This window comes from Rhinichthys klamathensis, unplaced genomic scaffold, assembly GCF_029890125.1.
Source record: "Rhinichthys klamathensis goyatoka isolate OS25496 unplaced genomic scaffold, OSU_Roscu_1.1 h1tg000261l_1, whole genome shotgun sequence".
Lineage (NCBI taxonomy): Eukaryota > Metazoa > Chordata > Actinopteri > Cypriniformes > Leuciscidae > Rhinichthys > Rhinichthys klamathensis.
In genome coordinates, this window is record NW_026606782.1 from 195,062 (window position 1) to 313,291 (window position 118,230).

Consider the following 118,230-nt stretch of genomic DNA (forward strand, 5'->3'; position numbering starts at 1 on the left):
GAGCACTGTGGCTGGCAACGACGCAGATCCATTGTGCTTCACCGAGAGGAGAACGAAGCAAGTTCCACTATATGTGGTCGCCGAAGCACAAAGAGAGAATATCCAAAACTAAATCGTTTAACTAGGACGGGCCAGCTAAACTGCTTTATCTGAAGAAGAGAATCTGAGGAGCAGATGGTGCGTTCACTATATCAAGAGTGAGTGACGTAGTGCTGCTGAGGCGGTGCCTGTGGTCTCAGCCTATAAATTGGTGTGATTCTATACGGTTCCGACAATCAGCACCGCCCCAAGGGCGTTTCCCATTGCTTTATTGCTACGCGTCATAATATAATATTTTGTACGGAGCCGCGTGAAAATAAGTCTTTATTAATCCATAATCTGCCCCTGTAATCATAATTTAGTATGAAAAGGATTAAAAGGGCTTGCTTTATTACTGCCTCTAGTGTTCATTCCTGTTGGAAACTGCAGTGATATGTATGTATTGGTACGTATTTTGCGTTTTTCAGAAATGTTGCCACAGGTACTTTTTTCCAATGAGCCTGTGTTGCAGCGCTCTCAGATTTAATCAAAAAGATCTTCATTTGTGTTCCGAAGATGAACAATAGTCTTACGGGTTGCGAACGACATGAGGGTAAGTAAATAATGGCACAATTTTCATTTTTGGGTGAACTCTTCCTTTAATTACAGATAGAAGCAGGTTGGCTGCTGTCACTTTAAAACCTGCCGCACATGATGCGAATCTGACACGCATCCAATTTTCTCACAACTCTTTACATTCATTTAAGACTGTGCTTGCGAGGATACTCGACAAAATGGGCATTTTGGCTTAATTTTGTGTGTGTTTGTCCTTTCAAGCGCTGTGTGCACGTTGTGTGTGTTTCACACAAACAGAAGATTCACAGAAGCGCAGAATCACTGGTTACTGTGTTCTCTTTTCTGTCTTATTGCTCTTGAATGGTTTAAAACTATTTGCATGAATAAGAGTGTGGTCATATAATGTAACGCCAGCCAAAGGACGACGGAAAAAATGGATGCTGCATTAAATATTTTTAACGCTTTAAAATAAAAAAAATAATTGAATGCGTTAATACGTCAATTTTAACAGCCCTAAAAACAGTCACAGAAACTTCCATTTAAAGATTTTAAACAGAGTTCTCACATATAGTCATCCACCACAACTTGAGCCATGTTGAGTCTTGCCTCTGTCTATCTGGGTTAGAAGACCGAATTGTAGCCTTAGAAATTACAATCAAACTATCTTAAGGAAGCAAGAGCGATAGTTAAAATTTCAAGGGACATGATTTTCTCCTCAATGACTTAATTCACTAGTGTTGTGTTTATTAATGATGATGATGATTTAATTATGATAACTTTATTGTTGAACAATTATTATTATTATGTCTATTTTAAAATAAGCTTGATTTGTGCAATATTCACCAATTCACCACACCCAGGGTAAAGGGCCTCATCAAACTTCCAGGGAGCTTCAGGATAACTTAAAATTATTTTTTAAATAATAAAAAAAGGATTTAATAAATTATTAATATATTAAAATAACATTTATTTACCCCCCATCTTACTAACTTTTGTAAAAATATTCTTATTGAGGACAGAAGCAGCCTTGTCATGATTACGACAGAAATAGGGAAAATATCTTGTTTATCCTATAATTTGGGTCGGTTGTGTTGGACAATGGGTGATCTTTGGGTCAAGGAGGTTGAGAATCTGACTTATGAGGTTATGTAAGGTATAATATTTGCATGGTGAGACATTTGCCTAGAGATCACTTTTCCTTGGAATAATTTCATGTGTGAGCTACTTACTGTTTTGCAGAGTCAAGCCAACAAAAACAACAGCAAAGCAAAATTTGCAAAGTTAATATAATTGGTTTAATATTTAATGGGTTCAGAAGGAAAACATAAGGAAAAACTGAGTGTGCATGTTTAAAGATGTGTCAGGGATGATTCATTCCAAAACGCTCCCGAAAAACATCTTCACAGTGTGAAACATTTCCTTGATATATTGTATTGTGGTCTAGTAATAATGGTAATAATATGGAACAATGGTGAAAAATCATTTAGGATCAAACTATATAGTTCCTAAAGGGTGTGTCTAATGTTTAGACTGCTGAACAAAATGTGTTACAGAAAGGATGTTTTCAATGTTCAAGAGGGAATCTCAGGGGATCGAAGATTGCGGTTTTCAGACGTGGCCTCAGGGCTACAAAATACGAATGTAATAAACGATAAAGAATGTAGTTAAAAGCTTCTCTCTTCTTAGCTACATAAATGAGCCTGCCTCCAAAATGATTGCTGAATTAGTCAGAATCACGATCATGCCCCCTATTTATTGTTTGAATGCACGTCTTAAAAAGGATGCCAAAGAGAAGTGATAGCAATCTGAGCAACATGATTTAAAACTGCACAATGTACAAAGTCAACATGATTTGGATAGAACCGCCTTAATGTTTTGTAATATTTGCATGATTTGTCTCAGCCTGTTAGAAAAGGGACTATGCATGACATTAAAACATGTTACAATGGCGAATTGTTAAAGGGAATTGCTTAGTTGGGATCACATTTTGCACAAAGCTACTTAAAACGTGATTAGACAAGGCGGCCTCATTCACAGACGCAGTTATAATTGCAACATGCTTACAATAGCTTGGCTGAGTAGCGAGCCGTGCTTTAAAAACATTGTGTTTTGAGCACACTAGGGTTAGTTAGCTTAATTTTCAGCTGGACTTTATGATCTTGATGTGACTTTTTGATCTTGTTATCAAAAATATAATGTATTATGGCTACTCATTTTGATCTTTGTGGTTTTGACCATGTGAACGGCTCAGTGAGGCACAACGTTAAAATACGTGCTCTGACATCAGCAGGAATTTGAAGTCATTAAAAGAACTTGTGAAAAGGAGCGACTGACAAAAGAGGATTTTTTATGGGAAATGTGTACAAGAATTAGTCCTAATTCTTGCTTACTGATCACTAATAAGATTTGTTTCTATTTCATAATCTTTTTTCTAGCCATATTCCCATGAATCAGGGTGCAGGACAAAATACTCTAAACTGGATGACCTCTCACCTCCACAGAGGAATGGATGTTAAGCACTAACAGCTGAAGAACATCAGGTACACCACTAGTCTCACCACGACTGCATTTATTTGATAAAAAATACAGTAAAAACATTAATATTGTGAAATATTATTCCCTTTTAAAATAACTGTTTTCTATTTCAATATATTTTAAAATGTAATTTATTCCTGTGATGGCAAAGCTGAATTTTCAGCATCATTACTCCAGTTTACTTTCTTCAGAAATCATTCTATTATGCTGATTTGATGCTCAAGACACATTTCTTATTATTATTATTCATATTGAAAACAGTTGTGCTGCTTAATATTTTTGCGGAAATTGTGATACAGGTTTTTTACCAGGATTCTTTGACGAATAAAAAATCAAATCTTTATTACAAATCTTTTGTAACATAAAAGTCCTCCATGTCACTTTTGATCAATTTAATGAATCATTGCTGAATAAAATTATTATTTCTTTAAAATTTTACTTTTGAAAAGTTGTGCATATTTATAAATACAACTATTTTAATTTAATAAGTATTGTACGTTGCTAAGACAACATCAGCTTTGTTCTTCAAGTCTGTGTTGATTCTTTTAGGGAGTCACTGGTCAAAATCAATAATTCTCTGTTGATAAGTAACTGAAAGTGTATTATCTGCTACTTGCGACATCAAAAGTACTGTCCTATAAAGACGTAGTTATCTTGAGTGAGTTTAAGAGGGGTGTATTTGTAGTCTCAGAAAAGTAGTTTTAAAAGCTGTGGCCCATCGGTGCTAAAGGACTGGCAACTTTGCCCAATCCTCACCACTGTCTCTGGGCACCAAAGCTACAGAAGGCCGTAAAATATTAATCAAAACTGTCCGATCAATAACTTCTCAAAGGCTAATAAGTGCTGTCATATTTTTGTGATATGTAGAGCCCTCCATCATTTAGAGCGTGCCGGGATTTATCGAAAATCCATTGTGAGGACGAGAGCATGAGGTAATGCTGCACTTTAGTAAATGAAGTAAAACCAAAGTCTACTATTAAAATTTATGATTTGTATTTAATCCACAGAAGTTGCATCACGTCTGTTCATTTGAACTCTTTCAACCTGGTCTGCTTACCTCCGTTCGGTCGCCGGCATCCATCTGATTGCGCATGTTTTATTCACTCGCGGTGTGTTTCGCTCTCGGTCCTGTCATCATGAAACAAACTGTGAATGCATTTATGTCATTTTCTGTCCATTAGTGTCATATGCCATATCATATGGAACAGAAATGGAGGCTTAACTTTGGCACAGAGCCTCGTCTCGCTGTCCATTATATAGCTTATGAATATCACAATAGTACTGATGCTAATATCTTATCAATATTAAATACAGTATAAAATTACATGTCTTAGAATTTGGACCCGTTTTTACAGTAGTTTGTGTTAAGCATTCTAGTTTAATTTGTTATTTTATTAGTCTTACCTGTTATTGTAGTATTTCACAAGAGATTGATACATCAGTATTGATTTTATTTTACTCTATTCTGTCCTCAAGTAAAAAAAAGTCATAGTGAACCTGATTAATATCTCTAGACAGATGTAATATTTAACTTTTTATGGATCTTGATAATTACCCACAATATCCTGTTCCAGTCTCTGTCACTTGACTTGATCCATCAGTCATTTGAAGTGTCTCATAACACTCGCTCATAGCTCATCTGCACCCGTATCACAGGGACATTCAGGTGTCAGGCTTTTTTTCGGGTCACCTTGTGGATGGGAATCAATTTGGATCAGTAAAAGTAATTAAAAATAACAGCCTATGAAGGATAAGAGTTTTATAGCAAGGGTGGTGTTACCTTCAAAAGCAGTGTAAGTTGTGATACACTACTGTTCAAAGGTTTGGGGTCGGTATGATGTTTTGTTTGTTTGTCTGTTTTTTGAAAGAAAGAGAGAAATGAACACTTTCATTCAGCCAGAACGCATCAAATTGATCAAAATTAACAGTAAAGACTTTTATAATGTTACCAATGATTTCTACTTCAAATAAATGGTTGTCTTTCAAACTTTCTATTCATCAAATAATCCTGAGAAGAAAAAAAAGTATCAGTTTCCACAAAAAAAATTAAGCAGCACAACACCGATAAGAAAAGTTTTTTGAGCAGCAAATCAGATTATTAGAATGATTTCTGAAGGATCATGTGACTGAAGACTGGAGTAATGTTGCTGAGAATTCAGCTTTGCCATCAAAAGAATAAATTATATTTTAAAATATATTCAAATACATTACAGTTATTTTGAATCGTGATAATATTTCACAATATTACTGTTTTTACTGTATTTTTGATCAAATAAATGCAACCTTGGTCATCTTCATTTATATAGTGCTTTTAACAATGGAGATTGTTTCAAAGCAGCTTTACAGAGATAAACATACAATTTACGGTAACAGAGATTGTTTTGGATCATTTTGAATAATGTTATTTCCGGCTAAAGTTGGTTTTGATTGATTCACTTCCAGCAAAATTATCATTTGTTATTACATTAGGGGCCACTAAGACGACGGCGTTCTCTCTAAACAGACTTTAAACGCGAACCTGAGTTTTCTTTCAAAAACATATGAACAATCGTACTGACCCCAAACTTTTGAATGGCAGTGTAAACCTGTTCATTTAGTCAGTATTAACCTTTAAATGATTTTATTGCGATTTTAATTGCACGTGTTGTTCTAGATTTTGATCTTAGTGTTTCTTTAATATACTTTGTGATAGTCTGGCAATGGTAATGTGAACAGACAGAAAAAAGAATGTAAGGATTAGGTGTCTCTCTCTTAGATCTGCTATCTGTCATCGCCAGGTTAACGTCTTTATGAATCAGTCTCCCCGGGCTGTTTTCAGAGCAGAGGAGAGCATGTATATTTAAGCTTGTACCGCTTTTTAAATGAACCTTTTGCTGTGTTAATGAGGTCATTTTTATTACTTTGCGTTTTTGGAATATCTAGCCAACAGAAACATCTCTGCAAATAGCAGGTGGCAAAATGTGGCCGCCGTTAGGACGTCTAAATGCATCCAAATTCCCACCAATGCATAGCATTGAGCATGACAGATAAGTAAATATTTGATAATATTATGTTTTTTTTCTCTGTCATGCCAATAACTATTTGTCATCAATGAGGCAGAAGAAACCAGGTCACAAGCAGTAGTAAAGATGATTTATGACAAAGTAACAGTCAGTCCTGTTTTAATGGTTCCTCGGCCTCACGCAAGACAAGAAAGCATTGATCTGGCTTTTACGACAAGTTAACCTCTCAGGAATGAGTGTTAATAGATTTTGAAACAACTATTAATAGCAAATAAAACATTTATGACCACAGTATTTTATGCACAGAGCAAAAATCAATAGATCTTCAATGAAATAAGCTTGTGCAGTTATTAACGGCACTTTCAGACATGGTTTATTGTGGCTCGGATTTGCCTGAGTGATTACTGACTCAAATGTGAAAAAGGTTGCAATGCCGTTTAAAAAATTTAAGATTTGGAAAGTTAACGTCATAAGAAACAAAAATTACCCTGGTATAAGAGAGAAAGAGGGAGCAAGAGAACTGAGAATTGTCTGTAGCAGATTCTTGTATCTTGTGTTTGCCTCTCTTGTGTCTCTGTCACTAAAATGCCAGTCTTCACGGTTGCTATGCCGCTGTATCAAAGTGGAGGATGGCGCATGGGAAGGATTGTGGGAATGTAAAGCTGCACAGCAAACAGAGGGTCACCCAGCCGGATTCAAACAAACTCGTCTAGCTATCCTATTCAGTCAAAAGTTCAATCAGGCACCATGGAAACCTTCTCTTCTAATGAGTTACAAATGTTTCCGTTGATGTTGATTGAATTGTTTTACCAGCCAAAGATGTTTATTGGAGTCACTGAGGGATTTGAATTGACCTAGATGGATAAGCTTTTTCCATTGTGGTTGGGCGTTTAGAGAATGCACTATTACAGAATTAATTAATTTGTAACTTTCTTTCTACAGAAAGATCCCTGTTATAACAGTCTAACAAAGCATTTAGTTATTCAGATTAAGAACATAATTTGCTTAGTCATAAAATAAATTGATCGTGCTGTACTTTTTTTTTTTTTTTTTTTTTTTTTTTTTTGTAAACAGATTATTAGTGTACGTTTTACAAGAAAATACTATTTCAGTCTTTCTAAATGCCAATTTTAATTCAATGTACTACTTGCAGTTTCTTTGTAATTATTTGGGAAATTCATGTGCGATTTCTGAATAAAAATTGGGTCACACTTTAGATTAGGGTCCGATTCTCACTATTAACTACGACTTTTGTATACTCCTAATAACTGCTTATTAGTAGTTGGTAGTTGTTAAGGTTAGGAATTGGGCAGGATTAAGGGATGTAGAATATTGTCATGCAGATTAAGGCATTAATATGGGCTTTACTAATAAACCACCAATATCCTAGTAAAATGCATGCTAATAAACAATTAGTTAATAGTGAGAATTTGACTCACTGTAAAAAATGATCGTGATTTTAACGGTAAAAGACTGTAAAAATGCTACAGTGAAAAACTGTTAATTGGTTAACAGAAAGTTTCCGTACTATATACGGTAAATAACTGTGATAGATCTAATGGTACATTTAATGTAATTTTACTGTAAAATACCGTTAAATGTACAGTTTTTGAAAGTGAAAAAGAGCAACTCATTGTATAATTTACAGTGAAAAACCGTAAATTGACATTCCCACAATTCCCTGCATGACACTTAACATTTGATGTATTTTTGTTAAAATAACTTTCTTCATAGTTTTCTTTTTCTAATCAGTTATGTACATTAGGGTTTCATGTTATATTTAATGTTGTTAAATTAATGTTTACTGCATTTTTAAAATTTCAACATGTTACCATGATGGTGTTTAGTGTTAGTGTGAATTACACTGTGCAGCTTCTAGAACAGTATTAATTCTCTTGTGGAAGAGCTGCTTGTGATGAGCTTTTATTGATCATGTGACTCTCATCACTGCTGAGATTGGTGGTTGTCAGTGTATTACAATGGTATAAAACAGATATTAATACTTCAATAGGAATATAAATTAACATTATATCAGATAATAAAATACGGTTTATTACTGTAAAATTTAAGTTAAAGGTGCATTGCGCACCTCTCTGAGTTTTTGCAGAACTATGCCCCCCTCTGGCGACAAGCGAAACTGCCTTACTGTCTTTGTCTTGCGTGGAGTTTGCGTTGGGGTTTATGAACTACAAGCCGGTCTCTTTGAATCCATCTTCTACTTTTGTCGAAAGTTGACTGAAGTTTTGTCGCTCGAGTTGTCTTCGCTAATACGGAGAATGGCGGCGAATACACAAACCTGCCAGACATAGCCAGGGGAGCGTGAACGCGCATGACGTCACGCCCAGTCTCATGTTCCGGTCTGAATCCCTCTTATTTATTTTACTGTACAGGATTATAGAGGCAATCGCAGTGATCAGAGAAGGGCTCATTCAGCCCATCAGGCAATTGTTTAAGCATGTATGGGTTAGAAAAACGGGTATTTTTAACATGAAATGTTGCACAATGCACCTTTAAGTCTGTAAAACCAATAACGTTGCTACCGTATTTTGGACGGTAAAGTTCTGGCAACCACAGTTGCCGTTTTTTTACCGTAAAAATTACGGTTTATTTTTTACAGTGCTCTAAACTAAAGTGTTACTGAACATTGTTTCCTAATTGTTTTCAGTGTAGTGTTTGTTGAAATATGTATGTTGTTTAAGCTCAAATCTTGACAAATAAGGCATGTGAAAGGACTGTTTGTGCTGTTACCGAACATTTTGTCTGATTTAGCCCTGTCAAAAACTGTTAAAAAAAACACTGCTCATTTACCTAGAATTCCTTCCTTGGTGGCTTGTCTGTCACCAATTATATCTCTCTGTTTATCCTTTGACAAGTTAATTCACATGCATGTGGACCAACGGTGAAGGCTTGTGGATCTTTCCCATCACACTTAAAACGCAGCCGACCACCCTCTCCTCTCTCAAGTAGGCTTTTCACAGAGGCTTTAGGAAACTGTTTAAGGTATTTGCCCTTTTTTCATCTATTCAACTGCAGCAGGCAAATCCTGGGAGGCAGAACCTGTTGATATCCCATAAGGGGCTTAAATGACTCATCGTAGCCTAGATGCAACATGCTTGTTATTTGAACAGCTGCATCTCCACTCCACACTTTTATCAGGCCCATTGTGGTCCTGCCATCCTGCGCTTTTCCTCCTTGTTCGGAAAGCTCTTGACAAACCAACCAAAAATTGGTCATAGAACAGACGTCTAGACAGTTTTTTGGGTGGAGGCTTGGTTGAGTTGATTGTGGTTCTCCAGCTTTCAGAGATGGTTCGTATGAGCTGGTGTAGGTGATCTTCATTCAGCATTATTCCACTGAAAATCACTTGCCCTAAACATTTCAGATGTGCACATTTGAAAATTATAACGTTGAAAGACCGTAATTTCTCACAAAGAATAGCTCCCCCCCCCCCCTCTTTTTCCTTTCACAGTGGCAGCTTGATGGATGGAGCGCACACACGTACCTCCTCACACCTCATCTGGCCGAATGCATTCCTTATGCAATTAGTCCTTCTGAAGTTGCTTATTAGTTGGATCTCTTCTTTGTGGATAAGTCCTTTCACTGAACTGTCACAGCTCCTGGACAAGCCTCTCCAATCCACAGCCATTTACAAATGAATGGGGCACCATGCAAACCAAACAGAGCACATCCTTTTCCTGCTCTTTCACATCTTTGGTGAAAAGGTGGGGGAAAAAACTCAATTTGTATTTGCGCAGACCATAAACAAACATCGGTCAGATCAAATGGGGCATTCAGAGCCTGAAGAAAGGTCGGAGAGAAAGGGGAGGGAGAGATAGAGGAGGGATTGAAGGAGGTACAGAATGGAGCTCTAGCAGTGCCAATTCACAAGCTCAGGGCTTTTATGAGGGTGTCAGTTCTGTTGTCAGACTGACGATGTAGAGAAACAAGTCAATGTGAGGGCGGAGTACAGCACACCTTCCACAGGTACCTGCAATGTGACTATAAACTAACCAACACCTTTAGTGAGAGCCGAGGCCACAGTGAAATCACCTTTCCCATGAAACCATGAGTGGCAGGGATACTGGAAAGCCTTTTATGACAAACAGAGAGTTTCTTCAAAGAGAAGCCAATAAAAGCCCTTCAGATAACTGAATGTTCTTCAAACAAGCATTAAATGTTCAGAACATTTGTCTCTGGTGATTATGGCTATATACAATTAATTAAAAATTTTAATTCAAGTTTGGGAAAAAAGAATAATAAAAAATCATGCTTTGGTAAATCATTATTATGACATAAAGTCATAATTATGACAAGTTGAAATTATGACACAAAAAGTCTAAATTGAGATCATTTTGAGATCATTTTAAAAAGTCATAACAAAAGTCAAAATTATGGCAAAACAAGAATCTTTATCTATCTGTCTCTCTCATCTATCTATATCTATCTATATATATCTGTGTCTGTCTGTCTATATCATCATCTGTCTATCTGTGTGTCTATATCATCATCTCTCTATCTGTGTCTGTCTGTCTATATCATTATCTGTCTATCTGTGTGTGTCTGCCTATATCATCTATCTATCTGTGTCTGTCTGTCTATATCATTATCTATCTGTCTGTCTATCTATCTGTCTGTCTTTCTGTCTGTCTGTCTGTCTATATCATCATCTATCTGTCTGTCTATCTGTCTAGATCATCATCTATCTGTCTGTCTGTCTGTCTATATCATCATCTATCTATCTATCTATCTAACTGTCTATCTATCTAGATCATCATCTATATATCGGTGTCTGTCTATATCATCATCTGTCTATCTGTGTCTGTCTGTCTATATCATTATCTATCTATCTGTGTCTGTCTATATCATCATCTATCTATCCGTGTCTGTCTATCTATTTCATCGTCTGTCTGTCTGTCTGTCTGTCTGTCTAGATCATCATATACCTATCTGTCTGTCTGTCTGTCTAGATCATCTATCTATCTATCTATCTATCTATCTATCTATCTATCTATCTATCGTCTAGATCATCATCTGTCTATCTATCTGTCTGTCTGTCTGTCTGTCTATATCATCTATCTATCTATCTATCTATCTGTCTATCTATCTATCTATCTATCTATCTATCTATCTATCTATCTATCTATCTATCTATCTATCTATCTATCTATCTATCTATCTATCTATCTATCTATCTATCTATCTATCTATCTATCTATCTGTCTGTCTGTCTGTCTGTCTATATCATCATCTATCTGTCTGTCTGTCTATATCATCATCTATCTAACTATCTGTCTGTCTGTCTGTCTGTCTGTCTATATCATCATCTATCTAACTATCTGTCTGTCTATATCATCATCTATCTATCCGTGTCTGTCTGTCTAAGATCATCATATACCTATCTATCTATCTGTCTGTCTGTCTGTCTGTCTAGATCATCTGTCTGTCTAGATCATCTATCTATCTATCTATCTATCTATCTATCTATCTATCTATCTATCTATCTATCTATCTATCTATCTGTCTATCTGTCTATCTGTCTGTCTGTCTATATCATCATCTATCTATCTATCTATCTATCTGTGTCTGTCTATATCATCATCTGTCTATCTGTGTCTGTCTGTCTATATCATTATCTATCTATTTGTGTCTGTCTATATCTATCTATCTATCTATCTATCTATCTATCTATCTATCTATCTATCTATCTATCTATCTATCTATCTATCTATCTATCTATCTATCTATCTATCTATCTATCTATCTATCTATCTATCTATCTATCTGTCTGTCTGTCTGTCTGTCTGTCTATCTATATCATCATCTATCTATCTGTATGTCTGTCTGTCTGCCTCTTTCTTTCTATGTTGCTGTCATCTATTATTTATATTTACATATATACATCTATACATTTTGATTAAATAAGTGTTCTCAATATAGAATTTTTTTGGGGGGTTTTAATAATTATTAAATTATTAATATATCTAATATTATATTAGATATCTTAATTATTTATCTATCTGTAGCTTTTGGTTTAACTTTAATTTTAAATGTAGGATCATTTTATTTTTGGCTTCAAATCGTAAATTCATGGCCGCCTAAAAACTACTTTTCCCAAAACTCTCAGCAGTGCGTTGCTTGGATGACATCACTCTGTGTGTTTGTCTAAGTGCTTCAGTTGAAGCAGTCAGTCCAGCAGCCGATGGCTGTCACACTTTCCTGCCAAACACACCATATTCACAATGCAGTTTAATTAATGACATCACTAAAAGGTTTGGTGCAATCAAGTTTGCATCTAGTTCAATTTCCTAAGTGCCTCTGTATCCCTCTCTAAGCAGGAGCAACACCGAGTGAGCCATCAATAATGCACCTCCAAAAGAGGAGGCCTGCTACAGTGAGCGGCACCAAAGTCCAGAGAGAAGATTGTCCAAGTTTGGAGATCCCTAATTGTGTACATGATCCAGGTAACTTTGCACTCTTTGACGATTTTACAGGCAAGGTATATTTGAACTGTCCCTCTGCTTAGGTTTTTACACAAATGAAACCTTTTTACAGATTCACATTGAAATCAATCCATAGATCACTTGATTCTTGACTCTAAATGACTAATGGAAAACTGTGAGCTGAGTCTTGTAAGCTCTCTGCAAGGAACATGCTTGTAGTGACTTGTCAAGTGAAGATAAAAGGGGATTCCTGTGGAACACCACAAGATCTTGTGTATAGTTGATTAATCCATTTCATTCAGTCCCAGCTGCAGCCTTTTCATGAATTCTATCTCATTCTGTGCTCAAAGTACATGCATTAGTATGTTGATGTATGGCTGCTGTGTGATTAACTGATAAATGGTTTATGCACAAACTGTATTATCCTTGTCCTACTTGGTAAAATGTTGTGTTGGATCACAAAACAGGATATAGCCCTCAGCTATTTGCTTGTGTAAACCTGAAAAGTAAAGATGTGTTTTGAGATATTGTTTAAATTAACAAAACTGAATCCAGTTCCTTCCATTTCCTCTCTGGAAAAAAATTCCCCATTAGTCCTTCACAGAGCAGACCTTGATTTGGACTCACAGAGATGCAAGTCCTATAAATGTGAACGTTAATTAATCTGAGGCTGTCTATTAACAGCAGGACTTCTCTTATCATTTCCTCCTTCAGCTTGACTGCTTCAGCCTGAGTGAATGAGCACAAAAAAAAATCATGAATAAGGACTAAGAATCATTCATAAAGCAAGTTCATGATAATTAGCATAAAATTGGATTGTCAACACTTCAAATGAAAAGAACACATTTTTCATTAACTTTGAAAAATAACAATCGTTCAGAAGTTTAGGGTCAGTAAAAAATGTATACTTTTTATTCAGCAGTGATGCGTTAAATTGATCAAAAGTGATAGTAAAATATTTGTAATGTTACAAAATGTTTTTACTTTAAATTAAATGCAGTTATTTAAACTTTCTATTCATCAAAGAATTATGTTTGCACAAAAATATTACGTTTTCGGAAATGTTTTTGCATTTAAAAATGCACATTTTTTTTAATTTTTAAATGATTCTGAATTAAGGCTCATGTGACACTGAAGACTGGAGTAATGATGCTGAAAATTCAGCTTTGGCTTCACAGCAATAAATAACATTTTAGAATATATATTGAAATAGAAAACAGTTATTTTAAATTCTAATAATATTTCGCTGTGTTACTGTTTTTACTGTATTCCTGATCAAATAAATGCAGCCTTTGATACCTCTTTAAACTCATTAGAGAAACAAGATTAGAGATTACTGACAATCGAAGAAGCCAATCTTCATCCATTTAATTTGTTCAGATTGCCACTGTAATTGATTTTCAGGGGCATTTGTACTTTTACAAGGGTATTTAGATGAGTTCAAATATACAAACCTAAAAGCATACGTTGTCATATTGATCACATCAAATAAATAGAAAACATTTTTCTACAACATTTCTTAACTTTAATAAAACTTGTAACAATTAGTGATGAATCCACAGATGCATAATCCTCTGGTAATCTTGTACATCAGAATGTGCTGGAAAAAGAGCGGCCAAGCTCTGGTGTGCACTGTCCAGTGATTTATAAGCATGATTGTCCGCCAGACTGATGTCTGAGGTGTTGTGAAGCCCTCAAGTGGTGAGGTGAGGTAGTTCAGGTGTTAAATTGCAAATGACTTTAAAGCCAGTGAAACTCGCCTCACCTCTGTCGTGCAATAAACACTTAAGATTAAATAGACTTCTCTGCTTTAGAGCCAGTGAATCTATGTGTGATGATATTCCTCCAAATAATCTTTAATGTCACTATATATCACTCATCAATCAACAAATTTGACTTATGACCCTTATCTCCTGATTTTCCTCTTGAAGGCATTGAGCCTTGTTCACAGTGAAGTCTGTTCACAGGCCTCTCCATCCCTCTGATGAAGCACTTAGCCCACTTCTATTTATAGCGGCCAGAGTGGCACGATCGATTATTCAACCTGACTCTGATTCTGCCTTCTCATGAACTGTTATTCAATAACCATGGATAAAATTAGACATCACAATCCCGAAGGGACAAATGGGACAGAAAGAGAAGGGGGAGAGAGAGAGATGGTAGAATGTATGTCTGTGATTTAGCAGGTCACTGTTTCTTCCTAGGGTTGTCTCAACAGGCTGAACTTCACAAACTTAAAGCTTCTTCATCCTGCACAGCAGAGCACCATCATTTACCCCATGCCTGAATGTGTATGGCTAACATGAAGCAGCACTTCCTTTATTTCACCCCCTCATTGCAGAAACAGCTACAAGAAAAACAGACGGACATAAAAATGGAGTTAAGCTTGCTGCACCCATGTATAATAATACTGAAATATCAGCATAAAAGTAGCCTATAAAATAAATTCTCAATGCCAAAATAACAACTGCATTGTTGTCACATAGCCAGTTTGTTTTCCTTTAAGCCATCAATGCAAAATGTCAATAAATTATATTGAAACACATGGTATGATTTAACTACCGAAGTATTTTCTGATAGTATTCTAATAGTAGGCCTATCTCTATTGCACGGGATTAAGAGGAAGACCCAAGAGGAACTTCCTCATTTGCCACTGACATTAGCTGCATCGATTCTGGACTTTATGAGTCTGGACAGGGCACTTGCTGTTGAACTGTTAGCTTAATAAGAAACAGGTGAATGTCAGTGACAAGGCTTAAGACCAGCACCTTTATAGATCTAAATGCTTAGTTATGAAGTAGGCTTTTTTTTTCTTTTTTTTACATGCACACATTCACTCTTATTCGTAGGCAGCCTATGTCTAATATGTCGAAAACGCTAAATGTCTCATCACAGTCTGCATCTCGCACTCGTTCGCTGTTTAAAAAGTATTGCGTTGGAATTGAAATTCATCAACATCTGAAATTCTGCTATGGACATTTTGCAATTAAATAATATATTTGTACTTTATATTTAAAAACAATTTTATTTTAGGAAATATTTTATTTTATTATTTGATATGTCTTGTCTTAATTGAACTCCGTGCACCTGCGAAGCTCAATGCAAAAACAAGCCAGCAGAGGGACCCAGTAGGCTACGCCTCTCCCCAATGATTGATAAAAATAAATATAAAGAATTATGTGATCGAGTTTTGTCATCAAAGGCATTTTATAGGCCTATAGCTCTCCATGAGTTCAAGTAATTTATCGTTTATGGGTGTGTTGCAACGGCTCTGCATGAGGACTCTCAGAAAATAAACTTGTTTAAGTAGAAAAATGGCTTATTTAATTCACTTTTTCTGTTATAGTGGTTTCAGACATAAGTCTTATTTGCTGTTATGTATTTTCATAGTTTGTATTCGTGTATGTGCGTGTGTGTGTGTGAGAGAGAGAGAGAGAGAGAGAGAGAGAGAGAGAGAGAGAGAGAGAGAGAGAGAGAGAGAGAGAGAGAGAGAGAGAGAGAGAGAGAGAGAGAGAGAGAGAGATTATTGCATAATAATCAACTTATTGTTGAACAATTCTACAGCGACAATAATTGCCAGTATTTTTCATACAGCAGTCGAAACCGAAAAAGCACCGTCCGATTAGCTGGAGCCAAAGGTGCGAATGCTTTGAATACCTCAAACAGGACGTGACGTCTAATCCTCGCAAAAACCAGAGGATTCGTGTTGTTTCCGGACGCTTCGTTGCTTGTCACATCAGCTCAATACAGCGTCCCACAGGCTGAGGTTAGTCGACCAAAAACAGAGCAGCTGCCTCTGGCAGTTAAAACACAAGGTATGTTAAGCGTTCAGTATGTTTTCCAGGCTTACGTGAGAGCTATTCTTTATGAGATAAATATGAATAATTCCTGCTCGCCAGATCATAGCATTGTTGCTAGCTAGTTAGCTCATCTAAAAGATGACAAGGTTGCCAGGTGGAAACATGAATAAAAGCAAGGTATATCGTTGTTTTGACGGTTTGGTCTGCTGTGGGTAAAAAAACACACAAAAAAACGGTTTTAATTATTCATAAATAGAACATTAATGGGACGTGTTAATAGTATTGTCCGTGGTTGGCTAGCTTGTTGACATAGCGTAGCTTTAAAGAGATAGTTCACCCAAACATGAACAGTCTTTGTTAATTTACTCACCTTCATTTTGTTCCAAATCTGGTTGATGATGTTCTATCTGCCGTGAAACGCAAAATGATGCTTTTCATAATGACAGCCTCAGTCATTGTTCACTTGCATTGCATCTTTTGTCCAGACAATGGAAGTGAATGGTCACCTTTTGTGTTCCACTTTAGAAAGTGCAGGTTTCATGCAGGTTTCAAGTGCACTACATTTTATATATTTATTATTATTTATTTAGTTTTTAAGGTGAACTATCCGTCTACTACATGTATTCAGTGTATTTTAGTTGCTGTCTATTTGTACTGCACCAAAATGCATAGCTTATTTTCATAAATGTATGTTTTATTATTTTGTTAGCAGCTCTCTGTCTCTTACTTTGCACATACATCCTTAACAACACTCAGCAGTTTCCCTGATGGTTTAGCTGTGAGAAAACAAACCCATAACATGCAGTTAATGCCCCAAGATGTTTGTCATACATGAATGAGATCTGAGCTTGATTCTGGGACATCATGCTATGATGGATTTGAAATGAAACCAGCCTGGTAGTAGCAGGTGCTGCTGTGAGGAAATGTGACTGACTCACAGGGTGATTTCAATTTGGTGCAAATCCAAATCAAATCGAGAACTACTTTATTATTTGCATGGACCCATGCAAACACCAGATTTTTTCACCAAGCATATATACAATTATTAATGTTTTTCCTATATTACTAAGAGATCAAAAATGAATTCAGCTTGAAAGAAATCTATTGTATTTACTGTAACAGGCAGGTGGTCAAATTGCAGTTAACATTGATTTTCCTTATGTCATCATGTTATGTGTACATTTGTATGGTAATGAGACAAGTAAACCTGGTTGATATTCTGAAAAAACTTGTTTTTGGCTGTACCGTCAGTCGTGGGCTATTTTTAAGCTTCTTTGGGCTTTTTAAAAATCTTTTTATTCATTCCTTATTTTAAATGAAATAAGGTTTTAGACAACTTGATTACATTTGTTGCCCTTACTAAATACAGGGCATTGTGCAAATTTGAGCGTCCTATGATTTGTGTATTCATTTTATTAATTAATTTATTCTTTATTTGTTCTTCTTGAGCCTTTATGTTTAGTTCTTTCACATATTACGTGGAAAATGTCTTAAGCTGTAAAGTCTGACGAGAAATAATAGTCTGAGAAATCATTTTTGAAAGTTTATTGAACCTTTGAGATAAAATACTTTTAAAAAGTTTTGCATACGTGTTTTGTTCTGTATCATGATGATAGATCAGGCTTTTTATGACTGAATGAATGAGGCATTTTATATGGGAGAGGGGGCAAAACTTATAATGCAATTCAATACAAAGCCATGTTTTAATTGTAGTAAATGTTCCTCTTGAAACAGTAATAACAATATAAAAGTTATTCTTATATTTACTTTATACAATTCATTAAAGATTTTACACCAAAGTCACATGTACCGTACCCTGAAGGTGGACATTTTTATTGGTAAATAGCTAAAAAGTACTCAAATTGATAGTTCTTCTCATACTAAAACTGAGCTATCAATCAGAGGGCAAAGGGCATGTGGAAGATTGTGTACGTCAGGTTTTTCAGTAAAGTTTTAATCTTGTAGATATTTTAGAGGCGATAGAAATGCATCTGATATGATAGTGGTTAAAGTGCCTGCAGGTATGTGCTAATTATTATTTTGTTGTTGCTGTTATTTATCCCCCATTTGTTTTCCAGTCATTGTAGTTTGTGGCCATGGATGATGACTATTACCAGGTTCTAGGAGTGCAGAAAAATGCATCTCCAGATGACATCAAAAAAGCGTAAGCCTCATCTTTGGTTTAATTTAGTCCTCTTTACATCCTCAACAATGCTTGTTATTCAAAATTAAACAGTTAAGCTGTTGAAAATAGTAGCACTTTTTTCCAGTGGTGTTAAATATGATCATTTGCCTGTCTAGTCTCATTTGTCATGCTGTATTTCCCTTACAGTTACAGGAAACTAGCTCTGAGGTGGCATCCAGATAAGAACCCAGATAATAAGGAGGACGCAGAGAAGAAGTTTAAGGAGCTTTCAGAGGCCTATGAAGTCCTGTCTGATGGTAAGTCTTAACAATCAACTGACTAAAATAGGGTTCAACAATAAGGGTGGCCCAGGGCATGTGTTAGAAAGGTTCAGGCCAGTCGACGACCATAACTGACGCATCTACTCATAGCTATCCGATCGTGAATAGACCAGGTGTAAAGGCCCTACGAAATGCTTTCGAGACGGATTTAAATCCGATCACTCAAACCACAAAACCGGACAAGTGTAAATGCATCTGTTTGCTGAAACCACGTGTAAATTTTACTTCTCCCAAAATGTTTAAAAAATAAATGTCAGAGCATGAACGTTATAGTCCGATATGACAGCGCTACTGTAACACGCATCGCTGAGATGAGTAGTTGAGCAAGCCAATGCAAATGCACAAATGAAACTGAAAATAAGTCGCAGACGCTCAACACTTTTCTTCATTAAAAGTAGTACGACTTAATGATCTTACCAGTGCTCTCTCTCCTTTTGTGGTCTTTGCAGCTCATATCTGTTGGTTCTGTTGAAGTTAACTAAATTTGCGTATAGCACGGTAATTGAAGATCGAATTTATATCCGTTTTGCGGAGACGCATTTATGTGGGCGAGTGTAAATGGAACGTTTTTAACAAATCAAATAGCTATCCGATCACTAAAAACGCATAGTTACCAGGTAGGCTTGCTACGATAGTCGGTGTTACCGGTCTTACACGGTGTTCAGTCGCAACACCGGTTCCATCACTTGCCCACCGCGGCACCGAAAAAAAAAAAAGTTTAAAGCGAATTGACGCTAATTTAAGTGAAGTGCATACTGCTGCACCAGCTTTTTATAAGCGATGTAAAACAATTTTTACATCCCCCTCCCCCCCACCCCCCGCTCGATGAAACCGGTATTACCGGTGTTGTCACAAGGCGAATATTATCACCATCACATCTCTATTACCAGGTGTAAACATGTACAAAAATAACACAGGAATGCATCCTGTGTGTACATCCCTATATACTTTGCTGTTCTCGATAAACTCAGCATCTTGTTTTCTTTATAAATGACATGGTTTTTATTAAATTATCCTTTAGGGTGCCATGTTAAAACTGTATAATACAACACTCTTAAAATCCAGTCCTGGAGGGCCAGTGTCTTTTTTTTTTTTTTTTTTCCTCACGTCCAGTGTAAATTGATCACCCCTACTCTTTGTGCTAGCAGTAACAGCAGCTGTTGTTGTTTTTTTTCTTAAGCCAAACGTGACAGCTGATTGTACACAAATTGTAGAAAATCGCATGCTAAACAAACATGTAAAACATTCCGTGTGCCATTATGGACCTCCCAGCCTTATCAGCCTTGCATGGACTGCACTTTTGAGACACTCCTTCAGAAGGAGGGGTTGTGATCAGAGGTTAATGTTAGTGTGTTAATTTTCTCCAATTCCAAAAAATGAACGATGACTCATGATGTAGTTGCTTATCTCTTGCTTTACTCTCCTTCAGCAAACAAGAGGAACTTATACGATCGGTATGGAAAACAAGGCTTAACACCAGGTGGAGGTAATACAACAGTGATATTTTTGGTCAAATTCTTATTTTGGATTAAATAAATGTTTATAAATAATATGGCAATATGATGTCAGTGTACCATGTTTAAACCTGTAACTTTATCATTTGGACAGGAGGAGGAGGAGGAAGAGGGCACTTTAATGGCGACCACTTTGGATTCACATTCCGCAATCCAGAGGATGTCTTCAGGGAATTTTTTGGTGGACAAGATCCATTTGCAGACTTCTTTGGTGAGTTTGTATTTACCTCGCTGTTTTTTGTGAGCATTCAATGGCAGAGCAGTTTTTTTAGGCAGTTCTTTAACTGTTTTATGCTAATCTGTTTTTTTTTTTATCTTTTAGGAGGAGATCCGTTTGGCAATGACTTTTTTGGTGGCGGTCGGCGGCACCCCCACCAGCGGGGCATGAGCAGGAGCCGGACAGGAGGGTCCTTCTTTGGAGGCTTTGGAGGATTCCCACCTTTTGGGGCAGGGTTTTCATCTTTTGATGCAGGTCAGATGTTGCAAATATGTCCACTTTTCATTTTAAAATCTTTTCAATTGATGCAAAAGGGCAAACATAAAACTGCTTAAAATTAAAACCAAATCCTGTCTAATAATCCAGAAACTTGTACTAAAAGTCACATCAGGGATTATGATATCTTTCACAGGCTTCAAGACTATATAGTTGTTCAGGAAAACTCTACAACAATTAAAACTGAAATTGTATTTTTGGTGCCATTAAACATGTTTTCATAGAATTTTGTGCAAATGTTTGCTGACTAACATGAATATTATGGATAAAGATATGAGGAGCTCTTTTCCAAAACGCTATAAATTCATTTCAATAGTTTTCAGGAAAATTACATTTTTTACCTAAACCCACACATTTTGTGAATATTCAATTTATCCAGTTAAAATGTTTTTTTGGCTCATGAAAAAACGAATTATTAAAAATATTCAATGATGACATTCAAAATCTTCATCACTAGCATGGATCACTCTTAATCACTCAGGCCTGCATTGTCAGATAGACTGTAACCACTGATGAATATATTCTGTTTGGATGAGCGAAAAAGAAAAACTATACGAGTGCGGATTAGAACCCGTAACCTCTGACACGCTTGGCAAAAGATCTACCACTAGACCATTTAAGAACTCAAACAGAATTTGCGGATCGATGCATTTATGCACAGTTTGACCAGCGGGCAGTGGTCGCACACCAGTGTTGCTAAGAACTTGCAATGTATAACTATTATCAGACCGGCCCTCGTGGCCTCGAAACACTACCGGCCCACCGGGAAAAGTACCGACTCTCCCGATTGCCACTCCAAGTCCCTGCCTGTCATTAATATGCTGTGGTAGTCGAGTCATCAACAGAATATTAACGGATTGGGAGGGGAGAAAAATGGACATGAGAGCGTGAGATTGATGCTGAAAGCGTGAGTGTCACGCCAGATGCCTGAGAGTTGCCAACCCTGGTTACCACAGTTTAAAGCACTCATTTTGAGGAATGAATGAACATAAACAAACCTCTGTTCAGAGCGCCGCCCTGTTGGATTGCTTAGAACGCTCGCCGAATTCTGATTCGTTGAGAGGATGTATCGCGTTTAGTCTAAAAATAGGTTCGGCGCTTATCGCGGTTTGGAAAGGAACTGCATCTTGCAGTACATTTTAAACAAGGAAATATAGCGATTTGGCATGAAACGTTGGAGTAGTGAATAGGTTCAGCACACAGCAAAATGACATGACAAACAATTTTTTTTTTTAAATGGCGTTTATTGCGTTTTGGAAAAGAGCTCTTCATATATACATACGTATATATATATATATATAATTTTATTTTAACTGTAGGTTTCACGCCTTTTGGGCATATGGGAGGAGTAGGAGGAGGTGGCTTCTCTTCATTTTCTTCAACTTCATTTGGTGGAGGGGGAGGTGGAGGTGGAGGCGGAGGTGGAGGTGGAGGCGGAGGCATGGGCAGCTTCCGCTCTGTTTCAACCTCCACTAAATTCATCAATGGGAGGAAAATCACTACAAAAAGGTAGGCACCCATTTTTTTATATATACGTTTAAGTAGGGCTGGGCGATATGGCCAAAAAAATTTATCACGATAATTTTTTATATATCAGTCGATATCGATAGTTATCACGATAAATGTCAAATCTTTATTTCTTTCAAGTTTAAAGGCTCCTAAGTGAAAGTTGTATAAACCAGAGCGTTGTGGTTTTAAAAATCTGAGGTAGAACATTCAAACATTTGTCATTTTTCCTTAACAAAATAAATACCTGAAAAGAAAAATATTTCTTCAGCAGTTTGCAGTGCAGGCTGCAATATTCAAATTACATGTTTTGTCTCGAAATGCATATTTGACAGTGAGTTGACAGTAAATCTACATCCTAACTCAAGCGAATGCTACTATGTTAAATTTATGTTCATTAACAAAAACAGTAACATCTGTTTTTTTTTTGTTTTTTTTAAGGACCACATTTTTATTTGGTAAAATGTAATATTCTGACTGTTTGAGTTTTATTAAAATTAACCATTGGTCATCCAGTATCATGCATTTAGATCATGATAACCACAGATAAAGCCAGGTATAGCCTATAACTTAGCACCTCACTATCATGGCAAAATGTAACTTTATGGTTTCTATGGTATTTGTATGAAAAACAGTAGCCTAACAGTTAAATACATTATTAAATACTGTAATTATATTCCATTAGTCATTTAATACATTGTCTACATTAATAATATTATACAATTCAATATGTATATCCCACATTTCATGGTGCAGTTAATATTACTAGGCTAACGTTACAGTAAATCCATGGTAGGCTAAATGGATTCAGTATCAATTCAGATTCTGACTGTTTCGCTGCGCAGTGTTTCTCCTGTTTGTCAGCGGTGTTTCATCTGCCTTTAAACTGGACATTTGTGTTCTTCGCTGAACTTAAGCGCTTCTCACTGGATCTCGTGAGCGAGACGATCAGAGTAAACATAGACAGTATAAGAAGTGGACAGAGCCATCTCATTGGAACTCAGTTGAGACAGTTGAAGCCCATTTTTAGCGATTTTTGAGCACTTCTGTTCCTGACGCGCAGACTCAAACCGACTCAAACTAAGCTTGATGACGTGAGCAACCTGTCTGACAGACGTTAATCTTCTAGTAGCTGTGCGTGAAAATTGCCAACGTTAATCTTGCAGAGACGGGGAACTTGAGCAAAGAGCTCTTTGGCGTGAGTGAGCAGGAGTAAGTATTCCGTTGCTTTTATGGACTCATTATCTATGGGCTTCTCCCTTGACGGGACGTCCCCCCGATTGCCTGCGAGCTTCTCCTCCTGTCTGTACGGTAATTTCTGTACAGCGCGACAGAGAGTCGAGTGGTTATGACGCAATCGTTAGCCTATTTTTACTAAATCTGTTTCTACGGGGCCACAATGTGACATAAAAGGTAATGGAGCCCTTTATACATTGTCGTGTTTCTTTAGAAATAAATAATGGACAAATAGAGTCTTTAAACGCCTCAAATGTAAAGTTGTTCGCTGTCAAAGTGACGCCAAAATGAATGGGAGTCAATGGAAATGCTAACGCAAGTGAAGTTCTGCTACAACATGGCGGCACCCGGCCGGCTTCAACTTCCGGTCGATGGATTACCCCCTTGGTCTGCGCGGCCGTTTGGACTTTGAGCCGAGCGGATAAACGGTCCGTGTGGCGGATGAGTTTCGTTCCGCTTTTGACGCATACACATTATCGAACATTTATCGACCTCTTGATATCGTTTTATCGAGAAAAATTATATCGCGATAATTATCGTTATCGTTTTATCGCCCAGCCCTACGTTTAAGATGTAAAAAAAAAAAAAAAAAAAAACATTATACCAACTACATAGCCTGAAACTAGCCTACAACCCTATCCGGCAAAATACTGCTGCCATATGCGTCATTAATATTAATCAAAGAACAAAAGAAAAAGAAGAAATAGCACTCACTAATCTTGACTGAATAACTTTTGTAACTTTAATAAGGATTAATTAGTGCTGGGCGGTTCATACCGAATACCATTTTTTTATTTTTGTTATGATATGAATTTTTAATATACGGCAATACCGGTGTATGACGCTTAAACAACGCTCGGAACGCGGCGCAGCACGAATATTTGAGAGGGTCTCTTTTCACTGCTGCACTGTGGTGAGGGCACAGCTGTATGTGTTACTAAACGTGACGGTGAAGATGGATGGGTTAAACGATAATTGATAGCTGTCAAATTATATTGTTTCCCATACATTGGTTCACAATATCAACACATCCTTATGGAAAATGTATTTGTGGTTGGCATTGATATCGTTGAATAAATTTGAGCACTGCACGTTTCAAAGTCAAAACGCGACGCGGGTGTTTTTATATAATTGTATCGTTGAAGGGAACTGACTGTCTTTTAGAAAAGTTTCAATATTTTCATTTAATCTTTAATAACCCTGATAAAGCAGTGTTTATGAATGCAGCTGCTTTGTGTACAGCTGTTACCGGGGAAACAACTGTTTCTGACGACAGCGCCTCCTGCTGGCACCTTTTTGTAAACACTTTGAAAATGTGGTTAACACCAGTCATGCTTGAAAAAATAAAATACCGTCATATACTGTGAAAACGGTATAATTTAGAAAAATACCGTGATATGGATTTTTGCTCATACCACCCAGCACTAGGATTAAACTAGATATTATTTATAAAGTGAAGACTGCAGTGCACCTACCTGAACAACTTAAAACCCTGATTCATTTGTATCTTTGTTCAGTTGTTTTTATTTTTACTATTGCTGATTTGTTTTTATTTAATTATTGACTATTTACTTGTCTTTAATATATTTTTTAATTTACATTAGTTATGCTAGTAGTTTTTGCTTGTGTAAGTTTTCTTTAGGCTGCACATTTTTGTTAATTTTTTTTCAGCAACAAAAATTAATGTTTGCAAAAACAAAACAAACAATACTTATTACCTTATTGGAATATAAACTGGGAATTGATAAGAATTGGAATCGCTAAAATTCAAACGATACCCAACCCTACAAATGTTTCTTTTTTGTAATTCATAGATGTGGTATTAATTTGTTTCTGTAGAATCGTTGAGAATGGACAGGAACGGGTAGAAGTGGAAGAAGATGGACAGTTAAAATCTCTAACCATAAATGGTAAGGAACAGCTCCTGCGATTGGAACACAAGTAAGATAATGGAGCCCTTTCAGCACAAATTTGAGCTCAAACAATGTTAGTACTGTCGTTCAGATGTCTGTACATTGCGTTTTTTTTTGGTTGTTGCCTGTTTGTTGTTTTCCCCCCTCTCCTCCCTTGTTTAATTTTTAGACTGTTGTTTCTGAACAATTTTTTGGTTTATATATTTATAAATGAGGACTGTCAGTATTTTGCGCAGGATGCGTGTAATTTTACTTTTATTTGGGACCATAATGTGAGATTAGTTTTTCTTTCCGCTAGCACTTTGTGTTGCCGTGTCCTCATGATTGCACATTGCCTTTTGAATAGTGCTTTGGCCTAAAAGGAAAAGAGAATTGTGCTTTGTGCATGACTTTACCAACTGAGTGTGGATTTGGAGTATGTAACTTGCTGTTCAAACTCTATGGCAACTTGTCTGATTCGTTTGTTTAACATTTGTAAATGCTGGTAGAGTGCTAGATCCATTGTACTGATATGCAATTTTAATATTTTTAATTAATGAAAATGTTTTTTTCCCTCATTGTTGCATGTAAGACAACAAATGTTGTTTATAGTTGTAATGTTATTACTAAATAACCTGATGAGAACCCGAGTTAATAATATAACTGATTTATGACCATTCAAGGAACTTTGTGTACTTTGTAAAATAATTTGAACCTAAATAAATGAGTTTCATCCTTTTTGGGGATGTGGCAGCTCTGCAGTCTATGTAGTTTTGCTTTAACTGAGAGTGATCTTTGATTTTCTTCCAAATCCAATCATTAAGGGAGTGTGTTGCAGCTTGTTTTATACTAACACTCTTTTATAACAAAGTATGATTAGATTATTCTGCGTTTTCTGGAGTTTAGAGTGAGCGATATTGTTATGAGACTTAAATTTATGACCATTAATAACTTCAAGCAGATCATAATCGATCAAGTATATTCCAACAAGAAACAATGCGGACAGGGGGCAATTTATCTTCCTTAAATAGTAACTTTCTTAAGCCATTAACAAATATCATGTGATAGTACAGAGTTACGTAATGTACATTCCGAAATGAAAACGTATTAAAGAAATCAACTTTCTAACTATTTGAATGTACATTAATAAACTGTGCTATAATGTAACACTCTTACTATTATTAATCAAAAAAATGTAAAGTGATCAGAAGAAGTGTAATTTCTTTACTTTTTTTTAAGTTGTAAAGAGTGGATAACTTTTATTAAATAATGAATATATTTTGTTAAATTAGGGATACTTATCAGTTAAAGTTGTCTTGAATTCTCTATTATGTAGAACAACATTTCTTTGCTGTTTACTGCCTTTCATCGATGCGATGCCTTTCGCCTGCCAAATGAAGCTGGCTGCAGTGCTACCAGAATGCATGGCTAACAAAACTAACAAGTTTTGTGATTTTGTTTTATGCTCTCTAAATGCATCTCTACCTCTGGATGTCAGAGGTATAGTATGCATAGTGCAGAATTATCACCATCAAAACAGTTTGGGGAAAACTGACTGGTAATAGATAGTGTAATAGGTCTGCAAAACATCTTTTTTAAATTAAAGGCAGATATTATTACACTTATTTAATTAGTTTCTAAACTAAACCGCACCCCTCTCTCTAGGAAGAGCCCAGGAGATGGGCATGCTGGAGGGTCACAGACAGAGGAAGGAGCTTCCTGACTCCTCTTCCTCCTCATCCTCCTCCTCACACTCTGCAAGGCAGTCAGCTCAGAGAGAGGAGCAAAATAAAACTGCAGGCAAAGGTCAGAAGCCCATTTCATATATCGTGTCAGATTCCTGGAGCTCAAGCATGATGCTTGTGATACTTAAAAGTTATGTATCCCAACAGAGCAAACTGGAGTCAAGAGGAAGAGAATGACGGTGAAGGGAGAGACCAAAAAGGCCAAAGAGTCCTAAATTTGTTGCTGCATCTGAACTCGTAGTACTGATAGTCTGACATACTGTAGCTGTGGATATTCTGTGTCGAGGTCGGAAAAACACCCTAGCGTTTTCTTGTTTGTTTTTTTATCTGTTATTTTTTTGGATGCAAAGTTACAATTTATAATTTTTTTAAATTTATTTTCTGCCGCTACTATTCAATAAGTATTACAAACAGTAAATGATCACTGCTCTGAAGAACTGTGACTGATACCAAAATAAAAAAAAAAGGATGAATGGTTTTAATGAAAATATGTGCAAGCGAGCATTTCTTATTCGCATGATTCACACAATTTATTAATGAATGAACAACCAGTTTACATTGCTTTTCCAGTAATAAAACAGGTTTTACCTTTGGTTGAATTTATAGTAATAATGTAGACACAATGCTAAATGCTTGGTACTTGATTGTTGTACAAACGTAAAGTCATACTGAGAAATATTAGCCATGTCATCACAGTTTCTGAGTAAATACAACAATTCCGTTGAAACAATGTTGTGTTCATGACGTTTTTATGAAACTGCAGGCTCGCTTCTTTCTGGCGGTCACTGCCCTGAGCAACGGACCCCATTTGCTCTTGCTGAGGAGTTTCTCTTTCAGCTCCTGAAAGACCGGGGGTCCGTCATGTTCTTCGGCCTCTGAGCTGATCTCCATCTTCTGCACTATGAGCTTTAGCAGGTTGTGTTGCTTTTCCATAGTCTCTGATATCTCCTTCAGCCTGAGAAGTTGCACAGCACATGGTCTGACATGAAGGGCTATTGGGTTTAATTTGGGACTCGAATTGAATAACTCGATTGGTGTTACCTATATTTCTGTTTGGTTAGCTCCCGTTCCAGTGGAGATAACTGGTGGCTGGTAGGACTGAGACGGGTCCTGGACTTCCTCACCTCATTCCCACTGAAAAACCATCTTTTCTGTACACAAGCACATTAAATCAGCTTTAATAGCTGGTGGAAATTGCATTCACCAAGGTGAACTTACTGCACAATTATCATTGCATTGCCTTTTGAAACATCAACATATTCTTATCATTATCGTGTTGTCAGACCTTTCCTCTGAAGCATCTATTTGGGAATTCTCTGATGGAGACCTGGTCCACCCGCTTCATAAACCAATAGGGAAGCCTCTCCTCCAGATTAGTGTGAAGATCAATCTGTGGATTGACCGTAAACCATTGTTTTTAGGGAGAAATGACTTCTTATTTTTATTAGGACACAATATTAGAGAGTTTGAGTGGAATCACCTGCATTGCAATCCTCTTCAAACACGCGTTTGTCTGAACCTCTGCTATGTCACCAACAGCCAAACCGATCTAAACTCAAAATACACGAGTTTGACTGTAAAAAGACACACTGGACTGTTGTTTTATATTCAATTCAGACCGTGTTTTCTTTTGGACTTACCAGAAGGTTCATGAGAAGAATAGGCACGAGTAAGACGAACCAAATAAAGATGGCCAATGTCAAGTTTGGGAAAGGAAGGTCTCCTTGCAGGTAGGGTTTCAGGAAATTGTCCTGGTAGTTGATTTCTCCAACCATCATGACAAAGGTCTGCAGCAGTGACAGGAACATCCTTCCAAAATGTTGCTGTAAAGTAAATTCATATTTTAAATTGGGCTTTAAAGCTAGTTTTCCCAAATTAATCGTTTTTACGTTTAGCGATGATTTATGAACACTCATATGCTCACCTGTTCGATCATCAAGGCATAGAAGGACAAAGCAAATCCCAATATCAAGTAGAAGAACAACAATATAATGCTCAGCAGTGTCCGTGAGATCTCCCGAAACATGACCACATATATACCAATCCGTTCAAACCTACAGCCACGGGAGCATACAGATGGTAAGTCCTTAAAAATGTTATGTAATGCTTCTGTTACATAATTCTGTTCTGTGGATGTATTAAATGTCATCTAGTCCAATATGTACCGCTGGAGATAGAGGAGGAGATTTATCCAGGAGGCCAGAGCTGCCAGTGCTCCTGCCTGCCAGTGCCAGGAACTCTTGGCGTTCATCAGCAACGGCACCACGAACAGCAGAGCACAGATCGCAGCGGACCAGTCCATGTAGTTTGACGGATCTCGCAAATAATTCAACCGCTTCCAAAAACAAGCCACGGTTAAAATGTTTGCGCATACTTGAACTTTCAGGATGCAAATATTTTCAAACTGATTAAATGGAGAGATTTAAGTCGTCAGAGGAGTCTAGGGAAGATGAGGAGCGCCTCACAATGGTATTATATGATATTTTTGTTTTATTTATTTTTAACGATGTAGTCAAATCGTGCTTCTTATTACACAAAAAAAGTGTACTTTTTTCAAGATTTACGCATTTCAATTAATATTTTGTATTAGTCTTAAACTTAAATTTTATAAATACAAATCACAAACTAAATGATCCATTCCCTTGTTCCATTAACATTTACACAAAATGTTTTATTAAGCTCTATTTTTTTTTTACTCTATTTAAAAATTTGAATCCTTACCATTTATTCATATCATGAATTATTCAATTCAATTTTATGGAATTTTGCTCTTAATTGAAATGTAAATCTTGAAAAAAGGATTACATCTTTTTTTGAGTCTAGCTACTCCACTGACCAATTAGAATTAATATTCAAATGATGCAGCATCATATGCTTCTGTCCATAATAGGGGCGAAAATGGAGCTAAATGAAATTAGCCTCTTTTCACATAATATAACCAATAATTCATTAACCATTCAAGCATATCCGCTTTAAGTATCACTTTATTGCGACAGCAGGTGAAAAGAAACTTTCACATCTTGCCAAAAAATGTAATGACACACGTTAACGTTGACTAAACGCATGACTAAACTTGAGGGCTATATATGAATTTACCATAATAAGGAGGATGGAGTTCCTCTAATCTACACAACAATGGTGAGTAAATGTTAGATGGAATAGAGCTCTCCACTCATATCATGTTTAATGCTTATAATTGCCAAGTGTCTGTATACAGTATACAGTATGACGCTGCGAGGCTATAACACGTTATTAATTATCAAGATCACCTGTGCACGGGATAATAATTATCATAAATAGCTATACATTTATCAAGTTGGTTGCAAGCATGGTTTGATCAGTATTTATATGAGCCTCTCTGACTGATTCCCTCACAGGCTGCATTTATTTATGGGTTTTTTTTAATTGGCAAAATACAGGTAAGATTGACAATAGTTCGTGCAGCGTAAACAAACCTGTTGAAAAATTTGCAGGATCTCTTTCCCAACTGCATACATGTTCATAACAAGAACCAAGAGCATGCATGTTGTTGTTACATATGATTGCTGTGTAAATTAAAGAGAATTTGCATCAGTTTCTTGATGTATACAGTGTCACAACATCTTTTTCATGAATTGCCTTCGTATTACTGTACCTTGTACATGGAAGTGCAGACCATGTTGACTGATGTGACATTTCTTGCAGTGACCAATGTGGGCTTCAGGTTCACAATGAGATAAGTTAAAGGAAACACCCCCAGCGCATAGACAGTCATATTGAGCAGATGTGCTTTGATCCCATAGGCATTCCTGTAGAAAAAGGGGTTCCAAAAACTCAGGATGTTGAGATATCAAAAATGGCAAATATAATGGCAAATACTCACCATTTCATCTCCAAATATTTCTTGCAGACTGGGTGGGTCAGCAAGCTGACATGATTAAATTTCACCATAGCCTGTAGGGGAGACCTTTTATGAACATGCCCGTTCACAATGAAAATACAGTATCATTATAGCCTACATATACCTACATTTAATGCACTAAGAGGTTTGTAGGTGGTGTCTTTTTTCATGCCTGCTTTTTTAAGATTTTGCAGTGGATGCTGAAGCCACCGGAAGTTGTACTCAATCTGGTGAACATACAAGGTGTTAGTTGAAGAGGTTGCTACTTTAAACATCCAATACGAAAGGAAACTTACATAGTAATTGGTGCTGTTCACATCTTCCTCTGATTCCCTTATGCAAGTGTCTAGAAGATGCTGGGGAAATTGCATTGCTTTGCTGGTTAGAGTGTTAAACCTTCAATTTAAGTGCCGGGCATAAGCAACAGTTAAAACTCACTTTAAAGGACTCTGGAAGAAACTCAATCATGTCCATGACAATGCAGCGTTTTGCTGAGTTTGGTTTGTACGTTGTCATCGCCTCTTCACATCTGTATTCATCAAAGATGAGATAAATGAAGAAACTGGAAAAGACATTTCTAACATTTATAAAAAATAATGGTTAAGCTGACCTGTCACTCTCAATCACAGTGTTAGTGAGCTCCTTCCTCCCATTATGTACAGCCTCGTGCAAGAAAGAAGCATCATTCTTATTGAGGACGATCTTGGCCCCTCTGTATAACAGAAGTCTTACTGCTGCCACATGACCTGCTCTAGCAGCCAGATGCAGTGCGGTGTTCTACAAGAGATCAGCATTCAGAGCAACACCATCAGTAATATATTCATTGTAAGTGTTCCCAAAATAATCATGTTTAGTGTCGGTAAGTTAAAAATGATTAAAAAAAAAAAAAATCAGAAAAACTGTAATATTGTGAAATAATATTACAATTTAAAATAAGTTTTATATTTTAATATATTTTAAAATGTAATTTATTCCTGTGATGACAGCTGAATTTTCAGCATTTTTACTTTAGTCTTCAGTGTCACATGATTCTTCAGAAATAAAAAGGACAAAACAAATACTACAATATTCTGAAATTCATTTAAAAAAAATTATTCAGCCTCATTCACTACTACTACTAAAAAAAAAAAAAAAAAAAAATCAATTAGATTTTAAAAATGCTAAATTAAAGCTGGTCTCAGACGTTTGGACCCCAATGTAAATCAGTAGCTATGACCAAGTTGTGTCATAAGTGTTTTAGCAAATTAGACAGACTACTCCTTCTCCATCGGTTTTGTTTAGAAGTTTGATGTTTGACGTCAGCAAAGTGTCCATGGTCTGTGTGTATCCTTCAGATGCAGCATGATGCAGGCATGACCATCCTCTATAGTCACTAAACCAAAATATACATGATTCGCATTAGGATTTAAGGAGTTTTACGTTGCTCATTGGGATCATGTTGAAACTGTGTAAAGCAGGGTTGTTTCTTTTACTCCTGACAAAAAGTGAATTGTGCAATCACTCGTACCTGTGAAACAGCGCCCCCTTGCGTAGGAGAAGCTCAACTACTTTAACGTGACCTCCACGCGACGCCAGATGCAAAGGTGTCAGTCCTTTCTCATCGCCCTCATTCAGCAGTCTGGTGTCTGACACCATCTCCAGAATCCTGTGGCATGTGTTGATCCTCCCAAATCTCAACAGATACAGAAAATGATGCACATAACTACAAGTATTAGGCTATAGGCTACTGTCTGTAGGCCTATATAACTGCAGCTTTCCTTCAAATTGTTGAGGAGATTGGCAAATGCAAATGCCTTTTCTTATTGCCATTTCTGAATCTTCACAATGACAACAGACTTACTCGGCTGCAAAATGAAGTGCAGATTTCTTCTGTTTGCACTTTTGGTCCAGCGAGACCTCTAATCCCAGCATGTTCTTCACAGACTCTGGGATTCCCAGTCTACAGGCGTAATGGAGAGGAGTGCAGCCCTCAATATCCTCATCATTAAAGAGCTTTCTCACACTCTCGTGCTGTGGATAAACCAAAAGAGCCTCACGATGAACTTTGCACAGTCTTCTACATAGTTCTACCTCTTTTTAATGACACTAACAGTAGAGGGCAGCAGTGACTTCTCCTTTTGGATCCCTATAGAAAAGCTGTGGGAAAGAGAACTACAGTGAAAGATGGGTACGGGCTCTTAAAGCCCTGTACGTTTTACCTGCAGTACCTCTGTTGGCAGGTTTTTCAGACCCCTGGGCTGCAGGATGGCCAGATGCAGGAAGTTGCATCCAGATGTGTCTTTTTTCTTCAGATCAGCTCCTATAAAACAAACAGATTCATCAGCTTGTACATGCTATTCTTATTTAGATTATTATAATAAATAATATTGTAAGACAGTGGTTCTAAACCAGAGGTGGGATCTCAGCAAACATCCATTGGTGCCTAAAAGTATATTTTACAATGTTTTAAAATAAGACAAACAAGCTTTAAAATAAGCTTAAACAAATACAAATCAAAATATTTCTTAGTTTAATTCATCCCTAAATTTCTGGAATTCTACAATTTTATTTAATTTATAATTATTTTAGTTAGGCTACTTATTTTAACATCCTAATTTCTGTAAAAAAAAAAAAGGAGCAGGGCCTTCAAATATTGTTGTCTACTTGGAGTCAAAAGGGGAAACTGTTATAAGATAGGAAATTATCATACAAATAATCATGTTTAGGGCTGGGTTAAAAAGACCCAGCCTTCGAAAAAGTAGTCGATCTCCGAATGCAACGTAACATCAGGAGAGTAGATAGAAAGCTCCTAAAGCTTGTTTCCATATACATTCACGGATCATTTTTTGTTTTGTCGTTAGTGAAATTACAAGTTCATAACATTTCCTCATATGGAGTCAGTTCATTGATTACGTTGCATTCGGAGATCGACTACTTTTGCCTGACAAAATTCCAGCCACCGGAAACACTAACTGATAAAGTGAGTCGTACAAAACCTTTCTTTTGAGTAAACTTTGTGTAGGCATACACAAATAATGAATTCAATGCTCAAGTTCATGTGTAGAGGCCCTAGTGATACTTCGAGCACAGTTTTATGTTGTGTCAAGTCTTCTTATTGTTTTAAAAACTGCGATTTTGATGCTATCATAGAAATGCACTCCCATTCAAAAGGCATTTTTACCTAAAACGAAAATACGGCCAATCTTAAAAGTGGCGTTTCCATTCTAATCATGCTTTTACACAAAAGTTTGACTCGGGTAGATAAACAAAAAGAGCCTAGGTTCGATGGTAACGCTTCCTTTTACAGTACAGTAATTACGTGTACTTACAGTTTACTTACCTAGAAAGTACTGGCTAATAATATCATGGGTAACAGGACTGTAAAAGGAAGCGTTACCGGTTCGATTTTGGCAAGAGTTACCCTTTAATACCGTTTTGCCGCTCTTTAATTTCGCATGATCGCTGTTGCCTCAAGCGGCAACTGATCATCGCTTCCGCTTTACTACAAGTTACAGCACAAAATAAACACCAGAAGGTATGTTGAAAGATACAGTACAATTTACCGAAATCTGTATCAAGTCTCGTGTAATCGCTCAATCAGTGTTTCAACCGCGGAAAGATGTAAATAAAACAGCTTAAAATATTTTTTATTTCATTGTATTTAGCCTACGATAAATCTATAATATTTTTACGACAGCCAGTTAAATGTTTATATTTCAAAAAACAAGTAGAAACGCAATTATGTCATTAAAAAGTAATTACTGTAACATTATTATAAAAAAATGTCCTTATGTGTAATTTAAATGTAAGTAGCCTATAATAACCATTATAGTAATATACCAATGGGGTTCCCTGTGGAGTTTACAGCATTTAGTTGAGGGATATTTTTTTTTTCCTTAAGAAAATTTGCCACATACTGTACTGATACATACCCCAATTAATCGAGATTGAATCGAACTGAATAAAAATCGGAACCGAATCAATCCGCAAGCTTGTGAATCGAAATTTTATTGAATTGTGAAATGTGTGTCAATACCCAGCCCTTATTATTATTATTATTATTAATAAAAATAAATAAAAATAATAATTTATTAAGGTTACCTACCATGGGAGAGGAGTAGATTGACAGTTTTCCATGCTCCACAACTTGTTGCCAGAAGGAGTGGAGAATGGCCTTTGCAGTCCACAAAGTCAATGTCAGCACCCTGGAACAATAATGCCCGGGTTTACAGTAACTGTCAGTATATCACATATAGTTTATTCATTTAACAACTGCGTTTGCCATACCTGTGATATAAGGTACTCGGAGAGTTCAAAGTGATCAAAAATCGCTGCTCTGCAAATGGAAAATAAATATGTTAGTTATGTTAGTTTGTTTAGCCTTGTTTAGTCTTGTTTAATGTGTAAAGCTGAAGTACTTATGTAGAGGTGTCTGGTTGGCCCCATCGGTGATGTTGATAAGGTCACACACTTTATGGTAAGACGAGAGCATGACTTTAACAACCTCAATGGCACCTTGACTACATGCAAAGTGGAGAGCAGTGGATTTATCACACTGTAAAGAGAAAAATATGTTACAAATGAAAATAGAATTGAATTGATTAGAATTGATTCTTTCTCGGTATTCATTTTCATGACAAGATCCTCTTTTACCTGCTGCTGATCAATTTTTGCTCCATATGTAATGCAGAGTTTAATGATGTCGAGATTCCCTCCACGTACAGCCAGGTGGAGTGGACTGCTGCAAGATTTATCCACATAGTTTATATGGCTGTCAATGGACAGACCACCTTCTTCTCCTGTGAAAAATGAGAAATACAAGACACTGGATTTGTAGGTACTACTATGTAATATAATGTTTCAGGTTCAGTGATGCAACATCTCACCTTTCAGAAGAATGACCTCCATGGATTTCTTAGCTCCAGAAAAAGCAGCAGCATGAATTGGAAAAAGTCCAAGTTTGTTCTGATGACAGAACTTTGCACCATGTTTGTACTGGAGGAGAGAGGTTACAATGATTTGTGTGTGTGTGTGTGTGTGTGTGTGTGTGTGTGTGTGTGTGTGTGTGTGTGTGTGTGTGTGTGTGTGTGTGTGTGTGTGTGCGCGTGTATAGTACAATAAGATTATATTATTATTTATATTATTATTAAATTTAATTTTTAAACAATGGTGGGTGAACATGGATTTGATGCGTGCAAGATTTATACTTGAATATAATGATGTTTCTATTCAAATAATAGAACTTAAACATTCACCCACCACTGATTTAAAATCAAAATCAACTTACCAATATAACCAGAGCCTCATGGTTATCCAAAGAAGCAGCTAAAATGACAGGGGTGTTTCCCATGTCCCCTTCCAGGTTCACATCAGTTTGTTTATGTGAGACAAGTTGCTAAGTAAACCCAAAAGAATAATCATGTTAGCTACATGGAGAGGGGTATGTTTCTTCCAGTGAAACACACGACTATGAGCTTTAGTGTTTGAAGATCTTATGAGCAGAATGACCCACCTCTACCACCAGATTTTTGCCCAGGCTGACTGCCGTATGTAGCGGCGACTGCTGGCTGTTATTTAGGATGTTAGGATCTGCTCCCAGAGTCAGCAGCACAGAGCAGATCCCTGGCTGGTCCTTCTGCACGGCCCAGTGAAGAGGTGTATTCCCCTCCTCATCCCTGGCATTGAGCTCTGCAGTGTCAAAAATGACTTTTTGTTTTATTTTATTTACAGCAACAGATATTTTGTCATGAATTCAAGCTCAAACACATGTCTAAAGGTGTGGCTCTATTACCTTGTTGTCCAATGACCTGCGCAATATGTCTGATGATGCGAAAATATCCCTTGGATGAGGCGTAGTGCAGTGGGCTGGCACCGATGTGATCGCGTATGTCCAAGTACTTGGAGTGCTTCTCCAGAGCCACTGCGTTTCCTTGCTTAGCCCACTGAAAACAGAGTTTAAAATTCAGTCATGAGGAACATTAGACCACCTGCACAAGCTGTCCTCACAATACTACCAGACAGGGGAAACTAAACACACCTGAAATGAATGGCACAGAATTTGCTCTTTCTGAAAATATTTTGTTACACTTTAAGTTTGCACTATACAATTTAAAAGTTTGAGGTCAGTAGTTTTTTTTTAAAGAAATCAATACTTTTGTTCAGCAAGAACATTCAATTGCAAAATGAATCCTGACAAAAATATATAATGTTTTCCATAAATATTTTAAGCAGCAAAGAACTGTTTTCAACACTTGTTTCTTGAGCTGCATGAATGATTTCTGAGGGTGAAGGCTGCTGAAAATTCAGCTTTGCCATCACAGAAATAAACTACATTTTAAAATACATTTTCATTTCTTAAACCACCATGTAGGAAGACACATCATGGCCATATTCCAGGATGACAATGTCAAGATTTGTCAGGCTCAAATTGTGAAAGAATGGTTGGGGTGGAGCATGAAGAATCAGTTTCACACATGAATTGGCACCTCTAAGTCCAGACCTTAAATTCATCTTTGGGATGTGCTGAAGTAGACTTTACAGAGTGCTTGAAGATCGTGACCAAATATTGATGTGCCTCATGATGGAAATGGCATCACAACTTTTATTTTCATCAAGAGGTGCATAAATGTTTGGTCAAGATCTTGTATTGACAATGCAAGAGTCAAGCACTCTGTAAAGTCTACTTCAGCACATCCCAAAGATGAATTTAAGGTCTGGACTCAGAGGTGCCAATTCATGTGTGAAACTGATTCTTCATGCTCCATCCCAACCATTCTTTGACAATTTGAGCCTGACGAATCTTGACATTGTCATTGACAAACATAATAATCACTGCAATAATTATCCAATCATATACTCTTAAGCATTTGCCTTGTTAAATCCAAACAGCGACTTTTTTGCGGCCGGTCAGTGTATTTTAAAATAGAAGACAGACAGTTTAAATTGTAAGAATATTTCACAATATTGCTGTTTTTATTGTATTCTTTTATCAAATCTTTTCCGCCTCGTTGAGCAAAATTAGACATTTATAAACATTGCAAAATCTTGCTGACTCCAAACTTTCTGAATAAACAAGTGAATTTAGATAAGCAGAGTACCTCAAACACATTTGCAGATATCTGGTTGCTCTCGTCCCCATCCATGACACTGTCAAATGACTGCTGTCTAGATTTTGACTCTGTTTTGGAGATGTGTGTCATTTCAGCACATTTTTTAGTCATCCTGTAAGAGGACCATGACAAACAAGAGAAAATGTGCCCTTTATTGTTAAAAAAAGCATTGCCTGATTGCCTTTCAAACACACAAGCTTCAAACAAAAGAATAAATGATGAAACAGATCATAACATCAGATATAAACAACACGAGATGAAAAAGTTGAAGAGGCTTTTGATGAGGCCCATTCTTACCCATTTGGATTCTCCTCTATATTGGCTTGTATGTGGCTTCTTTGCTATTAGCGAGAGGGTTTTTATAGTGTGGTTAGATGTGTCCTGGTTATCAGATTACACTGTTTCACTGAGTGAGAGAGCGGGATAGAGCCTTTACTATTTTTCTGATGCAACCAGCCGGCTCCTAATGAGACTTGCGGGCACTTAGAAAAGAGCAAAAATGTAAGCTCATGGAAGCTGAGAATCAAGTTCCACTAGATACATTACATTATTAAGGTTTATGTATGAGATGATATAATTGTGATTCTGTATAATACATGTTATAATTATATTTTATTTACATCAACCTTCTTTTTTTCAGCTAATTCAATAACTGAAGCATTACTTGTGAGATTTGTAAATATCAATCAAGGATTTAGGAGTTAAAGGGTTACATATTAGCATCAGAGTGGTCCGCTTCAGGTCTAAGATCATTTCCTGTTGGGACTGCAGAGGCATAAACCCCCTGATTGTGTTCATGGGCCATTATTGCTCATGACCTCATCAAAAGCATTATTTGTGAGCAGTAAAACTAAAGCATCTCCAGCTATAAAATATTGTAGTCTCTCCCAGACTGATCTCATGAAATGGCGTATGTATGACACGCCAATTCGTATTTCCATTTTTGGCGTGCTATCAACACGCATAATTGCTTTTCAGCGTGTTTATCAACGCCGTTGACTTAACGTTACATTACTGTATATATAGATATATGACCTACCCCAACCCCGTCCCTAAACCTACCCGTCACTGGGGTTAATACCATTTATGAGTGTTCCCCTACCATCCAGGGAAAAAAATATCGCTCCCCAGATGTAGATCTACATTTTGCTTCGTTTCGCTCGGACATTTAACGGCGTGTAGACATACACGCGGAATCACTCTCCATAAAATATGACAAAAACTTGTTTTATTCATTTCAAACATTTCATTTGGAGCAGAACTAACCAATTAAATGAGGATTAAGAAATGATGAAGCAAACAGCTCATACGAGCATGTGATGTTTAGTAACATGTGGATGTTTGCTTTAATAGAGACACCAAGTCATAAAATGTTTTTGAATTTTAAAACCAATATTGGAGGTTTATAATATCTATAATGATTTGAAGATAGATTTTAACATGATAAACATTGCATATAGTTACTTAAAAAACAGTTTTGAATTTCAGAATTTCCTTCTCATGATTGCACAGTCCAGTTCAGTTCCTTTACTCAAGTTTTAAAATTACTGTAAAACTTTTCAATAGCTAGTTACTTGAGAATTCTCAGTTTTATGATTTAATCTTATCTTTGTTATAAACATTTGCAGATGTGTGATAAGAAATGGAATAAGCTTGTTTTGTTTTTGATCTACTGATCTAAAGGTAAAATACCTCTATGATCCATAAATCTAAAAAGAATAAACAGACATTTTTCTATTATCACCACTTAAGACAATCAATAGGATTCTGAACGTCATCACATTATTTATCACATTTAACTATTCATTGTCTGAAAAATATCATGAACTACTGTATGCTTTTGATTCATTATTTTTGTACATTCTGTTCAATTACATTTAAAAATATTTTCCTTCAAAAATATATTCAGTTGCCAAGAATGAAAGGCATATTTGTGTTATATTTTTACAGGGTCCAAGCATCCTGATTGAAACAGAAAACACATGGCCCACAGTGTTGAAGGTCCAAGGGACTAACTCAAATCTAAGGGAGATTTTCAAAATAATTTAGGAAGTGCCATCGGAAGACAACCCTCTCAATGGGATATACCACTGCCAGATACTGTAGCTGGTATGGCTGACTTTGGGAAATTGGTTTAAAATAGCAGGACCGATGGAAAGCACAGAGGCTCTAATCAGGACAAGAACAAGCACTCAGCTCTAAATCAATAGGGCCGATCCTCCTGGGACAATCCAGCACCTAATAGCAGGATGCATGATGCAGACAGGAACAGCGTGCGCTTCTGGCACACCAGGACTTTACATGGAAGCATCAGAAGTCCCAAGTCATAACCTGAAGCTAATACCCTGCAGACATAATCATTTATAACGTATTATTCATATTTAAATTTGAGTATTAACATTGTCATTAATTATATATAAAATACATAATGTAATGTATTTACAGTATATACTTCATAGTTATTTATTTATATTTACATCACGTGTTTCGTGCCAATTCATCTTGCTCTTACTAATTACACGCTCTTTCTCTCTCTTCAGAGACTAGATGGTATTGAGTTTCTCTCCATAATCTCAGATTTTTCTCTGCGTTGTGAGAGATTTGGGTGAACCTTTACCACCTCAGTTGGTTCTATTGTTTACAGGTACAATAGGTTTGTCTCTCTATTTGATCAAAATCAACACCCAAGACATCGTGGTGTCCTTGCATCTGTTTTATTCCATTGGTGCACCAGTGATGTACAGTTTGAGTGACTGAGACTTCTCAGACCAGACAGACGGTGACCATCTGCCTTACGGTTTTGTTCCAATGGCATTAGTGGCACAATGTAGAAAGCTTTAAACTGTTTCCTGTCTAGCTTGGTAGTTTGAGACACAAGAATGACCAAAAAATAAATGTTTCATATGAAAAAAAAAAAAATGACCCAGTAAAAAAAAAAAAAAAGTGACAGAGGCCGGTTCTTTTAGAAAGAGGGGACAAAAAAACCCAGATGGTCAACAATCTCATATCACTGTAAAAAGTGTTTTAATAAATCTAACCATGAAATGTAACACAAACACCCTAATGTGGGTCTACAAAAATTATGTGAAAAATAAGAAATAACAAAACCATTTATCAAAATATAATCACACGGGGGCTTCTATATCCTTTTGCTGTATTTCATTGTAGATTATAAGGTGTCATTTACAGTACTTTAAAGACATAATTTTAACAATAATTACTGTAAAAGTAGGCCTACTTGTTTTTTCTTACAGATTCAAACATACAGAGAAAGAGACAGTTTCTCTGTTGTCATGGATCCCAAAGGAACTATTGTCCCACTCAGTTAAAGTTGTCAAGAAGAATGCTGACAGGAAGTATTGAGTATATTGTAGTGGAGGGAGGGTGAAGGGGTGTGAGAAAGTGCAGAGAGAGAGAGAAGGATCATATCTCCATCCAGTGGCCAATTAAAATACAGCACTTTGCCCCAATCTGTTTTATTACAACTAATGGCCATGATAGAGGTCTTGTGTTTAACCACTTAAAGATCTGCTATCTATCTATCTATCTATCTATCTATCTATCTATCTATCTATCTATCTATCTATCTATCTATCTATCTATCTATCTATCTATCTATCTATCTATCTATCTATCTATCTATCTATCTATCTATCTATCTATCTATCTATCTATCTATCTATCTATCTATCTCTTGGGGAATTCAAGCCAAGACTTTAATATTTATATAGCCTATATATAGCCTACAATACACAAATAATGCATGTTATATCTAAGACAATAAGTCTCTCACGATCTAAATCTTTTAATCTTTTCAGTTGTGTGATCCCTGCTTAGGTTCTATAAGAGAATCTTGAATATCATCTTATACATCACGCAAATTATATCAAGTTCCTTGTCATGCTATTCCGCCTTTCCCAAATGTGGATCATCGTGTTCCATTGTGTCATGTCCCCACCTCATTTGAACTTGCTATGACAGAGAGCTAGAGATCAGCGACACTGACTCCTGTATGGGACGGAGGGATCTGATGCTGCTGCTATCCTTGGTGATGTACAGCTCAATCCAATTAGTCTTCAGCTCCGGGCTGTGATGCAGCGCGCGCTCCTGCTCAGTCGAAGCTCCACTGAGCGCTAAGTGTGACAGTCCTTATACGCGCTGCTTTTCACTTTAAACACAGGGCATGGCTTCGTGGCGAGAATAATCAACAGTTTCGGGGTTTCCCCGCCCCACCTTCGTCTTTCTGCTTAATTCGCACGAGTTACTTGTGAGATTGTGTCCATACAGAATGAAGAGGAACGACTGCCCTTTCAGCAGGGGTACTACTGATACCTTTATCCCTTGAGCAGATGGAGTGGGAAATAAAAGGCTAATTGACCTCTTTTGGTTGTAGAGGTAAAGGAAGAAGAGGTGAACGGCGGGAAGGTAAGATTTCGTTGCTTTTATCCGCTTTAAAAGAACCGGAGGTCGTTTGGATACGTTGTGCGTAAGATTGCACTGTTTTCATTGGGCACATACACTCCGCGGACAGGGATGCCAGAACTCTACAGTTCTGCTACTCTCAGCGTATCCCAGCTGTTAGTGTTCACTCTCGCAAATAAAGGTTCCTGACAGCAACGGGAAAGGGCTTTGCAGCTTGATGCAATTGGTTTTACATGAACTTACAGTCTCAACTCAAGAGGTTTTTATACAGCACAAGTGGTTCTTGATAAGAACCGAATAAATTTGTGTGAACGAGTGTTTGTCAGCTGTCCTGAAACAGGTGCACTGGAAAGTAAAGACTCTACCTCCCCGATTAAGGATTAGTCTGCAATGATTGTAGGCCTACTTGAACAGCTTGAAATGCAAAGTTGATAAGGGGAAAACGCATGTTGGCTTTAGACTATATACAAAGTAGGCCTATTTAATTTATGATAACTATCTTTATTTTTAACTGTATAACAAACGTGTCTCGATAGTATTTTTGTTTCTCTCCTGACCCGTGGATCTTGAGCACCGTTGAGTTGATTTTTCTGGAGTTTACAGAGTGATAGCGATAATATTAGGGCACACCAACTTAACCTTGTGGGGGATAAAGCGTAAAGCAGCGGATATATTATGTGGGAGGGTGTTAACGCAATGCAAACTACACAACGGGACATTTTAGTTTTTGATACATCGCAGTGCTGCATCATTATGAAATGCTGGCCTATATAGTTTCGTCTCTGTAAGGGAGTTTTAAATAGCCGGCTGTTTCGACGTCTTTTAAGAGCAGGAAATAGAAGCCCGCTAAATAGTCCTACCGGGGTTTATCATCAAGACATTCTTAAATACTCAATCGCATTAGCGTCTGTCCTCAGAGCCAAAAGTATAGCCTACTTGACATCCAAATGCTATACAAGAACATGGCAATTGTCATTATGTTGAATTTGCATGTTCGAGATGATTTAAAACAACAACAAAAAAATTAATAAAATAAAAATTGTGTTCTAAGTTTTTAGAAAAGTATTGTGTCCATTTTGGTTCGAACCTGTATATTTAGGGGGAAACATTTATTTCGTAACTCTGGAAATGTCAAAAGGTGTAATAGTCATGTTAAGTGGCATTAATATAATTTTTAAGCATGTTTTTAAGATAATTTTTTTTTTAAATATCATTATTACACATTTTTGAATATCAAGTTTTCTTAATGTTACTCCAAAACATGCCTATACATAAAAATGTCAGAATATTCAATAAACAAACAAACAAACAAACAAACAAACAAACAAAAATCTTAATGACCTTGACACACACACACACACACACACACACACAGGTTTTCTTGTCACATGACAACAAGATGGCCTCCTACATGTTGGTAATGCCACAAGAACTTTGATTTGATGAAACTTTCAAACATTTAATTGTTGTTTTAGTACTTCAGTACACTCTTTTTATTCACAGCACCTAGACGGTTTTTGTTCTTTAAGCCCCACAATTATTGTCAAACTTTTTATTCAGAAGTCATATCAGAGCAGTATTTAAGTCATATTCTGTATGAATTAAATTTTTAATAACTTAAAAATCTAGACAAAAAAACAAAGCAAAACATGTTGACCCCATTGCAAACTAATGAAGTGCAGGGCCCTTGTTAAGATTCGTCTTTTTATAATCATCTCCTTTCTCAAAACTGTGTGCTTTTGGAGACTGGTTTTAGCCTGCAAAGTTTTTTTTTTTTTTTTGGAGCATAAAATAAGGTCATGATAGTGTTGGAGTTCTCCATAAAATTATATTTTTAATGGTTTTATTTATTATTCATATATCAATGATTATACATACATTTTTTATATCATATTATTTATAATATATTTTATTTATATATTGTCCACTTTTACTTTGCCTATTCATATTCCTGTGAATTTTTTTTTTATTTTTTATTATTCAGTAATTGGAGTAATTCTTCTGTTCCATGATAAGTCTTCCTGAGGTGTCTTTTATTTTCAGGTGCAACCATGGAGGGCCTTGTCTGAGGTGGATTCATCGTAGTACTCATAATTGACATCCGAATTAGCATAACATTTGTGTAGCAGCAGTAATGGCTGAAAGGGCAAACTTTGGGGCTCAGAGGGTCTCACGGCCACAAGGCTCACTCCCGCCAGAACCCATCGACATTATCCGGACGAAAGCCAGATCCAGAAGAGTCCGGATCAATGTGGGTGGGCTGGTCCATGAGGTGCTATGGAGAACCCTGGACCGACTGCCGCGAACGCGTCTGGGGAAACTCAGAGACTGCAACACCCATGAAACCTTAATGGAGATCTGCGATGACTACAGTCTAAATGACAATGAGTATTTCTTTGACAGGCACCCAGGTGCCTTTTCCTCCATTTTAAACTTTTACCGGACTGGCAAGCTACACATGATGGAAGAGATGTGCGCTCTGTCTTTTGGCCAGGAGCTTGACTACTGGGGCATCGATGAGATCTATCTGGAGTCGTGCTGCCAGGCGCGGTACCATCAGAAGAAGGAGCAGATGAATGAAGAGCTAAGAAGAGAGGCTGAAACTCTCAGGGAGAAGGATGGAGATCAGGTGGAAACGGGCTGCTGCCCAGACAAAAGGCAGAAGCTCTGGGATTTGCTGGAGAAGCCGAGCTCTTCTGTGGCGGCCAAGGTAGGGCAAGCACACGGCCAACACACGCACAATACCAAATGTCAGAGTATAGCCACATATATTGATCACATTCTGACATTTCCACTTGGGATGTTCTTTTTGAGCTTTAACAAACTAGCACTTAAAAAAAACACTGAAGAATGATAATCCAAATATTCAATTTGAAATGAATTATTAACTTGCCTTACAATGACTAGGGGCAAATTCAAGGGTGAAGTTTGGGCTGCAAAACTCTGAGACTGATGCTAGCAGTGATATGATGAAATATGAAACCCAAAGATGAATTTATAAATACACACATCCCATATGCATTTCCCGGCTGTCATGATTGACATATTAGCCCAGGCTTTTATGCCACAAAAGTAGAGGCATATTTTTGTGGTATATAGCTTGCTAGAGGGAAGATTTATGGAACGGCATGTCAGTATGTGAAACTTTTTTGGCAACATTTTCCATCCGAGATTGTTGCTGTTGCTGATGTGGGGAGATGCTGCATGGATGAGTGATATGCGCACATCTTAAACAAGAACGATTACGAATGAATCATTAAAACAATAAGTCCGTTAAATAAAAAAATGGGGCTTTAAATATAATTTCAAGTACATTTTGACTAATTATATTTTCTTACGCATTAGTAGATTGTCTCGTAGAAGGTTGCTGAGAGTATTGAAAGGCTTTTTCACAGCTGTTTAGATGCTTTGTCTCCACTCACTGCCCAGTCCCAATACACAGATCGTCTACTTCCCAGAATACAGACAGGGAAAGCAGTCAGAGGAGCCATTAGTGAAATGCTTTAATGTACAGGATTTTTTCCTTTGGCTCTTAAGAAAAGTGTCTTTCCAAGGGGTGAATAAAAAAGCATTTTAAATAAATGAAAAAAGTTAACACATCTAATTAAACTCACCTGAAAAATGGCATTTCGCATCGTAATAGCTATATTAATAGTAAAGACGTTATGCAATCATGACAACTAACATTCTCATTAAATTAATCCTAAATTCATTATAGATTATATTTTAACTACCTTTTGTGTTTTTTAATGCCACACAAAACTAGATGTTGGATCTTTATTACAAACATTTAATGTTAAATATTTGGTTCAGAACTGGTACTGAACTGAGTGAAACTGAAAGTAAAGGCTGATGCAATAGGTCTAAAAACACAGTGGAAAGAAACAAAGGGAAAATTGGGGGGAAAAGTGAGGAGAGAAAGGACAAATGGTAATCCTTATAAACATTCCCACTATAGCCGGCTCAATTTAAACTGCATCCATGTGTTTGCTTAGGCATATTTGTCAACAACTGTTACCTGACCAGAAAGGAAAAGCTACATCATCTCGCTCTGATTCATTGTATTTGACAGATTTACTTTAGCATTATATGCGGGATCGGGACTGGGCAGGTGCAGTTGCACGTTCTGCTCTTAGAGAGGAAGATGAAGGTTGAGTCACTGCCACTATGATTTGTAGCCAGTCAATCGTTTGAGTGAGTCAGCATCTATTCAGCCTACACCAATCGGCTATAATGTCTGCTCTGACAGGCAAAAAGCAGCTTTGTATTGACCGAAATCACCTTTAGCTTAGTTCAGTTTATCATATCACTGCTGTGATCACTGCAAGATGGGAAACAACTCTCAGGATTGCAACAAGCCTATTTAGATGGTATGGCAGACTTGTGCTCACAAGCATTATATTAAATTACAAAGAATTTCCCTTCAATAAACCCCACTTTACTGTCTGGTAATAAATGCAACTCCGAGTTTCTGCATGCTTGGATCTGGGTTTTGGTGGAAAACAGAGTGAACCCCTTTACATTACAGGGGTCCAGTCATAATTAATTGCATGTTAGCTACAAGATGAATGGCAAGTGGTTCCTAAAGATCTCGACCTTTACTTCTGTGGCTTCAGTGGTTTGGTTACTGGACACTGGATTTTGAGCAGGTAATGACTGGTGTGGTACTGAGGAGGGATTTCCCAAAGCATGTTGATAGCATATTGCAGGCAGAATATCGCCAATAATACGTTACTTTGTTGTATATTGTCAGTTTCAGTACAGACCTGTTATTTTTTAAATATATTTCATATCTGAAAATATATATTTTTGCTTTATGGGTTGGAATGCAGCAGGAATTCTCAGCAGTAACATGCTTTGCAGAGCATATGGCAAATAAGCTGTTAGCTTACATTTTATTGTTATTTTTATCATAGACAAAAGATAATATATTTGCAACTGGACAGTTGCTAGGTGGTAAAGATAAAGCTAACAGTAGTTCAGTGGTCAGCACACTGCTCTCTGCGAGGCAACGGAGACTTAATCTCCTTTGGTGATTTACCTAGTCTGCTCCTACAAATAGACTGCTGGCATTCTGTCTGGCTTATGGCTACAGTGTGTAATGTGGTCACGTGTTTAGCAGTTAATCAATTAGTGAAGGCAGTTTTCCACCCTGCGGACGTTATTAGGAGCATTAGCACTTTTCCACATTGTTTCCGCTGTTTCAGAATGCCAAGGCGAACATTGTGAATGGCCTGGGAAGATGAACTTTATCCATTTAAACTATCTTCTTGTCTTAGAGCAAAAACTTTGTGACATCCATGGTTTAATGTGCTGGATGAGGAGTGAGGTATCTGGTGGTGTATCTGGGGTTTTCCTTCCTGTTTAACCATCTTGTTTCCCCTCGATTCTCTTCTTATCTCAGATGACTTGCGTAGTGTGTGTGTCCTCTCAAAAGGTCATCGTATGGTAAGGCCGAGCTAATTTAAAGAGCTCTGTCACATCACCTTGATTTGTGTTGCATGTATAAACACCTTGAGCTTTTAGTAAGCAACGCAAAGAAACATAAAAATACAGTATAACAATACATGAAAGTAATTAATATTTCAGGAGGTTGAATTTGTCTTCCTCTCATGTCCTCTCTCTCACACACACAGCAATATATATTGCAGATTTATTTCAAATGCAATACAAAATCTTGAATATACTTTTTTAGATTTTATTGCATTTTTATGAATGTCAAATTGCAGTTCATACTTCATACTTGACAATGAGAGACATCTAATCAGATATCATAATCTGTAAAGAGGTGTTCACTGCAGATTGTTTTGATGAGATCACTGTTCCTCTGAAATGTCGGTGGTGTGAATAATTTATGTGTATTTACTCTAATTGATCATGACATGATACTCTATGCTCTCAGCTCTGTGGACAGAGCAGAAATTCTCTGCACAAAGCCCAGGGATGGGAAAGGGGGGGATTAGGGGGAGAGAGGGAAAAAGAAACAAGAGCTCTTTGTCAGTGGAGGTTCTGTTACTAAATAAAGAGGTTTGGGTTTTGGCTGGGACTCTGGGTGCAAGGAGATACCTGGTGAATTCCCCTCTCAGCCATCACTTCAAGAGCCGTGGAGGTCAACGGACAAAGTGAATGTGAAGATGAGTAAAGGTTCCATACAGTGCTTTTTTTAACTACAGTGAGATTGCATTAATCATTTAAAAACAATTCACCCCTTGTCCACTTAAGGAAAGATGTTATTTCTCAATGTCCTTTTACAGTGAGGTTGGTAAATTGATCTCGTCTTACAATTATTATGGACTGAGCGGAGCTATATTTATGAGAATAATGTGCTGTAAGGTGACAGCTGATTGTTTAATGTGGCATTTATACTTTCAACTTAATTGAATTATATTTCAAACATGAGTAAATGGTGTTGAAAACAATTACAACTGATTTTCAAAACAATGGGTGCATTTTATCTTAAAAGAGACCATTAAAGGTACAAGGTTGTTCAGAATGTACTGTCTGTTTATCACTGTGCACAGATTTAGAGAAAAAAAATCAAGAAAGAAACAGCAAAGCGTTTTTCCGGTTCAGTTATCAAATCCATGTGAGAGTTCAGACGTAGGTTAAATCTATGAAATTCAAAGTTGATATATCCTCAGATGAGAATAGACATTGAAAGTAATTGTCATGTTATGTAATCCAGTGCTTTCAAAAAGGAAGTGCTGAGCTTGTGACCCAGAGGGAGCAAACTGTACATAGGCCCAACGTGGGTGTTGAACTGTGGAACAAGTCCTTTAGCCTCTCTGCCGACTCAGAGGAGTTTCCATCCCCCATAATGTCAAACAATTATGTAGTTAAGCCTGGGAAACCTAAAGGGATTTATCTTTAATCTGAGTAATGAACAAACAAAATAGCTACAGTTCCACCTTTCATTCCACTCTGATGGATAAAATCCTACTTAGTGGATGTGGAAGTTACAAGATCTGATCCTGTAATTGAAGCTTCATTGAGGCTTAAAGCCAATTATTAATGTAGCGTGACCTACAATCAATAAACATTGAGTCCACTAGTAGTGTGTCTAGCATGTATGACCTTGTCACATTTTCATATTCAGGATATTTCATAACCTGGAGGTTAAACTTCCAAAAAAGCAATTCATTTTGAATGAATTCAAATTTTTAAGGCTTTTCCGTAATGCCTTTAATCCTAAAAGACACTGCATACCGAGGGATGTTCAAATGCAGATACAATTATGAACGAGGCAAAAAGTGTAGCTTTGTGCTACACACTGATAAGCGCTTGGAAAACTTTTTTAGACTCTTATCTGCTGTGGTGAAACAAAACTCCCTGTGTGGTATTTGGCAACATGTGAAGCCAAAGTCAGAGGTGCACAAGGGGAGGATGAATCTGCCAGTCACACTCAGTTTTGAGCTGTGAAAGAATCCTTTCTAAAATGATGCATTACATGACATGCGGTGGATCAATATAGAGAATATTCATTAATAACAGTCAATGGGAAGATAAAGACTACAGGCCAGATTTACTAAACATTAAATTACCGTGAGACCGCAATCCCATAAAAATGCAGATGGTATAGTGGCAAGATATGAGGGTGATCTAACTGACAATGTGCAAATTAAAGAATACAGACGAAGCGATTTCAAAAGCAAAATGGGTTAAGACATGCTTTTTTCCCGCATTAAATAATGGCGCAAATACAAGTAAATACCTTAGTAAATCATGTTGCATGATTTATTTAAATACCCTCCCGCATAAATTTGCATCTAAAATTGAAACTACAAATGCATATGTAATAAGGTCTGCCACAAAAAATAACTGTCCATGCTTTTTCACCGCTCATTTTTCACTGTGTCTCCTGACAGTATAGCTTGTGCTGGCTCAAGCTGTTTGTAAATCTGGCCCTTTAAGTCAAAAGTGGAGTTATTAAAATACTGAACGTTATTACAAATATCTGATAAAAAAATACAGTGATAAATGTCATGCATGGGTTATTTCTTTCTATCTCTGCACGTTATAGTCTAGACACTATATTGACTGGGTCACTGTTAATGTAATTGGATTTCTTTTCATTGTTATGTGACTCTTGTGTCAGTATATACATATATATATATATATATATAGGACTGAAAGTAGAAAGCCATTTTTTTTTTTTGTAAAAGTAGATCCGATCCCATTCTGTTGTATTAATGATGCTCATTCTTAGGCCATCTTTGTGCTCCGATCTTCAACCAGATGGAACTGGATAATATTCAGATTGTTCCAATCCAATCTGACTTCTGACCTATAATGCTGCCTGAATCATAATCATATACTGTTCGTTCATTGGCCAGAGGAGAACTAGCCCCCCGACTGAGCACTGAGTTTCTCCCAAGGTTTTTTTCTCCATTCTGCCACCTGATGGAGTTTTGGTTCCTTGCCACTGTCGCCTTTTTCCACCTTTGTTGCCATTGGCTTGGCTTGCTTGGTTGGGGACATTAAATTTAACATTAAATGTAATATTCAACAATAATATTCATCTGCCAGCATTGACACCATTATATGAGAACTGTACTGAGCTGGACGATGACATCACGGTTTACTCCAGAGCGGCTAAATGAATGAACTAAATAACTTTTTTAAAAACAAAAATGAAACATCACTGAACTTACTTAAGCTGGACTGTGACACTATTTTCTTCTGGAAACAAACTTTTTTTGCATTATTTGCCTGTTATCTCCGTAAAGCTGCTTTGAAACTATCTGTATTATAAAAAAAGCGCTATATAAATAAATGTGACTTAACTTGTATTCCTACATTTTGACAACAAAATACATGCTTTTAGCTCCACCTTCCCAACCCACAAGAGCTAAAACCCTGCCACGGGCAGGAGCACTGCCAGTCTTGAAAGGATAAGACTTAGAGTTTTATCCTCTGAAGCTCTACCTCACCTTGAACCCAGTTGTGATTTCCGTTTTGGGGGACGAATGTCGGGCAAATTCTCGTGGATCTGGTATGAGGGCAGATGTGTTAGATTGTGTAAAAATAGACAGTGGCAGTTGGACAGACTGAATAGCAGGCTTTACACTGTGTTTAAGTAGAGGTTGCCTGCCTACCCCACTTGTGAGGCTGAAGATTTTGCATGCGAGTAAGTGGTAGGCTGAGGGCTAGCCTGTAAACCACAAGCAATCATCAGTGTCATATTATTGACTAATCACTATAATCACGACCCCCTGCTTCCTCCCACCCCCGGGCATGCAAAGACACTGTCAAAAACAGAGTAGTCATCTTGCATGAAAGCAGCTGAGCTGAGCTACGTGTTGGACACAACATTGCGCATTATAGAGGAACTGGATATCGTATAGTGTGTCTCTTACTCAGTAAAAGCTACTTGACCAATGTGGGAGTTAAGCTCCAAATTAACCTGTCCTATAAAAAAACACAATCAAACAGATCCCATGACACTCCTTTATAAATAACCCTTCAGTATCGATCAAGACATTCTTGGGTTTCCAGACAGAGTTTCTTCTTCCTCTCATGGCTGCAATGATAACAATATTCTCCAGAAATAATTTAACCTTCAATTTCTCTCAGAAAGAGAGGTGTCTTCTGAGGAGCTGTATATAGGATGCTTCATTTAGAGTTTTACACCGCATAACAGTTTAATTGACAGTATCAAAATGCACTTCTCAATCCTCAATTTGTTTGACAAAAGTTATAAGTTTGCTCACTTACATCAGAAAGGTGTTTCTCAACTAGTCCAGCAGAGAGAAAACGGGAACAAGGGTCTGTCAAACAATAGATGTCAATATTGTTTGTGCATGGATGTTTCTGAAAGAAGAGCTGAAAGCTTGGTCTGTTGTAATTGTTTGTGAGAGAACACATTACTGAGTCATTTGAGCATCCCAGCAAGGTTTGCAGATAAAAAAAGATGGATTTAACACTCTAATTCTTGAAGCACAGGGCGTTTGCTGGCTAAGTGGTTTGTATGGTGAAGGAGCTGTCCATGGTGCTGGTCTGAAAAATGAATCAGCTTTACCAAATATTCAGAAAAATTCTTCATTTTTCCTTCCTGGACTTCGACTCGCATGTGAACCTTAGACTTTTTGCAATAGGTAAATCCACCTCACCAGGCAGATTAAAAGGCAAATCCTCATGTTTGGCCATGATTGCCTTCAGTTTTCCCCCATATGTATTATTTGTGATTATTTTCAGATCCTCAGTTCAGTGCCGAGACAATAATTCTGTGGGCAGTGAATTTGAATGAAAAAAGTCGTCCAGATATTTTTGTACAAGCTCATCATAAGGGCCAGATGTTTCAAGGACCAAAGCAGCGAAACCTAGTAGAAACCTAAACCAGCCTTATACAATACACTTCACTTGCCCCATTTTGCCCTCTGTTTACATAAGATTTACAGTTTAAAAACCTTATAAAAAACAGTGTTTTTAAACACTCTGCTCATGTACATTGTGGTTCTGGTTTAGCGGTCTTTTGAAATTGTATGTACATATTCAACGTTGGGATGCTGCAGCTCCCTAAAAGGAAACTTAAATATAATGTAAAATTACTTATTTTTTGTATTTTATGTATTTTCGTTTATTACACACCTTTCTGGAATCTGTTTAGTTGGGCCATCTAGTGGTCAGATGTTTCATAATATTAGCCGTTGTTCATTGCATTCCCTCGCAGATACGCTCTCTTCTTTCATACAAATGCAACGCCGTCTTGCATCTCAGTTTGCGATTGTCAAAAAATTAGTATTAATATAAACGTTGTTGCAGGTTTCTTCTTGTTATCTTGTACATTGTAATGGATTGATTTTCTTTCTTAGCGATAGCTCAATAATAATAGGCTACAGGTAAGACTATGAAATAATAACATATATCAATATTTCATGTCCACATATTTATTTATTTGGCAAGAATGCATTGGGTATATTTTACGATAATGTTGGTTTCAACTGCCATTGTACCATTTTCTTATTATTATTATTATTTGTAGGCGCCTTACATGACACTCAAAGACACCTTACAAACACTATAAAACAATCAACATTAAACAAATAATCGTTATTACTCCCTGGATACAAGTATAAAAGTACTCACATAAAAGCCTGCCTAAAAAGATGGGTCTTAAGGCGAGATTTAAAAACACAAAGTTTTTACATATTCACATTATTAACAACAACATTAGCTGTCAGACGAAAAAAAAAAAAAAAAAAACTTTTTTAGCATGCTTTGTTGTTAGTTTGTTCCAAAAAGTAAACTATTTTATAAAATGTATGAAATCTGCAAGGGCTCTTTTTGATTGTTGCAATACATTGTAAAAATGTAAGTAATTTTAATAGAAAAAGAATGTAAATGTAAATATATATATATATATATACAATTAATAGGTTAATATTTATTTGGTTAATTGTAAGTTAGGCCTACTTCAATATTTATGGGGGACTAAAATTGTAACTTAAAAGACAATACAATGCCATTTATCTGTAAATATTTTTTTTTCATATGTAGGAATTACATGAAGAGCACCTTTTTCTCATCTTTGGATGAATATGCATCCCTGATGATCAAGCTGTACAGAGCTCGTGGTGGATATTATAATTAACAAAAAAAGGCAATAAGTATAGCCTGCTTTTTACAGTAAAACATTATTGTCTTTTAAGTTATAATTTTAGTCCCCCATAAATATTAAAGTACCTTACAATTAACCAAATAAATATTAAAATTAACCTATATTAATTGTATATACTGTATATATTTTTTTACATTCTTTTTCTATTAAAATGACTTACATTTTTACAATGTATACATGCAACCATCAAAAAGAGCTACTTTTCAGCTATCACCAGCTGTGTCAGAATAGTGTAACGACACTAAAATACAAGCAATGTTCTGACTTTATGGTGACATTAAGTTTGAAGGACATGAATTCCCTGCCCAAAGTGTTGCCGTGGTTAGCTCATTAATCAGTTTGAGGTTCTGGGAAAAAACATTTATATCAAGGTACGTCATACAGGCCTCGGTGTAATGCCTCTGCTGACACATGTATTTGTTCTCAACACAAGAGAGACAGGAGCGATAAGTACTGAAGGAGAAAGGCAGGAGGATTAGTTAACTGTCCTCATCTGTGGATCTGTATAAACGTGATTACATGGGCAATGATCTCAACACGGGGAGATTTCTGGCATTAGGCCAGGGCTTATGGGTATAGGGAAGCACAGGAAGCACCAAGAGATCCTTCAAGTCACCTAACCCTAATTTACCTCGGTCTTAGAGAAAGGGCACTACCTTGCTGATGTCACAAAACTTTTGTTTACGTTTGTTCCTTAGGGACGAAGTGCGTTCTTTGATTCTGTGGCATTTAGAAGTATTGCCATGTTCGTTTTTTTATTTTCAGAATGAGTTTGGAATGTAAAAAAAGAAGAACTAAAAAATCCCACGATCTCAGTTGGATGGAATATAACGTGTCCTGTAGAGTTACCTCAGTGCCCTCTCCCTAGGGATTAAAATCAGCACTTTTTTAACTCTCATCTTCGTGGGTGCGCCAACCTCTGACTGGACTTTAGGTCTGTTGGTCACGCTACTCAACCCTACCTGGCGGGGACAATCCCTGCGTCAAGCCATGGCAATTAAAGCCTCCCTGGGGGCTATTCTGAATTTCTTATATTGCTTTCCTTATACTTCTACTTCATTACACAACGTCAAACACCTCTATCAGCAAGCACATGCTTTTATTTGTGCCCCCGACATTTGTTTAGCCTGCCTCACCAGTTGTTTAACATGCTCTAGCAACACTCAATACTTGGGTAATCAATGACAACAAAGCACTCGGTTATACTACACAAATGACATTGGTGTAGCAAGTGTAGAAATAGTTTCAGACACTGCATTATTCAAGCCCTCAACAAGACTTTTGAATTAACCTTGTCTAAAAACTCATACTTAAAGAGCATTCATTGTAATGTAATGGTATTGTTGTAATCGGAACATTGTGACATTTTTCACTCTTGTTTGAGAACCGTATGAACCTTGCAAAAGGTGTTCACATTGTCGTCTGTGTGAGAGGACATTTCAGGATAATTGTAATAGGATTGAGTTTCTATCTATAGTAAGGATATGGAAAGGTTAGGAGCAGTTACTCAGTCTTTCCCCCACCCCTCCCCCCACAAGGGAAGAATCAACCTGTAATCTCTTTAGTCTTCCTTAAACATTGTAATATTAAGCACTCTAGTAAAGGATAGTGGGCTGGCAAATTGTGTCATATTGCTGATCGTGTGAAATTAGCTTAATCATCCATTCCTCTGTGGATCATATACTTTTAAGAGGTTTGAACAATTCAAATGACTTAATATGACTTCATATTTGCCAAACAATTCTGGTGTAATACCGTGTTGATAAAATGTGCTGAATATGTAAAAGTGTGTTATGACATCTCTTTCATAACGGTATGTGCGCCATCCACAATGACAGGACACTGTCAAGGTCAGCTGTTTTATTCTCCACCCTGGATCATTATTAATCCCCTCTTAATGCAGTTCCAGTGAAGGAGTGCTCAGTGTCCTGTCAGCGTCACAACCTCCATATTCTAACAAAGTAGTTGATGAATAAGTGCTGGTCAAAGCCATTTGTGAATTGATGTGGAGTAGGAGAATGAGAGAACAGGCGATGCAGATCACATTATCCTAATAAGGATGAGGGCAGAGTCTCTTTTTCACTTTAATTTCTGTTCTGAGTCAGTCCAATTAGCATTTGCATAATTCCAAGAAATGTCACTCATTCTTAACTTAATGTTTTGAATATCTGCAATACTTCAAATGTAAGTTTAAGTATTGTAAATTTTGATATGCTGTGTTTTATATATTCTTTGTGAGCATAAAGTGGTCCCAATTATTTGGACACTCTTGGAAGTATATGTATATAAATAAAGATGGGATGGAATATATATATATATATATACTTTTAATGTCCCATCACTAAACAGCTTTTTTTTCTTTCTTTTTTCTTTCTTTTTTTGCAGGTTCTGGCCATAATATCAATTCTGTTCATCATACTCTCAACCATTGCACTGTCACTGAACACCCTGCCTGAATTACAAGTGATTGATGAATTCGGAGGGTCCAACGACAACCCAAACCTGGCCCACGTTGAAGCCATTTGCATCGCCTGGTTCACTATGGAGTACATTCTCCGCTTTTTATCTTCTCCAAACAAGTGGAAGTTCTTCAAAGGGCCTCTGAATGTCATTGATCTGTTGGCTATCCTCCCTTATTATGTCACAATATTTCTCACAGAATCCAACAAGAGTGTCCTCCAGTTCCAGAATGTGCGGAGGGTAGTTCAGATCTTCCGGATCATGAGAATCCTGAGAATTCTGAAACTCGCGAGACACTCGACTGGTCTTCAGTCTCTTGGGTTCACTCTGAGAAGAAGTTATAATGAACTCGGGCTGTTGATATTGTTTTTAGCCATGGGCATCATGATCTTCTCCAGTCTGGTGTTCTTTGCTGAAAAAGACGAAGATGCTACAAAATTCACCAGTATTCCCGCTTCATTCTGGTGGGCAACAATTACCATGACAACTGTAGGTTATGGGGATATCTATCCCCAAACCCTCCTGGGCAAAATAGTGGGTGGCCTCTGTTGTATCGCTGGTGTGTTAGTAATTGCTCTGCCCATTCCTATTATTGTGAACAACTTCTCTGAGTTCTACAAAGAACAGAAGCGACAAGAGAAGGCAATCAAACGAAGAGAAGCACTTGAGAGGGCCAAGAGAAACGGGAGCATCGTGTCGATGAACCTGAAAGATGCCTTCACTCGCAATATGGAACTACTGGACGTTGTGATCGAAAAGAATGAGGAGAAGGGCTCAGACAATCATCTTTCACCCAGTCGCTGGAACTATCAGAAGAACCCAGACTTGGGTTCCAAAGGCTGTGACGCAAAATATCAAGAAGTAGGACAGTTGGCTTCTCCAGATCGGTTATTCAAACCGAATTCAAGCCCTCAGAGGCTAAACGCAAAATCCCTTGAGCAAATGTACAACCAGATGACAGCCGCCTCATCCATGAGCAGCAGTGGACCTTCGGCTTCCAAAGCGAGCACTGTTGGTAAAGAAGAAGAGATGGAGATGAAGGTAGTGCAATGTGAACCACGGATCAAAGAGAGACCCATCACTGAGATCCGAAGCGTATCCAGCGTGGACAGTTTCGCCAGCTGTGCCACAGACATCAGTGAGGTCGAAAGAAGCGCGCTACTGCCCAGACATCCACGCGCTCCTCCGCCACTCGACCTCAGCCAGATCTCCTCCCTGGAGAAACGAGCATCTGACAGAGAAAAGCAGGCCACAATCATTAAAGAAGGCCTCTACGAGTTTGTCCAGTGCAAGTCAGACAGCTGCACCATGTCACAGGGTGAGGAGAACCAAAGCTTCGATCCGAGCGGTGAAAAGGTGAGGAGCCCTCCACAAGGAAACCAAGTCAAAGTCAAGGGACTCAAAGTGAACTTCACCGAATCTGCAGACGAAGGGGCTTCCAACTTGCACTTAGTCGTGACGGATGACGCGGCCACACTGACACCAAAGCTACCGGTATCTGACCCATTACTGCTGGCGGGTTCTCCTCGGCAGAGTCCCAGGTCCCCGGGGAAAGGCTTCGAAGGGGATGGAGCCACAAGCTCTCCAGGGTTCAGCCTGTCGTCTTCTGAAAGCCAAAGAGGGAGAAACCACGTCGATAGAGCCGCTGTTACTCCCACGTCCCCTAAAAGTGCACAAAACTGTGCTTCTGCAACGGTTGGCGCCGTTGGAGTGGAAGACAGCATTCAAAGTGGACAGAAGGTGGACAACCACCTCCTTTCCCCTGATATTCTGAAGTCTTCAGGGGAGGGAGGTCGCTCACCACCATGTGAAACTAGCATGTGATGTGCCGAGATGCATTAACATGTTATCTGTGCAACATGTTCACAGAATGAATGCACCTAAGCATGTGGAGAGAAAGAGTAACTGATGTAGTGAAGGGGACTTTCTTTTGTCTTTCTTCGACACTATTGGACTGCATAGCCGCAGAGATTGACTTAAAGATCCTGAGAGACAAGGTCTGCTCTCACCTTCAGGAGCTTAGTGATATTCATTCAGAGGGAGGACATTAAAGAACAAAACATACTCTTATTATTCTAGCATTGTTATTTTGAAACAGTTTGACCCTCCATGTGAAGGATTAGTTATTTGAATCATATATATTTTGGATCAGAGACTGATTCAGGCAACTGTGATAAGATACCACAAATTCTTCATTGTAGATTAATAGCCCTGAGCAGATGTTGTAAGCATACACATTTTTTTTAAAAGACTAACCACTATAACATTTGTGCTGGGTTTGTTTAATAGTTCTGACCAAAGTGCTACCAGTGTAAATTGGCAGTCAGCATTTGACTTGAAATAATATTTTTGACCAAAATATGCCTTCATTTGATGTTTTCTTGCTGAGTGATATTATTCCTCAGTGGTCATATGTGAAGCAACACAAAGTTTTCAGTTCTCACTGCAAATGTGGATCAAATCAAATTCCCTCCCCCCCCCCTAACTGTCCCTTCGAGCAAGTAATACAAGAGGAAAACCTACTCTTAACAAAAATAAAACATGTCAGTACTAAATATTCTGATATCTATATGAGCATGTCTGTTTCAGTGAAACGCAAGTTCAAGTGTTTCCATTTGCATCACTTTATAGTTGAGCCATAGCCAACCTAGAAATACATTAATTATTTGAATAAATAGTTTAGGATGCTTACTGCTGTGGGAAACTCTCCACATCAGTGAAAGTGTATGGAAAGATGGTTAAGTTGCCTTCAATTCAGACTCAGTTGAGGGAAACCTATGATATAGTAAATCAACTATGCCCTCTGCTGGATGAAGGAAATGGCACTTTATTTCTGTATGATGCCAGTTTGACTGGATGGGAATATTGTACATATCATATTTAAAGATTGTCATTTTAACATTCCTCTCCCTGACGTGCAATACAGTTGCACAGGTAACAAAGAGGTCAATGGATGTCAACAGTTTAAAGTAAAACCTCGAATGAGTGTATGATTTGTATATTAACTGTACATTCAAGAAATTATCTGCTATCCATTGTGTTGAAACACAGGTACACAAGTTGTGTTATGTTGATCGCACTCAAGTGATTTTTAAAACAAACTAGGCAGGAACAAATCCTGCTTTAAGTATTCAAATCGGTGCCTTTTCATAAACTGTCATTTATGAGAAGGCGATAAGATCTATGGTTTGGTTCAGACAAGTCCGTACAGAAAGTCCTACTTTTTATAGAGTAAAATATGCAAATACAATTAAGTTCTCAGGGTTTTTTTTTTACGTAATCTTGAAAGCCCTAATGTTTCTGTATGTGAAAATGTTTTTGCTGATGTCAAATCAAAAGAAACAATAAGCTGCATGATCATCTACTTGCACAAGATTTGAGCAGATTTATCTTTAATACACGACTATTGTATGTACATTCCAAAACACTTTCATTTCAGCATATATCAAACTTTTTTTTTCTCGTTAAGTTTGGATCCTAGTTTGTATATCAATGTAATGTTTATAGTTGTACATCTTTTCTTTGAAATAGTGACTGCATTGTTCCAGATACCTAGAACGACCATTACACAAATAAATGTTTGTACAGGACACTTCGAGTGTGTTCTTTAAAGTTAAAACATCAGTAGACCTTCAACCTCATCTTTAAGTGGTTTAATAGCGAGAAGCTTCATTAGATGTGATGAAAGGACACAGCTGTAGCATCTTTTTGATGCAATTGAGAACTCAGAGATACATGCTTTTACAGTATATCATGAGCAGACCTAAGTGTCACAATAAAGGGATGCCAAGAAATAAATCTCTAAATCAGTGTTTGTGTAAATGATTTTATTATCACACAGACCAACAACAGAAATGTTCCAACGACCTGTAGAGACAAATAAAAAAAGTTTTAGATTAGAAATTTGACTTGAAAGGCAGTTAGTCCCTCGATATTTCCTTTAAATGGGTCTCATTCCCAACAGGCCTTTTTGAGGATATATTCTAACCTGTACCCTACTATCAAGGTTAACCAGTACAATTACAAATAGCATCAGTATCAAGCAAATAATGCCTAAAAGAAATGTTTATGAGATTAATAAAAACAATAAACAGCCCACAAAGTACACAAATTAACAATGATACTACCAACACTACCATGAATTATAGCGAATGTAACAGCTATTCCATAACAAACATCACTCTGGTAACACTTTTTTCTTCAATCTACTAATAACCTGAATCACACACATTGTTGGTATGATATGCAAGGACAAGTTAAATGCAAATAAATAATTGTCAAACTTAAAAAGAACTGGGCATGCGTTTCAGTCAGGTGCTCACCTAATGTTCTTAGTTCATTCTCCTGATGAGTCTGTTGATCTGGTCCTCCCTATTTCCTGCATCACCTCCCTCGACAAAGTGGGTGGTCTTCTTGTTCATACCACCACGAGGAGAGGACAGTTTGAATGGCCAGAGGAAGTTGTTTGCAGCCTTGAAGTTCTTTCCAACAGTGTAGATTTCATGAATGAGATCCTCAACGCAGATGATTCCACACTGACCTGGATATATGCAAATCATGGTACTGAATCCTAAAATGCCACTACTGCAATACCTAGTGTTCAATCATGGTGTGCACTGCCTGGTCTTACCAAGGGTCTTCTCGATAAGGGAGTTGTCTGTCAGTCCAATGCGCTGCTTTTTGATCTTGCCGAATCCACGCTTGTAGATGAGCTCACGCACAGATTTAAGGTTGGGGTAGCTGAAAAAGCAAAACGGGACTTCAGCAAGCAGGTAAAGTTCACAATACATTTAAGAGACGGTTGCTGTATTCGGAACCACTCTTATTAATTTCACAATATTTTTCCATGACAAAAATGGTAAGAGTGATATGCGGTTCCAAATTCAGCCATTGTACCATGGCACACATTACATTATACATAAGATTTGGCAGAACCTTTAAGGATAGTTCAGCCAAAAGTTAAAAAGGTCAATTACATGTCATTCCAAACCTATAAGACTTTCGTTCATCTTCAAAACACAAATGAAGATATTTTTTATGAAAGTCTATTTATCCAGAACACTTGACAGTTCAAATGTTTATAAAGAGATCGTAAAATAAAACTATATGAACTAAGTGATTTAATCCAAGTCCTCTGTGAGACATGATTGTTTAATGACAAATCTGTTCATCATAAAACGAACATCTCTTCAGAAGACTTTGATTAAACTGAGCTTTTATTCACATAAACATTAAAAAAATATATTCATGTTCCAAAGATGAACAAATGTCATGGGTTTGGAAAGACGTGAAGTAACTGATGACAGAATTTTTAGCTTTGGGTGAACTGTTGTGTTGTCTTCCACTGAACACAAAAGTATCGAGATAACAGCCACTCTTTACCATATAATGAAAGTAAAAGGGGAATGACAAGACAAATCACCACCAAAAAAGTAGCCCATATGATTGATTTTCATATTATGCACTATTTAAAATCATCTGAAGCCAACAATAGCTTTGAGCAAGAAACAGAAAATGCATTCAAATTATGACACCTTTATTGGGTCAATGTTAGATCTGATGTCAAAGCCAACTGGTCATATAATGATGTAATGACAAATCAAAGCTCTCTAAAATTTAGACTCTGGAAGACCGAGTCCCCATTCTCTTAATTATATAAAAGGGAAGCCAGTACATTCTACAACTATTCTTTTCTACAAAAAAAAAAAAGTCCTATTGGTTTGGAACAACATGAGAAACTTCCTTTTTGAGCCAAGTATACACTAATGTTCAAAATTTTGAGGTTGGTAAGATTGTTTTTAGAAGACTCTTATGCTCACCAAGGCATCAAACAAAGCATACAAATTTACTGACCTTAAAGAGCATATTGCAGGTAAAAAAAAAAATCTAAATTAATATATAACCTTGTATGAAAATACCATATGAAAAGTTAATGCAGGATTTAAAATGTTTTAAAACGACATAAGGGCACTAATTTAGTAGATAAAGTGAGCGTTTCTTGGACTGCTCGTAAAAACGGCTTTTTATTTCAAAATCGCGTCATTTTACGTCACGCTAGGGAGCCTCAGCTCAGTGCAAAGTAGCTGGTATTCAGTGAGAGCGGCCGTGTGTCAGTGTGTTTTAGGTAGTTTTTGTATTTTAATTTATCATCGTCATGGTAAATTATTGTTTGTGGAGGTTGCAAAAACTCCGGCCTGTCAGGACATCGAGTCCACAGGTTTCCATAACAAGAAAAGGGACGGTGCTGTATATCTTTCATGCCTGCGGTTTGTGCAGGTGAAGAGACGGGATTTCTCTTCCGCATCTGCTTCGAGAAACGCGGTCGTGTGTAGCGTTCACTTCAGATCGGAGGATTATCATCCCGGCGATATGATGGAGTTCAACATGGGATGCCGAAGCAAGAATATTGATCGTCTAGTACCAATGGCATGAAATAGTGTGATATAGGTAGTCATGCCCTAAATAGAGGCAACTTGTAATTGAAAAACAAAATTACTCAGGTTGTTTAAATATTCAAATCTTTAATTTTCTGTTTATGTTATAACCCAGGTGAAAAATATGTATTAAAATTGTACTTGAGTATATTTCTATTGTACTAAAAACATACCCAAGTATAGTTTATACATTTAATAGTATAAATCTACCCTAAAAATACTAATGTCTGCTGGCCTGATATACGATGGTAATAATCTGTACAATATTGTGAGCACAGTGTATATCGTTAGCGAACGTGTACATCTATAAGCACGTCTCTCACCAAGACACCTGTCCTGTTCTCTACTGGTTCTCACACCACAACTCATGGTGTCACTGACCGTTCTGTCTAACATTAATACTGGCCTGTCCCTACTCTCTTGGCAGCATAGCAGGCTCATAATTGTACGGCTGTGGTCCGTCATACGAGTAAGTACTTCCTCAGCGTCCGAAATGTCATTGCGATCCATTGTTTTCCTGTTGTTTGAATCGACCGCTCTCCCGCCCGTTACGTCACGCCCATTTTCAGACGCGGAAGTAAGATTTTCTCACAAAAACGACTCCAGAAGCTTCTGTAGCGTATTTATAAGTATATTTTAAAGAAAATCTAGTTCCTACATTATTTTTCTATACATTGACTCGTTGGGTCCTCTAACCTGCAATATGCCCTTTAAGCTTTCAAATGGTAGTGTACCTTCAACCATAAGACGGCTGTAAATACACTGTGGACATTCACAATTTTTAGGTTCGACCCAAAACACAGCTTTACATACCCCCAGGCAATGTAGGGCTCTGCAATTCGGAGCATGTTGATGGAGGCCTTGTTCAGTTTGACAAAGACACCATTGAAGATCTGGCGGAGACGGAGCAGCTGAAGCACCTTGCGGACTTTGGGGCTGACACCATTGATACTGAGGATAGACAAGGTATCCCATCAACAACTTTCAAAAGACAAGACAGTTTCACTAAAAGTAGTACTATGTAGTGGTGGTTTCAGAAGATTTGGCTTATTTTCAAGAGGAATCACCATGGTCGATAAGACGGGGAAAAAAGAGCAACATCATTAACCACAATCTGTGAAGTCTGCCTACAGCATGGCAGATCATTTGAAAGTAGAAAATTTACCCTCTGATCCTGACCACAAAAGCCAGTTTGGGCTCAGCTGGGACATAGTAGTTGCCTGCCTTGCGAGCCATCCTACTCATGCGGATTTCACGCCTGTACATCTCCCTGTATTCCTTGTGGTAAGCTTCAGCTCTCTTGAAGATGAGCTTCCTGGTGACTTTGTGGGCCTAATATGTGAGAGAAGACATACATTCTCAATTTGGCCTCTATGTTGATGCTTTATCATTAGATTATCTTGACCACTGTTTATAAACAAAGCTAGCACGTAAAGTCTAAACCACAAACCTTCTTGTCAGCCATCGCCTTCTTCAGACGCACGGCCCTGATGGCAGCAAATCGCTGTCGCCTCTTCAAGAGGCTTTCGGGGACTGAGGGAACCTTCTTCTTTCTGATGAGAAATGGTAGCACATTTGTCTTTTCCCTAGTAATCACATTAGGCCTGCAGACCAGGTTATCATGACAGCTACTTGACGTTAAAAAAGCACAGTTAATATATATATATATATATATATATATATATGTATATATATATATATATATATATATATATATATATGTATATATAAACATACATACACACACTATATATGACAGGTAAACCTTAGACTAAAACTTGAATTCATAAAAATAATAGCAGAGTACCGCTAGCATCATGCCTTTGCCTCAAGTTAGCAGCTAATGACAATAAATATATATTAGATCAAAGACTATTCCATAACTCCAGAGCACATTTGGATATGTTGGTACAGAAATACTTATTCGGGCACGTTTTAATGTTACTATATTAACTGCTTTTCCACACGTTGCTCAACCGATTCCACCCGGCAGACTACACGACATTCATATGAAATTTTATTGATTCATCATTCCCCGATACTTCCAATTTCCCCTTCATAGCACTTAAACATACACATATTGCTCATTTAGACTCCGAACAATATCGTATGAGCTATATTTAAACCGATGGAAGAAGATTCAAATAGCACGGTTTCCAACTTACGCTTCACCCGCCATTATCCCCACAGTAAAAGAGGCTTCTACGCATGCGCGGTGAGGTCTTATAACATAGGTCCTTCATACTTCCGGTTAAGTATTAGGTCTCTAGATATACTGCCTGCATAAAAAAAAAGAATACCGTATTTATTTTACGTTGAAGAGACGTTCTGGTTGAATTGATATTTTATTCTTAAAATACATTATGTTGTGAAGTAGATAGGCTGGTAACAATCCATATAGATATGACGCAAAAGTTATGACTACTTTGCATAGCAGGCGGACACACGCGTGGAAAGTTATGAAGTCAAGTGAGTTCGATCCTATTTAAAGAGACACGAAAACATACTGGTATGAGCAGATTTCATCCCGTCGTGGAAGCTGAGGGTTCCAATTTTTGTTTACTCCTCGACGGTTTTTTACTTACTTATTTATTTTATAGCACATCTGCAGTTTGATTTCTATCTTTGCTGTTTAGTTCGGCGAATGGCGAATCGTTAGAATGGAAGCTCAGCGGCACGCGCACATCATGAATATCGTCACTGAATTATTCGTGGTCACTTTTAAAATAATCTGGTCGTTTGTGCTGGCCGGTGGTAAATGGTTTATTCGTCCACGGGACAAGAGTGTAGAGGGTCAGGTGTGTGTTATCACCGGTGCAGGAAGCGGTCTCGGGCGGTTCTTTGCATTGGAGTTTGCCCGGAGACGAGCGATCCTTGTTTTGTGGGACATTAACCGACAGGCTAACGAAGAGACCGCTGAGATAGTGCGTGAAATTTACCGAGAAATGAACCCCTCCGCTGGTGAGTTTAGTAAACGACCCTTTCTTCCCCAATTTTTTTTTTTTAGTCTTTCACAAGATTCTTTATTGTAATACGGTAGAATTAATTAATATTAGTTACTGCAATTACATTTGTTACTGTGTTTATTAGTCTTAGTTGACGTTAGTTAATAAAAATATTTATACTATTCGTGTGAGCTCAAGTTCTTTAATTAATAACTTTTGATTATAATAATGTATTTGAAAATGATTGAGAAAGCTGAATAAGTGCTTTAGAAGTGTTAGTTCATGTTCATGCTTTTTTCTTAACAACTTTAATCCCAGAATTTCCCAGGAAAAGTATAACCAAATAAAACAAACCAAATTACTTTTCTAAAAAGTTTTAGACTTTATTAAAGTGTGTTTTATACTTGTAACTGATGGGAATTTACAGCGTTTTGTTCAGTTGGTTAGTAATACTAATATCCTATATTAAGAGTCATTTTGTAATTTATTTTGTGGTTTTATTTTGCGTTAACACTTATGGGGAAAGCATCAACAACCTTTTTAGACTCAAATGTTAACTATTACTGGAGGGGTTAAATGTTTGCAATACTGTTCTGTTATCAAATCTATTCTCTCATTTTTTTCAGGGTCTTCAGATAGTGTTCAAGAGTTGCCTCTGTTCCAGCTGAAAGTTTACACATATTTTTGTGACGTTAGTAAACGCGAGAGTGTGTATTCAACTGCAGAGAAGGTGCGCAAAGAGGTGGGCAACATCGACCTGTTGATCAATAATGCTGGAGTTGTCTCAGGACGTCATCTTCTTGAGTGTCCAGACGAGCTTATTGAAAGGACTATGATGGTCAACTGCCATGCTCACTTCTGGGTCAGTATGAGGCTTTGATCGGTACCATTAATGTCCAGTTTTGCAGTCTTTATTCACACTTGATAATTTGTGTTCATCTTTTGATTTTATATATGTTTATATTCACAGACTACGAAAGCTTTTCTTCCCAAGATGCTGGAGCGGAATCACGGACACATTGTAACTGTTGCTAGTTCATTGGGCTTGTTCACTACTGCTGGTGTGGAGGTAAAAAAACAAACTCTTATGTAGTGTAATGTACTGTGTTGCAAAGATGCTTTTGAAGTTCAGTAACCCACGTTTTTCCTCTTTGTTGTAGGACTATTGTGCAAGCAAGTTTGGAGCCATAGGCTTCCATGAGTCTTTGAGCCATGAACTGAAAGCAGCTGATAAGGATGGAATAAAGATGACGCTTGTCTGTCCTTTTTTAGTTGACACTGGCATGTTCAAAGGCTGCAAAATTAGGTTTGTGTTTAACTAAATATCTTTAATTAACTTCTGATGATAAGACGTGTTCTAATTATAATTGTTACCTTACAATCTTTTTAAACAGGAAAGAAATGGCTCCACTTTTCCCAGCGCTAAAGCCAGAGTACTGTGTAAAACAGGCCATGAGAGCCATATTAACAGACCAAGCAATGATCTGCACACCACGAATCATGTACATGGTCACCTTCATGAAAACGTAAGTTAGTGTAATATGTCATAATATTCTTGTTTTATTTAATCTGTGTACGTATAATGGTCTATAATCTCTCATATCTTGCAGCATTTTGCCGTTTGATGCCATTGTGTGCATGTACAGATTTATTGGTGCGGATAAGTGCATGTACCCCTTTCTGGCTCAACGGAAGGAGTCCACGAACAACAATGAATCAAAGACTGGAATCTAACTGGTTCTGACTGAGCAGTGCTGCTAAAATCTGCGTAGTTCCTCTGGAACGATGAAAGCTGTACATTACAAGTTTTTTCGGATGACATTTTGCTGTCAAATTTGAGAATGCAATAATTACAAATGTATAACACATTTAGCGATTAGCCTTAATTATTAAATGCTGTGTTACTGTAATATTGCATAAGAAGGCCTGTCACCTATTTATATGTATTCACACTTTATTTGTTGTGTACTGTTGCTTTCCTCGACATTCCATGACTTTGTCACTTTAGAGGTTTTGTCCTCCTAATAACTACAAAATGCACTACATGTATGAAAGTATTTCTTGTTGTGGTTTTGATTTGGATAACACCAATGATTATGACAAAAGATTATCAGAGAATGCCATAAGTGCTTATTGTTAAATAAACAGTCTTCCTATAATCATGTACAGTGGCCTTTTTTCCTGATTAATGTATTTAAGGTCTAAGTGAAAAGGTACTTTTTTTATTTTTTTTATTTTGGTGAGCAAACAAGATATAGGTTCAATCCGTGCTTCAAATGCGGTCATGGATTGTCAAAGTTTGATAAGATAATATGAAAATAAGGAAAGATACAAGGGCCATCCATGTGGGGGGAAAAGAGACCCATTCCATAGGAATATATTTCTTGTTTCCATGATCTACATCTCCACTTTGAATGTTATCTTCCCAGTTCTTTATGCATTTAACTGCAGGAAACATTTCAAAGCATTTAACAACTATAATCTCAGTAATAATGTACCCTGTTAATAATATTTGAGGCAGTTGAAACCACAAAGCAGGCCTTTTAAAATATATTAAGTATTATATATTGCATTTACTTTGCAATGCAGTGCCTTGCGAAAGTATTCGAACTCCATATTTTTTCATATTTTGCAATGAATGCGGTAATTTAACTACTTTAAATTACTTATTTTCACATCAATCTATACTCCATACACCATAAAGACAATGCAAAACAACAGTTTTGTGACAACTTTGCAAATTTATTAAAAAGGAAAAACTGAAATGATCGCATTGCATATGTATTCATACCTTTTTCTAGGACACATGAAATTTAGCTCAGGAGCATTTCAGTTTCGCTTGCAGACATTACTACACTTTGAGTGGAGTTAACCTCTGCAAATTCAATTGAATGGGTATGATTTGGAAAGGCACACACTTTTCAATAAAAGGTCTAACAGCTGAAAATGCAAAAACCAAGCCACAAAGTAAAAAAAAAAAAAAAAAAAAAACACCTAAAGGACTCTCTGGTCTGATGAACCTCAGTTCCAAGCATCATGTCTTGAGGAAACCAGCACAATCCCAACAGTAATGTGTGCTCTGTGCTGGTAGCAGCAGCATCATGCTGTGAGGGTGTGTTCCAGTGGCAGGGACTGGGGAACTTGTCAGGGTAGAAGGAAAGCTTAACGCAGCAAAATATAGAGATGGCCTTAATGAAGTCTGGGGTAGAACCTCAGACTGGGCAGAAGGTTCACCTTCTAACAGGACAATGACCCTAAGCACACAGCTAAGACAACGCAAGAGTGTCTTATATGGACTACTCTGTGAATGTCCTTGAGTGGCCCAGCCAGAGCCTAGACTTGAACCCAATCGAACATCTCTTAAGAAACCTGAAAATGGCAGTCCACCGAAGGTCCCCATCCAACCTGACAGAGCTTGAGAGGATCTAAGGGGGGTGGATGGCAGAAAATCACCAAATGCAGATGCGCAAATTTTGTCGCATCATACCCAAAAAGACTTATGGCTGGGGTGTTGTCAAAAAACTAAGGGTACTGTCAAATTGTTTTTATTCGTTGTTTTATTGGATTAATGATATTTTCCTATAAGAAATAATGTATTTTCCTAATAAAGGTTCAATTGGCTATGAGCCTGGGCTATGGCCCTATGTTATTTGTTATGAGTAGAGATATAAAAGAGAGAGGGAGCCTCCCCTCCGCACGTGCACTCTCACATTCTGCTGACTGACTGTGTGACTGTGTGCCTTCTTTTTTGCAAGAAATAAACCATTATAATCACTAGCAGATTCAGAATTGTTTATTGTTTATTTGCCACAACAACTTGGTGTCAGAAGTGGGATTCCTTGAATGTGCCTTTTAAATCCGAGAGCGGACGGTGACTGATCATCCTGATCAATCGAGAGATTCAGCCCTTCCCCGAATAGATTGAGAGTCCAGGAGAAACACCACTGGAATCGGAAAAAGAACTCAAGTGGCACTGAGAACTGGGTAAGAGACAAACATAAATTATTGTAAAAATGAATTGGGGAAATTGAGATATTAAACCATGTTGATGACTGGGTCTGTGGTAGAGTAGTGAGTTTAACGTGTAATTAAACTCGAGATCGGGGACCAAATCTGTTCATGTGGGGTGCAGACTGGATAGATTCCATTCACCTCCGTCACCTCCCCAAATCTTTGGGGTGCAGACTGGTGGGGAAGTGAACCCGAGGTTTTTCCAGATTTTAGGGAAAAATGTAGGGTCTACTGGAGACGTCCAATAGATTACTGAGGCGAGACGAAAGAACTCCACAGACACAGTATATCAGAATGGGAAAATCTCACAGTAAATCAAGCAGCTGTGAAAAATATGATACACAGGTGTTTTGTCAGATGAGGAGAGTAATGTATGTATGTATGTATCAATGTATTGAAGGGTTAATCAAATACTATGATTTTCCTAGAGAATGAACTTTAAGTGTCACTATAGGCTGAAAGTAGTGAAAGAAAATCGATGCAGCAGGAAAATAGGGGAAATAAATTTTAAAAATTTAATAAAATAAAAAATAAGGGATTTCACTTTTTCATCCTGGATGCATCATGACATTAGATGTCTAGAGAATTTATATAATAAGGATTGAAGGAGCAAGCAGCAATAAGGCTGTCTGTGAGTAGAGATTAGTGGGACTGACACAATACAGATACTGTTTTGTTGCATCTGCAGACTAACCATTTGATAGAGGAATACTGTAGTTATAGAAGCAGCAAGTATAAAGCAGCAAAAATTAATGTTATGAAAATACAATTTCTGATAGATTTTATGGAACTATTTCTGCACCTTGACAGTGCGGAAAAAAAGAGAGCAAAATTGTTTCATAACAGTTTTAAAAAATGTAACTGCCAGGGACAGTTACATTTGGCAGTTGGGATTGTGACGTTCAGGGGCGGATTGAAGGGGTCATATAATGCCATTTTTGTACAAGCTAATATGATTCTTTAGGGTCTAAATTAAAAGTTTGTAATATACTTTAATAAAAAATTCTCATTAGTATTGTAAGAAAACAGTTATTTTACCTGGTCAAAAACAGCCATGTTTTCAGCACGCCGTTTCAGTGCATATGACTTTAAATGATAATGAGCTTTGCTCACCCCGCCTCTCTGTTCTGTGCGTACACGTTTGTAACACAATAACACAATAACCATAACACGTTGTTCATTATAAACGTGGGATTATGAATTATATTGAGAACGTCGTACATAGAAAACATGCCGTAATGTACCCTGAGTGTAAACCTTAGACTCATTCATCGTGAACCGTGCAAGCGATTTGCAAAGATTAATATATTAATATAAAGTTTAATAAAACGTTACACTCACTTCCGTTCTTCTGGAGATTCAGCAGGAACACGAATATCTGGTACCGATCCTTTTTTCATGAGCAGCTTCTTAGCAAAACTCATACTGCTCATACTGACCCTAGTTTATAAAGCAGTCTGGTGAGAAATGATTTGCGCAAACATGAAAGCATTGACGTTGCTTGTGGGGAATATTCCCTTCGAAAACAAATACAGCCACTGCGTCTTCAGCGGTTCGGATTTAGGAACATCAAAATGACTGCTGTGTTCGTTATTGCACCCAAGAACAGAACACCAATCGCTTAGACGCCATTGTGCTCATAGACAGTGCTCCAGCATATCAACAATGAGCGCGGACTATGATTGACAGCTGGCTCACGAGCGAGGGCGGGTCTGTGTTGAAACCCGGCTGTCAATCAACAATCGCGGGAGGGGCGTCCGACCGTGTGACGTCACACGGTCGAACGGCTCGATTTGAGACAGGGGAAAACATATAAGGAGATTAAAACAAAAACACTGGATGGATTTTTATCATTATATGATGGTTGTGTACAGGCACTGCCAACACACATTTCAGTACAATCAACTTGAAAAAGTGCATGTACCATTATATGACCCCTTTAAGGTTGTCAGGGGCCCCTAGGCTGCTCTTTGTGTGAGCCCCCCCCTCACTAAAAATTTATTTAGTGCCATATATGGTCCATACGCAACTACGGTGAACTGGCATACACACACATTGAGACAGCTAACACGTTCGTTTCATCTTCTTATGGAGCCGATCACACGCATTGTTCAGGTTCGATAACACAGAACGAGCAGTGCGCTGCGTTTTTTATGTTGCTAGGCAACCACCGAAACAGCTGTCCTGTCAGTTAAGTAAAAGTCAAATCAGCCTTTTAAATTTCGCGTAGTAGACTCAGCACCCAAATATATTTTTAGGTCGCACAGATTATATTTCAGGAGCATATGCGACCAAAATGGCTTTGATTTCGAGCATGTTAATTTCGAGCCTCGATGTAATGTTAGCCATAGTTATTTATGTCTTGATTTTGGTGTCTGCGTTTTTTAAAGCCATCTCCCGCGGACGCAGTGCCGTTTTTAAGCGCGAACCCGAATCGCCGTTGCTAGGAGGGCGCCAGCGCCTCTGCCTCTAAGCGCCTCTGCCTCGCGAGTGGATGATAGCCCTGAAGACGCCTAGCACCCGAATCGTCCCGCGAGCTGTTCGTTTCATAGTCGACTCGGAAGAAAGCGAACATTTTAACAAAAATAAAAAACGAGGCGGAAGAAATTTTGCCATTGCGCACCGCCATAATAAAATAAACATAGAGGAGACACTGCATTGTGGAATAACTCCCCAAATTCCCTGAAATATTACCGATAACATGATGAGCTAGCTGCAGGCGTTTCAGCTAGCTCCGTTCCGGCAGTCTGGGGTGGATCTTGTCTTCGACTGGATGAAGATTCAACAGCTTTGAAATATCCAGTCAATTTAGGATTTTTTTTCAATATATCTTGGACCTGTTGTTCTCAACTTTAGTAATTTACGTTTTTGTGCTCCACTTTCATGCTTTCTTTCAGCCATTCTGCCACTATGCCGTCCAGCAATATAGCAGTGACGTAAATGAAAATGATTGACATGATTTGACCAGCAGCAGCAGCTGATTGGATAACCAATTCACATCTACCCTGAAGACGCCTAGCAATGGTTTAACCTTTAGTTAAGTTATACCCAAGAGTCTTCCTAGCGCGCTAAGACTAAGGCCATGTTTACACGGAAACGATCTGAAGAGAAAACGCAAAAGTGGCGTTTCGTTTTCACTTTTTATTCTGCGTTTAGACGAGCGTTATGGGGGGGAAATCTGCGTGCATATGGAGACGCAAAAGTGTTAGAAATGCGATGTAGCATGCACTCCAGGCGGCTAGGTGGCAATGTGAAGCACTGCCACACAACAACAACAAGTCCGTGCGCCTGCGTACAACCTTCCTTCTACTTCTCTCCCTCCCTAGTAGCGCGAAATTGAAAAGACTCTTGGACGTTTATCAGAGCTGCTAGGGCAACTTGAAGGTCCGACGTATGGAAATAATCCGACATGTTGGTTGTTATTTTCCTGTACTGGCGCATGCCTGTGACGTAAATGCGTACGCGACGAGAGCCGCCATGAGCAGATTTGCGTTTGTACCCGTTTAAACGGAAACGCGACGGTGGAGCGTTTTTAAGATTTCCACTTTGGAGGGTGGTTTCACTTTTTTGCGTTTTTAAGCCCCAAAAACGCCGTCGCCGTGTAAACGAAAGGCACATCCGATAAAATATTATTACGTTTTCACCCGGAATCGTTTTCATGTAAGGGAAATGCAGCAGGAATGATGCGTAGGCCTAATGGAGATTCGCGCTCTTTGATCAGAACCACGGAGAGCGATCGCGGATAGGTCTGTCCTATGCACCGAAACCTTTTTTCAATGCAACAAAATATTTAAAGAGCATCAAGCTATTTCAAATCTATATTATGTATTAGTCACAGTCACAGATAATTTAACAGTATAATATATTAGTCAGTCATTTTTATTAGGTTAAACAGTGATTAGATAACGTTTTTAATTTAACGTTCACAATTGGTCTGGCCCATCCAAACTGGAATCCCGGCCCCGTGCCGTGCCTGGTTCGCGCTTAAGTAAAAAAAAAAAAAAAAAATTGTCTGGGCAATCCGAGGCCCCCTGAACACGTGGGGCCCCTAGGCTGCAGCCTATGTAAGCCTGTGCATTAATCCTGGTGACGTTAGGTTGTAGGGTTTAGGTTGACAGTGTCCCAAAAGTTTGTTATTATATTTCAATTATAATTATATTTCAAACAATGCATACCTTGCTTAGATGGCCCAGCAGTGTCAGTAGCAGGCCTAGGTACAGGGGGAATGCCACCACCCTCTACACCCTGCAAAAAGGCAGGATGAGTGCTCCTCAAATGGCGCATAATGGATGATGTATTGTTGCAGTAGGCTAGCTGCCGATCACAATACATACATCTCACTTTATGTGGGGTTTCCAAATGGAAATACACACACCACAGATGTACGGCATCTCTTCTGTGGAGCCTCCATTTTTATCTATCTATCTATCTATCTATCTATCTATCTATCTATCTATCTATCTATCTATCTATCTATCTATCTATCTATCTATCTATCTATCTATCTATCTATCTATCTATCTATCTATCTATCTATCTATCTATCTATCTATCTATCTATCTATCTATCTATGCATCTATTAATGTGTCACTATATGTATGTCTGGCTCTAGCCTATCAGTCAATTTGTAAATTTAAATGTAAGCCTAAATATAACTAAACAAATCGCACTATAAATGTCACTATATCACCAAAAATCCGCTATATCAAAATCAAACTCCTCTCACAAAAACCCACGAGGTCAAAATGCGTTAACTTCACTTTTATACAGATGTGCGATTGTGTGCTCTGTTCCCGACCCTGTCAATCAAACGCTGATTCGGCGGACCATGCCACCTGTCGTAACACTTGTGAAACACTCCGATGCTTTATTTAGCCGTAGTCACGTGACATGGGTGTTTTGAATCACGCTTCGGATCAGTGTTTCAAAACATCTGCGCTTCGGGATCTCGAAAAGCTTCGGAACGTCAGTTTCGCGCGTCAGCCATCCCTATGGGGTAGTTTTGTTTGTATTCTTTTTTATTATTAATAAAATCCCATTGTTCTGCACTTGAGTCCTCCCTACTTCCACCTAACCAAAACCTGACAGATGATATCTGGGCCGGTGTCATAAGTTATAATAAGCTATTTCTACAGTAGTTTAGTTTTTATTTCAGGAATACATGGCCTCACGGCCCATAGTTCCAAAGTCACAAAAGCATGACAGATGCTCTTTTTTTCATTCCATGATATATATACAATGCTAGTCTCCATGCATGCTTCGACTCACAAACCTGTGACACATCAACACAAACATCACCAACAAGTGTGAGATTACTCAAATATTTCTTACGCAGGTCCATGTACAAAGAACAATCATTCAAGAAATGCTTCTCATCTTCAATCACAGATTAGTTAGTTTACAATAACTACAGATTCTCTCTGTCATTGGTATATTACTCCATCTACCCGTTTCTATGCTAAACAGTGCCCTGAGCATCTGAACAATAACAGAGAACTCGAATGCAGGAAACCCATGTTTTTCTACCAACTTCATTTAACTGGAAAAGCATATTATAACATTTTCTTGGGTACCGATAATTAGACATGGACACAAATTTTATCCAATACATGATGCCTTATCATAGTGGACAATGCAGGTCGCCCATTTCTACAGTAGTCAACATTTGAAGTGGGTCAAAAAAGTTAATCAAAGTTGTCCTAAGACAAGAACGGGTATTGTTCAAAAGTCATGTATAACTTTGATGAAAGGTTTTAATCCACTTCAAATGTTGATTACTGAAGTAAAGCACAGTGTTTCAGTTGAAAATCATAGGCACAGAGGCGGCTTTTACACTTGGCATTAACATGTGATCACCGTGATCCGATCGGATCATAAGCCAATCAGGACACGGTGCGTTTACACCTGTCCACATCAAGTCGCTTCTGTATCTGATAACAGAACGGATCTCGCATTCCCGCGAAAAAAAAGGATGGCTCCGGTGCAAAGTCGACCTGAAGTGGTGGGTTTTCTTTTAAAAACAGTTTTCAGTCGGGGTACATTTTACAAATCTCACAAAATGAGGAGGATGAAGAGGCTGCAAGTACTAATAATGTGGATACTGTAGATTCCGTAATGGAAACGGTACAGAGAAACGTATCCGAGAACATTGCCAGCTGTGATGGGAAAAATGCGCGTTCTTTACAGAAATCGGTTCTGCAACTTTAGGGAGCGAAAGCAAACATTACAGTATATTTGCAATGTGGGCTAGTTCACACTCGACTGTATCGCAAAACCACACAGCTACGTGCAGCAATTCCTGGAGAGAGGAGGGGGAATAATGACAGTGGGCGGGGTTTTGTGTGACGTCCACCTGTGAATACAGACACGATGGCTGGATTGCGTTTACATTAAACTGAGATCCGATTACAATGCGTCCTCGACTACCTCCGAACCTGGACACGCTGATCGGATAACATTCCGATCAGAAGCGCGTTTAAACTGGTCTTTTCAATGTGTGGACAACACCCGGATACAGGTCGCATGTTAATGCCAAGTGTAAACGCAGCCTTAGTCTCCACCATGATACATGGTGGGCTAATGGCTCCGGCTACAGACGTAGCAGTACACTGAATGGACGGTTGTGATCTAAATTCACTGAATATAACCTCAGCACTGATATTTTGCTGCTTTGCAGATGTTTAATGGATTTTAGTGATTAAATACTGCTGTTATTAACCGGTCTCCCTGTGTTAACAGTATTAGGCAACCCTATGGCTCTGGTGGCTCTTGAATGCGCCTCCCTAAGCTCCAGAAAACACCTGATTCTGTTGAAGAAAACTGTCAAAGATTCCGTAATGGGAAAGAGCGTTTACCAGTGTGTAAGAGGTGATTTCTCAACGAGGGGTAAGATCCTCTTTGGCCAAACAGAGGGCAACGCATGACTGTGAGGCCAGCAGCATCATTAAGGGGAGAGGAGCTGTGTTACAGCAGTCTGACCCAGAAATGTTCCTCCATACCCCTCACCAGGAACCGGATTCTTTGGATGGCTTGTTTTTTCATTGTGACAAGTGTCCACAACTTGCAACTATGCCAGGGGACAACACCCTGAGGAAAAGGAGATTATAGATAAAGAGCTAATGGGAATGTTCTTTCAAGAGCCAGCTGAGACCATGAGGTGATTGTCATTATTTGTTGTGGAGACAGTAACAAAACTTCTTAACTTATATTAGGAACACGATGTTTGTTGCCTTATGGGCAAGAAAAATGTATAGAAGTGCTGATATTAAACTAATATGTCTTTATAGTTTTAGATAATTCCAAGACATGGAGGTGACTAAAGATGAAGAACGCTTTTAAAAGATTCAAGAGAAAGTCTGGATAACAAAGTTTAAGTTATATATTATAATGAATTTAATATTACATTCTGTCTAAGTTACAGTCTTATGAGGCTGTTGAAAAGATTATTTGCGCAGTAAGAGAGAGAGAGACTACTTGAGTGGAGGCAGGGATGGTACTTTCTCTGTCTATCACCCTGCTAAAGCAAGCTTAAACAAAACCCAGCTGACTTTTCTAAAAAACAAGTTAAAGGAGCTGTATGTAAGAAATTTATTTCAATTAATCATAAAATGGCCCTAATATATCACGAGACATTAAGAAATCATGTACATTTCAAATACTTATATCACTGACAACAGTAGTCCGGCCAGGATATTGTCATTTAAAAAGTGCAGTTGCAGCCCTCAACTGATGTTGATGTTGTCAAGTTGTGTTTTGGTCTGATGCTCCACCCTCCACCTATCTACCAATCACGAAGTCAGTAGTGTTGCGGCATCCGGGTTGCCAGCTCTGCTCTAGTTACCACAGCTGCAGCTCGTCACGTTCCTGCTGGATCCTGCAGCCGATCTGGCAACCTTGAGTCAGGGGGGAGGGGGAGGGGATACACCACTCTACAGTAATTTGAAAGTGATTGCAGTACCAGTTTTGGCCACAATCTTACATACAGCTCCTTTAATAATGAACATAAATTATTTGAAACTGGTTAAGAGACCATGTAAAAAGGTAAAACCTGAGTTTTTAAAAGCTCTTTAAATATTTTTAGAGGTAACACCAAGAACACCAAACCTTGAAAATAAGCGGTTCATAATCATGTCTAGTTAGTTCATGTTAACAGTTAGTGTTAGTTTGGGGACATATTATGTCCTGATTGTGTGTATATTGTGTCATTATTCTCTGAAATGAGTGTTTTATCATTACAGATGGGTTAAGTGAAATGACAAATTTTATATAAGGCAATAATTCTGAGTGAATCTGATGAAAAGACGATCAAAACATGGGACAAGCTTTAATTGGATTGATTTTCCAGCTGTCTGCTATTGGTAATTAACCAGTAACTATTGTGAGGTTGAAGATTGCCTTCCAATATGGTTAAAAACTCTTGTCTAAATTCAACCGAGGGTCTAAATTTAAATACTGTCAACTATGTGTGATCATAATGGTAATAGTAAAAATAATAGACTTGACGGCAGAGTGACAAATTGGCCAAGTCACCATAAAATTATCCAGAGAGCCCCTCACATTTTATGAAAGGAGGAGGTTGGGGAGGAACATCACTGTTTGACTGTCCTTGACCAAGTCTGTACACCACGACCTGACCTGCTACACACCACCCGATAACTGTGAGAATGTGTTGTTTGTAGAGGGCTTCAGAGACTAAACAACATGCCTGAATTGAGCAGGATAAGCTGTAACCACTGAATTTGAAGTGTTAACCTCAGGGTCGTTGCCCTCCAATTATTCGGCACAAGCAGTAGAGCCTGTGGGCCGCACTGAAGTGTGTAAACTGATGACTGGAAAAATGTGTGACAATTTACACAGACTCCCATTATTCTTTTGGGGTACATGTTTTTGGGGCGTTGTGGAAATATTAAAAATTTTGAATTTTTTTTGTTTAAAGTCAGATGGTCGACCTATCATTCATGCAGCATTAGTGTCAAATTTACTGGATGCTATTTTGTAGCCTGATCGCATTTCTGTCTGTAAGTGTACGGCTCAAATTAACATTTTCTATAGGAAATGCCAGAGCAAATGCAGCAAAAGTTGTTGTACTCTGTTATCTGAAAATAAACTTGACTCTTCTTACTCCCCACAGAGAATTAAATATTTAGCTTTAGAGGCAGAGAAAGATGTCTGGATGAAATGTGGCTGCAGTATTATGACAGCGTTTGGTTTAGTGTTGATGGCAAACCTTGTATACCCGAACACCATTATGCTAAATTGATGAACGGGTTGGACCATGCATCAAAAGGGGGGATAATGAATGTATGGTTTACTAAGGGGGTCACAACATTGGCTTAAAATTTGATGAAATAAGATGCAGCAGCAGTGGCAAAAGCACTGTTGACTGAAATAGTACCAGGATGGGGAATTTTGAGGAAAATTTGTTCAGACAATGGAACACATTTTGTAAAGCCATCGCACAGGTGGGAAAATGTTTAGGCATTGACATGAGCAGAATTTAACGATAAAAAATAAATTGGCCAAATGCTGTGAGGACACTGGGCTCAATTGGGTAAAGGCCCTGCCAATAGTCCTAATGCATATGAGGAAGAGACCCAGAACCAATTTAAGCCCTTTTGAAATTCCCACATTGGGGATGGAAGGGGCTAAACAACGAGTGCCATCAACCGAATTGCGTGAACATGGCATGTTGTAAAGAAATGTCTTCTCTCCTTTCTAATATTTGTGCGGAGGTGAAAGCAGCTCAAGGGAGATTTCGTGGGGATAAGGGATCTAAGGAGAAAGAGCTGGAAAGCAAAGAGGTGGTTGGGTCCACGCCATGCAGCCACTGTAGAAAGTTTCCATCCAAAGAGCGAGAAAAGGAATCGAAAGAGTAGAGACCACAGATGTCAATGGCAGCCAATTTATATGATATGTCATTTTGATGAAATTATTTTTAACATTTTACAAAGTTCAGGATTATGTTTATTTATGTTTTTTCCCCCTTATGTGGGCTATAATGACTGTAAAGGTTTCCGTGTTGAAAAGAAAGCTTAACAAAAGAGTTAGGTTTTAGTGGAAATAATGTTTGAATGTTGATGTGAATTTGTTTTATTTTATTTATTGGTAACACTTTACGGTAACACTTTACAATAAGGTTCCATTAGTTAACATTAGTTAATGCATTAGTTAACATGAACTAACCATGAACAACATCTCTGTTCAGCATTAGTTAATATTTGTTAACGTTAACTCACACATGTACTAATGCATCAATTCACATTAACAGCACGGTTAGTTCACATTAGTTAATGCATTAGTTAACATGAACTAACCATGAACAATGCCTGTAAATAGCTTTACTGTTTTGTAAGGTTAACTTACTGTACATATTTACATTTATACGTAGCAGTTGACACACACTAAGAATGAACATTTCTAACTCACCATGTTACCCTAAATGTAAAAATACTGTTGTGTACCTTATCAACACTTATGTCACACACTCTTGCCAGTGATAGGGCTCCTGGTATTGTTATGTCCATGTCTATTCCAATGTGTATCAAGCCAAGTGAAGAGAATGGTGAAATATGAGTATCACATATAAAAAAAGTATCAAATTTCCAGACTTATATCCTTGGATGCCTAAGGGACCACATGACAAAGAAATCAATAATTATGACAGTAGTCTTTCTGAGGACGATGATATGCAAAGAGTGTTGCAAGCAGCAGTCATCCGTGTTATGAAATGGCGTACAAGGACAGTGTATGAAATGAGGGATTTTATTTTACTTTTTATTCTTTGTATTTTTATAGCTTGCTGAATCAACCAGAGATGCCCATGACTTGAAAAAACAGCAAAATGTATTTCTTCTTCCTACAGGGTGAAGATATGTTTTGAAACCGAGAGGACTAACATGTCTGATGTAATATGTATGGAAAAAATGATTATATTTGTAAGTGATTAAGATAATAATCAAAAGGGGGGAATTGCCATGGAAATTGTTTTTATTTATTGCTTTATTGGATTAATGATATTTTCCTATAAGAAATCCAATATTTTCCTAATAAGGTAGAGAAAGTACAATTGGCTATGTAAAGTAGTTTAACATAAGGCAATAAACAAAATGTGAAATAAATGAAGGGGTGCAAATACCTTCGCAAGGCACTGTGTATAATTTCAGGGTGAAAATATAGGCTGAAAAAAACTTCTCATGTGACTGAAAATTCATAAAAATTCTTTACAGAATGATAAGGCCCCTTAGGGAAAGGATGTGAAAATATATTTTTAATATTGAAAAAAAAAGAAAGAAAAAAACCCCCAGAAAACATTGTTGTAATAATAGAATTATAATTTCTATAGCAGCAGAAATGCTGATTCAAATGTAAAAATCTGCAAATTGTTAAATTGCAATGAACAAGAACATACACTCACCGGCCACTTTATTAGGTACCCCATGCTAGTAACGGGTTGGACCCCCTTTTGCCTTCAGAACTGCCTCAATTCTTCGTGGCATAGATTCAACAAGGTGCTGGAAGCATTCCTCAGGGAGTTTGGTCCATATTGACATGATGGCATCACACAGTTGCCGCAGATTTGTCGGCTGCACATCCATGATGCGAATCTCCCGTTCCACCACATCCCAAAGATGCTCTATTGGGTTGAGATCTGGTGACTGTGGAGGCCATTTTAGTACAGTGAACTCATTGTCATGTTCAAGAAACCAATTTGAAATGATTAGAGCTTTGTGACATGGTGGAAGTAGCCATCAGAGGATGGGTACATGGTGGCCATAAAGGGATGGACATGGTCAGAAACAATGCTCAGGTAGGCCGTGGCATTTAAACGATGCCCAATTGGCACTAAGGGGCCTAAAGTGTGCCAGGAAAACATCCCCCACACCATTACACCACCACCACCAGCCTGCACAGTGGTAACAAGGCATGATGGTTCCATGTTCTCATTCTGTTTACGCCAAATTCTGACTCTAACATCTGAATGTCTCAACAGAAATCGAGACTCATCAGACCAGGCAACATTTTTCCAGTCTTCAACTGTTCAATTTTGGTGAGCTCTTGCAAATTGTAGCCTCTTTTTCCTATTTGTAGTGGAGATGAGTGGTACCCGGTGGAGTCTTCTGCTGTTGTAGCCCATCCGCCTCAAGGTTGTGCGTGTTGTGGCTTCACAAATGCTTTGCTGCATACCTCGGTTGTAACGAGTGGTTATTTCAGTCACTGTTGCCCTTCTATCAGCTCGAACCAATCTGGCCATTCTCCTCTGACCTCTGGCATCAACAAGGCATTTCCGCCCACAGAACTGCCGCTCACTGGATGTTTTTTCTTTTTCGGACCATTCTCTGTAAACCCTAGAGATGGTTGTGCGTGAAAATCCCAGTAGATTAGCAGTTTCTGAAATACTCAGACCAGCCCTTCTGGCACCAACAATCATGCCACGTTCAAAGTCACTCAAATCAACTTTCTTCCCCATACTGATGCTCGGTTTGAACTGCAGGAGATTGTCTTGACCATGTCTACATGCCTAAATGCACTGAGTTGCCGCCATGTGATTGGCTGCTTAGAAATTAAGTGTTAACGAGCAGTTGGACAGGTGTACCTAATAAAGTGGCCGGTGAGTGTATGCTGCTGTACACTGTAAAAAAAATCCCGTTGTTTTTACGGAAAAAAACTGGCAGCTGTGGTTACCAGAACTTTACCGTCAAAAATACGGTATCAACGTTTTTGGTTTTACAGACTTAACGTAAAATTTACAGTATTAAACCGTAATTCATTTTCTGATATAATGCTAATTTACCAACCTATTAAAGTATTAATATCTGTTTTTTACCATTGTAATACACTGACAACCATCAACCATCACAGCAGTGATGAGAGTCACATGATAAATCAAAGCTCATCACAAGCAATCTTCATCAAGAAAGTTAATACTATTATAATGAAGCTGCACAGTGTTATTCGCACAAACATTAAACACCATCATGGTAACACACATGAAATTTTAAAAATACAATAAACATTAATTTAACAACATTAAATGTAACATAAAACCCTAATGTACATAACTGATTAGAAAAGAACTAAGAAAGCTAAGAAGAAACATAGTTATTTCAACAAAAATAAATTAAATGTGAAGTGTCACGCAGGGAATTGTGGGAATGTCAATTTACGTTTTTTCACTGTAAATTATACAATGAGTTGTTCTTTTCACTTTCAAAAACTGTAAATTTAACGGTATTTTACAGTAAAATTACATTAAATGTACCGTTAGATCTATCACAGTTATTTACCGTATATAGTAAGGAAACTTTCTGTTAACCAATTAACAGTTTTGCACTGTAGCATTTTGACAGTCTTTTACTGTTAAAATCACGATCATTTTTTACAGTGTATGTATTTATTAATCGTTGTTAAAATAAAATAAAAATACAGTTCATTTTAGCTCATTTTCGTTCATTAATTGTATGTACAAGTAAACTATTCTCTGCCACCCTATCAGTCATATCACCAACACCCCTGTATGGATGTAACTACATAATGAAAACCCTAATAAATGAGTATTTCCCTGCCCACTCACTTGCGGAAATACCAGTGACCATCGGAGAGAAATATCAGACATCCTTATCAATGGAATGAGAGAAGCAGGGAATCACATTCAAATGTCATCAGACTGATTCTAAATAGCCTACATACACTTGTTCCTGGCCTAAGGGAAAAAGGGATTCTCTCAATTGTCAGTGATAGTCAAATCAGGAATGAGCTCACATTAGAGTTCGGTCTTTATATTACATCGGCTGCAGAAAAATATTTACAGTAGGAAGTGTTTTTGACTATGGATATCCATTTAAATAAAGCAAATAATGTTTATTATCAGATTATCCTGACTACATAGTGGTGGTAACCAAAAGAGATAAAAAAAAAAAAGATAGGAAAGAAAAAAAATTCATGATGTTTTTTCTCTTTAATTTTGTGAATGTAATGAAATGATCAAAATGACATTTACGTAATCTTACTTCAGACAGAGATACCAGTGTTACTAAACTAAACTGTCACAGTCTAACAAAAACCTGGAACATGCACTGCAGTTCAGTGAATAAAAGCCAACAAGTGACGCTTGTCTGTTAGATAACTCCACTTTCAGCCTAAATACCACAAAGCAATAATGAGCCCCTTGTACAAACTCAAAAAGTATGCAGCATATCCCTAATTAGAGATGACAGCATTGGTTGATTGGTCAATGTGAAGCAGCTCATTGTGAGGTGTCCATGATGTGCTTTCACTGGAATCTGTTGGATCAGTTATTAATTATGCACTGATGATTATTTTGATTCTCTATGAATTACATTAAGAAATCTCTACCTTATAGTGTTTGCAGGAAAAGTCTTAAGAACAATCTAAGTTTCGTTATCATAAAAAAATCATTTTAACCTAAAAAATCAGGATAACCTATTTTTTTTTCTTCAGATTATTTTATCAAAAAAAAAACATCCAGTTAGTATTTGAATCACTGCCCTGATATCTCAGTAATGTTGGTTTGGCAACTCATTACAATGACACACGAAAAGCAGACCGCTCCACTGTGGGGCTCCCCGAAATGTAGGCCCTCTGACTAATAGGCTGAGACCTGCTCTGTTAACTCCCCTGAAAATGAACAAGCATGAGAGATCACAGATCTACAATCAATCCCGTTCTCTTTACCAGGAAATGACACCCACTCCCACGCTCATTTGGATGATACCATTACATTGCCAATGTGATGATGTCACAGACATATTTCAAAAGATTAGATATCCTATGAGGAAAATCCTAAGCATTCGTACTCCAGTGGAATTCCGTCTGACGGAAGAGAAAAACCGATGACTGTATTGTTCATCAGACAGAGGACTTTAGAATCACATCTGTATAAACAGTTCAGAAAAACATTCCAGACTCTTTATTTTAAATGAAATGGCTCACTATCATTATTCAGTTTGAATAGATGACTCACTAAAATAAATTGCACATCAAGAACATATAACAGAAAACACCTTTTTACATGAGTGAAAATACTAAGAATCATTCTTGATGACTAGTAAACTCCTAATCACACTGTAATTACTGTTGGTTTCTGTGACTTCATTCTCTACTATTTAAAAAATAATAAGAAAACAATTCCCAAAAATAACCTTCTTCTTCATTCAGGCTCCATTTTGCTCTTCGCTGGCCTCAGTCAAAGCAATATAATAAACAAAAATACATAGTAAAGTGCACTCCAACTATTCTATTTATATTCTCTTACTGTTTAACTTGCATTAATACATTAATTGTTTTGATACCATTTTTACAAAGTATTATTGTTCTTACAGAACTTGACTTAGTATCAAGGCATACCCTACCATTACATTTTTTAAATATTTTTTTTAAAGCAAGACTCCATTAGTGTCAGTGAAGACTTACACTGTAGCCATACATATATTTATACAGTAGTCAACATTTGAAGTGGATCAAAAAAGTTAATCAAAGTTGTCATTAGACAAGAACGGGTATTGTTCAAAATTCATGTATAACTTTGATGAAAGGTTTTGATTCACTTCAAATGTTGACTACTGTGTATATATATATATATATATATATAGATGCTGCTCTTTTGAACTCTTGAAAATCTTGATCATAATCATTAAGCAACACAACTGTTTTCAACACTGATAACAATAAGAAATTATTCTCGAGCAGCAAATCATCATATTAGAATGATTTCTGAAGGATCATGTGACACTGAAGACTGTTGTAATGGTGCTGAAAATTCAGTTTTGTCATCACAGGAATAAATTACATTTTAAAATATATTAAAATAGAAAACATTTATTTTCAATTTTAATAATTTTTGATCAAATAAATGCAGCTTTGCATTAAAAAAATCTTACTGACCCTAAATTGTGTCGATTAGTAGTTTACTGCTTTGCTGAGAAAGTGTCTGCAACAAACATGAATGTGAATGTATTGTAACAGCTTACATGACATTACTGTACTTCCCTCTAGTGGACAGATCAGCATTCAATCACAAAATACCATAAATGGTGAGGTGTGTAATTTACATACTTTTCTTATACCAAAGTTGACAATTTTGAAGAGAATTTCATTATTCAAACAATATCTGAAGTCAAACAATATACATTTACAAAGTAGTCTAATTAAAATACATGACAGCATTTCAAAATATATTACTTTAATAAGAAATTTTGTTTTAAATAAAGTTAAATAAAGTTAACAAAACAATGAAGACAAACTTTGCGTTTTCTAAAGCTAACTGCTTGGAAAAAGTTGTATTTTTAAAAGAATCTTACCCAGCACAGCAGGATACAACCAATAAATCAAACATACAATTTTAATAGAACTAGATAGAGCTTCACATAAAAGATAAAGTGATTACGTCTAAAGTTATTTCTTGTTTTAACTACACAAAATGTGTGTCTATCTATAAAACCAGTGCTTAAACCTTAACCCATAAAGCATTTCTTTGTGTAATTCCAAGTTACCTTTAAGATCATGTAATATGATCAACACACTGCATATAATCTGTACATATTCATAAATATGACATTTATCAGAATAGTCCTATACACCACACCCAACTACAAAATTCAACTTAAAATGGCTTATTAGGGGACAAGGACCAAAGGTGCAGGGCATAGTTTTGTTTTAAAAGAAACTATAGTTTTTAAGTATACAGATAAAATCTTCATGTACAAATTTGCCCTGTTCGAATTTCACAGTGCATAACCAAGCAAGGAAAAGATAGACATCTGTCTCTGCTTTTGATTATTGATCCATTACATTACAGTAGTTTTCCTTTAAAGGGGTCATGACATGGATGTTTTTTTAAATTATTTTAATATGTTCCTTGAGGTTCACTTATAACGTTAATAAAGTGTTTTGCACAAAAAAAAAAATACAAATATATATATATATATATATATATATGTGGAAAAACTATTATTTTAAACCTTCATTCTGACCCTCCTTCTGAAATGACAAGTTTTTAAGGGGCGGCTCCTTTAAGGCTCGTCAATAAACGGCCACTGTTTTGATTGGTTAGGAAACAATATCAATGCCCACTGCACGCGTGTTTTGAAAAAAATATTCATTACACTGTGCCACGCCCTCGTCTACAAAAGAAAATGTTCCAAACAAAAATATAACCCTCTGACAGTACCCAGGACACATTCAAATAAACCATCCCCTTGTTTCTGATGCCGAGATCCTTCTGAAATCTGTACAGAGACGCAAATGAGCTGTTTACTGGACGCCTCAGAGCGAACCTTCTTTCACTCTTCCATTTGTCCTGTTGTCAACAGACACAAGCACGTAGAGTAGGCCTATGTCAGAAAGTGAACGGGCATCTGTATTCTGTATCCAGTGTAGACAGCATCAGTGATTATAATGGGTTCTATTTGCTTTGATGCGACATGACGCACACATCCAGTGTAGGCAAATGTCAGCCGTTAAGCGACTGAATGCCAGTAGGCGGGGGCCTATGGTGCGGTGATGTATAACTATTCATCAATCTCTTGCTCTGTAGGCAGTCATATGCAAATATATTTGCCCACGTGACGTCGCAGGTCACCCAATATCAGAACAAGACATTTTTTGAGCTTGATTTGTTTATAACGAGGAGGACATTTCAAGCTATGAAACTTTTTTAGGATGTTTTAATGGTACAAAAACCTCTGTCAAAATATCAATGCAAATTTGATTTCTTATGTCATGATCCCTTTAATTCCAAACCCACATGAAGATATTATTGCAAAAACGGTAAAAACCCTTAGAAGCTTATGAAAAAAAAAACATTACAACATAAAACAAATAACCAAAAAAAAAAAAAAAAAAAAAAAAAATAGCTCCACATCTTGATTCCATCAAAATATACTTGCCGGGCGGGTTAGATTCCTGCAGTTTTATGCACTTCTTGCAGTCAGCAGAAGTGTGTGCCTAATCCATACATAAATCACCATCCCATGGTCTGCTGGTTCAGTCTTAACCCAAAGACTGTCATAAAGTACTTGATGCACTTGGAAAAGTTTGTTTATTTATCAAAATGGTGTTGATACTAGCATGTATCATCTGTAAAACAAACAAAAAAAGAAATAATACAGAGAGAGCAAAGAAAACTAAGTTATTTGATCATATCGGTTTTAATACAAACTCACATGAAAAGATGTTATTGAGAAGATAATGGGATACACTTACCATGATACCACCACTTAGTTTTCTTTGGATTCTTATTACATGTCTTTACATAAAATGAATTATCTGGAGGACGTCGCTGAAACATCCACAACAAAAACAGCTCATTAGACAACCATAATGATACTTATACCTTTCTCAATTTGGTTAACTAAAAGGTTAAGTTTACCTTTTCTTTGCAGCTTGACAGCATGCTAATAATGCTTAAACAAACAGATTGCACAGACAGAGCTGGTGACCAGTCTTCCGTTAAAATAGATAAACAGATGTGACCGTTGCTATAGACGTGTGGATGGATGGGTATATTTTCTCCGGTGAACATTACCTATAGAAAAAATATTTATTAGTAACAAGCATTTAGCTTTGATACAAAAACACAAAAAAACTAAACAAAAACACCACCATATATAAGGAGATTCACAATTTACCTGAGGTGAATCAAAAGGATATCGACCACTGAATTTGAACAGGAGTTGAAACTTCTCTCCTTCATAAAGAGTACCTGGAGCACCATCCATATCTATAAACCACCTGGACAAATACAAGAATAAAATCATTGATTCATTGCTTTGATTGAAATAAATATAAATTAACCCATTCAATAAAGAAATTAACTGGTTTAAATGGTTAGTTCACCCAGAAATGAAAATTCTGTCATCATTAACTCACCCTCATGTCATTGTTTTAAACTCATAAAACACAAATTAATATTGTTTTAATGAAACCTGTATGTCCCTCCATTGAAAGTCCTTTCCACCAAAACTTTGATTATTCAAAAAGATCATAAAAACACATGCAACAATAAATAAGGTTTGGTCATGCAAGTATTTGATGTGCTCATTGTATGTGTGCAGGTCAATGTGTATGTGAATGAAAGCCTGAATTAAATCTGTTTACAAAGCAATCGTTTCTCTTCAGAAAGGTTCTCTTTATGAACAAATTTGGTAACAAGGACTTTCAAAGGAGGTTTTATTAAAAATATTTTCATTTATTTTTCGAAAAGATGTCTGATGCCTTATGGGTTTGGAACGACATGAGGGTGAGAAAAACTACAGCATTTAAATTGTGTGAACTGTCCATTTAAAGTCGAAAGTGAAACAAAATAATTGACAGATTATTTCTTACATATGGTTCTGTACATCGGAGTAAATCGGAAAATTGAAAAAATGATATAGGTTTTTGAGACGTAGCCATTGCTCAAAACAAGTGGAGGACGATAAACGTGAGCTTGCAGGGGTGGGGTTTAGGTGGACTAAATGATTGGAGAATCTGACAAACGTCACCAGTCTGTTGTTTTCACCGGAAGATCCAGTTATGACATTAGGATTAAACATTACAAGGTCAAATTAAACAAGAAACATGCACAGATTAATTGTTCACAATAAGATCTTTAGCATGCATTTAGAAAATAGATTCATTTTCATGTCGACAACTTTAAGGAAAGGTTGCAAACTGTCAAAATATAATCCAACTGAACTGACTGCTTGATCTTGCACATTTACACATCTCACAACTTACTCAGTGATTGTGTTCTGTACACTTCTCTCATTTAGTGTCATTCCAGGAGGTGGATCACTTTGTAATGCCATCAACTCCTTTTGTAATCGCTTCTGGGAAGTGAAAATAACTTGGGTTAAGGCAAAACTGAAAGTAAAAACAGGACAGCCTTCCTAAACTATTAACATTCTAAACTATTAATACATCATTTTTAATTCAGTGTGCGTGGTTTTAAACCATTCACCTAAATTAAATTATAATGTCTGAAAAATACAACTAGCAAGCACACCGCTAACAACGAGCTAGTCAAACAAATGATTTGCAGTGCTATAGAAACGAGCGATTAAGCACCACTGCAATTGTTTACAGCTCCGGAAGAACTCTGCTACATAATAATTCCCGTTTCACATCACGTTTATAAGTATCGTCTTTCACCGCTACAACTGTGATGTGACAGTACAGAGTTTTTTTGGGCTGTCAGACTGACTGAAGGTTAGCTTACAAAGTAAACAAATGTGCGTACGAATGAAACAGCTGACTGTCCTGTGTTCAGATCACCACAGGCAGGGACACAGTACGAAACCCGGTACGTGTCACAGCTAAATGCGAAAAATGGTTTACATTGTTATTGTTATTTGAAAATGCTTGTGGATGTAGGGAGATATTCACCTGCATAGACGCCATGATGGAAAGCCCCTGTAGAGAGGCGATTGGCCGAATGACGTCTAATCAGGTTTTCACGGAACCGCAATGCAACAACATTCAGTTTGTTTGAAACAGGGGGAGGCACTACAGGTGAACATGCCAAAAATCCTCTTATTTTACAGGTTAAAATAGCGTAAAATACTCTTTTTAATAAGAAACTACAAAACATTTACTGTAACGTGATGTGCAAACTACGCAAAGTATGCATCATTTAAATGGAGAGAAAGAAGCGTGTTGCTATACTTTACTCCAGCGAATATTACTCGGTGATGTTATTTTTGAATGTCCGTTTAATATGTACATACCTTGAATTAATCGAACATTCCTTCAGTTATAGCGCAGGAAAAAAGACTGTTTGGGTGTATATGGGGTAACGTGGTGGAACCTGCCATTAAATATTTTCAGCTAGCCATTTTTGCTAAATGTAAACTGGAAGAAAAGCTAAATGTTAAAAGGTAACACAAAAATGTCACACTATTATTGTGACTAATAATATATTATTGTAAATAATATTTATATATATACAATTTAATATCATTTAAATATGTAATATGGGCCTATTAATTAATTGTGAATTGGATATTTTATTAAAGTTTGATAACCTCCCTTTGCTATTATAGTAAACCTATCTAGACGTATCCCTTGGTGTTATTAATTTTAAAAAATATTTGTAGATGCAGTCACCCAAGGAGAACAGAAAAACAATGTTTGATTCAAACCCTTATTTTGGAGAATTCACTGTTTGAAAATATAAAGGTTTAAGTGCACAATCTCCACAAATTAGAATTAAATGAATGAACAAAATATTTTCAAGAACAACTGAATTTATTCATTAAACTGATGAATGACTACTGCGGACAATTACAAGACTTCTGTCTGATGAATCCACATGCAGAAAAGTTATGACAAATCTATTTCAACTGAATTCTAGGTATGCACCTATGAAGTTGGTTCGCAACCCTCCATAAAACCAAAAGAAGAACAACTACTGAATTTTGAACTTGTTAACACAAATAGATACATTGTAAAACTACATGTCTGTCTGGTTGACTCTAGTCTAGACATGAAAACATTTAATAGGAATTCATCACTCCAGGCATCTTTATTTTGCAATACAGAAATTATGTAAGTTAATACTGGGTCAAAGCTTAAAACAATAAAGTAAAATAAAATAACTTTATTTGTAAAGCAATTACAGTTTAAATAGAACAAGGGACCAAAACTGTTATACCTCTCATTCAGCACAGCATACCTCTGTTTGCAAACCTAAAAGTATTTAAAAACAATAAAATAAACCAATAATAATTTGCTTTTCATATTTATTCTGCAGCCAGATGTGTATATGAGTGTTTCTTTTTTGTGTTTAACAATCTAAGAAGTTGGCAGCCATCAGAAGCTCCAGCGCTATCTCTGGGGCAATAGGAAATTCTGGGATTTCTGTTGAACTATTAGTATAACGGACTTTGTATGTAAAGTACATGCACACTTTAGAAAGAACGTGAGATGGGATCTCTCGAAAGTTGACTTCATTCGTTTCATTCTCAGCAAACTGGCCTGAAAAACAGAGATGCAATGTTACTATCACCTTAAAGCTTCAATGAGATAAAACACAAATAAAGAACCAATACAATACACACTTACAACATGTAAAATGTCACATTTAAAGGGATAGTTCGGCCAAAAATGATATTTAAACCATGCATTACTCACCCTCAAGCCGTTCGAGATGCATATGTCAATCTTGTTTCAGACGAACACATTTTCAGTTATTTTAGAAAATGTCTTAGACCCTTCAGTGGATATAATGTGAAGCAATGGGGTCCACCTCCTTCAAGTCCCAAAATGTGCATATATCCTTCACAGAAGTAATCCATCCGGCTCCAGGGGGATAAACGAAGGCCTTATGAGGGTAATCCGTGCGGTTTTGTCGTAAAAATATACATATTTAAAACTTTATAAATGAAAATATCTGACTTCCGGCAACGATCGACGCACGTTCACGGGTGATGTTTTGCTCTGCTCTCTGGCTGCGCGGGCGCGTTCGGTCTACGTCACGACGCTACGTCCTACCTCGTACGCCGACTTCCATCACCCGTGGACGCGCCTCGATCGTTGCCGGAAGTCAGATATTTTCATTTATAAAGTTTTAAATATGTATATTTTTACGAAAAAAACGCACGGATTACCCTCATAAGGCCTTCGTTTATCCCCCTGGAGCCGGATGGATTACTTCTGTGAAGGATATATGCACATTTTGGGACTTGAAAGAGGTGGACCCCATTGCTTCACATTATATCCACTGAAGGGTCTAAGACATTTTCTAAAATAACTGAAAATGTGTTCGTCTGAAACAAGATTGACAAATGCATCTCGAACGGCTTGAGGGTGAGTAATGCATGGTTTAAATATCATTTTTGGCCGAACTATCCCTTTAAAGAATATGTGGAATAATTACTGTTGGACAAAATTCAGGAAGATCCTATTTTTAGATGCAATTAAAATTTTATTCATTCCCTTTGGTAACTAATACTCACCAGGACCACTAAGCATAGCTTTGATTGTTCCAGATGTCAGAGCATGTTCTCTCTTCACAATAAACTCATGGCCATCAGAGGAGATTAATTTCACATACATGGCATCTGGCCCTTCACAGCCACCATAGGTCTTTTCTTCTCCATCTAAAATGTATTAATTTGATCATACACTCGAACTACCAACATAACATACACAGAAATACATCATACAGATATCCCTTAATCTAAGTAATGTATGGTTTATTCTCCCAATAACACAAAACGACTAAGTCTAGTAGTTAATTCATTTGTTTAAAAAAAAAACTTAAAAAACCTTACCCATTTTTACTGCCTTCCCTTCTCTCTCTCTCTCTCTCTCTCTCTGAAATATTAAGAGAAAATAACAGTTACTTACCACGTATAATGTAGCGGTAGTAACAACGCACATAATGTTCATGAAAAAGCCTGGTGAAACCAAACAAGAACCTATATATTATGTGATCTGATTTATATTGAAAAAACGGATATTTTTATTAATATTAGGCATAAGAATAAAACCGATCGACGAGTCCTGATGCAGTCTGGGTCATGCATGTTAGTTAGAACAGTAAATCATAGGCAATGAGTTTCCTTCCCAGTTAGCTCAAGCAGCACCATGTACAAATCGTGTTTTTCCAAAAAATATTATAGTAGACAGAATTCGCACGCATCAAGATTAAATAATCATAATTAAATACAAGATATATTGTCTCACCTCACTAAGATTGAGCTGGTCAGGGCAGTTTTTTTTTCTGTTTTCTCTCCGATGAGCTTCTGGCAACTGCTTCTTCTGTTGTCAGTGCGGACAACAGGAAACAATTGTCAGGCAGAGAATCCATGCACTTCCGTTACAGATTTTACAAACTTAGAGTCCTCATCAATATGCTTTAATAATTAATATCACATCAGAATTGCATGCTTTGGTTGAATTGACATTAAATTGTGATGTGTAAGATATATACTTCTTCACATCTGTTAAGTTTTTGTTCAGTTCATCATCGATCACGAATCTTTCACTCGCACGTGTATGCTCGCGCATCAAATTGCTTCCGGTGCGTTGTCATTTTGCTATCTGAGGAAGTGGGAAAAGTCCACATGATAAAATGTATCAGATTGGGATTTTGCATGGGTTGCGGCGTCTCTCAAAAAACCAAGAACAGATCATCAGAAAAATCCAAGTCGGTGTTCGTCCGGTATCACACAGCAGTAGGAGTTTTTGCCACACTCGTGCTGTAGTTTTAAAGGGGCAGGATAATTTTCTGCATGTGAACCCAAGGTCATTTTTAAAAGCCCATGCAAAAAAGGTACATAGTAGATTGTGTTTAAATATGCCGTTTGCTTGCAGTTGACCTCTCTGTAAATGGTACGATTGTTTCTGTACATTGTTTATACCTGGACAGCTTTTATCATTGATTTGGCTTAGCACAGAAGAACATGGATCCTGTACATAAACATAACATGTTCTATTTAAATATTGCTTTATTTTGTTTTGTTTCATAACTTTTATTATAATAAAGTGTTCCTGAAAATCTGTTACAGTTGCGACATCTCAAATGAGCTATAATTCAAATACAAATTCATTTATTTTAATGTAAATAATAATAATAAAAAAATGGTGTTACTTTTAATCTTATATCTAAAAAATGTTAATGTCTACACTTAATTGAGAAGCGGTTACAGTATCTCAGTGTTCAAAAGTGTTACACTTGAAGGGTTAGTCCACCCAAAAATAAAAATTCGGTCATCATTTGCTCATCCTTATGCCGTTCCAAACCCGCAAGGCTTTACTTCATCTTGGAAATGCAAATAAAGATGTTTTAATGAAATCTGAGATATTTCTGTCTCTCCACTGACAGTCCCCGCATAACTATCACATTGACGCTTCAAAAAGTTACACGTGAATAAAAGCCTAAATTGAATCTGTTCATCATATAAAGCTATAGAGTCTCTTCAGAAAATTTGGACTATTAGTTTTACAATCTCTTTATGAACTTTTTTTTCAGGTGAACTAACCGTTTAATTGCTTTGTTTGTTTGTACTTTAGGTTCAACCATACTGTGCTGTTAGATGGTATACATCCTCACCAGTTCAGTCTGAAGATGGAGAATTAATCTACACAGGCAGTCTGGGAAAAGCTGTCCTCGGTAAATTGCCTGCCATATATAGCATAATTTATACTTGTAAAACACAACTTGAACTACCAAACTGATATAGTTATCAGTTGTTTCCATGATTTTTTTATATTAGCTTCTAAAACCTAACCTAATGATCTAAATCTGCTCCTTTGTTGTAGGTGTGAAGTTTTTCTCCTACTCCAGCAGTATGTTCAGTCTCTGTGTGATGCCATATGTCCTCATGAAAACAGGCATTGGTGTGAACAACTTGGTACTGCAAGTGGCTTTCTGTGGCTTTATAGGTTTCTTCACATTTCTGACTCCTGTTCTGCTCCACTTGATCACCAAAGGCTATGTAGTACGCCTGTACCACAACAAGGAGACCGACATGTACACAGCCATCACTTACAGTGCCCTTCTAGTGGAGAAACGGACTGTTTTCCATCAGAGGGATGTCATTATCCCTGCTGTGAGCAGAATGTTCACTAGTTTTTACGCCAAGAAACATTCGATGCTGGTCAACCCAATGCTTTTTGCTCTGCCCAACGACTACAACCACCTCATGGGTTACGACCGGCCCTTTTCCTTTGATACAGATGACTTGAACAAACCAGATAAAAGTTAACTTGTCCACCAACATTGGATCGATTTAGCTTGTGAAACCAAGATGTCTACATTTCAATGAACTGTTGTTGTGTATTAAATATTAGCAGGAGTGATATGTCATCCAGTATATTTGTGATGTAGAAACTTGTATAAAAGTGTAAATAAATGGATATTTACCATCTGCACATCTCAATTACCTTCCTGCATCATGATTTTATCTTGTGGCCCAACTTCTGTTTTCTTCCTTGTTCTCACGACCCATTGCCATTTATAGGGGGAACAACCAGTGACCTATCTATCGAAAGAGGATGTTTTACAGAAGTAGTTATTAGTGTGACATTCTATAATAATTTTGATAATTAAAACAAAAACTGTTGATATTATTTCAGACGGAGAGATATCTGCCTACTTGTTTTATTCAGGAAAACAACAGTTATGGTGTTCTTGTATGCTTCAGTTTTTATTTTTTGTATTATAGCTTTGCCTTGTGTGTCCTCTGCCTCTGCAGAAAAAAGATTAGCCTGCTCCTCAGAGTATTGTAGCTTTTGGTACAGCTACGAAGGTGAGTTGAATATTTTTCTCTTAAACAATGTGCTGTTATATGATGCTAAATGATTCTGTTTGGTCAGTTTAAAACCTGTATTAATATATGACTTTTTTAAACTCAATGACTCATGGTTTAAATCGTTATCAGAAAAAGAGAAGACAGAAACATTTCAGATGTTTACATAAAGAAAAGTTTTAAACAACTAATTTGGTCATTTAGCTTATCATATGGAATATGTCTCATTGGAAACATGGAGCCCCTAAAGGGAAATAATATAGGAAATACAGTATATATGAGATGGGAGGATAAATTATATTTAGTTTCAATGGTTTTGCATTCTCTCACTAAAGTAGTGCATTCTCGCATGAATCATTGTGTTCAATAGCAAAAGCATTGGGTCACACTTTTTATTAGGTGTCTTTAACCACTATGTACTTGCATCACACAAAAATGTACTTACTGTGTTTATGTTGTATTGCTATTGAGGTGTGATGTGGGTAAGGATAGGGACTGGTTTGGTGGTATGTAGGTTTAATAATTAATTAAAATGTTAGAACATAATAGTTAAGGATACTGAACATAAAGTGGGACCACATTGAGATTATTTACAACACAAAAGTTTTGCGAGCAAATGCAAAGTTCCTTGGGGGAATGCAAACATTTTGCGAGAGAATGCAAAATCATTGATATTTTTCCTCCCATCTCATTTCTCCCCCATCACCATGTCCCTTTAGGGGCACCGTATTAGAGCAACCCATAGTGAAGTATTTTGCTCAAGGATACAATGGCTAAAGTTCATGGATCACCTCTTGTGGAGTTTAAACCTGCAGCACTTTGGTGACCTGCTCAGATATCAAACCTCTAGCAACACTACCCATGTGTTCTAAGTTTTGCAAACTGAAAGAAGGTCTTTTACCCTTTATATTAATATTTTTGAGATGTCATTATTCTGTCATTAACCAACGCTCAGTCTCTCTTTTACCAGGGCCGTTATATTACCTGTCACTGACCACTTACCCCTGCTCTCCAAAAGTGGCCTGGAACATTATAACTTATACAGTAATCCCAAGTAAGTTTATTAAAATGCTATTCTGGATCATTACATTATGTATAAAATATGTGTGTCATGCAACTTGGAATAATGTTTGAGCATGCTAAATTTTTTGGCTTTTTAAATTTGAAATGAACTTTATTGTCATTCAGTGTTCACAGTTGCTCGTGCTGGATATCATGTTCGAGGTTTCTTCAAAGGTCAGCTATTGTTTGAGTACACACAACCAGATATTCCTTGTGAGGATGCTAAAATCTGTTACATCATCAAAGGAGGTACATGTTAAAATAGGTTTACTGCACTGCACTTTATCTTTCAGTAGTGCAGTTGTGGATATTGATTTGAGTGCTTCCTTGTTTCAGAAACACTGCAGGAAACCTGTCCATTTTTTGTAAAAAAAAGCAAATTACTTACTCCTCAGGTGAGATTTCATGACTTATGTAAATGTAATGTAATTCTATTATAAATGAGATTTTATGAGTTGTTCCTGTAGCTGAACTGGTATAGCATGGCAACACCAAGGTCATGTGTTCGATTCTAAGTGAACATGTAAAATAAAAATAAATGTAAAAATTACATGAAAATATGATCCTTTGAAAGCTATGAAAAAAAGTTTGATTTATTTTGTTTTCCTTCCCAGGGAGAATATCAGATTTGGATGGATCTGAACATTGTTGATGATGTTGAAAGAAGGCTGACAATACGTTTCAACTTCACTATAGAAATAAAAGCTACTGGTAGTAAGAATGGAATTTTTTGAGGAGGGTTGTAGAACAAGAAAATCCTATTGTTAAACGTGCAGTATAACAGCAAAGATAAGATCAATTTACTACCGTTCAAAGGTTTTGGGTTAGTATGACTTTTTCTTTGGAAGGAATTAATACTTTTATTCAGAAAAAAACACATCCAGTAAGCATGTTACAAAGATTTCAGAAAAATTATGACTGTAACAGACAGCAAAATATTTATATAATATTATGTACTATTTTATTTTCCATTTGTTATGTGAGAAATGTTATATTTTCTATTCGATTTGTTTTTAATAATCTCAAGTAACTTTCTTAGTTTGGACTGTTGAGGAGAGTCATGAAATGGTTTTAGTATGTTTGTGAAGCTGAAACTGTGAAAGTGTAAATAAATGCCATTTAAATGACATACCCTCTGAATTCACTACTTTCTGTTTTCCAGCACTTCTTTGTCACATAATTACAAGTACTTACAGAGAGAGAGAGAGAGAGAGAACTGATTCATGGTTCAATACAAAAGAGAAGTTTTACAATAATGCAGTGCATTGTTGTGTCCTGATGTTATAAGTTTTTTTTCATATCCCAGCTTTCAGGAAGAAGATTGATATACTTATATGGTACAAAAGACAGAGCAATTTTGTGGCCTTTTTTATTAAATTAATTTTCTTTTCTTTTTTTAGTTTACTTATTTATTCAGTTTAATGTGTTACCTCAGAACCTTATACCAGCAAAAGACAAGGGATACTTAAACTCAGTGGATGGTTTATATTCCTAGTTCTGTCATGAAACTCTAGATGGAGCAGGCTGATGGGTCCTTAACGCAAGCTGATAATATTTACAGTGTTAACTACTAGCTAACAAGCTAAATGGTTCATGTTGCATCTACAGCCAATGAGCCTGCTGCTCAATATTTAAATGGCTGATTACCATTCACTATAGAAGTTTGCAGCACGGTTTCAGAGTTCATCTAAGGATAGGCCTACATTTACACGTGGCCGGCTATTTTCATAAACGGACATTTCACCCTCTCTGTTTTCAAAAATAACATCATGCACATGCACACCTGTCAGTTTTCAGAAAAGTGTTTGTTTACGCAAACCCGTGTGCCGCCAAGAGCATGCCAAACCTGTAGATGGCCCACGTTAGCCAATCAGAATCCCGAAAATAGCAACAACCGCAATGAATCACTTCCTCTTTCTCTTTGAACCATACGCCATGTGACGTCGGCTGCCTTTTCTCAGTTTACATGCAAACGTGTAAACAAAGTTTTCCAAAATCTCCACTCTGGCTGGAGTTTTTAGATATAATCGGTTTCAGAGGCGAATTCTCCATTTGCGTGTAAACGAAGGGCACAAACGAGGGGAAATGTCTCAGTTTTTCAAAATAACCATGTGTGTAAACGGCCCTAAAACACTCCACCTTCCTCAGCTCCACCTGTATCTGCTATGGGTAATTGATATATGCTATTTGTAATGCTGCGGTGTGTCTTGCATACACAGCAGCATATTGGAGTATGTATTGGCTGTAGCAAGTTCTTGTACTTGCTCTGCAGCAGCAATAATCTATAACAACAGCAATAATCAACAGCAGCAGTGTAGCAGATCTATTCCACCAAGACCAAATACATTAATATTGTCATATCCATTACCATGCTTAAAATCTCCAGAGAGTTGTCATGATGTCAATATATATATATTGACATCATGACAACTATATACATATATAGTTGAAAATATGTATATATATTTCTATATATATCCGTCTAAGGTTTTTCTTTAATATTAACATTTTTATCAGGCTCCTAGGTTTCTACAGTACTGACATTTCTGTATGGGCTGAGGCTGGGATTTAGTGAGTTTGAAGTGAAAGTATTTGATGAATGTATACTATGTGCGGAGAGCATTCACTCTATATTATTATCTCATTTTTTGACATAGGTGGCTTTTAGAGGCTTTTGCATCGGAGGTCTTCATATATATATATATATATATATATATATATACATATATATAGATCTGGGGTGCCCAATCCTGCTTCTTAATTACTGTTAATTTTACAAATGATGTTCAGAAGAGTACTGGAAATGTTTACTTAAATGTACACAACTTTTTTTTTTTGGTTCAAAATGTACAAAATTTATATAATGAGCGAGTACATTATGAATCCGCCCGTGTTTTTGTCTTATCCTGAATTACTACCATACACCTATAATAAGTGTTTATATTCAGACTATTTTAGTACGAGCGGGGCAACAACCGCTGTGGAGTATCCTGCATGACTCGTCATAGGCTGCATAAGCAAAGAGAAGTAGCTCCAGCTAGCTATAGGGATGTCCCGAGTCCATCTCAAGGATCTGTTTCGGGGCCGATTAAGCATTTTTTTCTTCTTTTTTTTTTTTTTACTGATTGGTATCGGCTATCCTTTTTAGGCCTAGGCCTACTTATAAAAGAGTAGGCAAAAAGTACCTGGATGACCTACTAAGATTCTGAAGTGTGCATACGATGGACACCATTATATGAGAACTGAACTGAGCTGGATGTTGACATCACGGTTTTCTCCAGAGCGGCTATATATATAAATGAACTAAATTAATAACTTGTTTACAACAAAATGAAACATCACTTAAGCAGGAATGTGACGCTATTTTCTTCTGTAAAGCTGTTTTGAAACAATCTGTATTGTAAAAAGCACTATATAAATAAATGTGACTTGACACTTTGACACTTGACACCTGAGACCACGGAAAAGGATTTATGAATGGCAGTTAAGTGATGCAACTGATGTTGTAGGTCACGTGATAATGACAACATGGAATGTAGTACATCCAGATTACATTCATACTCACACTCATACTAAATAGAACATACTTTTTTTGGTGGTCATGAAGTAAATACTTATTTAAAATAAGTACAAGAGAGCATTCGATTTTGGACGCAGCCTGTGTGAGATGCACGAGAGCCAGTTAGGTCCTGTTGTAGTGCGTCACACACACACGCATGCTCATTCAAGCTTCTGCCATTTCTCAATACGTTCCCTTGTGTTCGTTCATCGTCAACCGTCAAAGTTCAATTCTAGCAATTCTAGCATCTTGATACTGAAGGTAGTGCAGATAATTTAACCATTAGAAATCCCAGAAGACACTGCGGGTGGACCACGTACGGAAGCCTGTAAGCTTTAAACTTCTCGTTCTCACTTAAAGGTAGGGTAGGCAATTTCTGAGAGGCTAACAATTGCAAGCTTTGAAAGCATGAGATCCCTCCCTCCCATCAAAGCACTCTTCAAAGCCACGCCTTCTTCAAAACACATGACACACACAGCCAGAGCAGGGCTGCCATTTCGTAATTACGGTTACAACATGGCGTGAACGCAGTATGAGCTTTTTGTTTTGGTTCAGGAGGAACTGTAAAGCAAAGCAGAATGCGCTGATAACTTGTGATGTCTGCGTGTGCAGGGTGCGCAGAGTTATGGGAATACATATGTTGACAGGGAGGTAGGACATCATTGCATTCGGACAGCATCTTGCGGTTTCAGAATGCCAGTCTGTCAGTCAAGTCCGAAGCAAGATGCAATAACATAACAATGAATAAAACATAACATCACAAACATATCATAACCTTTTAAAACAATGTCATTTCTTTCATATTATTATAGACATTATTTTCATACTATTTTATATCTCATTTTACTGCATGTATTTATGAAAATTTGTATGTATGTTTTAGGGATGCACGATATATTGGCCACCATATCGGTATCGGCTGATAAATGTTCAATTTTAATGTTATTATTATCGGCCCGAAAAGAAAATGTGGCCGACAGATTAAAGCAGATAAATAATGGATTATTTCCTTCATCTGAGACACTTCAGATGCGCACTGTTCATGATAGTTTTGAATTGCTTGAAAAAAGAAGATACAGTGCACCATGTGCAGCGCATGCCTGTCATATAAGCTACATTCTGTAAAATTATAATGAGAACATTATATTTGTTAGTGATTAGAGTTGTATAGTGATACAGGATCACTGGACTAAAAATAACATTACCTTCCAAAGGATCCTAATGCTAGGAATGTGGTTATTTATTTTCAACAATGTGAATGTCTCAGTTGATTACTATTATATTATTATTATTATTATTATTATTATACTGTGTATATTATTGTATTTCTATTCGGTACATTTCACTGTGGATTCTTTGATAAATCAGTTGCAATTTCAGCACAGGCTTTGCAAACAGACTTTTATGATATGGACTCAATTCCATTTTGTTGTTTCAGTGGACTGTTTTATTACATTAAATATTTGCAGAAATTGTATGTCATCATGTTTGTGATGCTAAATGTATAAAACTAAATAAACTAAATAAATCCGCATACGATATCCACTACAATCCTGCTTGTTTTATGATTTAATCTGAAAAAAAAATCCTTTTTTTCAACAGTTCCCTGTTCACAAAACCACTGGCACTTAACAAAAAACCTGTGGTGAGTTTCAAACCAAATGTGTTTTACAAATGTGCAGTGCATTGCTAAAAGCAAGAACTGTTTTTTTTTTTTTACAGAATAGTTGTTCTGTTTAAATCTCAGCTTCCCAACTTGTACATAACTCTTCTTGTTGTTCAGGAAGGATAACAGATATGGTGCTTTTGTGCCCTTCAACTTTTCTCTGTTTTGTTGTATTATCTTGTGTGTCATCTGTGATTGCAGAGAGAAGATTATTATGTTCCTCAGAAGATCTTAGTATCTGGTACACATTTGATGGTAAGTGGAATATCAAATATTTTTTTTAGAATTACACATACCCAAAACTCACATACACACAAATATATATATATATATATATATATATATATATATATATATATATATATATATATATATTAACACAAACTTTTTATGTTTTTTAAAGTCTCTTGTGACCAAGACTTCATTGCGTTGATCAAAAATATAGTAAAAACAGTAACATTTTGACACATTATTACAATTTAAAATATCTGTTCCTGTTGTATTATATTTTCAAATGTAATTTATTCCTGAGATGGAAAGGCTGCATTTTCAGCAATATTACTCCAGTCTTCAGTGTCACATGATCCTTCAGAAATCATTATAATATGCTGATTTGATGCTCAAGAAACATTTATTATCATTAACAATGTTGAAAACAGTTCTGCTGCATAGCTTTATGAAAACAGTGATAGATTTTTTCAGGATTCTTTGAGGTCTAGAAAATGTAAAAGAACAGCATTTATTTGACATAGAAATATTTTATAACTTTATGAATGTCTTTACTTTTGATCAGTTCAATGAGTTCTACTTTTTTTATTTCTATTAAAAAACTCTTACTGACCCCAAACTTTTGAAAGGTATAGTGTGTGTGTACAAAAAATATAATTGGAAACGTACTTAACTAAGCCACAAAATAGGGTATAACATTCTGTATTTAAGATGTCTTTTCATTAAAACTCTCTTTCTTCAGGACCGTTGTATTACCTGTCAATGACTGCTTCTCCCTGCTCTCTAGGAGTGAATTTGTACTCTATAACTTATACAGTAATCCTAAGTAAGTTTATGAAAGATTTATGATGATTATACTACATAATATGGAACAGCCCCTGTTAACTTAATCTTTATAATTAAATTGATATAGTTTAACTAACTTTGATGTGAGCTGATGACATTTGACTGGTTTTGTGTTTCAGTGTTTACAATCAACCGTATTGGTTATCATGTCAGTGTTTATTACAAAGGTCAGCTGTGGTTGGATCATGAGCAGCCAGATGTTCCTTGTGAGGATATCAAAATATGTTACATCATCAAAGGAGGTACAACATGTTAGAATGTTTACTGCATTATCTTGTACTAGTGATGCAGCTGCGATATCAATGAGATTGCTTCCTTTCAGAAACACTTCATGAAACCGTTCCTTTTTACTTGAAACGGTTGAATGGCCCTGAGGTGAGAAATCAATATAATGCTTTATCCGCTCCAATTTAAATGCAATGTATTATTTTAATATGATCCGTGAGAAATTAAAAATATATTATACAAATATTTATTAATAATATATATACAAAAATGAGATTAAAAGCTATAATCTTAAAGTTAAATCGATTTCGCTATTTTACTTTGCAGGGAGAGTATCAGATTTATCTGACTGTAAACATTGTTGATGACCTTGGAAACAAAGTGACATTACAATTCAATGCCTCCATAGAAGCAAAAAATGATGGCAATAAGAAGAACAATTTTGTCCCACAGCTGGGAGGACTATAGGGCAAAATACATGGAGCATACAGCTTCTTCTTTTTTGAGGGAGATGTCATTATTCATTCTATATTTTCGGTTCTTTTTTCTGGGCAGATCATGTGATCGTCAGTGCATATGAGTGTCACTGTAATGATTGCTCAGTTCTTGTATTAGACATGGAAAATGACTTACTTACAGTAAGAGAAAACACAAGATAAATTTATACAGCCGCTCAAAATTTTGGGGTCAGTACGATAAAAAAAAAAAGAAATTAATACTTTTATTAAGAAAGGATGCACCATAAATCATTTATAAGGGCTTATATATCAAGGTTTCCACAAAAAAATATGTATCACAACTGTTTTCAAATGTGGTAATAATTAGAAATGTGTCTTGAGCACCAAATTGAGCATATTACAGTTTTTCTCGATTGCTTAAACACATTTCTTGAAACTATGCCTCGTATTCTCAAAACAGTAAACACAAATCCATAACGTCTCACCCAATTCCCCAAACATCCTATTTTCAGGTCAAAATGAAGCTCTACACTCAAAACCATTCACTCTTGCTGAAAAACCAAACTTTGCCCTCAGACAGGACACACAAGCCCTCAAAAATACACACACTACAACATAGTCTTACACACTGGTGCTATAAATTCAAAACAACATTTCCAAAACTGGTAAGTCATGTTGCTTGTGGTCCACCACCCTACCCACCCTCAACCGCCCCCCATCTTTTTTTTTACTCGCTCCTACTTATGTAAGATGTATGTGAGCATCATATGACAGTAAAAGAGCACACACAAACCTTATTCAAATCTGGAATTGTATTGGAATGGTAAAGAGTGTTGGTACATGCCTCCACTCAAGGATACAATATGATGAACAAGTCTAAGAATGTTCCACATATGGTTGAAATACCATCATTGGCCTAGAAAGATAACATTCTGTGAGTTAAGACTATAAAGGAGAAAGGATGCCCTCCCTTCACTGTCACACTCTGCAGCCACTCTGTGTGACTGTACGAATGCTGGCCTTTTCTTGCAAGAACATAAACCTCATCAAAGACAATTGGAAATGTTTGTCTCTGATTCAGTGATAGAAATCTGTTTGCCACCACACTTCCCTAAAGGTTTTGATGATGGAGGCGACGGTGAAGCGACTCAAATTTATCTGTACTCGTTGCCCAGCCTCCCTCATTGTCATACCATGGACAAGTACATGGCCAACTAAAGTGGCTTGAATTTCACCTGAGACTGCTTGTCCTCTTGCAGTTGCCATTCCTCCTCCTCTTCTTCCTCCGCCTCTTCCTCATCCTCTTCCTCATCCTCTTCCTCCTTCTATTCCTCTTCCCCCTCCTCTTCCTCTCCCTCCTCCTCCTTCTTCTCCTCCTCCTCCTCCTCTTCCTCCTCCTCTTACTCTCCCTCCTCCTCCTTCTTCTCCTCCTCCTCCTCCTCTTCCTCCTCCTCTTCCTCTTCCTCCTCCTTTTCCTCCTCCTCCTCATCCTCCTCTTCCTCTCCCTCCACGACCTATTGCTTAATTTCTCTGTTGATCCATTGTTCCAAAACTCAGTAAACTGATTTTTATCTTTTATAAAAGATTCTACAACCTTTTATCTATCTATTGAAGGATCTGACTGATGTGTGTTCAATTTTGACTCTTAGTGTTTTCACCTGGGTAATTGTGTGCTAACTGAGCTGAAGCTGAGCTGACTTGAGTGAACAATTTTGAATGCTAGTGCTTTCTAAATGACCACGTGGTGTAGGCAATGAGAAATGAAGGGATTTGTGTGTAGAGTTTTGCTGTGACAGTTCAACAAATCTGACTAATGTGTCAAAACAGGGGAATAGTGTTCATAGTTCAGTGAAATGGGTGTGCTTTTTGATAAATGGCATTATGGTTTTGAAATTTTAGTTCAAAAGCCTGGTTATAGTGTTTAAGCAATCGAGAAAAACTGTAAAACGATTTATGAAGGATCATGTGACATTGAAGACTGGAGTAATGGCTGCTGAAAATGCAGCTTTCCCATCACAGGAATAAATTACATAGATTATATTCAAATAGAAAACAGTTCTTTAAAATTGTAATAAGTTAAAAAATTTCAATTCCCTTTCGACAACAGTTCACTCGACATTGCGTCAGTAGCTGACGCTATTGGGGAAGTTCCATCCTCTGAAATGCTGAAGCCTGATTGAATTGCGTATGTGTAACTACACAGAAAAATGCCGTCTTCTTCTTCTTCTTAGTCAGTAAAGAGATGATCTACGCACTGACGGAGAATGATATGAAAAACCCAGGACTTGGTAGCACTGAAGAAATGAACTCGGCATAAGCCAACGCCTCTCCCCTGCAGCTATCTGGCGAGTTATCGAGTAAACTTGCAATCGAAAGATCAAAATTCAGCAGCGTTTGTTGCAAAATGTCCCGCCAAGACTGTGGCACTTGCAGGGCACCCATCGGATGAGCACTCTGAGTGTGTTGCCTGCCTGGGCCACTCGTGGTTCACTTTCTTTAAAGGAATCTTGCACTCCCCTGTTCTCATGGCACTCCTTCACAAGCCTAGGCAGCCAGGGGTTACACAGCAGCCGGCCAAGCAGGATCTGCCCTCCATATGATGACGGTCCAGTGGGTTTTACAGGCCAAACTCCTTCCAGTCTATGGACGAGTCAGGCCTTGATCCATCTGCCTTTAAGCGCGACCGACCTCAACCTGCGTGCCAAGATGACGGCCCAAGCAATTCACCTTTGGCTAAGCCCCGCCCCCCTTAGTTACTGTTGCTACGTCCGACAAACTTCATCTGGGCTCTGGTTTGGTATCAACATGGCTTATGCTGTGACAGCTCTTCCTGCTGAAATTTTATCAAACTTTCATAAAGCAGCAAATAAAGTGTCCGATATAAGTAGGCAAAAGCGGCTGCAATATACACTCACCTAAAGGATTATTAGGAACACCATACTAATACTGTGTTTGACCCCCTTTCGCCTTCAGAACTGCCTTAATTCTACGTGGCATTGATTCAACAAGGTGCTGAAAGCATTCTTTAGAAATGTTGGCCCATATTGATAGGATAGCATCTTGCAGTTGATGGAGATTTGTGGGATGCACATCCAGGGCACGAAGCTCCCGTTCCACCACATCCCAAAGATGCTCTATTGGGTTGAGATCTGGTGACCATTTTAGTACAGTGAACTCATTGTCATGTTCAAGAAACCAATTTGAAATGATTCGAGCTTTGTGACATGGTGCATTATCCTGCTGGAAGTAGCCATCAGAGGATGGGTACATGGTGGCCATAAAGGGATGGACATGGTCAGAAACAATGGTCAGGTAGGCCGTGGCATTTAAACGATGCCCAATTGGCACTAAGGGGCCTAAAGTGTGCCAAGAAAACATCCCCCACACCATTACACCACCACCACCAGCCTGCACAGTGGTAACAAGGCATGATGGATCCATGTTCTCATTCTGTTTACACCAAATTCTGACTCTACTGACTCTTCTGCTGTTGTAGCCCATCCGCCTCAAGGTTGTGCGTGTTGTGGCTTCACAAATGCTTTGCTGCATACCTCGGTTGTAACGAGTGGTTATTTCAGTCAAAGTTGCTCTTCTATCAGCTTGAATCAGTCGGCCCATTCTCCTCTGACCTCTAGCATCAACAAGGCATTTTCGCCCGCAGGACTGCCGCATACTGGATGTTTTTCCCTTTTCACACCATTCTTTGTAAACCCTAGAAATGGTTGTGCGTGAAAATCCCAGTAACTAATCAGATTGTGAAATACTCAAACCGGCCCGTCTGGCACCAACAAACATGCCACGCTCAAAATTGCTTAAATCACCTTTCTTTCCCATTCTGACATTCAGTTTGGAGTTCAGGAGATTATCTTGACCAGGACCACACCCCTAAATGCATTGAAGCAACTGCCATGTGATTGGTTGATTAGATAATTGCATTAATGAGAAATTGAACAGGTGTTCCTAATAATCCTTTAGGTGAGTGTACGTTCGAAGACTATATTCATGACATACAGGTGAAACGCAAGAAGCAACAAGTCATCCAAATAGAGGCAAAAGCATACCGGTCACAGTCAAAAAATGAACCACCGCATATCCTACTAATCGAGACGGAGGCTGGGACTAACTATATTAAGCAACACAGTTCATGCAAAGCTGGGTAGGTCTCTATTCACTTCTATAATCGTTATTACAAAGCAAACGGACTACGCGAATATAACGTTGTATTTATTAGCAACGTGTGCTAGACGACACTTGTCAGGATTTGACTTCGGTTTTGGGAAGGGAAAAAAAACGGACCCCCCCTCCAACCTCTCTGGGAAACGCGTATCTGTGTTACAAATGCCCCAGGCACAACGTTTAACCATATTTTTGATAAAACTACGACGGTAATAGCCTGCCGAGAACAAAAATATGAGACGCCTGTGTTAAAGTCAAGGGAGCGTTGTGAAAAAGTGTCGGACCTCTGTGGGAGCTCGTTCTTGGCTGCGCTGTGATTGGTCAATCTACATTCTAGGGTGTGGCTTAGCCAAAGGCGAATTGGCCGCGCAATGAGCAGCCTGGCGGTCCTAGTGGACGGCTTAGCCCCAGGTCGACCTAGAAGCCCGTCAATCTGACGCCATGCTCAAGCCCAGCCCAAAGCAGAGCCTGAAGTCAGGCACTGCCTCTTGGAGCGTTAAGCGATATCCATTCCTCAAATATCAGAGCCCTCGCCCACGGGTAGTGTTGGACCCTGAGCAGCAGCCCGAGCAGTCCTCCTTGCTGTTAAGGTCATGGGAACAGAGCTTTATCGCTGGACCAGGCTTGCAGGGCCTTTTCTCTGCCTATTAGGCTAGGACAGTCCTGCGCTAATAACACAGCGCTGTTAGATTGCTTTCCCCATTGCGTCAGCTACTGAGACAATGTCGAGTGAACCATTATTGAAAGGACGTTTTGGTTACTAACGTAACCTCGGTTCCCTGAGATGGACGAGAATGAGACATTGCATACCCTTGCTGTGTTATTATGCTTGCATATGCTTGCTATTATTATCGCTTCTCCGCTTAATGGCACTCGGCGGCGGCTTATATAAGCAAATGGCCCTACCCATATGGGTGCGCTATAACGCCATTTGTCTCTGTTGTTACCCAGACATAATTTAATCAGGCTTCAGTATTTTGGAGAAAGAGACTTTCCCCATAGCGTCAGCTACTGCGCAATGTCTCGTTCCTGTCTATCGCAGGGAACCAAGGTTATGTTAGTGACCAAAACATTTTTATTTGATCAAATGCAGTAAATGCTGCTTTGGGGAGCATAAGGTTTATTTCAAAAACATTTAAAAATCTTACTGACCCCAAACTTTTGAATGGTATTTAACAAGATTTATTAAGACAGTTAATGTTTTAAGCATAAACCTTGATAAATATATTATATTTTATTTCTTATTTTATAACCTTTTCTGTGGTGTGTGACTTAGGAGAGATGTTATATTTTCTATTCGATTTGTTTTTAATAATAAAGTAATTGTCTGAGGAGAGTCATGAAATGGTTTTAGTATGTTTGTGAAGCTGAAACTGTGAAAGTGTAAATAAATGCCATTTAAATGACATACCCTCTGCAGTCACTACCGTTTCTGTTTACCAGCACTTCTTTGTCACATAATTACAGGTACTTACAGAGAGAGAGAAAAAAAAAAAAAAAAATCATGGTTCAATCCAAAAGAGAAGTTTTACAATAATGCAGTGCATTGTTGTGTCCTGTTGTTATTAGATCATCATTTGAAGACTGATACACAGATGGTACGAAACCATTAAGGAGAGGTTTTGCCACTGGTTTGTTTCATTAAAGGAGATCAGCAATGGTGTTTCTGTACCTTTTAGTTTTTCTTTGTCATATTGTGTCATTGTCTTATATGTCCTCAGCAGTGACACAATTGATTTGCTCCTCAGAAAGTGTTAGCCTTTGGTGCAGCTACGATGGTAAGATCTTTTTGTTTTTCAATTATTTACTTATTTACTCAGTCTGATCTACCTCAGATCCTTAGCTACCAGCAAAAGATAAGTGATACTTATTAAAAACTCAATGGATGTTTTTTTAATAGATTTTTTCCCCAAACCGTTTCTTTCGATTTTTAATTTAAATTTTTCGTATTAATTACTGTTTATTTTACAAATGATGTTTATGATGTTTTACCTCTTGTGGGATTTGAATCTCTTTTCATGATTCTGTTTGATTTCATTGTTATGTAATTTAAATCAGTCAATGCTCTCTTAAATCAGGCCCATTGTATTACCTGTCAGCGACTGCATCCCCCTGCTCTATAGGAATGACCTCATACAATTTAACATATACAGTAATTCCAAGTAAGTTGAAAAGATGAATGCTTTATATTGGTTACATTATGCATATAATAATGTTTACTTTATGGAACTGCGCTTTACAATTCTAAACTTATCCTGTTTAATATATATAATAATAAGTACAATAACTAAAAAAAAGTTTTTATTAATCATTATTATTATTATCAATAATTACATCATTTATTTATTTGCTTTGTTTTGTCCTTCAGTGTTCACAACCACACGTATGGGGTTTCATGCTCTTGTTTACTACAAAGGTCAGCTGTGGTTGGATCACATGCAGCCTGCTGTTATTTGTGAAGATTTTAAAATATGTGACATCATCAAAGGAGGTACTGCATATTAGACTGTTTTAATACATCCCTTACAGTCACTAGTGTTTCAGCAGTGCATTAATACATCTCACTAATGAAACCACATTATTGTTTTAGAAACACTTCATGAAACCCTTCCAATTTCTATGAGGACATTTTATCCCCCTGAGGTGAGCAATCAACAGCAATGCTTTATCTTTTCCAATATGAATGACTTTTATGATCCAGTTGTATAAAAATATATAGCAAAATGATCATATAACAAATTTTCACTACAGGATTTTTTTTTTTTTCTGGTCTAGAGGTTTCAACACTAACAATTTACTCTTTCCAAAACAAATTTACTCTTTCCAAAACAAACAATGTGTTATATCTTTATGATCAAGTCGAGATTAGAACAAATATTTGATGTGTTTTGCCTTCTAGGGCGAATATCAGGTTTATGTGAATGTGACATTTGTTGATGACCTTGAAAACGTGCAAACGGTCCATTTCAATATCACTGGGCAGGTGAAAAATCATGATGTTATGAGCAAAAGTTTTCAACAGATGGGAGGGATGTAGGGCAAGCTAAATATGGTATGCTGTTTCTTTTTCTCTTTTTTTCCTTTTTTTGGAGCAGATATTCCATTCTGTGTTCTCTGACAAGATCAAGTGATTGTCAGTGGTTATTCATATTCATATCTCATTAAAGCAAAGCCATCTCAAGTATTGGTAATGTTTTAATGGCATTTTGATGGCAGTAAAATTGACCAGAGCACTGTCTTTGATCAGACTTGTAAAAACACATTATACACTGGTCGATGGTTCTATGTCTTTGTGTTTGATTGAAAACAACCTAATGACAGTAATACACTTTTTTTTATATATAGGTGAGAAGTTTTGACTCCAGCAGTGTGATGCCACATTTCCTCATGTGAACAGCAAAGAGACACGAAATACCAATTTGTTGTTTCAGTGGTCTATTTTAGTACATTAAATATTTGCAGAAATTGTATGCCATCATGTTTGTGATGCTGAAGTATAAAACTGAATAAAGTCATGCACATACGGTACTACATTGTTTCGTGATTTCATCTCATGGATAAACTTCCTTTTTTCAACAGTTCCCTGTTCACAAAAAAACACTGGCACTTAACAAAACACCTGCGGTTAGTTTCAGCAAATGTGTTTTTACAAAAGTACACTACAGTGCATTGTTAAAAGCAATAACCTTTTTTACATAATAGTTGTTCTGTTTAAATCTCAGCCTCTCAACTTGTACATAAGCATTCTGACCATGAGAGTTTTGGCCACTGGTGTTGTTCAGGAAGGATAACAGATATGGTGCTTTTGTGCCCTTCAACTTTTCTCTGTTTTGTTGCATTATCTTGTGTGTCATCTGTGATTGCAGAGAGAAGATTATTATGTTCCTCAGAACATCTTAGTATGTGGTACACATTGGAAGGTAAGTGGAATATCAAATATCTTTTAAAAATCACACATTCTCTCTCTCTCTCTCTCTCTCTCTCTCTCTCTCTCTCTCTCTCTCTCTCTCTCTCTCTCTCTCTCTCTCTCTCTCTCTCTCTCTCTCTCTCTCTCTCACACACACACACACACACACACACATATATATACAGTATGTACATATCAAAAGTACAGTAAAAACTGTAATATTGTGACATATTATTACAATTTAAAATAGCTGTTTTCTATTTTAGTATATTTTAACATGAAATGTATTCCTGTGATGACAAAGCTGAATTTTCATTTAATCTTCAGTTTTACATGATCCTTCAGAAATAATTCTAATGTGCTGATTTACTGCTCAAGAAAGCTTTTTGAAAACAGTGCATACACCATGATAGATGTATTCTTTGATGAATAGAAAGTTCAAAAGAAATATAAATATTTTGTAACATTTTCTTTGATGAATAGAAAGTTCAAAAGAAATATAAATATTTTGTAACATTTTAAATGTCTTTAATGTCACTTATGGTCAATTCAATGTGTCCTGTCTGAATAAAAGAAATCAGTTTAAAAAAATTACTGACCCCAAAGTTTTGAACAGTATAGTTCAAAAATATAATTGGAAACCTAGATATTGTTAATGCACACAAAAAAAAAATTATTGCAACATTCAGTATTGGAGATGTCTTTTCATTAAAACTCTCTCTTTCTTCAGGACCCTTGTATTACCTGTCAATGACTGCTTCTCCCTGCTCTCTAGGAGTGAATTTGTACTCTATAACTTATACAGTAATCCCAAGTAAGTTTATGAAAGATTTATGATGATTATACGACATAATATGGAACAGCCCCTGTTTAATTTAATTAATTAAATTGATATAGCTTAACTAACTTTGATGTGAGCTGATGACATTTGACTGGTTTTGTGTTTCAGTGTTCACAATCAACCGTATTGGTTATCATGGCAGTGTTTACTACAAAGGTCAGCTGTGGTTGGATCATGAGGAGCCAGATGTTCCTTGTGAGGATATCAAAATATGTTACATCATTAAAGGAGGTACAACATGTTAGAATGTTTGCATTATCTTGTACTAGTGATGCAGATGGGATATCAATGAGATTGCTTCTTGTTTCAGAAACACTTCATGCAACCTTTCCATTGTACATGAAAAAGTTTGATGGCCCTGAGGTGAGCAATCAATATAATGCTTTATCCGCTCCAATTTAAATGTGATGTTTTATTTTAATTTAATTCCTCAGAAATGAAGTATATTAAAATATAATATATACATAATAATAATACAAAATAGAATAGATTAGAATAAATAAAATATAAGCTAGTTAACAGATTGCCCTATTTTACTTTCCAGGGAGAGTATCAGATTTATCTGACTGTAAACATTATTGATGACCTTGGAAACAAAGTGACATTACAATTCAATGCCTCTATAGAAGCAAAAAATGATGACAATAAGAATCATTTGTTTGTCCCACAGCTGGGAGGACTATAGGGCAAAATACATGGAGTATACAGCTTCTTCTTCTTCTTCTTTTTCTTCTTCTTCTTCTTCTTTTTTGAGCTATAGATGTCATTATTTATTCTGCATTTTCGGTTTTGTTTCCGGGCAGATCAAGTGATCGTCAGTGGTTAAAGCATATGAGCGTCACTGTAATGATTACTCTGGAGTTCTTAGACGTGTTGTCATTCTAGTAATAAGAAAAATTGGCATGCACACTGTTTTGATACCAGTTAGTATCAAACATTTGAGTTCTAAATAACATTTAGATTCCGCCAAATAGGAAAGACTGCACCCCTTCAGGCCGCCCAGCAGTCTGTCAATGAGGAACTTTATTCTTCTTCCTGAATGGTGCATTATCAGCTGCTGAGTATTATCATTCATTCAGAATCGCTGTCCCATTTGATTTTTGGACAGACTGAAATAAAGGAGGTTAAATTAAGAGTCCTGGGCAGCTTCATTCAGTGTCTGCCATCAACCAAGAGTTGCTCTTACTCATTTCTTCTAAATATGTGATTTGTGAGACATTACCATATGGCACCTGATCACAGAAACACGAGTCACCACATAATATATTAAGTTAAAAGTTATGGTTCTGTTAATGAATGTAAATGGGAATAATTTGTTAGTATATCTTTTTGAAAGTGTTTCTGTGTGTATTGATTGATTGTCCAATATTCTAAACAAACATTCCATAATAATACAGTACTTTAATAATTATAAAAACATATACTGGTATATATGTACTGTGTCTGTGTGTGTGTGTGTGTGTGTTTGTGTGTGTGTTTGTGTCTGTCTGTCTGTCTTAAACCCTACGTTATGGGGACAAGGGTGCAGTCTCCAAAATCCTTGTCCTTGTGAGGACATTTTTTTGGTAAATTATATATAATTATATCAATATATATATATATTGACCCTGGACCACAAAACCAGTCACATGGGTGCATTTTTTTTACATTTAGATTTATACATCATCTGAAAGCCGAATAAATAAGCTTTCCATTGATGCATGGTTTGTTAGGATATGACATTTTGGCTGAGATGCAACTATTTGAAAATCTGGAATCTGAGGGAGCAAAAAAATCGAAACATTGAGAAAATCACCTTTAAATTTGTCCATTTATGTTCGCGATTGTGCTGCATTCACTCACAAAAATAAATGTTTTATATATTTACGGTAGGAAATTTACAAAATATCTTCATGGAACATGATCTTTACTAATATCCTGTTTTTTGGCATAAAAGAAAAATCTATAATTTTGACCCATTTGCCACAAATATACCCGTAAACCCGAATAAGTTGGCACAACTCAAAAAATTTAAGGCAATCAGTTGCCTCAAATTTTTTAAGTTAAGAAATTCAAAGTTTAAGTAAGCAGAACTGACATATTTTTATTTTATATTTGTACATTTGAATTGTTCTTAACTTGAAAGGTTTGAGTACACTAATTCATACATTTAACTTAAAATTGCATGTAATCTCAATGTGAACACTTTTATTAGTATAAACTTAGCTAGCTTTAGCAAGCTAGTTTGCTAACATACTATTTTGTTAAAGCAACACCATGTGATTTTTCCTCAGCGGTCGCCCTACAGTTTGGAAGCAGAATTGTCCATTACTGCTGTCGTAAATAATTTAGCCTTCTGCAGCCGACTGTCGCACGCGCACGCTCGCTGTTTATCCAGCACCGGCTTTGGAATCAACAATGGCAGACATCCCAACCTGCAAGAAGTCATTTCAGGGAGGTATATCTTGGTGACTGGATTGTTGACGGGGGGGGGGGCGGCTGGTGGCGGGTTGACTAGCTTTCGTGAGGCACACTCGCAAGGTCTCTCGCTCTCTCTCTCTCAGCCGTGCTCGCGCTATGTATGTTATGCGCGCAGTATGTTCTGTCTCGCATGCGCGCTCTAGATTCCGGCAGATCTGAACTAATTTGCGGGCATCAGGGAGACGCAGGAGACTCCCGGGAGACTTGGGATGTCTGCAATGGCCACAGACAATTTGAGGAAGTGGTGGGGGAAGTGACGTATGCCGTAAAGCAGTCGAATTTTGTAGTTCTTTTTGTGCACGGGTTCCTACCCGAAACCCGAAGTTACATAGTGCCAGTAAAAGCGATACAGACCACGTCAGGCTATGGCAGACGTGTCATTTAACTTAGTTTAAGTCGATGTACCATCACAAGGGTCTTGGAAATATATTATGAAGGTTGAAAAACTACATAGTGTTACTTTAACATCTTAACAATAGTATGCTATAGAGTAACACTTGCAGCAATATAAAGGTTTAATTTGCTCTCAAATCAAGCTCATGCACCACTTGTCACCATGATGGTAACTATCCTAAAACCAACATTAACAGAAATTCTTCTAAATTAGCATAACGAAACATTAATCATTACTAAATCACCCGCTTAACATTAATCTTGCACAAAAAAACATTGTATTACACTTAATTTTAGCATTTACTCTCCCTTTCGAGTGCCATCGGCAAAGCATGCTGGGAAATATACATCCCAGCCGTTTCAGTTAAACTTAAGTTCGTCTAAATTAAAATAAATAATTTCATAAAACTCAAAATAATGAAACAGTTCAGTTTACTTAAAATATATCCATTCTGTGAACTTGAAAGAAAAAGAAAGTGCTAAATACTCATAAAAGTTAATTTGACTGAACTAATTAGTTTAATTTAAGTTTTTACTACTCAAACCAATTAAGTATTTTGAGCGTTAGGGTTTACAGTGTTGTGATTGGTTTTGTGATTCAGGGTCACATATATAAATGATAAAATTAGTATTATTGCATATTATCATTACAACTTAACAACTAAGAAAATGTACTGTTTTCTATGTTAATATAGGCTATTGTAAAATGTAATTTATTCCTGTGATGGCAAAGCTGAATCATTCTAATATAAATATGCTGATTTGGTGTACAAAAATCATTTATTATTTTTATGAAAGTTAAAAATAATAATAATGCATACAATAATATATTTTTTTCAGAATTCTATCTGTAATGTGACTTTTTTTTGTAATTTAATTTGTCCTTGCTGAATCAAAATATTCTGTCAAAAAGTTTTTCCGGACAGTAGTAGAGAGAGAGAGAGAGAGAGAGTAATTAAATTGCAGCCCTTCCTCATATGACAAAAGACAAGTGAAATCGCCACATAGCAGACAGATGCTGTATTTGTCAGTGTAATATATACAGTATGTGTGCTGGACACACTCCTGTCAAGAGGGTTGGGTGTGAGGTACTCACAGTGGGAGTGTGGGTGTTGCAGGCCTGACAAGATTGAGCAGGTGTCTCAGGACGGGCTGACCTCGCAGCTTTGACCCTTGGGACATATCAATCTAGATATCTAATGGCAGGGAGGGGGCAAGGAGGGTTAAGAGTACAGGGTTAATCAGGGAACTCCACTTTGCCCACTGTATGTTTCAAAAGGGATGTTGAGATGCAAAAATGTTTTCATTTGTCACATATTAATGTACTACATGTCATTTTGAACTAAGGAACGATCATCGTCTGTGCCCTCGAGCGTTTGTGATAGGACTTTAAATTAATTACTTTAATAATTTAATTACTTTTTGGGGGGAAAAACATGTTGGAGCATATATAAATCTAAAACAATTTGCTTCTTGTTAGAAGACCACTGAAAACTGAACAAGAAAAAAATCCACTCCATTCATAAATGGCTCTTTACAGCAAGCCTTTTCTGTAGAAGTGATGACCTGTGAAATATGAGCCGGTGTATGTAGCTTGAGATGGTTGAGGTTTCTCACTGTCTCCCATTCACATGCCACAAATGTTTAACCTTGACAATTCCCACCAAAATATTTCTCAAACTACACAGGTTCTAAGTTTGTCTCAACCATTTGTGCGAGAGAACTTTTTCAAAAATGATGCAAACAATCACACGACGTACTGAAGTTGGAGGAAATACCAACACGGCTCACTCTGACGTCACGTGACTACAGTACCTCTGTGTGATCCTCTTCCTGTTCGTGCGTCAGCAGGAGGTTTTTGAGGTAAAATGTCACGTGAGATTAGGCGCTAATGGCTGTGGCTGATGAGCAACAGAACTTTGAGTGTTATGTCTGTTGGTCGAGCCTCTATTTCAGGCTTTTTCTATATTAACTATAGTCCACTATGGGGTCCATGTTCATATACTAAAAGAGAAGAACAAAGCAGCTGGTGGGTGACCTTCCACTCGCTCCAGTGAGCTCAGAGGAGGAGAGAGA

General features: G+C 37.2%; 8 protein-coding genes and 1 non-coding gene across 15 annotated transcripts; 4 read left to right on the forward strand and 5 right to left on the reverse strand.

Moving 5' to 3' along the window:
- The first annotated feature begins 16,168 nt into the window (after positions 1 to 16,168).
- dnajb6a (DnaJ heat shock protein family (Hsp40) member B6a) lies at positions 16,169 to 27,711 on the forward strand. 3 transcript variants are annotated; one of them, XM_056267491.1, is made up of 10 exons: positions 16,169 to 16,337; positions 18,450 to 18,535; positions 18,704 to 18,813; positions 20,267 to 20,323; positions 20,446 to 20,562; positions 20,674 to 20,823; positions 22,164 to 22,353; positions 25,426 to 25,496; positions 27,144 to 27,284; positions 27,371 to 27,711. In XM_056267491.1, the coding sequence occupies exons 2-10, from the start codon at positions 18,468 to 18,470 to the stop codon at positions 27,436 to 27,438; spliced, it is 972 nt and encodes a 323-aa protein (XP_056123466.1). In that variant the 5' UTR covers positions 16,169 to 16,337; positions 18,450 to 18,467; the 3' UTR covers positions 27,439 to 27,711. The 3 variants fall into 3 exon arrangements, with proteins under 3 accessions (XP_056123466.1, XP_056123465.1, XP_056123467.1); XM_056267490.1 differs by having other exon boundaries at positions 16,170 to 16,386; XM_056267492.1 differs by lacking the exons at positions 27,144 to 27,284; positions 27,371 to 27,711 and having other exon boundaries at positions 16,171 to 16,386; positions 25,426 to 26,231.
- A 156-nt stretch (positions 27,712 to 27,867) lies between these two features.
- trpa1a (transient receptor potential cation channel, subfamily A, member 1a) lies at positions 27,868 to 38,302 on the reverse strand. Of its 3 annotated transcripts, none has more exons than XM_056267481.1 (27): positions 38,180 to 38,302; positions 36,874 to 37,024; positions 36,595 to 36,770; positions 36,370 to 36,477; positions 35,969 to 36,077; positions 35,736 to 35,881; positions 35,501 to 35,637; positions 35,370 to 35,418; positions 35,188 to 35,287; positions 33,302 to 33,402; positions 32,944 to 33,113; positions 32,611 to 32,775; positions 32,361 to 32,475; positions 31,714 to 31,880; positions 31,542 to 31,632; positions 31,400 to 31,459; positions 31,232 to 31,330; positions 31,086 to 31,156; positions 30,858 to 31,011; positions 30,679 to 30,768; positions 29,389 to 29,558; positions 29,148 to 29,277; positions 28,864 to 29,046; positions 28,704 to 28,772; positions 28,509 to 28,613; positions 28,265 to 28,374; positions 27,868 to 28,178 (listed from the first exon to the last, which is right to left on the reverse strand). In XM_056267481.1, exons 1-27 carry the CDS (start codon positions 38,300 to 38,302, stop codon positions 27,962 to 27,964), a joined length of 3,366 nt encoding a protein of 1,121 aa, XP_056123456.1. In that variant the 3' UTR covers positions 27,868 to 27,961. The 3 variants fall into 3 exon arrangements, with proteins under 3 accessions (XP_056123456.1, XP_056123457.1, XP_056123458.1); XM_056267482.1 differs by having other exon boundaries at positions 32,358 to 32,475; positions 38,180 to 38,299; XM_056267483.1 differs by lacking the exon at positions 30,679 to 30,768 and having other exon boundaries at positions 32,358 to 32,475; positions 38,180 to 38,299.
- Positions 38,303 to 42,214: 3,912 nt separating this feature from the next.
- On the forward strand, positions 42,215 to 59,155 carry kcnb2a (potassium voltage-gated channel subfamily B member 2a). Its single transcript, XM_056267484.1, has 3 exons — positions 42,215 to 42,616; positions 44,657 to 45,323; positions 56,616 to 59,155. The coding sequence occupies exons 2-3, from the start codon at positions 44,748 to 44,750 to the stop codon at positions 58,512 to 58,514; spliced, it is 2,475 nt and encodes an 824-aa protein (XP_056123459.1). The 5' UTR covers positions 42,215 to 42,616; positions 44,657 to 44,747; the 3' UTR covers positions 58,515 to 59,155.
- A 1,341-nt stretch (positions 59,156 to 60,496) lies between these two features.
- rpl7 (ribosomal protein L7) lies at positions 60,497 to 65,374 on the reverse strand. Its single transcript, XM_056267495.1, has 7 exons — positions 65,290 to 65,374; positions 64,575 to 64,677; positions 64,290 to 64,456; positions 63,938 to 64,075; positions 61,321 to 61,430; positions 61,013 to 61,230; positions 60,497 to 60,557 (listed from the first exon to the last, which is right to left on the reverse strand). The coding sequence occupies exons 1-6, from the start codon at positions 65,301 to 65,303 to the stop codon at positions 61,022 to 61,024; spliced, it is 741 nt and encodes a 246-aa protein (XP_056123470.1). The 5' UTR covers positions 65,304 to 65,374; the 3' UTR covers positions 60,497 to 60,557; positions 61,013 to 61,021.
- Positions 64,149 to 64,238, reverse strand: LOC130101752 (small nucleolar SNORD12/SNORD106). Its single transcript, XR_008809035.1, has one exon. It is a non-coding gene; the product is annotated as a small nucleolar SNORD12/SNORD106 (small nucleolar RNA).
- Positions 65,375 to 65,788: 414 nt separating the features above from the next.
- On the forward strand, positions 65,789 to 84,908 carry rdh10b (retinol dehydrogenase 10b). Of its 2 annotated transcripts, none has more exons than XM_056267489.1 (6): positions 65,789 to 66,085; positions 66,696 to 66,931; positions 67,040 to 67,138; positions 67,230 to 67,375; positions 67,464 to 67,595; positions 84,776 to 84,908. In XM_056267489.1, exons 1-6 carry the CDS (start codon positions 65,812 to 65,814, stop codon positions 84,780 to 84,782), a joined length of 894 nt encoding a protein of 297 aa, XP_056123464.1. In that variant the 5' UTR covers positions 65,789 to 65,811; the 3' UTR covers positions 84,783 to 84,908. The 2 variants fall into 2 exon arrangements, with proteins under 2 accessions (XP_056123464.1, XP_056123463.1); XM_056267488.1 differs by lacking the exon at positions 84,776 to 84,908 and adding an exon at positions 67,680 to 68,233.
- A 2,837-nt stretch (positions 84,909 to 87,745) lies between these two features.
- ube2wa (ubiquitin conjugating enzyme E2 Wa) lies at positions 87,746 to 90,546 on the reverse strand. Of its 2 annotated transcripts, none has more exons than XM_056267497.1 (6): positions 90,464 to 90,546; positions 89,816 to 89,907; positions 88,726 to 88,828; positions 88,467 to 88,622; positions 88,301 to 88,376; positions 87,746 to 88,174 (listed from the first exon to the last, which is right to left on the reverse strand). In XM_056267497.1, the coding sequence occupies exons 1-6, from the start codon at positions 90,476 to 90,478 to the stop codon at positions 88,161 to 88,163; spliced, it is 456 nt and encodes a 151-aa protein (XP_056123472.1). In that variant the 5' UTR covers positions 90,479 to 90,546; the 3' UTR covers positions 87,746 to 88,160. The 2 variants fall into 2 exon arrangements, with proteins under 2 accessions (XP_056123472.1, XP_056123474.1); XM_056267499.1 differs by lacking the exon at positions 90,464 to 90,546 and adding an exon at positions 90,146 to 90,329.
- A 759-nt stretch (positions 90,547 to 91,305) lies between these two features.
- Positions 91,306 to 93,384, reverse strand: elocb (elongin C paralog b). Its single transcript, XM_056267500.1, has 3 exons — positions 93,352 to 93,384; positions 93,034 to 93,177; positions 91,306 to 92,053 (listed from the first exon to the last, which is right to left on the reverse strand). The coding sequence occupies exons 1-3, from the start codon at positions 93,353 to 93,355 to the stop codon at positions 91,863 to 91,865; spliced, it is 339 nt and encodes a 112-aa protein (XP_056123475.1). The 5' UTR covers positions 93,356 to 93,384; the 3' UTR covers positions 91,306 to 91,862.
- Positions 93,385 to 93,998: 614 nt separating this feature from the next.
- On the forward strand, positions 93,999 to 95,956 carry tmem70 (transmembrane protein 70). Its single transcript, XM_056267494.1, has 3 exons — positions 93,999 to 94,355; positions 95,096 to 95,195; positions 95,345 to 95,956. Exons 1-3 carry the CDS (start codon positions 94,155 to 94,157, stop codon positions 95,788 to 95,790), a joined length of 747 nt encoding a protein of 248 aa, XP_056123469.1. The 5' UTR covers positions 93,999 to 94,154; the 3' UTR covers positions 95,791 to 95,956.
- The last annotated feature ends 22,274 nt before the right edge of the window (positions 95,957 to 118,230 follow it).

What these genes read in the sequence shown, in the direction of transcription:
- dnajb6a (XM_056267491.1), top strand. Translation starts at nt 18,468, where the DNA reads ATGGATGATGACTATTACCAGGTTCTAGGAGTGCAGAAAAATGCATCT. An exon ending in AAAATCTCTAACCATAAATG is followed by an intron (nt 25,497 to 27,143) that starts GTAAGGAACAGC and finishes CCCTCTCTCTAG; the next exon opens with GAAGAGCCCAGGAGATGGGC. An exon ending in AAATAAAACTGCAGGCAAAG is followed by an intron (nt 27,285 to 27,370) that starts GTCAGAAGCCCA and finishes GTATCCCAACAG; the next exon opens with AGCAAACTGGAGTCAAGAGG.
- trpa1a (XM_056267481.1), bottom strand. Translation starts at nt 38,302, where the DNA reads ATGACTAAAAAATGTGCTGAAATGACACACATCTCCAAAACAGAGTCA. An exon ending in AAGGGGGCGCTGTTTCACAG is followed by an intron (nt 32,476 to 32,610) that starts GTACGAGTGATT and finishes ATTTTGGTTTAG; the next exon opens with TGACTATAGAGGATGGTCAT. An exon ending in AAATATTTGGAGATGAAATG is followed by an intron (nt 31,012 to 31,085) that starts GTGAGTATTTGC and finishes CTTTTTCTACAG; the next exon opens with GAATGCCTATGGGATCAAAG.
- kcnb2a (XM_056267484.1), top strand. Translation starts at nt 44,748, where the DNA reads ATGGCTGAAAGGGCAAACTTTGGGGCTCAGAGGGTCTCACGGCCACAA. An exon ending in GCTCTTCTGTGGCGGCCAAG is followed by an intron (nt 45,324 to 56,615) that starts GTAGGGCAAGCA and finishes CTTTTTTTGCAG; the next exon opens with GTTCTGGCCATAATATCAAT.
- rpl7 (XM_056267495.1), bottom strand. An exon ending in TTTGTGGTCAGGATCAGAGG is followed by an intron (nt 64,076 to 64,289) that starts GTAAATTTTCTA and finishes GTCTATCCTCAG; the next exon opens with TATCAATGGTGTCAGCCCCA. An exon ending in CCTTATCGAGAAGACCCTTG is followed by an intron (nt 61,231 to 61,320) that starts GTAAGACCAGGC and finishes GCATATATCCAG; the next exon opens with GTCAGTGTGGAATCATCTGC.
- rdh10b (XM_056267488.1), top strand. Translation starts at nt 65,812, where the DNA reads ATGAATATCGTCACTGAATTATTCGTGGTCACTTTTAAAATAATCTGG. An exon ending in ACTGCCATGCTCACTTCTGG is followed by an intron (nt 66,932 to 67,039) that starts GTCAGTATGAGG and finishes TTATATTCACAG; the next exon opens with ACTACGAAAGCTTTTCTTCC. An exon ending in ATGGTCACCTTCATGAAAAC is followed by an intron (nt 67,596 to 67,679) that starts GTAAGTTAGTGT and finishes CATATCTTGCAG; the next exon opens with CATTTTGCCGTTTGATGCCA.
- ube2wa (XM_056267497.1), bottom strand. An exon ending in GTACAGAACACAATCACTGA is followed by an intron (nt 88,829 to 89,815) that starts GTAAGTTGTGAG and finishes GTATTTGTCCAG; the next exon opens with GTGGTTTATAGATATGGATG. An exon ending in TGTCAAGCTGCAAAGAAAAG is followed by an intron (nt 88,377 to 88,466) that starts GTAAACTTAACC and finishes TGGATGTTTCAG; the next exon opens with CGACGTCCTCCAGATAATTC.
- elocb (XM_056267500.1), bottom strand. An exon ending in AGCTATGCTTAGTGGTCCTG is followed by an intron (nt 92,054 to 93,033) that starts GTGAGTATTAGT and finishes TCTGTTTTTCAG; the next exon opens with GCCAGTTTGCTGAGAATGAA.
- tmem70 (XM_056267494.1), top strand. Translation starts at nt 94,155, where the DNA reads ATGTATCAGATTGGGATTTTGCATGGGTTGCGGCGTCTCTCAAAAAAC. An exon ending in TAAAAGCCCATGCAAAAAAG is followed by an intron (nt 94,356 to 95,095) that starts GTACATAGTAGA and finishes TTTGTACTTTAG; the next exon opens with GTTCAACCATACTGTGCTGT. An exon ending in TCTGGGAAAAGCTGTCCTCG is followed by an intron (nt 95,196 to 95,344) that starts GTAAATTGCCTG and finishes CCTTTGTTGTAG; the next exon opens with GTGTGAAGTTTTTCTCCTAC.